Source organism: Athene noctua, chromosome 2 (genome assembly GCF_965140245.1).
Source record: "Athene noctua chromosome 2, bAthNoc1.hap1.1, whole genome shotgun sequence".
In the NCBI taxonomy this organism is placed as follows: Eukaryota; Metazoa; Chordata; class Aves; order Strigiformes; family Strigidae; genus Athene; species Athene noctua.
This window is the reverse complement of record NC_134038.1, coordinates 27,350,438-27,494,616: the sequence shown is the minus strand read 5'-3', so window position 1 is coordinate 27,494,616 and position 144,179 is coordinate 27,350,438. Positions and strand designations below refer to the sequence as shown.

Sequence of the window (144,179 nt, the reverse complement as noted above, 5' to 3'; positions counted from 1 at the left end):
AAATGAAAACACCCTGTAGAAACCAAGTAGAATATTGCAGACGAGGAAAGGTCCCTCGGCCCAAGCTGTGCTAGAGCACCAGACTGACATTTCACAGTAAACAATGGCCGGGGTAAAATCCTTTAGTGTTTTTCACACTCCGCTGAATGCTGTTCTAGTGCATTTTCTTCAGGGGTGTTATAAAGCACACAGAAGTAACGGTCTCTAGGTTTTGCAAGTTCAGAGGACAGCGAGGCTGGCTCCCTGCAAGCAGGGCTGACCTTTCTAAAGCATTTATTCTGGCGTATTCGGGGCTGAATAATCTGAGAGACAGACGTAGAACACATATAAATAAATGAATCACACAGAGGAATATGAAAATTCCCATGCAGGATATGCCTTTTGCAACGTGTTAACCCTTTCTACAGAGAATTTATGGACAAAGAAGTTTTGTTGATAGCTCCAGTCATCTGTGCTGACTCTGCCATAACTTCATCCATGTGGAGTGAACTATGTCTTCAGCAATGTCTGGAATGTTCCCACATCTGCTTAATTTATTTCAGAAATGCCAGCAGTGTCACAAAAATGTTCATCCACACAGGCTTGTACAGGGTCTCAAACTCTAATAAATATTACTACTTATTAATCAGTGACATTCATTTTTGTATGTTTAAACTGATTAAACACAATGAACAGAGACAAGAAAAGTATAATCCCCACTGCCGTTACATTCCCATTTAAACAGATGTTTCCTTTCCTTGTTTTATAGACTGGAAGAAGTAAATTAGTTGCAGAGTTTGACAACACATTTTTTACAGCAGCTTACAAACTATTTAAAATCACTAAGCAGGAGTATTAGCATTTGCTCCAGGGCTACCATGGTGGTGAAATAGGCTTACAGGCATTTCCCTAAAGCCTATGAATGATTCAAACCCACTTTATATGTAAAATCATATATACATGCCCTCTCTCAGATATTACATGCTATGCCTATCTGTGAGAAGGAATACCCACCAGCATCGAAAGTATAGTCTTTACTTATATTGAGTAGAATTCCAGCTCTGAATGGGATCAGTTGCCAATCACTGTAGAAACATATAATCTCTGTCCTCAAATAATTTACACTGGGATTGTAAATCAAAAGGCAAAAGGAAGATAGAGCCAATAGAGCACCAGAAAAACAGGGGAGGCTGTAGTTGTCCTACTACATGAGATGTTCAACATCTGACAATATTTAGACAACCAGGTATATATTGATCTTATCAAAGTCTGTGATTATACTGTTATATCATTCCCAGTTGGCAAAACCAGTCCCTGCTTGTTCAGTTCATAACCATGCTTCACACTGGCCTGCTTTCTGTCCCCACCCCAAAAGAATAATGGCTGTCAAAGCACTCTGGGAACAAAAGTATTAGCAGAAAAATATTTATTTGTTGTGAGGAATGCACTTCACAAAGAAAGTGAAGTTTCTGAAGTGCAGTTGCACGGCCAAACATAGAAAATCATTGAAAAGCACAGACCAAATAAATTTATATACAAGGTAGATTCCCATTCTCCAAAATGCACATTTTTCAAAGGAGAATACAAAAAATTTTGCATTTAATTCCTGGCCTCACATGTAGCGCACGTTGGGCTAGGTTGTGTAGCAAACTTTGAAGATAGAGGCAATGAGTAAATACACAAAGATCAGGCCAATCAGTAGAAGGAGATTGCACAGAGGCAAATGACCAATTTCTGGTATGCATGAACAGGGAAAGATACAGGCTGAGAAACACTGAGATACAGTTCTTCTGGAGATGGTTGAAGTATTGTGACAAATTAACACTTTTCCTCTTCTCCTGCATGACCTTTGGTGAAGCAAGTGAAAGGAAACTCTATCCTGCTGCAACTTCAAAACGCCTGCTCATGGTAGTAACACTTACATGGTGGCAAGGACTAGCTGGTTTGTCACCCTACACAGCCCTAGAATGCAAATATGCTGTTAGCGCAAAAGATGGAATCAAAGATTAAGAACATTCAGTTTGCACACATCCTGAAGCATGTGAGATGAACCATGGCAGTGGAGACAGACGAGACCAGAGATTTCCCCATTATGGAAGTAGAATCAATAACTCTTTATTTCCTCAGATCAGAAGTCTGCTACACTGAACGAAGAATACCCCTGTTTATTGCTTTTCCCAACTTTGGAACTCCAGGATAGTCTCAAAGAACACACAGACAAGGAAGTCTCTGCGTTACATACAAGAGCTTGCTCAATACAAGGAGGAGACATGCTGTGGAAACATAGTAGGACAATTATGTCTTTGAAGTCTCCAGACAATGAGGAAACTCAAGTAGGCTAAACCTGTTGGCAAACTCTTTTATCCACTTCTGCAATTGCACTGCTTGGCCCATTAGGAGAAGAACACCAAAATTCAGCATTCTGTCCTACCTACCTACCTGGAGGTCTGCATTAACTGTCTTACAATATGCTTCTGAGGAAGATGCAGGAGCCAGAGTTCCTGTTCCTTACAGTAGAATCTTCATATCAGTGAGTACAACCTTATGACCGAGCAGATGAAAAGTCTGGGACACAAGATACATGAGCAGAGTCAACACAATTTAGAGCAAGCTGTGGAACAAAAATTCAGGAGAGTCATTCAGGAGAAGAATACCATCTTAAAAAGGGAGAATTGATGAAAGGCATGGTCGAAGTCACAGCAGGAACACAAGGACAGGAAAGTACTGGCCCAGCTAGTGCAAACCAGTACATTGGTAATTCTGCCTTGATCTATATCAACTCTGGATTTGAACTTGATATTACATCTAAAAGAAATGCAAATAATAAAAAGCATTTCATTGGTTTGAATGAAAACATATTACTCAGGAAATGAAAATTGAAATCTGACTTTAAAAAAACGACTATCCCACAGAAATATAAATCACATACCTGCAATTTACATTTCAAACCCCATAGTGACTCTGGCATTGCTGGCACAGGGCCTGAAAAACCTGCAATGCAACTATGTGCTCTACGTGAACCTCTCCCACAGCTCTGTAGATTTCTATCCAAAGAGAAGCAGCAATGAGAGGAAAAGAAAGTTGAAGTACACTGTGGGTGTAGTTCCAAGATAGGGCCAATCACCTGTAAATGATTTTAAAAAAAAAAAAACCTAACAATGATAATGACAAAACAGGAAAAGAAATTGAAAAGCAGTTAAGTGGTGCACTCTAAAATGTCTCCGCTGAATTATGATAAGTATGTATTAGCTGCAGTATGTTTATCTATGTCCACAAGAGAGGATTAGCTGCAAACATTCTTCTGAGATAAACCAGAACTATTTGGTGCTGGCACTGTTAAATTTTTGTGATATGCAGGTGTTTGGAGTATGTGTGCAGCTTTCTCACTGGTTTTGATCCAGGTATTTCCATTGAGAGCATTTTTACACACTAAATGTGATGAGGTACATAGAATAATGGCAAACACTCCATGCATCTAGTAAAAATAGCTTTATTCACACTGAAGCTTAAAATAGTTTCATGTGTTAAGGGCAATGAATAAAATACTCACTTTGTCAGAAAAACCTGGGGTCAGTGGACTTCATCTGCCTCTAGCTGGCAGGCATCCCCACAGGCTGCATAGTGCAATGATTCTTGCAGATGGGTGAGAGCATAGCTACCCTGTTTCTGACTACAGAGAGGGCATCGTGTGAGCAGAAATTTAGGGTGTCTGAGAAATGCAGTCCTGGGTAGAAGGGTGGGTGAAAACAGACCTCTGCAGGGTCTGGTATCTTTGCAATGCACCTGTACTGCACCAGGGCTCTTCATCCCAGCCTACCACCATTTCTGTCCTGCTCTAAATGCCCTCGTGCCAGGACAAGATCTGCTGTTTGTCACCTCTCATGTCTTCTTGTTCCCAAAGCTCTTCGGCTCAGCTATCCTCCAAGGGCCCAACTTTCCTAACCCTCTTGATGAGACAGGCCAGTAAGATTTCTCTAGTGACATTGAAGGGTACATACTTCTTTCTGTTTGGAGTCTTTTCTGATGTCCACTGCATCCTTACTGCCCTAAATGTAGTAGCTGTAATTTAGCAGTAATTTAGGAAGTGGTGCTCTATGTGACATCCAAAATCTAGGCACAATTTTGATAACTAAATTCAGTAGATTGGATGCCAACTTAGACATCTGAAGAAGAGATTAAGTTAAACAAAACCCCTGAAATTTTACAATTGCACATTTTTAACTTCTCATTTTCACTGAAAAGCAACATTTTCCAGTTAAAGGATCTTTCCAAATAGCTGATTTCCTACATCAACAAATCTGATTCCTCCTATTCCTACCAACATTCCATTCCATGGTACCCCCATTCCAGCATTGCAGTTCCTGCTGTGCCATAACATCTCGGTCTATGCTACACTTACCTAAGATGCAGGTGCACCTCTGCACCTTCAGACTGATTCATGTGAAAGGCCACTATATACTTTTACCTAGGGATCACTGCATAGTTTTAATCTTGTTGCTCTTGTCTGCTGAAACTCACATTCTCAGCCCCTATTCAACCTGACTTAGTGTTCACATGTAATTTCCAGTGGTTTAGATGGTTGACTTTTTTTTAACCTTCACATGTTAGTGTTCCAATTCCTGAAACTTATCACTGTGTTCTATGGTATAATGAGACACCTTGAAGTCCCCAGCTATTTAACTACATGCACTCTTCTCCACTGCAACTGCCTTTCAGCACAGGTGACTCCCACTGAAATCTTGTGTTATCCATGAGATCTCATTGGTATTTCTTGGATACTAACCATGAAAATGCATTTAATTTTTCTTTTCTTCAAATCTTACATTTAACTTCTCTTTGCAGTTGTGCAACTTTCAGCTGAAGTCATCAAGGACTTTTGATACTAACCTTAAGATGAAAGGAAAGAAGTGTATTTTCAAACATTCAAGATTTCAAGTTATTGATAGGTTCCAGTGTACTATGGATCTACTCCTGTGTCACTTGATTTAATGAGATTTTTACTTCTGGCTACAGCTAGAAGTGCATATGGCCTTCATTCACTGTAAGGCTAGAAGCATTAAAAAATTCAGAATAATAATTTCCATTGAGTAATACATCTAAAGTGGACAAAGATTTACCTATACTAATTACACAGCAAGAACATCTATATATTATCACTTGAAGATAGAGGTCCAACACACTTAATATGCTCATAACTAAAGGAGATTTGCCAGTGCTGCCAGAAACTGAAAAGAACTATGGTTACACTACATAGAGGACTTATATCTTCCTGACTTTTATGCTAAATTCTGTAAACAACAACAACAAAAATATTTTGAATGCACCATCTAAAAATACAGCATTAAAATATTCTGCTATTCATCTCAAAATGACATGGCAGAACAAAATTACCACAAAAATTAGATAGTTAAGCAAAACTAAAACAGCAGCCCAGAACTCTCTGTGGTCTTAATTCTGAAAACATTTTAGCATGTCTTTTAGCCCTTCCACAATAAGCATAGCACTTTAGCACACAATTACCTACAGGCCATTGCGAAGTATTTCAGTGAACAGGAATGGATACCAGGGTTGAGATCCAACATAACAGAACAACAAATTGCAAACAGCAGATATTCACTCTGCAGAAGATCTTGGGTCTATCAAGCCAAACCATTCTTTCCTCTTCATTTAGTCAGTGGTTAAAAAGCCCTCTGTAAGTCTGTAACACATCTTACCAACTCATCAGGTCTTACCAACTGCTATGATGGGAACCATGTCATATAAAGTGATTTTTAAACCTCCAAAAATTTTTAAAATAAAACTTTTTGTTCGGCTGTTTTTTGTTTTTTACTCTTACACTTCCATAAGGACTCTCAAGTTCCAGGAAATATCAAGACTTTATTCTGAAATGATCTGACAACTTTTTGTTCCCAGTTCTACCTTCATGTATGGCCTGGTCTGCTCATAACTATTAACCTTTAACTATTTTTTGTCGTATTCCCAAAAAGACCTTTCACTTGTTTTTTCATTCCCCTGCTAGAAAGTAAGATGTTCCCTCACAGATCTTTTTCCCTATGAGGTAAACAAACCAAGATCTTCTAATCTCTTCTCACAAAGGCAATCCGTCCTTTCCCCCAACAACTATTAGTCCAGTTTGAATTCACCTTTCTTAATACAGGTGATCAGAACTGTAACAACCTCTCTGTATGCTCGTATTAATATCTTTAGGCTGAGACATGAGGCTTAGCTGATATATCTGAAGCCTGGGCTTACCACCTTCTCAGAAACATCCCCTGCGTGGCTCAGATGTATCCTGAAACTGATGAGGTTACCTTGGTTCCTCTGCTCCTCTGCCATTTCCTGCCATTGAGCTTGTCAGAGAAGTTCTTTCTAGTTGCCTCTCTAAGTGACTGACCTTGCACATTTTGCTATTGAATTACAGCTCTTTTCTACTATTTCAGTCCTCTAGGTAACACACATCTTCCTGCATTATGCTTCGATCCTCTCCATATTGACAAAAACTCCAATTTTGTCTCATTACCACACTGCCACTTTTTATGCCTTTGTCATTACTAAAGCTATTAAGGAAAGGTATGGGCAGAGGAACTGGTTACCAGAGGGAAAGCCAGAACACATCATTTACTGTGCAGCAGCTGCCCAAGTGCACCCTCCTACCTTGACTGAAAGACGGGGGATGTCTCCTATTTATCATGTGGTACTGAGGGGCAAGTTTGTTCAGAGAAAAAGCTACAGTACTTAAACTGCAAACTCACACTCTAGCCCATGACAGTCATGACAATTGATTAGGTCTTCTTAATCCGTCCCTAATGATCCCTCAAGACTTCAGGGTACCTCCTTCCAGCTTGATGATCCCTTTAAGCACAAGCCATTGCATGATTATCTTGCCCTCAGTCAGCTCTTTACCTATTTTATAAGTTCCCTGCTAATCCCCATCCTCTCTAGTGCAATTAGTAAATTCCAGTGGAGCGCTCTATTAGATGCCCTACTGAAGTCCAAGCAGATTTGACCTACCTTACTTCCTACTTATGTAAGTCAGTTATTTTACTGAATAATGATAGCAAGTTCTGGTAAATACAGATTGCATTTTAGCTCCCTTATCTTCATATCTGTGTTTATACTTTCCTTCCAAATTTATTCCAAACTATATGCACTATGTGAGGTAAAACTCACTGTAATTGTCCAGAATTCTTCTCCTTTCTTAATACAGGTTTATACTTCTTATTCTCAAGTCATATTCTCCACCTTTAAAAATAATATATAAAAAGAATAGCTATCAAACTCTGATTATTTCATACTGCACTGATGATTGTGTGCATGTTTTCTCCCTGTGCATGATGATATAAAACTTTTTGGATTTTGATTCGATCTTAAATGTAGAGATTTCAGATTATCTTTGTTTCCCTTCGATATCTTGATCTGTTTAGCAAGACAAATCATCATTCAACATCTTCACCCTTGCCAAAAACTGGAAAAAAAAAAAATTTCCTTTTGAGCCATAGCTAAATTTTAACCCGACCCTTCTGCACAGTAGTATGGCTTTCTTCATTGTACTTTTGTTAGCTTTACTACCAATAAATCTTCTGCTATTTGTTTATTTGGGGTTTTTTAATTTTCTCTGCAATGCCTAATTCAGTCTGATTTAAGGTAGTTCTCTCTGTTTCCCCACAGGTTTTCACCTTTCAAGTAGTTTGCTTTCTTGATCAATACCTTTTTCCATTCCCTGCAGGTTTGCTGTTCATTCCTTTTGTCTTTTTTGAGTCTTTTTTGCTTTCAGAGTATATGGACCTTTTACCCTTTCTACACTTCTTTCCTTAAAATTTTTAGTAAGATTTTGCAGTTTTGACTTTAAAATATTCCAGAGCTCATCCATATTCACGACACTGAACTTTTCAATCCAACTGACACCACTAATTGCCTTTCTTAATGTCTTAAACAGTAAAGAAACCTTACTTAAGCACCTGTTTTTATTTAGCTTCCATTTAATTTAAAAAGAAACCACTGCTGATCAGGAAATTCTCTGAGACCATTGTTTTTGTAATGTTCTCATTATCACACCAATTCATAACTTCTTGTTGGTCCAGTGATTATGTGGCAATCAGGCAGCTACCACATCCAGAAAGAGCTGCACCAGGCAAACCACTCATGTTAGGCTGAAGTCTCCTTTAATGGCACAGTGCTTCAGTTCCCAGCAACACTTGGTCTATTCAATAACCTGTTTGTCCATTCTCAATCCAAGTGTGCTGATTACCACCTTTACTATTACTGCCATGTGGAAAATACAGGGCTTATTAGCCTTCTCAAAAACCATATTTATTCCAAATGTGGTATTTTGTGCACTCTGTTCTTTCCTAATAGTTTAATGCATTGTTAGTATTCAAAGCTTTGCACTACCTTAATTTTTATTTTATTTTTTTTAATTTTCCTTCAGCAATTTTCCATCCACTCCTATGGATTACCACCTTCCAAGTCCAGATTCTCTTTGACCAGATTTCCTCTACTTCTGTGTTTTCTGCTTTCACAATCTGTGCCAGGAAAATGTTTTTCTCAAGCTTCCTGTCCAGGCACCTACATTTAAGGTCAAAAACCTATTTCTCATAGAACGTACACATTTTCCTAGCCAAATAAACAACACTGCATTGCCCCCCAGCTACTTCATCTACATAAATGCTCCTTTTCTTAGTGTCGATTCTTCTAAAAGATGGCGTTTCTTTAGCTATACATTCAGAGACCTATATGCTCATCAGAAGGGCTTCTATTTTTGTATTTGTAGAAATGGCAGGAAGCTATTGGGATTTCTTTTCCTAGTTGGGGTTGATCCATCAGCAAAACAGTTTTCTTGTGTATCCATTCATCAAAGTATTTGCTGAATGACTTCTGGTTTTGAATAAATGACTACAACAGAATTTATTGTAGAATGTCTCCACATTTGATGCAGTTCCACAGTCTGAAAAACAAATTCCTGTGATCAGAAGCTCTCGCTCCAAAGTCAGAATTTGTTTCCCTCAGATGAGTTAGTTATTTGTCATTAGGACTGCCAGCAAAGTAAATATACTAGAACAGCAGCTGAACATAAACAAGAAACAAAGTTTCAGTTAGTTAAAAAATTAAAAATGTTGAAAATATTTTCAGAAGCATTTTCCCGGATCTGATATTTTTGTGTTTATCTCTTTTGATCCAGTCAACATTTAGAATGCACTGAAACAGTAATGAGAAAAAAAAATCAGTAGCTGAAAAAACTCAACATGTAATCTGTTCAGGAGGAATGGTGTTTTGAAAAAAGAGACTGAAGTTAGAAACTATATTCTGTTTATTTTCTCTAAATGAATTGGACACATTTATAATAAAATCATGCATTTTTTCTCTATTAAATTAATTTAGGTAAATTAATTATAAAACAATTATCTGAGTTTTTATGTCGTGCAGGAAGTGTCATTTATATGCCAGCTGTATGCAAAGAGAGAAAAGGTTGCCCTCTTAATTTATTGTAATGTATGCAACAATGAAACATGATTTAATTGAAACAAAAGACAAGAGGATGAAAAGAAACTTTTTTTTTTTTTTTCAGAAAAAATCCAAAGCATTTGCATGCAAGGCCTCGAAGCATTTACACATTATAAATTATATATTTATATGTAAATGGTCTTCTGGCTTCTGTCCAGAATATTTGGTGAATTGAATGCTAGATTCTGCTGTCTTTACCTTCATTGAATTGTGAATTAGTCTCCAAATACTCCTATAGATTTCTATGGTTTTGCATAATTTAAGCTACCACAGGTAAGATACATGTGAAGGTGAGGGTTTTATAATAAATAGGTGCATCCAGGAGCTGTCTGCTCCCCATTTGAAAAATAAGGTGTCTCATACCTGCACAGCTGATGCAGATGGTCAAACCTTGCCTTTCCAATCTCAGAAATATTTTTTTCCATTTAAAAAAGTCCCTTTTTACACCAACATGACGCCATGATGGCTCAAAATTAGTTTGTGTGGCTTTGAGGAAGAATGGCAAAAAGGAAGAAAAGAAAAAATCCTGGTGTACTTACAATAGCCCAGGAATTGACAAGGAATACCTTAACCACAGAGCAAAATTGTGATCCCTCATCCAAAATGGATGCAACTGCAGGAGGGAAGGAGATCACTTAAAAGTAGGCAAAATTGTCTTTATTTAGCACAGGAATCCCTGACTGAATCAAAGAAATCTATTCTGAATAAACCAGTTCATATCTTCATAACTTCAAGATCAATTAATTGCTTTCTGGCAAAATGATTTTGTCAGGAAATTCCTGACCAACTCCTAATTATGAGCCTTATTTCATAACCATCAGCAACGACAATACTGCTGGAAGGACAAGTGGTTTAAATGACTCAATTCTGACTCCACAACATGACTCATCAAGTTAAAGGTGACTTGCTAATAAGGGCTATAACTTCAATATCAAGGAAGTGTAGGAAGACATATAGCAGAATACACTTTAACATTCTGCTTTAAAAAGGCAAAGAAATATATTACTTAATCCTTTATTGTAAGTGGAAAAGAAATCTTTGAGATTATAAAAATGTGGGAATGTGAACAATAATGCACTCAGTCACCATTCTGCAGAATATACCTTTCTTAACTATTTCCTACCCCAAATAATTTATAAAATATTTATTTTGTTGATTACTAATGTATATTTTGCTTGCATTACTTCTCATAAAATAACCCCCTTAGGTAGTCCTCTTTTGGGGTTCTTGTTTGAAAAAGAGAAAGGATTTTCCTTTGCTTAGAAAACCCTGGATCTCCACCTAAAGATCTCAAGTTTCAAAGGAAAAGCTTTCCAGGTGAACACAAATCCCCTACCCCCAGGCTTTTTTTTTAAAAAAAAAAAAAAAACAAAAAACCAAAAACCAAAAAAACCCACCAACCAACAAACAAACCAACAACAAACAACAGTGGTTTTCTCTTTCGAAATGCCACTGCAGGACTTTATAAGAACTGTAGTCTGACACCTCATGCTGCCACTCTTTTGTTTGGGCTGGAACCTATAGCACCACATTTGCCTCCACCACGCTACAGCTAAGAAAGGAAGCATGTATTGTAGGACAGAATAGAAATACTAGAGAAAGATTAATGTAGGAGTAAATTAAGCTTTACAGCATATCCAAAGTCACACAATTTTTCTGGAGCCTAAGCCACCTCAGGTAGCTCTTGCTACCTCTACAGTGCATCATAAGAGTCCATGCGAGCATCAAGTCCATAGAGCAAGAACAGAGATGGAGGTACCAAAGCACTGATTTCAACTAAACAATTTCTGATATATGCCAAAAGTTGCAATTTTTCACTGCAAAGAAAAGGTATCTCCAGCAGAATTCTTGTTTCACAATTTGTTATTACAAGGTCTGACATTGAATGATAGAGCTGATACTGCAACAATGACACAGGAAACGGGAAAAATGTTAGTTTAGTGTCACATAAAACTATTAACAACAATATTTTGCACACACTAAGTCTGATACAAGTCTGCTGGTTTCCATAGGTAGATTTCAGAGCAGACTCTAAAAAGCTTTGTTCCAAAAGGCTACAATACAAGCACTCTTGGTTGGACCAGTACCAGAGTCCCATAATACAATTTTACAGCAGAATTTAAGGCAACAGTAGTTCTGCTTGTTGAATGTTTCAAGGGAAAGGTAGAGGCTCTTGATAATGATTTAAGATAATAAATAAATTCTGATTTTAAACTATCACTTTCTATTTTGGAACATGTATTTGCTTCAAAAATGGGTTTTGTCTCGTTTCAATAAAAAGCCTTTGCCTTGTTATACAGAAAAAGAGGTGGGCTGTATCATGTTCAGCGATAGTAAATCTGGACTCATGTTTTAGTACTGGGCTACCCATGAACTCAGAGACACAGCTGATCTCCATCAATCTGGAATCCCTCCTGCAGTGTTAGTAAATAACTAACTGTTCCGCTTAGGCAGGTGCTGTTACAAGGCAGATTATAATTACATCTACACTGTGGTTGCAACAGCAAAACCACAGTGCCTCAAAACCTTGAAATTAGGAATGACTTTGGGTTCAACCAACTTGTTTTAAAAGGTGGACTACAGCAAAACTTAGAAACCCCAACAAAATTTCACAGTCACCTAGTATAACTAAAGTGAGTGAGCCACAGTATTTACTGGTTAACTGTATAATTCCCCTGGATGGGAATACATCTGATCTGTAGCCAGCACTGCTACAAATATTGTTCCTCTCTTTGTAGTTTAAAATAAATATCTCTGTTGTTTTTTGGGGGGTTACAATCTCCCGTAGGCCAGTAGGTCACTGCCCTCTTCAGTGTGACACTAAACAGAAAAGGTGAAATATTGTCAGCATTCCACTATTGATTTCAGCTAAACCAGAACTTAATTTCATGTGTTTCACCCACTCTTAAATTTTAGTAACACTTATCTATCCTAAGAAATTTCAATGGCAAAAAAAACATTTGACAGGAATGTAAATTTAGAAGCTTGGAATCTGGGGTGAAGGGAGATGAGTTCTCGAAAATTGGTTCCACATTCACCGATATATTCTCAGCCTGTTGTGGGAATGTCCAACATGTTAGTGCTTGATCCTACCTCTCCCCAATGTCAAGTGCAACATCTTTTCAGATTTCAGCAGGAGAATGTGGTAACAGGCACGCAAAAAACTCTGCCTTTGTATGCTATCCTTCATAAATCACCTTTGTTTGCATAAGGTCCAAGGCAAAGTCCATTGAAATCAGTATAAGCCTTTTTACTTTGGATCGAGTCCATTATCTCTGTTTCTCCCTCTCCTTTTTCTTTTGGCTGAAATGTCACGTCTCACTTAAGCACTACAAGGGTGGCCAACAGAAGAGATGGAGCCAGCAGCAACAGGAGTGTCATGAGAATACATGAATGAGATATGTATATTCATAGAAAGATTCATTTTAAGGCAGAATAGCAGAGCGAAGACGCACCAGTTGCTCTTACACACTGATAATTTACACATTTTACACATTATTACTTTGCTGTTCTACAGCAAAAATGTAGTTACTATAGCAACTGGTTTGTCATATGATCAGAATGCTATTTTTAATATCACTCAAAGATACATATTAACATGCATAATATACGGACTGCTTATGAGGGCTGAAAATATATATACTAACATTTTTAAGCTTATAAGGGATAATTCTTTCTGATTTTTTTACTGTCTGCATTTTTTATTAGGCTATGTAATTAAAGACTGTCAAAGAGTGATGGAGTAAAACTGTCCTTACAGCTCCTGGTGAACCCATACAGTTTTTTTCTTTTTGGTACAGGAGATCAGAAGCACTTATAAGATTCAGAGCTCCTGAGAGAGTCCCAGGGCACGGCCAAGGTCCAGCTGGATGTTACCAAGAGGTTTGGCTCCTGAGTATCTTGAACACCAGCTAGTTATCACCTTCTTCTCCTCCCTTTCTGTACTATGCTCCTGAGTCAGCTTATTCTTTTGGATGACCTATGTCATATGAATCAAGAACACATCCTAAAGTATAAGTTTCTTTTCTGAAGTCTAACATATAAAATGTTTCTGGAAAGACACAGTCCAGCTGCAACAGACACAAATAATCTATTCCCAGTATCATAGCACTCCTGAAGTCCCATGCAGAAGACAGCTGATATGAGACTTCTCTCTTTGCTGCTAACCTGAATTTATCAAACAATGGATTGTCAATCCAGTGGTCAAACTGAGTGTAGGAGAAGGGGATGTTCAGGGAAAAAATAATTTTAGAATGGTGGTGGGAGGCAGTGTACACTTTTCTCCTCATGTCATCGACTATATTATTCCCAAATTTTTGGCAGTGTGGGCGTGGGGAGAACTTACTGAATTTGAAACTCCCATTCTGGGAGTGGAATACCCATGCACTCATTTGTTGCAACAACCAGGGAATATACTCACAGCAGAGCTCCTAAGGTTGTACCAACTTACAGTTTGTTTTGGAGGCTGATGCAAAGCATTCCTATTGCTCTATTGAGCCTTAAACTATTTAAGACTGTAACTGGTTAGGGAGGGGGAGGCTCCCAATTCAAATTATTTCAACCTTTTTACTCCCTGTGGAGACTTAATGTGCTGTCAAATCCCTCTGACTTCAGCTGATGGCAGACTTAGATGATTTCTATATAGGTTCAACCTTACAGCCCCCTTAACACGGAACTCCATCTATATCATGCCCTATAGCCTTCAGCAAAGTTGACCATATAACAGTTCTGAACTCTCCAAGGTAACCTTGAAGTATGACTCAGTCCTTTCATGCCATAGGAAACTTATAGGAATCAGTCTGCATGTCACTGACTTATGGATAGCAGAGACAGGTGACAGATGCAGAGGTGCAAGAAGTCAGGAAAGAGGACTTGTGGTACTGCTCTTGCATGTCTGAGCCCAGAGGATTGGGCCAATTCTCAGCCTCCTGGAGGAAAAAAGCACATCTGTCTCTCAGCACATTCATATCATCCATGGAGCCTTCAGCACATGGTTGATGCTGCAACCAGAACTCATGCTGACTGGGTGACTGTGGCACTGGTTGGCTGGTCTGGGGTAAAATTATTCCCAAATTGATCCAAACTTGGGTCCCAAAGGAAAGTCTCTGTCTCTCCTGAAGTCATAATGCTGCAGCAAATCCCCTAGAAAACACTGCAGCTGCTAGGATTCCCACCAGTAGTTTTCACATGAAAAGACAGGGTACTAGCGACGAAAAGAGCCTGAATGAAGTTATCCCCTTGCCTCACTAAAAAAGGGTCCAAAATTCAGCATTCCAAAAGGTTTGGGATCATGAAGAGGTTTGTGGTTAAAAAAGCTTTACCCTAGTCAGTAGCTAAATGGGTTGGACAAGTGAAAAAGATCTTGCTGTAGATAGTGGCTCTGATATCTTGGCATGAAGAATTTATATGTAATTATTTGTGCAGGAGGACAGAATCATGATGAATGACTTATCCCAGTAAATATATAAATCAAAACTTCTGTCGTATAAGGATCTGTTTCTGTTCCTATGCTATTATCATGGTATACAATAGAAAGCTTCATTATCTATTTACATCAACACTCTCACAGGCCAGAATGCTTTTTTGCTTTCTGTTGCCATTATGTTGTATTATGTGTGGCAATGTCATAGCAACCCAAGATAATACAAGTACTGTAGGGCAACAATGTAATATTTTCTGGTTTTTGTTTTTGAATGAGACAGAATACAGCTACCCACTCTATGCAAGCAATCCACATATACCAAAATTTAATACCATGAGCAGCAATTAACAAATGAACATCACTTACTGCAAGTAAGCATTTTTCTTCATTACATTCCAAAGGTTTAAAATAACTAAAGGCTACAATTACAGCATTGCAAAGGTATGAGCAGTATACATAGCAGTGTAGTTCACAGGTTTGCTGTATGTCACCATGCACTTATTCACATTTGATCTAATTGAACATATGTATGAGATGTCTGGGCAACAATGATATATCTATCACATCTCAACTGGGTCAGATCTGGGATTAATAGGCTAAAGGCTGAGAATCACCTTAGGATATGTTTATCCGGCATCCATCACAGCAGTACTATTTGTAATTGGAGTTTGTGAAAATAACTAATCAATACGTGCATGCAGAATAAAATTACATCTTTAGTCACCAGAGACAATGAGTTCAGAGTGCTCTCTCTGAAATATGCAGCGATTACCATGGCATGACCTTGGTGGAATAATGTATTTAGGCAACTGGGCACAGAAAAATAAAAGAGTATCATCAGCCAAAATATCAAACTTTCCTCTTGCTGGAATTAGCTTGTGCCCTGAAATCTCTCTCTGATACTCTGGGGGTGATGGAATCTGCCAGGACAGAGTTCTGCTTGTCAGTGTATTGGGATGTTCACCAGAGAGTGCACATTGCTAATGGTTTGGTTTTGTGCCTTGTATCTAAAAATTATACACAATAAAACAGTTCACAATAGCAGGATACACTCTGTGGTAGGACACTGAATTAATTTGACTACTTCCTTTTTTTTCTTCTTTACAAGATATTTTTTTCCCATGCTGAACTAACTTAGTTGCGTTGGATGGGGACCAGATGACAACCATTTTGCAAAATCTGATATATAGTTGCTATGCACAGAAACTAGACCTCTAAAAAGATTTAAATACAGTTTAACAAGCAATAATAAAAGTGGTCTTGCCTGTCAATGAACAGAGAAAAAACAACAACAAACCATTAGAATTTGGAATAAGCATTGTTAAGGCTGACATATGTTACTACTACCCTGATGTTCAGATGTTTGGGAGGAGACAAGAAGAATTCTTGGACAAACAGGTAATGACTGAAACAGCTTCCTAACCCAAAATACAGAAATATGCAAATCCCCTCAGGAATCTAACTTACATGGATGCCAAAGCTTTGCTGACCCCTGTGTGTAGGAGTGGATGAGGATGAGAGAGAGAAAAAACGTGCTTGGAGGCAGAGGATGCAGCTTTGGTTAGAGACAGAATTGGGATTGCAGTGTGGCTTTGCAGAAAAGCCCATCTAGGGCAGAAGGTGCTGTCTGGGACAGGCTTAATGATACAAGTAAGAAAAGACAAACTAAACCCCCCAAACAACCTGGAGTAATTTGATCTTCCTGTGTTTGTGGCACAGGATATTGATACTTTCTTGTAAAGAGAATTATGTGTAACATACCTGACTAATACAATATTTTTTTCTTAACTGGTGTGATCTGCAAGATGTCCAAACTGCTTGATAGTTTCTTGGATTAAAAATGGAAATATAGTTTATAAATATAGTTAGGCCACAAGATTATTTCACAACCATTTAAAAAGTGCTCATTTTTACAGTGCAGATGAAGCCAGAGTTAATTAACACTATTCACTGGAGACAGCAGTAACTCACTCACCTTTTTTTTTTTTTTTTTCTTGTGCTAAATGGATTGCAATTATTCCCCCAGTAATACTGTGATAACAAAGTTTAATACACAGAAGAAGTATTAACAGCATCAGTGATGCATCATGGGAGAGCAGTAACTCGAGGAAAAAATAAAGTAATGCTTTTTTGTTCAGATCTGGAAAGAAAAGATTTTTCCTAATAAAGAAATGTATTTTCAACATTGTTTTCTAAACCCAGAAAGACTGCTAAAATTCAAACCCAGAAATCTTAAATAAGTCTTAAATACTTTTATAATTACATACATCTGCATTATTTTATACAGATGTTTATGATTACAAATTCATGATTAGAACAAGCAAATGTCTCTTCTGTCTATAAGCAAGCAGGGCCACAATCTCAGGAAACTGAATAAAATATATTTATTGTCCCTGCTGGTTTGTTTTTTCAGGGGTTTTTTGCTTCTTAAATGCTGGTACATCTTACTACAATTTGCTAGCAGAGCTAAAAAATAGCCTAGTTCCATCCCATCAAGTCTTAATAATATTGTTAAAGAATCAGATATAAAACATCGCTGAGAATATTCATAGGAATGGCTAAATTGTTCCATAACAGCACAGTATGGACACTGTAAGTGCAAGGCTGTACAAAACCCCGGGTTTTCACTATTGTCCCTAGGTATTTGTGAATAATGCCACCACTGTCCTCCAGATCAAGCTGGAAAATGAAACTAGACTTTCAGTTTGCTCATCTTGCTAAATTAAATTTTAATATGCTGAAAAAAGATAACAGCGGATTCCTCTATTTAGTTCAATGTGAAGAACAAGCTTCTTAAAAATCCCACTGTAGGTAAAAGCTGAAGTCTATAGAACACAAAATGCTTTAGATTTGTAACTATTTTGCAACAATATGGCATTTTGTTTTCCAAAGGGCTGTGTTAGAGAGGCATGCTGTAAAAATCCAGAGATGCTGCCAGTAATTAGGCAGCTGGGTGGCCTAGAAATCTTCTCCATTACACTTTTGTTTCCTTGCCAGTTCTTCATGTTCTCTCCTGAAAGAATGTTTTGGGTTTGTTTACATAGCTCTTGTAGGCAGAATGAATAAACCTTTTTTCCCCATGCTTGCCAGCCTTCACTGATACAATATCGGCTTCTCCATTTATGGGCTTTGGATGGGCATTTCAGAGTATTTGGTTTGACCAGAAATCAATTTTCATGTCACTAAAAGAAAACATCTTTATAGCACTCAAAGTATTTTGAACTATCAGTCAGGTAAAATTGAAGATGAAGTTTACATGTGTTTTAGAAAAAGAGATCTAGATGGAAACCTTGGTTAAGCTGAGTCAGGACCAGTTGGGCACCTGCTAAAAGGAAATTCCCTACGCAAAAAACACCTTTTCCTGCAAAATCCTCAATTTCCTGTCTCCCTCCTTCCTTTTACCACCATCTTTTCACTTTAAGTGTTATGTCTGTTCTGCTGAGATATTTATAATCTCCCCATTCAAACCACCCCTTTGGGGCTCTCAGGCTCAGCAGGGCAACTAGGTAATAGGAGCTCTCAAAAGGGAAATAATTTCCTTTGCAGCCTGAAATATTTTGGCAGAAGCTCATTGAGCATGCATGGGAAGAGATTAGTCAACTGCCGAAGATGCTTGTGTTTGTTAACTTCTGCTCAAACTATCCAAGTACATGGTCCTCACTGAAAGCAACAGCTCAAAATTCAACAATTTATGGTTTCTTGGAATAGCAGATATTAACATTTTACATTTTTAACATATGGGGCACATTTTTGTTTTCCATTGCCTGAAATGAAAAGAAAACAAAATGAAAAGGAGTATGAAATTTATTTCTAATTTTCGCAATAATTATTCTCCTTTGAGCAGAATCTAATCACAGTGTGTTTCAGAGCAAAGGGAGAAAGTTTCAGAAACACAAATTCTAAACAAAAATAGTTTTCAAATATAGCTATTTGTCCCTCAATCTTTAGACACTAAGTGTAATAATAGATAGTTATCAAAAATAAAGGTATGAACATAATAGAGAAAATGTAAATTTAAACAATTATAAAAAGCAAGAGTCATGTAGCAAATTTCACTGCAACATCCCCAAAATATGGTAAAGATTGAAAAGTTTAAGACTTCAGTCACAGAATGTTCTTACACTGAACATTCAGAAAATATTAAATAAAGTTTTTACTATATAGAATAATATAAACAATATGAGAGTAAAGCAGAAACCTTAACTCTTTTGTTACCAGAGCTTGTAATTTAACATATTCTGCTAAAGATTAAATTTTTATATTCACCTGGAACAATTACCAGAAGAATCACTACAGTTTTGCAACGTTAGATTTTGCATTTCATATCACTTCTCATAGATACTGTCCACTATTTAACATTTTTATACATTTTCAGCTCCTGTCCTTAAATGTTCTGAGCTTTATTCTCTGCTCAAATGTGAGTATTTCTGGAAGTATGAGAACAAATAAAAATAAAGTGTTCCACATTTTGGAAGTGGAATCAATGTTATTTTGTAGCAGATTAAACTGAAATACTCTAAAGATATTCCTCACTTTGCCACAGACATCTTACATGATTATATTCAAGTCACTGAGTCTATTTTTCCATGTTCCTATAGATAGCGAAATACTTCTATACTTGCCAACTGCAATGTTTTGTGCATATAGTTAGTTATCACCTCACAGATCTTCCGAAATCTATGAAAACCTGGAAAGACAGTGAATACAAAACTGTTAGCTATCCATTTCCTTTTGCATCCGTTTTCAAAATGCCCACACTACATGCCCCAAAAACTTTAGGTTTGAAACAGCAGATGCTCTGAGCACTGGTCTTAGAGGAACTTGTAAGTGGATCATAAACTTTATGGTATATAATAAGCAGAAGTCTGGAGATACCTCCATTTGGCCAAAATTCCATTTGGAGACCTCCACTAAGGCGAAAATTCTTTTTTAATTTCCAAGCATAATCCTTCACACTGCAGTGTTTACCTCCAAGACACACAAGTGCAAGCCCTGCACCCCGGAGACCCGAGGCTTTCCTTGCACAGCGGCCATCCGTCCCTACCAGCAGGGCTCAACCTGTGCCAGCTGCCGCCTTCCACGCAAGGGGTGTGCTCTCCTTCAAGGCAGTTCACCGCCTAGATAAACAATGCTGCTGTTTGTTTCGACAGCTTAAAAAAATATCACCGTATCACTGACATGCCACTGAACATGTCAGGAGCTAGGCCATTTCACTGCACTGAAGTGCTTTTCCTTTTATTGCCAGGCCTATAACAAGATTATTGAAATGATTCAACAATAGTCAAGCTGCAGCTATAGATACTTGTTGAAAGTAAATAATAAAAGCATTTTATCAGAATTGCTGTCATTTTCCTGTTGAGGGATACATCTGTTTCATAAGTACATTTTTATGTGTGCCTGCCTTATGTGAACCTGCTCTAATTTAGTTACACTGATAGGTACAGTTGTAGCTTTCTTTCTAACAATATTAACAGATGAATAGGGCAGTCATTTTCAGGCAGCAATTTGCCACGGCAACAGTCAAAGTGGATTGGTTTGAGATTGCAACCTAGTAAGAACTGGGTTTTTTTATTATTATTGTTGCAGTTACTTTGTTGTTAGCTTGGATTTTCTTTTTTTTTTTTAAAGCAGACTACAGGAAACTGTCAGTTATACAGTAATTTGAGATAAAGATTCATTACAAGGAAAACTAAAAGGGGGTCAAAAACATTCTTATGAGAAACCAGTGGTAAAGTACAGCCTACAGATATGGAAACATACAGAAAATTGCGTCCTGAATACTGTCTAGAAATATAAACCCTGATCACGCAACACAGTGCTCTGACATACATACAAACAGCAAGGGTCATTTTTAGAAGATGACAGCTAAGGAGAACTGTAAAGCAAGTGGACGCATCATTGCATTTCTGTATGAGGAGAGAAAACTGTGCCTGTACTTGGAGATGCAGGGAAAACGCGTACCATTTTGAAAACAAAGTGCTTTTGTAGTCAGATTCAAACCTCAGAGATATCAGCTAGATGAGCCTAGATGCTGTTGTTCAAAATATCAATCCTATAAACCCTGCCCAAGCACTATCAGCACCTAAAGGCAACTAACCTCCATCCCAGAAGCACCTGTCCACCTTTCTTGCCAAGTAAATTTTAACCTGACCGATTTCAACCAGTTTTAACTGACAACCAATGGTCTCAAATATATGAAGTTCCACTCAGAAGCTGGTGACTTGTCAGAGCATAGAGAACTGAACCAACGTCCCCACCTAAAGGAAAGTTAGGGTTCAAGCTCATAGGTTCCCTTTTCTGCTCGACTTCTTGGCTAGCTAACCGAAAAACTGCTAGTGTCCTGGGCACTTATGGGCTTTCCTGTCGCTGCCCAGCCCCCCGGCATTCCTCTCATCCTACCCACAGCTCAGGACCCATTTTAGTCCCCCAGGACCATCAGTCCCTGCCCCAGTGACCCAGCAGCAGGGCTGGTGTTCAGGTCCTTCAGCCTTGCCCTGCCCAGCCATGGGCCCTGCTGAGCCAGGGCCACCTGCAGGCCCATGCCCTGGGCCAGCCTCAGCATGTCCCTCCCCCCAAGGAGGTGCCCAGTGCCCAGGGCTGGGGTTGCCATGATCCCCTATCTCCACCTTCCAGGTCCTTTAGGCACTGAACATGTGGTCCTGCAAACGCATAAAGATATCTTTATATCTAAGCCTATGCACATGTGCTAGAGGTTCTCAGACTTCTCCCTTCCAGGGGTGTAAGTAGGGAAATGCGTCATTGCTTGAACACCCACAAGGAAACCCCCATGGAGCTTTTCACCCAGTGCTTTCCTCATGGTAAGCTTGCCAGGGAAGACATTTCACACAAGTCTTCAGCAACACACTTTACTCCGTCATCTAATGTTGCTGTAATCCATCATCCACCCTGCATCTATTTTCAATGGCTAATAAGTCAAGGCAATGAGTAATGACGGATAGCTCCAGGAGATCATCTGCATTTCCTCTTCAGTGAAGCAATGGTTATAGTGATACCCCTGCCTCACCACTCCACCCCTCTTATGTGATAAGAGGCACTAGGAGAAAGATAGCCATAAACAAAATAATTTTATTGTTAAATAAATAATGCCATCTTCCTGGCTCAAGAGGCTCAAAAGGTTAAATATATTGAAAATGAAAATAAATCAGTAAGCATAGAAATTTCCACTGCTATGACTTTACAAATGTCAGTGTTTAACTCATGTTACTTCTCTTTAATTTTCTATGTGCCTGGTCTCATCTGGCAAAATTCAGGTAACGGGGAAGACTGCCAAAGCCCTCTTTAATTTGCGAGGAACCAGGATCAGGAGCCTAGTCACCCTCCAGAGACAGTGGGTTCTGAACAATATTGCAATCTGGCAATAATGAAATCCCTTTATCCTCTTCAATATCTTCAACATCGATCACCACCACTGCACCAAGGATATCACAAAGCCTGCCTATCTGCTCCCGTGCTCCTGAGTGATATGGAGCAGTGAAACCTTACAGGGTAAGGGAAAGTGGGGACTGAAATGAAAGCTTGAACTGTGTCAGAAATTCTTTTTTAACAATATTTTTTTCAATTACCTTGGTTTTGCTTAGAACAATACTACTTTCCCTCACATTTATCTCAATTTTCTCCTCAAATAATTTCAGGAAGGAGAAGGTTAAACAACCAGCCCTGAAGGAACACCTAAATCAAAGGTTACCTTCAGGGGTATTTTTCCTAAATTTATTTCCATAAAAATATACAAAGGAAACAAGATATCTGTTCTGCAACATAGAGGAAGGGAGAGCTGTGACTGTATGAGCTCAGAGACCTGGCATGATTCAGGCTCCAGAGAGAACCGCCAAACCTCACACCGGAGCACTGAGGAAGAAATGAGCCCCTCCCTGGTCCCTGAAGTCCTGCCTCCACTCAACTTTGCAGGAGCTGGCAGGAGCATCGATGTGAGCTTCTGGCGAGCCAGAACTTGTCCCCAGGATATGAGATCCAACACAGCGCTGTTAAACACATCCTGAAAATCTGCCACTTCTCATGAAAAAAAGAGTTGGAGGTAGTTTCCCTCTTCTCCTCTGCAGTGGAGGGAAGCTTTCTGCACTGTTTGTAATACATCCAAATATCGTCTTCAAACAAAATATTTCCCTCATGAAGTATCTCAGCCAAAAGCCTAGAGGAAACCCTGGTACAACTTTCTCTCTGAGCTGACAGTCTTTACTCGGAAAAATAGAAGTGTGTAATTCTGTGACTGAGAAAGACCTTGACATCAGTGATGTGGGATGTCAGAGTGGGGAAAGGAAATACTTAGTTTCCAACATAAAAACTGAATTATTTGCTTGTTGGCCTTTTTAAAAAGAACTGAAGAAGCACTCAGATTTTTTATACATGAATGTTTAGATAGATAAGTTATACAAATATATTTTGTATGGTAGATATTAAAAGCCTCAATAATTGTGGAAGTTTGTTTATTTTACCCAGGCAAACTAGACTAAGATCCTTGAAAGCAGGGTCTTTTCTTCTCAGTCATACGGTTTAGCACAAGGAGTACTGGAAAATACCAGGGACTCCTGGGCAGCACAGTGATACTAAAGGTATCTTACTCTTCTTGTCCCACTACGCATTTTCCTGTCACTTGAATTTGTAAAGGATTGCCCATTCTTTTCTTCCTAGTTACTTTTCAAAGCTTTGCTGCTCTTGCATTTAAATAAAAAGTTTTAATTAAACTCATGAAGATAATTTTCAGCACTTTAGAAATCCAACTCCATTGGGCTCTCCGCTTACAGTTGTCATACAGACAACTACTTATTCTCCTTTTCTAGCCAAGGTGGTCAAACTGAAGAAACATAGACAAATATTGAAGTTTTCTAACCCTTCTGAAGTAAACATTTCTCTAAGTGAGATGGCCCATGAGCAGCAGAACTAGCAAATCTTTTTGTCCAAAACATACATAACCAACAACCCACACTTACGCTCATAACTCCTACAGACCTTCCCACAATACCTCCAGTTCCTCACTCAAGTCCTCCCACTTATTACGAGGCCTCATACCCATCAGATGGACGAACCAGAAGTAGCCTATAATTGTTTTTTTCCAAAATAGGCATCCAGCAACTAGTTGTAGAACACACATCTGTTATTTGTCTGGTCAGCTACACAGTACACAGCTGCTGAGCTCAGGCTCCAGATGCACTCTCAAGTGGAAGTATTAATTTTGGCTATCCTATCTGCTTGGTGATTATCATAGATTTGGCACACTATTATCTTTGAAGTCAGTTTTGGTAGAAATTGGAAAATGGGCTCAAAAAGTTAGGGAGGGGAGAAGACTACGATTTCATGGTTACTTAAATCTTTTCACATAAAGCTAAAAATGCCTACTCCCAAAAAAATATTTTAAAACATATTTTATCCACCAAATTTTCCATGCAAGTGGTTAATGTGCCACGAGGAGCAGAAAATCTGGAAAAAGATGTTTTCAGTCTACTTTTCTCGGGCCCAGCGTCTATTTTTTCATTTCCACATTAAACAAAAGAGCCAGTCATATGTAGGTTAATAAAGTGAACACAAGGGAGATGTACCTCCAAATTGGAGCCAGACGGTGAATAACATAGCAGGAATGTACTTAAACCTCGGTACCAGCTCGTGACAAGGTCTGCTCTCTGTCTTAGCCCTTGGATTTTGGAAAAAAGCTTCAGGAGCTAAGAGAAAAACTTTCAACCTGACAAATACTCCTTGGCTGGAAAAGGCTCCTGTTTTAATTCAGCACAGATGTGAATTTTAATGAAAGCATTATGGCTTTGCAGCTGCACGGATGATACAAACCTTTTTAAAGGAATAAATGACTCAAAATGCTTCATTTTCACTGCACCATTATGCTTGACCTTTGCTGGGGTACAATCCTAAAACCAGCTACAATGCTGTTTATGGTTACCTGTCTCTTATCCAGTCTAATCTTAGGAGAAATGGGGCAGCCTGACTCCTGCTAGATGAGAAAAGAGAATAGCTGATACCTCCCGGGTAAGACTTGGCACTTTGCAGGATTAGGTGCCTGGTGAGTATAGACGCCAATGGTAAACAAAAAAGAAAAAATCTAAATGGACCAGGCAGGTAACAGACTGAAATACTGGGTCACATTAGCACAGAGTCACTAGGTAACATTGAAAACTAGGTCAATGTGAGGAACACTGGGAGCTTTTTCTACAGCAGTCATTCTCCAGAAATTAAGCTGGATCTAAGGGCTGGCTATTTGGCTAGCATTCAGACACCTGCTTCATGCAGGCACAGGGGTAAATCATGAACTTAATTTCTTCATTTCATGTCTTAACTCTGCTGGGCAAGAGACAAGACAGACATGTCTGTAATATTTTTTTTTAAATATAGTTAGTCAGGTATCATCATCTTCATTTCACCTAACTTCTGTCTGATCAGAGGAAGTCCACTAGTCTCCCTCCACACAGTGGCATCTCTGGGAGTAATTCACCACATACCCTAGGATGGGATAAATCAGTTCCTAGAGAGAGCCTGTCTCTTTCCACATAAAAAAAACCTCAGACTAGACAGTTTTCAGATAGCCATTAAGGTGCAGCAAATCCCACCCTTATTACATATGACCTTAGTGAGTAATTAAAAAAGAAAAAAGCCAGAAAAATAATGAAGATCAAGCAAATCTTTTTCATCTCACCAGACAAGAACTATTGTTCTAAAGGCACAACTTAAAGTTACTTTTAGGTAAGACTTTTTGGTCCATCTTCTTTCTTGATACTGTTTCTTGTACGCACATAATTCTCCTGAATTATTTCAGATTTGATTCTCTGTAAGGAAGAACACAGACCCCTGCAGTCAACATTTACTTTCACCCAACATACCTTGTACAGGCACTGCACTCTTCTGGCCCCGATTCAGCAGAGCACTTACCCATTTATTTAAAGACTGCTGAATCAAGGCCAGAGGTGCCATCCTGTGCTCAGCAGTGAACTAATAAGCCAAATACTGTGGAGTCAAGTTCCACATGCTGATAAATTCACATGTCTCAACTTGGATTCCTGGAAGTTTCCACGTTACTGTAAAAATTTGGACTCCACTGATTATACTCTTTGTACCAGAGGTATAATATATTCCATCTTCTTTTTGACTCAGTGCAGCTTTAAAAAATATTTACCAATACTCATATAAACCGCCAGTACAACAGACTCCAAAAATTGACCCATAAAATGTATATAATATGCAGAGCACAAGGAAATAAAGGAAATATTGTAAGAAAAATGTTCATTTCCAAGAGTAACAAGAAAAGGAAATAAGAGGACCCTGGACAACTGATGAGAAAGCCCTAAACAATTCTGTTTAAAGGGAGAAAGTTTGAAGTTATTATTCTTTAGCAAAACACCCTGAATGAATTTCATCATTCTTGATTCAAATGTAGTTTTTTGACACTTTAATTATGAAGAAACTGTTCCTGAACCATACAATATGAGCAGAGATGCCATAAGTTTAAGCAAAATGCTATTACCTCCTCGTTTTACAAAATTCACAATCTCATTCAAATTAAACAACATTTCTCCGCAATAGATAAAATGAATATTGCAAAAATGAAATTGTATGCATGGGTCCAGGTCAGGAACATTTTAAACATTTTATGCTTTATATACATATATGTGTGTGTGTGTGTGTATGTATATATCAAGAATGGCTTGCTGGAAACTTTGCAGTTTAATGAGTATATCTTTTTCCCATAGTAACATACCCTCTTATCTTGGAAATGAGAAACATTCACTACAGCAGTATAGCGAAACGATGTTCATTTAAAACAGGGTATGTAGGTACCACATTTCTATTACCACATTACCCCACCCACTTAACTAAAATACGAGCACTCTATGCATTCACCTAATTTTATTGCTTGTACCCTCCTGCTACCCATTTATTATTGAGCTACCACATTTATAATTCATTTGGACAAGTTTGCTCCAGAATAAAGCACAACCAATCTGCACAGTACAATGTTTACCTCTCACCCCTCCTCTTTTTTTTCCCTGTCTTCCCTTTTATAGTCACAAATCATTTTTATAAGCTATGGCTGATTAGTTGTCAGTTTGCTCCCCTTTTTAAATTTAATACAAAAAAATTTGAGCTCAATTTGTTTTTCTTTAATAAATACGTGCTTCTGAATAATGCAGGGTGAGCTGTTACTTCAGGTATTACATAATACTCTAGCTCAATTGATAACATTTTAAGCCTGTAAATCAGGTTTTAAATTTGCATGACAAGTACAGCACATGATATTTAAGCTAATGACTTGCTTTACAAATTTATGGACCCTTCTGATTCCTATAATGCTAAAAAAACAGGAAGCTTTTGTGCTAAAGTATTTTGATTCCAAAACGTTGCAAACTCTGTGTTTCACATTTACAAGATCTGTGTTCCTCTGCCATGCAGTAAATTCTCAGGTGGTAAAAGGGCACTGCAGAGGGTGCAAAACATAGAAAGAGACAGACCATAGCAAGCCCTTTTCAACACTAACCAGAAGTAAACTGGAACACTTTGCTCTACTATATATATATATAAAGAAAAAAAAAAAAAAAAACAAAACTTTAAAAAATCTTTCTTTAGGGAACAGGGCAGGTATTTGTAGAAGTTTTTCTTTTTTTACAAGGTGTCCTCAACTCTGTTTTGGCTGAGGGAGAGAAGCAAGACGATAGTGAACAGAAGTGAAAAGCACAGCAACAAACCAAATGTGCCACATTACCTCACTTCTCCATTTTCACATTCAGGATAGATGAACATGCAAAGAAAAAAACCAGTCTGGCCACACTGTAGGTAAATATGCAGATATTTAATGCATTGGCATTAGGGAAGTTTTCACAGTTAGTTCCTTACTATACCGCCTTTGTCCAGCTCTATTAAAATACAGAACATACATAAGTGTATTAATTCAGATTACATAGTTGTATATACACATACTGACCTGATTTATAAGAACAGTCTTCAGTAAGTACTTAACACCTTGAATCTCCAGCTCAGCTGCACTCAAATAACTTATATTGGACTCAATTCGCACCTCAGCTTGCTCAAATACAAAATTCCCTGTTGTTCAGAAGGCTGGTGGCTAATCAAATGCCAACCAATTAATGAAAAATAAGAGGTAAGATACCAGATACACTGAAAACCACCAGCTAGCACAACAGGAAACAAAGCTGAGTGAAAATATAATTTCAGAATGCTATTATTAATTTGCAATTGAAGAATGAAGACTAGTCTTGTGGTTAAGAACCTCTAATAGGACTTGGGACTAGACACGTGATTTGCTTCTTGGCTATGTTGAAGTCTCCCTGAATAACTTTGTACTGGCCAATTTCTCTTCCACGTCATTTTCTGATATAAGACATGATGATATTTACATTTGTTTATCTTCCTGTCTCCCTGTCCTCTTTCCTCACCTTCATCCACAGAAACAGTGGAACAGGAGCTGCTCTCTCCTAAATGCCAGTTACACAGAGTTTCTATCCTACTATGGATCTTCTATCTCTATTATTATCAAAATGGAGAAACCCACAAGGCGTAGGTTAAATAAATCCGAAACGCAAAATTTTCAAATAATATTGTTTCCAAAAAAAATCTATTAGCATTGCTAAATAAAAAACCTGAGGACTTAGTGAAACTACAGGTATCTGCTAATCATAAACCACAAATAGTATGCACATTAAGATATTACCTATATATTTCAACACTATGACCTTACCATATCACAAGCCCTAAGCTTGACTCTGTAGCAGTACTATTTTTTTTCAGTAATATTGAACTGCACAAAACCTTCTGCAAAATAAATACAGATATGAATTAAACATGATTTAATCTTAAGTAAATCTGCATATATAATTTTACTATAAAATCAGTAATATTTTCCTATTAAACAATATAGTCAGCATTTTTCTCTAAGTAAGGCTCTCTTTTGGTAATGTTCTAGGGCTTATATTATGCAAAATAACAAACTACAGGACTCACTTCATGAATATATATATACCTTTTCTTCCAGCAATCTCAGCAATTATAAAAAAAAATCTTTTTTTTTTTTAACTCTACACTGAAATGCATTAATTGAGTGGACATTATCCATGCATGTTAGACCAAAGGGGGTTGAGTGAATAGATAAAAGCCTTTTTTACCTATAGCAATTGGCCTGCTGAAAGACTTACATCTCTTCACAGAAATATAATCAATAAAGGTTAAATGTAATATTATAATTTAAGAAAAAAATGCAGAAATGCTTGAGTACACATAACAACCCCACACACCCACCCCCCAATAAATTACAAATGCTTTAAAAATAGCTTTTCTTTACTTCAGCAGTATGTATATCATGGCATATCTCAACGCATTAAATACATTAATATATGTGTGCATTAATAGATCAGTACCCAGAACACACTTGTTCATAATACATTACAGATGGCTCTCCTCTAATTATTTACATATTGCTATATGGAGGCTACGATGCTTACTGCTTTGATGGTACTTTGAGTTACTGTTTTGATGACTTCATATAACTTTGAAGCACTTCAAGGTGATGCTGTGTTCCACTTGGAAGTCCTCTCTTGTTCTTATATATGTGCTTAGCATACGAATTGGAAGATTTCTATTTGTAGGTCAGACACTAAGTGAACAACAATCTGTACTGAATAATCTAAAGAATATACTAACCTATGCTTCATTGTTTATATAGTTGACTAGACAGCTTATTGGTTCAAAATTTAAGAATTATTTCTTTGCTTGCAATGTTTGTGCCGCTTTCTTGTCTTTGTGAATAATTATGCTCAACAACTTTTCAAAGTGTTTCAGGAATAAATCTCACACCAACCCTCTGATCTACCCTATTCTACTGGAATGACTAAAAAAAACATTAGTGGAAGCATCATCCTTTGTAGATTAGTTTTCTCCATCCAAAATCTTATTTTTTATAACAAAAGACACTTTAGAAGAGAAAATTATATTATTTAATGTAATTGAAAAGAAAGAGCAATGCTATATTAATCAATAATATTTCAACATTCAGAGTAATCTTCCAAACATATACATCTTTCAGTATACCATTTCCACTGTTTAGCTATAACTATGAAGTCAATTTAGATTTACATACTCTTTTTTGATCTACCTGAAGGAAGAATGATACATATCAGAAGAGTGAAGCACTTTGGAAATGGTCTTGCAGGAGTGGAAGAGGAGACTTGTAGTTTAAAGGTGGAAGAGGCTTCTGCAAAAACTATTCCAAATTACTTCGTTCCTCTGAGTCAATTTAATCCCTTGGAGAGAATATCTTCTGGAGTGACCTCCTTGAACTTTTGTGACCAATGCAATAAAACACTAAAAGACCTAGAGATTAGAAAAGAGAGCCTTGAAACTAAAAAGTGTTCCTCAGGGCTATAAGTTACACCAACAGAGTGAGAATGAATCCCAGTGGGAAGGGAAGATCCTGTATCCCTACCATTAATTATCTGCTTCGTAATCTACTCCCATTATAATTGTAATACTTTCCAAATGCAGCTCTCCTTTCTCATGCCTGCAGCAATGCACATTGTTCCCTGTCTGACAAAACCCCTCTTTGTTTGGGAATCGAAAGCTATGTAAACTGCATAATAGTCTTTAAGAAAAGAATTGGATCTTTGTTGTGTTTATGCTACACATTTCTCTTACATGTTTTATACAAATGATTGCCCATAGAAACCACATGGATGTTCCAATAGCATAACTTAAGTACTGATGTACATGTCTAAATGCTGCTTTATTCTGTGCAAAGATTTACCTAGTGTATACTTCGTCATTAATTATGATCTTCCCTGTTATTTAAAAATAAAGAAAACTAATTTTATTCTTGGGTACAACTGAGGACACCAAAGGCTTGGTCAGAATTATCCACAAGAATAATTTTGACCATAGACAAATACAATGCATATGTTTAAAAGAGGAGGAATGTGTTTATTCCTACAGACCATACAACTTGCCTCCACCTCATACTAGGAGCATCGTCCATTAGTAAAACACAAGCTGCAAACTACATTCCCACATGTGCTGGTCGGAGGCACTACAGACATATCCTCTGCTTTATGGCCTGACCATCCAATGCCATACTCCACCTGAAGCCACAAGACAGGCTTTTGAGGCAGGGACTAAATGCTGTGGTCTCTGGTTGCAGACCACCTCCCTGGTCTTGTCAGGATTGCTCTGGCTCTGTTACTGCACACAAGCTGATAAAAGGGCCTTTCTCACAGCTTCATTGTCCTGGGCCTTCAGAAATACAGGACAAGGAATTTTTCAGAGAAGGTAGTAAGACATGAAATGCACACCTATAATTTCAGAACAAAGTCAAACTGTATTTTATGCCTATATTCTACATGATCATATATAGTAGACATGAATTTTAGAGGCTTTCATTATTTTTTTCCTTTTCCCAAAGGTGCAAAATTACTAGAGCACTAAGACTCCCACAGTCAGCATTGCTGAGTACAATCTTTGCTAAAGCCTAATTCCTGAGTATATCAAGTATAATTCAGCAATGGCTCAGATGTTAATGAAATGTAAGAAACATCCCTAAAAAAGAATGAGGCCTATAGTTTATGAAAGGATTTGTGGGAATTGGGGAACAATTACCATTCACTAAGACACTTGCTTTGCCAGCTGCATACATATATTCTACCTCCATGAAGACCTTAATCCACAAAGCTGAAACAATCTTTCAGGAAAGGCCAATGTTTTGAGGGATTCATCGTTACAAAGGCAAGCAAGATAATCAGGAACTAGTCATTTATAATCAGAGCTTTCAGTAATAGGCATGCTTGTTTGAACCAGGAATGTTTCTGAATTATTTTGTAGTTATTCAATATCCTTTTTCTTCTTTGCTTTGAAATTATTTTTTTAAAAGAAAAAAATATTTGGGTCAGAGTTTATCTTTAAGGTTTGCTGTTTAATTTTATAATACTTTTAAAACACAGAAGAAAAGTGGTAATAGAGCAATCATTTTACATTAAGCAACAGCAGAAGAGTAATGAAGTGGAATCACAGTGTTCAAGTCCTTCATTTACAAAACACTCTTTTATCCTGAACACCTGCATCTTTCCCCAGGCTGAGGGAGCATTTTGACTTAAAACAGAATGTTAGAAGCTCTAGTGCATTATCGCTTCAGATCACCTACAGCCAACTGATTCTGGGTGTCAATTAATGTTATTACCACCTAATCAAATGGTACTTAATGCAAACTGTGGGCTATACCCTTGGCTTTGTATAGTTTGGGATTCACAGTTGAAGAAAATAAGCTGTTTGAAAAGGGCAGTTTACAGAAACTGCAAATATTACACTAGTTTCTAAGCCAGACTGAGAATTTAAGAGAATCATGTGTATTTTAAGGGGGAAATTTTAGTGTAATTACTTTCAATGTATTATATAAAGGCCATACTGCCTAGAGTATCAAAGGTTTAGAGGTTTCAGAAGCATAAAGTCTTTATATTAGGTGGGACTCACTCCTCGCTCTGTAAAAATATTCCCAAAATTGGAGTTGGGGTCAGGGTGGACTAGATGATCTCCAGAGACACCTTCCAACCTCAGCTGTTCTGTGATTCTCTAATAAGCAGGTTTAGTCTTCCAGATGGTGGCCACGCCATTATGATACACAACCAGCAATGGAACAACCTTGTGCTATCTCACAGTCACATGAGCAGATTAACACATACCAAATCCAAGGAATCCTCCTTTTCACCTTCACTTTCCTGAGAACATGCTTTACAGTTTGTAATCTAAGGTGACATCGTCTGAGTTCCTCCTATTTTCCCAGGGAAGGGGTAGAGTCATGATCCCTGGAGGTATTTAGAAAACATGTTGATGTCGTCCATAGGGACATGGTTTAATGGTGGACTTGGCAGTGCTAGGTTAAGGGTTGGACTTGATGATCTTAAAGGTCTTTTCCAACCTAAATGATTCTATGATTCTCTGTAAGCATTAATACAGTATTCATATTAAGAGGCCAAATATACAGAGTATGGGCCTCCTGCGCTCAGTAAAAAGCTCAGACAAAGAAAAATTATCCTTTGCAACAATTATGATATCATATGAAACATCAAAATATGCACTGCAACATGGTTTGGAACTTGGAGAATCTGGTATTTCTTTCCTGGATGATACCAGGAACACCTAAGTCTCCTTGTTCTTTCATCCCAGTAACTGCCAAGACCTCACCTCCAGATCCCGTAAGGGCTGGAACTTACAGCTGTGTCCTGGGAGTTTGCTGGTAGAGTGTCATAGCCCCACAAATGAACAAGGACAAAGGTAAACTCAAGACCTTCTTCCCTTCGGGTTGTACTCCAGTTGCTGACACCCTGAGTAAAGAAAACTCTCCCCACAGGCAAAAGCGTTGGTCACAGCATGAGCTTTACCACCAGAGCTCTCGCTAAACAGAATATGGACAAACCTGTTCCTGTAAATCCTGGTGGGGCAAAACCTGCAGTAGCCATATGATACAAAGAGCTAATCTAGCTGTTTACTTCACTTTTCCAGCCCAAATTAATTCAAAAATTCCGACAAAGCTTTCTCACAACCTTAATGCTATATTCTTTTTCCTGTCAGAGGAAGAGTAAAGCCAGCATAAAAACATTGTCTAAACTCTGTATTGCATGCTTTGGCTAATTCAACAGAAATCATTTTTGTTCCAGGTCAAATCTGGATTTAACAGGTTATATCCTGCACCATGCAGCCACCACCTTCCTGCGAAGGGGAGTAAGCGCTTCTCACATTCTCTGCAGAGGCCATCCTATCAACCTCCTTTGGTCACAATTTTTGGTTCAGTGTAACAGTACGCTTCTCCACCTCTGATGCAATATCAAAACATCTTGCACACAAAGGTACCTGAATACAGACTGAACTCTTCCAAAATCTTCTCAGCACACCATTAAATTTGAATGGAAGCTGAGCTGCAGTATCTGGGCCTGTATAATGTGTTGGGTTAGTTGTAATCCTGTCACATAATATGCGATCGCTATCTGATACATTATTTGAAACCCTGCCAAAACATACTTGAGAAATAAGTTATCTTATAAATGATTTCTGAAGAATTTCTTTTCTATTATAATTAAAAGCCCACTTTATATACACTAGGCATCTTATTTCTGTAATTATTTTCAAACAGTTCCTGAATGGTTTATACATTCATCCCCAAACACACCAGCCTGTTATTCCCCACTGGAATACAGCATATGCTGAAATTAATTATTTGAACACCTAAATGACAAATATTCTCTTCCAGTATCTGTTTGCTGACCAAACGTTCCATTATGAATTAAGCATGGCTAGGGAAGTTGTCTGTTATAGGAAGAAAAGAGCAATGACATAACACAGACAAAAAACTAATTTATGGTTTGGACTGGTCATACTGCCAGATCTGCACTGTGTGTTGCATGCCATGTCATGGACTGAGTACATAAACCTTTCAGACTACATAACTGTAACAGCAGCTGATTTCCATTTGACATTGCCTAGGGTTCTCTAGTTGGAAAGGCAATGGCCACCATTAGACCTCACTGGGGCTCCAGGCCTTGCAGAATCCTATCTACAAGCTGTGTTTGATAATGTCCGTTGTGCCCAGACCTAAATGTTGCCACCCTCTCAGTCTCTGTGGTCTTCCTTTCTTGCCTTTGAGGGCCACCTTGAGCAATTCTCTCAGAGCTGGTCATAAGTCTGCCCTGAGTTTTAACACCGAGTGCTTCTATTCTTCTCTTTGGTATTGTTTTCCAGTCAAATATAGATACAGCCATCTGTGTTTAAACAAAATCATCATTACTCTCTTCTGACCGCATGCTGAAATTCTTTAAAATCAATGGCATTCAATCCCTGAATAACACCTTTCTGCAAACTTAAACATGGCAAAGAAACACTCTGACCTTTCAGTTTGAATCATTTTTATTTTACTACTGTATTGCGCACAACGACAATCTTAATAAAACAGGAAAATTATTTTTTTATTACATAGTATCTTTGATTTTTAACAAATCCATTCTGGTACATCTTTGTGCATCTATCACAAAACTAAAAATATACTTTGAATTGCATCAAAATACAGGAATTATAATTTTAGCCAAGAGAAAGGCAATATGAGGCTGGAGTTTTTGTATGCTCCAAACTCATACCTAATTTCCAATCTAACTGCATGAGGTTAGTGCCTTGATTCTAATCTTCAAAGAAGACAAGGGGTAAAGTAACTGGCATATTACTAACTGCTTTCAGCTCAGAAACCACCAAAGTAGCTGCACTTCTATATGCTAAAGCTCACTGTAAATGGTTGTGACCATAATGAAGGCTTGTGAAATGTGAAGGTAAAATACTGGAAGCTGTGAAACCAACTCCTAGAAACAGGTCAGAAAAATGCAAAGTGCAACTATTTTGGAATATGACTCAATATTCAAGGCCTTTTTGACTTGAACATGCTTTTGCTGTAGCTTTCCCCAATGATTTAAGAGGTATAATACAAAAAATTTGTCCCAGGAAAATACAACTAGTCAGACTGGAAAAAAGTGAAAGAGTAAAAGAGGTGTTTTATATGGCTAGTGTTTGTAATGACCAGTAAGTTAGTAATACAAACTGCAGAGCAAAGTTTCAAGCTTTCTGAAGTTTTGGGTTTTGGTTAGTTTTCTTTTGTTTTCAGGCTAATAGTTGCAAACTATTAAGTAAGTATGGGCTTGCTGTAATTATAGATGAAATTCTGTCACTTTTATAAAAGAGCATAACCAGTTCCTTTAAAGTGATATAAAAGACAACTCCATGAAAAAAAGTAATATCTTGGTGTAATAAAATGCTGGCTGCAGAGTTTCTTAAGAGAATGCTCAAAAGCAAACAGAAGTTATTTGGGAGTTAGGTTTATTTTAATTAGCTTCCAGGAACATTTATGACATATCCACCCCAGTGACCACAGGTGGATATCCCTGCTGGGTAACACTCAGCTGCTCCTGAATAAAACAGGGGAGAGCAAACAAACACAAGAGACGAAAGAAAAAAAGGAACAGATTTATGTCAGGGTACACTTAATGAACACCTGCACTTCACAGGCCTGGGTAACTATTTACCACCTTCTTCCCGTCAGATAAATATCTACTAAGAAATTACTCCTCTTTCTGTATCACTGACAAATTAAATGAAACCCTTGAAGAGTGCTTGGAGGCAAACTACGCATAGGTTAATTTTCCCTTTTTGTATGGCAGGAAAATAATCATCATGGGAGCACCTAATTGAAAAGGACTCAAGCCTTTGTACGCAGTCACGCTTGTTGCTTCACAACAGAATGACTATTGATCTGGACATGGAGAATGCAGTTAAACAGAGCTTCTAACTTTAGTGGTCCAGCTGCTTGGGATCAGAGAACCCTAAGAGTTATCCTCCATCAGGATATCACCTGTGTAAACTTCAAACTGGCCACAGTGAGAGAAGTCAGAAGGTATTATTACATATGGGAGAAAAGTTTCAACATCTTTTGCTTCACTGCCAGTTTAGGAACTTGGACCATTTGTAGATATCTGCCTGTCTTCCTCTCTTCATTTGTGATGAAGATTTATGCATGGGCATGCTGAGCCTGTGCAACACATTTGTAAGCCTAAAGCAAGCAATCCAAAGAGGCTAATAGCCTATAATCAATGTTTGGCACTCTGCAACCTGAATGCAAGCTATATTTGCAATCCACACACCACTGCTACAGTGACCCGGATGTATAAACACCCCACCCCAAGTGCTCAGAAGCTACTTCCTCAGAGAGTGTAGAAGGACAGTAAAACAGATACTAGATACTGCTCAAAAAAAAAAAAAAAATCTAGATTCTGCTCAAAAAAAATATAAATCTCTCAGAGCATGGAAAACAAACATTCTCCATTGCACACTGCAAACCAACTGTTAGCAGTTCAGAAAGAAAGGTGAGGCTATAACTTTCTCCAGAGCTGCCCAGACCAGAAGCTGAGATTCTGGCATGTCCAGGGCACTGTTGTTTACAGGCTGTAAACTGTCCCCAGGACAGTGTGTCATACTACCTATCAAATGCTTCTGTTATCTACCAGTGCCCTTGTGGTATGAAAAACATGTATGCCAACGGAGGACAACCTGTTTTTCAAAGATGCTCCCCCAGGGACTGACAGGAATCTGGAATAGCTGAAAAGGGATTTTTAAAGGCTAGAGGTAAAAGTCATCTTAATCAAATTTACTTAGGTGTCTAATCCAAATCAGTCACCTGAGCATATCCAGGAGGTTTGTTCCACTTAGCTTGCAGTCCTGATCACAGTCTGGGATGTTATTTCCTCTGAAGAGGACTGTTCCTGTTTAATGAGCATAAATGTAAATTTAACTTCAGTCTGGAATAGCCATGGAGTGTCTGACTGTTTAGACTTGATTTAGATTAAGACACATTTAGGTACCCAGATATGCATATGTTAATCTCAGACTGAATCCTGCCCTGAACTAGCCTAGCCTAGGAAGATACTGTCTTCATGGGTTGAGGAGAAGCTACACCTTGAATAATATTCCCTAAGATCTGCTATCAAGCAGAAGTCTGTGCAGTCATTTTTTAGCTCCTGACTAATCCAAATTGGTCATTTTCAGATTTTAAACCTTTATAAGCAAAGAACAACTCACAGCACAATCATAGAGCAGATCTTCCTCAGGTGTTAAACTCCTATTATTTTTTGATTTTCCTTTAGAACACTCCTGAGGAAATAATTTATTTCTAGAAATATTAGTGCTCTTTTCCTTCATTCTTTCTATTCATCTCAGTCCCCTCTTTATTTTCTGCTACACCATAAATAATAGCACTTTTGCTTTATCTTATCCCTCCTTGTTTCATAGCCTCAAATGGCTCCTTTTATAAGTCTTCTGCCGCACTGACCTGGATTTCCACAAAACAGACCTTGTATTCTTTATTTTAAATGCTAAACAAGGAGATAAAAGATTAAAGTCCTATTTGCAAAAGATTCTTCACTCAGATTTCTATATTCTAACTAACTGAACATGTATTTTTTGCATTCACAAATTTTAGATACATAGTCAGAGCACAATACTTAAGAGAAAATAGAAGTAGGGGTATTATTTCATTAATGTGAAAATAAATGTTCCATGCTCTGATGGCAAGAAAGTCAGCCCATCACCAAGGGTCAATTGCTTTTGCTAAAGGTGGCTTAGTTGTCATTAAGACAAATACACTGTTGTGACAAAAGCATCATAGGAATTATGCTCTGTGTCCCTTACAAAAGGAGCCTTGACATCCTACAACAAAACTGGACCTTTAGTATAAAAGGCCAAAAGCTTCAAATACTCTGTGTATGACAGAAGAGAGCAGAAGAGGTCAAAGTGCACCTCCTGGTGTCTTACACCCTCATAATAGCAGCTAGTGAAAAAATGGATTAACCTAGGAAATGGACCATACACTACAAAGGCAGAAGAAGGGATCTCAATGTTCTCTGCCAGCCTGACCAGGAGAAATCCTGACCCCTAGTCCCCAGTGTGTGAGCAGTCAGGTACCCAAGCTGCTTCACAGTCGACTCAGGACACCCTCTGTGCTCTGCCCAACATCCCACTCTGACTACAGCTGAACTTCAGAGTTACTGAGAAGTTCATTCAAGAATGTGAGATTCTGTCTCATTTGGGAAGTGTGAATTTGCATATTCTTTCAAACATATTGCAAAATGTTTATCTCACAGAGTGTTGATACCAAAAAGATACCCACTGTGCTGTAGTCTTCATAAACAAAACAATATATTGCCTGAAACTGAAAATAAGACAGTAATTCAATAGAGATATTTATAGACAACATACAACACTTGAATTCATTTTAAAGACTGCACTTACAGTCCCCCTTGGGTTAAAGCTTTTCTAACACATCAGGGAGAATCAAGCAAACAAAGTCTCTATTTTTGCATAGACTGTTTTATGTTCAATACTTCAATATTTATGTGTGGCATTATTTACCCTACACAAAAATATAGGCTTTATATCTTTCATTTATTCGACACTTCAGAATTGCTAATACACATGGGTATATTACACCCACAGGTTTATTCCTCTGACAATCCTTACCTCAGAAAACTGAAATTTTTACATTTTAAATTAAAGCTAACTCTTAATTTGCAATTGTAATGTACTGTAAGAGATTATTATACAGTATGTGTGCCAAAGGAGCTGCCTTATGCTGGTAAGGTACACTGTAGTAAGGGCTGCTGTGAATGTGACACATGAGAACAGGGAGAAAAATAAATCAAGTAACTCAGGTTACTAACTGTAATAACTCCACACTGCTAAAGTAATTTCAGACATTGCTGATGATCTGCTAGAATTCACCAATCCCTTCAGCCTGGTAAGGAAACATCACAGACACACTACTGACCTGCAAGACAAACTATATCTTTGTAATTATGCAGAAAAAGCGACGTCCCCAGTGTATCTCCCTTTTTTAATTGACTTGGCATTAGCTCTTCTGTTGTAGAACATTTAATCAAGGAATCTTTCTGGATATATTGCATAAACAGAAAATCCTCAGTGCATGAGTTATCTTCCTGTTGAGCCTAGATCTATTCTACTGAGCCTAGATCTATCCTAGGTTTCAATGTCAACGATCCCTGTTCCGAGAAGCCACCCTGAAACAAAGATGCTAATGCTCTTCCCAGATCAGTCTGATGTAGCCTGCTACCTTTGTTTAATTCTACACCCATGCCAACGAAGCTCATCACCATCCTCCTCTTCCCTCAGAGTTAGAAGCAGGATACCAGGTATAAATTTGCTATACCATCTCCAGGACCCACTTCTATACTGTGACTAGTGAAAAAAGGAAAGATTCACTCAGGATGATGCTTATGTACTTATGTAGTATCTTATGTAGAACTGCTTGACACGTATCAAGCTAAATGACTTGCTCCCTGATCGCTGCCAGACTCATATCAAGCCTAAATTGCACGGACACATATCAAGCCTAAATTACTTGCTCCCTGATCAGTTCCCAGATCGCTTCCACAGCCCTGCTGCAGGACACAGAAGTTAATAATCTCCAGACTGCTACTGTTTCTCAAGGTGTAGTTTGTTGTCCTTAATGTAGCAGGAACGACAGAGCTCATCCTCCCTGGCAGCTTTAGGTACCCTGCAGAAAGGGATTGCCCATCCCTTATGAACAACCACAGGGGTTCATGGGATTTGTGGTCTGAAACAGAGGTTCAGAGATTTGTGGTCCCACAGAGCACTTCCGGGGGTTGGCGGCAGAGGTGCTGAGTGTCCTCTTACACTGAATATATGCATCAGCTGGCCTTATATTAGAAGAGTATCTTAAAAAGGCGTACATGAAAATGGACCCCTTTGCCATCATGCATTGTTTGCTGCCAGTGACTGCAGCACGAGAGTTGCTTTCCCTGATGTGGTCTATCAAGTGCTCCCTGCTTAAAACCAATAAGCTGTGAGAGTGTTATTTGTTCCCCCACCTCCCACTTTTTTAATTTTCACTGCAAACACAGCTTATTTACACTCTGTCTCTTTTAAAAATCAAGTGTCAACCAAGTGCTAAACTGCTGCTATTTGCCAATGTTTCATTAACACCTTATTAACTTCCAACAGCTGAAGGTGACTGGACTCTCACCTCTGTTTATTTCCTCAAAGTAACAGTTAACTGAAGCATCAGGATAGAGGCACCCCTGTAAATATGTCTGAAAACAAATATGCATGCAGAATATAATCACGCACAACTTCAGCCAGATCTCTAACAGACACATCTAGTTAATTTTATGCACAGTCACATACTATCAAGTTTGAAGCTCAGATTCTTATTAGAGATGATAATAAAGATCTCTGTGTGCTTTTTTTCCCTAGTCCATATCAGAAACTGATTAAAACAGAAATACAAATCTTGTACAAGTTATGCCACCAGTAGTTTGCTCTTCCGGTTTAAATACCAGGTAGAAAGGTGCGATACTCTTGTCATGTAAATCAGCACAGCTTCAGCAGTTACCGGAAAAACTGTAGTGGTTTACACAGTAAGCCTCCAGCACGTGTATATACATTCTTCTGTAGTGAATCCCCGTCCATGTAGATATAACTGTAAAAGAAAGAAAGAAGAAAAAAAGAAAGCAAAACCCAAGAAATGGGAATCCCAGAGCAGGGAGACAGGAAACATCCTCCTTAGGAGGGATCCCTGAGGGATTAAAACCTTTCTTTAGTTTTCCCCTATTCCCCTACCCTAATCTCTTCCCCTCCGCTCCCTGCACCCCACCTCCCCTTTCCCTGTTCTCATCTAATTTGAAAGAAAGGGACAGGACACCTTCTATATATATGTTTGCTGTATTATCTCTCTCTTCCTCTGTTTTCCATTTTATGAAACATCTTTCCTGCTGTCTTTTGTCCCACACTTTCAGACCATCATTCTGCACACCTGGAAAAAGAAGCCAATTTGGTGGAAAGCAATTTATAGAGGTTTCTGCTCCCCTGCCCAAATGGGCATGGCCTTTTGATCTTCATTAGTGCTGGAGGAGCTGGAGCTGTTCTGGTTGTTCTCCAGGTCATACTTCTATTTTTGATGTCATATTGGTTTCTACAACTGCGTCGTGCATGTATTAACACTGGGAGTTTGGCTAGCTAAGTGCTAGTTACCACTTTTCATTGTCCGAACAGGCAGGGTATTGGTTTTGAACGAGCCACAAAGGGGGAGGTCTCATCTATCATAATAAGCATTCAAAAAGAACTCGAACCAATCTTTTATGATTTGGTGATCATTCTCATACCAACTATAAAATTTTCATACAGTTCTTAATGCATAAAGTAAAAAAAAGTTTGCTTTCTGAAATGTTCTCTGAAAAAGCTGACAAATCACAAAAAAGCTAAGGTAGAAGGAGCACAAAGAAAGGAATTGGCGGGTGTTTGGGAGTAGAAGTATAAAGAATCATATGGGTAATTAATAAAACATAAATAAAGTAAATGGGATAATGAGGCCACCAACAAAAGTAGCGTACCCCAGTCTTTGCACCATCAGAACCTTGAATTATACTTCTCATCTCAAAGTATTGTGTTAAATGAGAACATTTGAAAAATAATTACTACTTGAGCATTCATGTAGCTTATCGGATATGGTCAATATTTTTTCGCATCTACTCAGGAACACTCCCAGGTTTTCAGGTTTTACTAGTTTCAGTATAGGTTAGTTGATAAATAATAATCAGTTAGTCTTTTAGTGTTCACTCTGTTTATTCTTACTGTTACACACAGACTTGTTTTCAAAGATTTTAAAAAGTCTGCAGGGTGGCATATTTTACTTGAGGATTGAAGTGAACACTTTCAGTTCCATCTCTGCAAGTACATTGGACCAGATTTTGGTCTCATTAGCACCAATATAAATCTGGAATAGTTCCACTAGTTTCTGTAATGTTACTCCCAGTACATGCTGATTTAACTGAGATCACAAGCTGGTCCATTGACCTAAGTGGTGTCAGTGGGGATGTACTGAAAAGAAAATTTGATCTACTAAATTCAAATCCTTGAGGTGTTGTTCTAGCAGCCAACTTATTTAGAAAGAAAACACTGAACTTGAATGTTGACCCTCCATCCCAGCTGGATCTCCATGTAAACTGTGCTCCTGCTGTAGCCTTTTAAATAGATCAGCAATTTACATTTTAAGTAGATCAGCAATTCAAATTAGTGAAATGCAAGAATGTAGGTAGCATGGAGGGGGGAGAACTTAGCGCCACCTGAAATTTCATCAGTGTTCAACAGCGTAACTCTCCTTACATTTTCCGAAAGCAGGGAGTGGATGGGCTGTAAGGATTCAACTACTGCAGGTCTGTGCCCAGAGATGGCAGAAGTGGCTGTTATGTAAAGGATGGGCAGACATGGACCACGGACATAGTGTTCCAGATCTTGACCAAACTTCAACTGGCCATAGCTGGTGGGCTCAAATCTTGCTGGGAAGAAACCTTCCAAGGAAACACTGCAGACAACTGCAGGAGACACAACCGTCTCTGGCCTGGGGTGCTTGGCTAGTTGAGATGTGTCCCACAAGCCTCCTCCGGAGCGAGGGATAACTTGCGGGGAGCAGACTATACAGAGCAGGGATGCAACAACCCTGCCACTGACATTGGGCCCCAAGCCAACACAGGCTCATGGATCAGAAAGCCCAACCATGCTTTGGTTGCCTCTTGGCTGCTGCGTGCAAGCACAAGATGATGGTTTTGTGCTCTGACTCTTGCTCCTTTAAAGGCCCAAAAGTTTCTGAGAACAGGAGGTGTTTACTCCTGGAAGCTCTGGGGTCTAAAATTGGTGTAGGTACCTCTAGCGTTAAGCTGTGATGGCTTGCTGGTTTTTAAATCATATTACTGGATTTTAGTATAAAAGTAGGTGGTCTGAATCTCACCAAAGATACATTATTGGGAGAGCAATGGGTAAACATAGGAAAATGTAAATGGAAAGGCCAATGTAAAACTGTATGACTATGTGGCCTTTTCATCTGAAGGGCCTGGCCCAGGTCAGTCTGCATTATACAACAGCTCATCAGGCCCCGTCAGACAGAGATCTGTCCTTACGTCTTCCTACAGAGCCACACACGCAACAACAGAGTCACTTGTCAGTGAGGGCCCAGGCTGTGCTCCTTACGACAGGCTTGTGGCATTATTTGGGAGCAGCCAGTTCTTCTGAAGCAGTTGCAAGAAAACATAGGACTGACACAGAGTGAGATTTTAATAAGATGTTTTGTTTGTTTCCTGCTTTTTTGCTTTGCTTCCTCACTTGATCTTTCTCCCTTCAGGTATTAAACCACTGCTGCTGGGCACTGAAAGGGCTTTGAGTTACATTATTTCCATGTTTGACCTTCATTCTTACTCTGAACACACTGGATGATTTTGGGGTGATAAAATACTGCTGTAGTTCTCAAGGACAGGATCATTTCCCTCTCAAGAAATGGCAAAGCCTCGGTGCCTGTGTTCATCTACATTGCTTACTTCACGTGCACCAACAGCTTTTAATTGCTGCTGCCAATTAAAGAGATATAACACAGGCATATATACCTCATCCCCATGGTACTGGGTCTGGCTGTCCTTTGCTGAAGGAATAGCACTGCATTTTATCTGCCTGCCTCACGCCCTGACACACAGCATACAGCAGTGTCATGCACTTCAGTGTCTGCCTTAAAAAGCATCAGCACCGATTACAACACAATTATTCTTAATCCCTCCAGCTCTGATATTTGTTCACCTCATGCCAGGAGGAAGAATAGGGGGCAGTTGCTCTGGATAAACACAAACGACTGTGGGAGATCCCCTCAGGAGCAGCTGTGTCACATAGGACATTTGCCTCATTGACAGCCCCGCGCAGCCTGTCGTCTCGGCTGCTGCTCTCCGCAAGAGAAATGGCAGCATTTCAGGCTGTTAAAGGTGTGATTGATGGGTGCTGTCGGTCCCTACCTGTCAGCTCCACGTACTGACAGGAGTGAGAACCCCCCAAAGGAGACAGCCTTACACAATACAGCCCACCCACCCTGTTCAGTGAGACCCAAATGTCGTGCTGCACTGCTCCTGGCAGGTGGTGTGCTCAGCAGGGCTGGGGAAGGGCAAGCGAAGAGCTAGGAGCTCTGTTTTTGCTGGCAAGGGCAGCGACATCTCTCAAAGTACTTGGAGACACCGGAGCAGGGCTGAGAGCGCAGTCGAGGCAGGCTGGCTGCTGCAGAGGGCTGGTTCAGCCCGGGGTTAGGATGGATCCTGCTGCTGCAGCTGCAGCTACGGGGATGTCAGTGAGAGAAACTTGTGGGATGCTGGCACCACTCCACGGCTTTGCATGTGGAACATTAAACATGTGCAGAGGGTTTGCAGTATCTGCTCCTGAGCCTGAGGGATGACAGAGGTGATACAACCATTTACCCCTGCTTGGAGGAATCCCCCATGGATGCGCATGGTGGTGCTGGCACACGTAGGTGTGAATTCCTCACCCTGCAGGAGTGAGGCTCAACGTCATCTGACTGTTCCTCTGGTTTTGCATCAACCTAAATAAAAGTAATCGGTCAGAATAACAAATCACCCTAGGAACCATGTTTTTTTTTCCTATTTTATCTTTGCTAGCAGACTTAAGGCTGTTTTTCAACACTGCAGTTTAAAGAAGATCTTTTCATCCACAAGACCATCTAAATCAACCTTCAGACCATTCAGCCAGTGTCAACAGTGAGGAAGCAAGAGCAAGAAAATCCAGTTGCATTTCAGCAAGCCCTTCCCTTTCTTGCTGTTCCCTTCTCCTCCCCACCCTCTGCCTGCCCCAGACCAGTGATGGTTAACCTTTGTACAGCTTGACCTGCCTCTCTCTGCATCTGGCTTATGGCAACACAGGGGTTCTTGGGCCAGGAAACCCCAGTGGGGCCATCCAAAGCCCACTGACGTCAGTGGAAAGACTCCCACTGACTTCAGGCTGTATCAGGCCCAGGTTGAAGCAGAGCCATCTTTCCTTCAAAACTTTTACTTGACAGTTCATAGGCTGTCACTGGCCACGCATTAAGACTGTTGGGGACTTGCTACAGTGCGAGTGCTGACACCACTGCTGGATCGCTCCTTTCATCTGATGCCTCAGATACGAGTGCGGCTCACAGCTTCCCTTTCCCCTCCAAATCAAAGGCAGCGACTGCAGCTGCACAGACCGGAGAGTCTGTTTAGTTTCTGTGGGCCAACAGCCACCAGCTGTAGAGGCTGCTGTGCTTTTTTGCTGGATGGGAGCTTTCAATTCCAATAGACAATGTGTACAAATATTTCCCATATCAAAATTGTTCCATATCTTCCTAAGTTAATTAAATGCTAATTTTCTAATGAGGTGACAACAATGGCAACAACCTGTTATCAGCATGCTAGCTAGTGCCCGTAACCAATGGGTGAGCACAGAACCCTTGTGCTGTTATTAAACTGCATTCCTATATTAATTAATCACTTTTGCAGCTGTATTATTCTGAAGCTGGACAGAAATGTGGATAGTAATTAAATGAAAAAAACATTTACATTATTTGGAGATTGCAGAGTTGCTTTGTGGTATTTATTATTTCACATTGTTGTTATAGAAACCCCTCGTGTTTTCATGCCTGCTGCATGCTAGTTTAGCAAGAAATGGTGGAAGGAAAATTCACGATTAAAGTGCTGTTCAACATACACTGGGTATAAATTAAGGTATAGAAATTTCCTGAGTTGTGCAGTAAGAAGGAAAAAGCCACTTGGAGTTCAGATGAAAGGATGGTCATATATCTGTCACATCTTCATACTCTGAAAAGGACTGAGACACTTAAAACCTTGGTGGTGGAATTTATGTGCTCACATCCAAAACAGAGATTCTGCTGTCTACTTCAGCAGATTGCCCAACTCTCCCTCACTTCAGCTGCCAGTACAAAAGCTCCCCAGACATCTCAAATTCTGGTCAGACTCAAGAGCTCTTCAGTTTTAAAAAGGTCAAATTGTCCAACATCCAGTTCAGGCACTAGCTTAGTTAGGACCCTAAAAATATGTTCCTCTGTTTGTCATCCCCCAGGGCTGGTTTGAGTGCTCTAAAAATTCCTACCGAACAGCTCTAAATTGGATTTTACATAAAACACAATGGCAGCTATCAATTTCTTTTGAAATATGGCCAATAAGCTAATACTGCAGTAGCTTAGAAAAGGGTAAGACTCCAGTGGCCATATTTCAAAAGAAATATGAGAGATACAGTTCAATGCCTCACTCTGCCCGGTCAGAGCTCATTCCTCTTGTGATACACTCTAGTCAGGAGACTTCATCTCCCTGGAAGTCAGGGAGATTTTCTCATCCCTTCTCACAGAAAACGAGTGGTAATTTCCATCAGGACTGTGACTTAGAGATGTGACAGCCGCTCCACCTTTGACAGAGATGGGTTAGCCACCTACTGTCAAGAGACCATTCAGATGGTGGGGAAAGGGGTAAGTCTTCATGATGGCACAGAAATTCAAAAGCCTATTAAAAAGCCATTCAAAACTGGGGAAGGGCATGGGATTTCAGACAGGCTCCTGATTTCTACATCTCTGTGTCCTGGCATCACGTTAAGGCAACATCCCTTGGGCACTCAATTAAGGATCAAGGACTGAGCCATTGCATACTGCAATGGTAAAGTGTTGGGATGGGTAAAACCCTCATTAGTCTTGAATCTTCTTAAACCCTCGGGTTTGTATTTGGGAACCTCCAAATATTTTTCTGCCATCAGCTAGCATACTTCAGAGGTACAAAGGACAGTTTTTTCCCCACTGTTGGAGAACAGGCTATGTTAACAAAGACTGATCCAGATTTTATTAGGAATTAATTGCATGCACCATGTTTAGATAACCAGGTAGCAGGTTTCCATGTAGAACATTTTACAGCAATTCTCTTAATGGTATAAATCTTGTCACAATGAACAACAGGTGAGATACACCTGTAAACCATTTCTCTGAGTGCTTCACACGGTTAGTGTAATGATGTCCTACAATGGAATAATAAAACCTGCCAGGAAAATTAAGCTGTATTGTGAAATTCATGTTCAAAACTGTTTAAAACAATTTATTTACTGAATTCAGACAAATACCCCCAAACTGTTTTCATTGCATTTAGTGCTGAGTCAAGGCAAAAAATACAAGGCTGATAATAAAGTGACTCCATTTACATTAAGCACTAGGTGGATAAATACCTTTGCTGTATTCCTTTGTGTGCTTCTTTCTACTCCAAATGTGGATAAATAAATTATTATTATTCACTCCTAGTAGTTGATGATGATGATAATAATAACGATAATAGTAAAATAATTTAAATAGAATGTTTCCTCTCAAATCACTCCACAGACTTTGGAAAATGATGCGGTGGGACCACTGTAACCAGTTACTGAAATGCAGCCACCTCTGGAGTGAATCACATCTGCTTAAACACGGAGAATGTCGATGCTGTGTGATAGAATAGGATCAGGATAAGGAAGAGTGCTGTAACTAACTATAATGAAAGGGAAATTATTTGAGTTGAGGTTTGTAGGAAAACCACAGCTAAAAACCCTTAGCTTTGAAGAAAAGTTCTACGGGATGTTTAGCAATTATTAGGTTTTTGAGATTTGCCTCATTCTAACAGCAAAAAAACTGTACAGCTATCCCAACATCATACTGGAGGAAGGAAAAACCTGCCTGTGATGGACCAGCACTGCAGCTTCCCAATGTCTGCAAAATACCTTCTGAGCAAGTCTCGGGATGAAGCCTGCCAGCACCACGCAGTGAGTGAAGCGAACCACTTTTTAAGATGCTTATTTTCATCCCAACCTATCGCTTTTATCGTAATGAATTTGGTATTATTCAGCGTGGTGGATTTAATTAAGATTTTTAAAGTATTGAAATTACTAACGATTTAATAATTAGAAATAAGTGTTTTAATCCATGACTGAATAATGTATAAAACTATTCAATTTATTTTTTGGAAATGAGGGTCTAGGTTTATTCTTTTCCCTATATTTTCAATTCAAAACTATTCGGAAGTTGCAACTCTGCCATATTGGCCTCCTGCAAAATCTAGTAAGTGCAAAACATTTTATTTAATGCAGCCCAAGAAAACACACGTGTGGGAGACAGAAAGTGATAGAGTCTCCTAAAGTTCTGCTAAAATCTCAGTGGTGGTTAGAGAAACAGTTGTGTGAAAAATATCAAAAAAGCCCAAGTCACAAGTCATAAACAAAAAGGATATAATTATGCCAAAGCAAATTTAGAACCATTACACCAAAAGTTGAATTACTTCGAATGTGCCCACAGCCTTTCTCAGGGCAATATTCATGCATATTCACCCTTCATACAGGCAACAAACACGGGCTCCAGGGAGCAGCAGGGGACAGCTCTTCAGAGACCACCTGCCCACAAAACTGAGCCCAGCCACAGGTACATTTAATATTGCCGTGGTGTGAAGTGGGTCAGTGTGTTACCAGAGAGGTTGTTGCAAAAGTCATCTGTGGTCCCACTGTGGACAGGGAGCAGCCAGCCTGGAGGCAGCAGCCCTTCGGAGGCACGTTCACGTATCTGCAACTCCGGGCTGCCTTCTGCTCTCCAGAGACTTCTGGTGTGGGTCGTTGTTCACTGCCCACTCAGGACCAGATGAGAATCAACCCTAAACTAAACCAACCTCGACATTCCCTTCACTTCTGACCAGTTGGATTTAGACACAGTCCTCCTGACAATTTAGCTGACAATTTAGCGTATGGGCTCCGTCCCCTGGGGCTTCTGCTCATCCTCCCGCGTGCATTCCTGCCTTGGCTTTGCCTCCAGGGTATTGCTCGCTCAGGTCTACTGCTCAGATAAACCCTGTCAATACTTAAACTGCTGGGAAGGCTGATGCAGCAGCAGGGAGCACCGTCAGCTGCCCCGGCCCTGCAGGGACCCAGGACTCCCAGAGCAGGCAATACCACTGGGAGAAGTGCTTGCGAGCGCATAACCGTGCACAGACTTCTGCCTTCTCCAACACAAGCTGCCCTGCCAGAGTGCTGCACCCATCTCTGCGAGCAAGGGCGATCTGTGCCAGCTGCAGTCAATCAAGCCACTATCTGCGTGGGCTTTTTTTTTTTTTTTTTTATATGCAGCTGCCATATATCCAAAAAACAAGTCATTAGGAACATTACAGTATTAGTCAAATCAACGTTGTTTTTCAGAGGGATGAAATCCAGTGATACAATTAACAAATGGTGGGTGTTGGTGGGTGATAGTATTACGCAGACGTTTTGAAGCTCTTTTCTCCTGTGTGAGCAAATTTTCATTCTTGGAGAAACATCCTGTGTAACTGCTGTTGAAGGGTCACACAAAGTTTGTTCTTCCCAAGCTCCCAGGTGGAGTGAGCTGGCCGAAGGCTTGGGTTTCAGATGGAGAGGCAGCGTGGCTCCTTTGGGCCACGGCAGTGCTGTGGATTTGAGGCTCTGGAATAAGGGGCTGCTTTGCTTGCTGGTTGCTGTCCTCATTTCAGGGCCATCTATTCAGACTTCCACATCACTTCTGCAGCACTGATCACACTCCACTGGGACATAGATGGCCCAAAGCTTTTTTCTGCTGTGCTTTCCACACAGAGGAACAACACTGTGTTTCCCAGAGTACTTCATTCTAGTTCCACCTCCAAGGATGGCTGTCATGTCTGCCTCTAAATGATTAAGACTATCATATACTAGAGGTTTTACAGAATATCCTTTTTTCCTCCTCATTAGCCTGCCAACTTCATCTCTCAGCCTATGGTAAGGTCAAAGAACACCTGAGAAGAGCAACATAAGACAAAATCTCTCACACGTGACAGTCTCTGACTTCTGAGACACAGGAGAACTTGATAGTGTATGAACATGTTGCTGGTAGATCTGTTTTGATATTTGGCCTGTGAGGCATGTAATAGTGGGGTAGCTATGTAAGTTATAATTTAATGAACTGAGAGCTTTACTTCTGCAGATCTCTAAACTGGGGTAGTTAGGTAGCCTGGTGTTTTGTAATCCTGTTTTACTTAATTAAAGTATTCCTGTTGGCTGGGTGGAAAGATGTGTTATCCTGTTACTAGCACATGATGAAAGGAGGCAGACATCATTAGTGTACACAACTCCTTCCTCAGACCCCATAAGAGCTAGGGCCTCTGTAGTTCCTCTGAAACAGAATTAACATATTTCTCACTGAAATGTTTTTTTCACTTATGTTCAGCTGCATAGATTTCCTCATTACAAGTATTAAACTGTCTGGTTATCTGTAATGTGCCTAGACTTTTGTGAAAGGTTCATTTACAAATGAAGCCCTACTGTTAGGTTAAGACAGGTTTATTTTAGCACTTGCAGTTCCTATAATTCTGAGTTGTTAATGAATTGACCAACTTTTCATCATCCTTAACATGAGAGATGCTTCTCATGATTTCGACTCATACTCCTGAAGAGCAAGATCGCACTGGGGTCCTCTCGTAAGTTTTCTTGGGTTTGTGCCACTGGAGGAGGGAGTGCATAAGAAGAAGCATCTGGCAGTACATCTGCATCCAGTCCCTGCTGACATCCTGAGATCCGTCTGGCCAGGCTCACTCCTCCCTCCGTACGGAGCTTGACATATCTGGTACCCCACTGCCAGACAACCTCAGCAAATACTTCTCTCTCCAAGGGAGGATGAGTCACTTTTTCAGTGTCTTCATCTTATCTCATTGTTAACCTGATGGAAAAGTATGCAGCCTCTTTTCAAACTGCTCACGGCTGTGTGGAAGGAATCTGCTGAAAAGCCTTGATCTGAACAAGCTGAAAAGCATGATCTAGGTACAAAGATCAAAACCAGCCTTCTCCGGACCAATGACCATGAAGTTTTAATTCTTTACAAAGGACATGAAAAATAAGATGATAACTGAGATAAATGTTGATGAGTGGATGTGACAGATCCATTCCTCAAGGCTTTGCAAGGAAGCAGCAAGGAAGCGCTGAAGGCTCCCAGGCCAGCTCCATAGTTAGCTGATCGGTTGAAAGTCAGTTCTATTTTTTTTCTGTTATTCTACATCACTTTGCATTATACAGTATTGTACGTAGCCTCTGGTAGACCCTTCCAAAGCTACTGAATAACTTGGTGCTTAACAAGGATCCTTTAATGTTTCTGTTTAAGTTCTGGGAAATACAAGATCATCTTTCATTCCGAGTCAGCAATGATGATCCCCAAACTAGTGGTGGAATAGGGGGAATAATAGCTTTGTGGAAACTACTGTAGAGATCTGGACTGTAAGAAATGATGAATATATGACAGAGGAGCGAGGCTTACTTTTATACTTTATAAATCCGCAATGTAACGAAAATTTCCTTTCCGTATTTGTGTTGTCTTTTAAATTTAGCACTGTTTATGCCTATGCACAACTTCTGTGCTGCAGGAATGATTCTTGTTTCCAAAAGCCCTTGCTCACAGGGAGCATTTTTTCCTTCTTCTATCTCTATATTGTATATGAAGATGTACAAAATAGAAGTTAACTTCTCTACATAGAAATTAATTTAGTAAGAGAGATCTCTTCTGTGTATAAGAGCATAACATAGTGTAGCAGAAACACTTGCCCCCGTGAGTTTGAGACTGCAACAATCACAAGCAGATTGTCTCATGTGTTGCTTCTCCATCACCCCGCAACACTGACACAGTCCAGTCACAGCAGTATGCACACAAGAGTTTGAATAATGCCCCTGAAGAGTCCCTTAAGCATTCATTTTGTTCTTTTCAGTTGTCCTCCAGGCATTACCCACTCCATCATGATATCAACTTGAAAATTTCCTAATACAGAAGGTAAAACTCATTGACAAGGAAAAATTTCAAAACTATTGCTCTTATTAGAGTCATAGTTCTGATATTTCTCTGGAGAATTTACCAAATTTCAGCATCACAGTCTTTGGAAAAAGTCTTACGTATTGCAAGTAATTCCTACTTTGAGGCAACCCTTAACCAAAGGGAGGTAAATATCATTCTGTATCATTTCAGATGAGAAGCTACATTTGACCCAACTGTATCACCCACAAACAAAGCCACTTTTCTATTAATTAAAAACAGCCGATGACTGGTTTGATGAGGAAAAAAAAATATTCTCATGAATAACACAATCATATTTATAACGTCTTATTTTAACGTGAACTCACAAGCTGCCATGAATAAGGGCAAGGACTGTCAAATGGCATTCACAAGAACAGAGCAGGTTTTAAAGGGCTGCTCTTCAAAATAAAAATCTGTATAGCACACTGGGAAAATTTCCCCCACAAATATTGCCTAACTTTAAATTAATTTGTGGCTTTGGTAATGATCTGAAGAAGCTGCTCTACTGTCTTCTTTGTTCAGCACATCCCATTATTACTGGAACAGCAGAGACACAGTGGCATAAAGTACTGCCTGAGAAGAGCAGCTGGAGAGCAGCTATGATTAATGAACAGATAAATACAAATATGATTGTCTGCCTTTTAAGAAGGAACAGTCATGAGCTCATTAGGGAAGTGAGAACCCATGACACCATTGTTAAAACAGCCATGCTTTAAGTAGACAATCACAGCACCTTAGCTCATCCTTTAAATGAGAAGCTGAAGGAAGTCATCAAAAGGGAAGCAAGCAAAAACCTGACTTTCACTATGCAGGCTGCTCTGAAGGCTCCTCAGGCAGGAGAGGCTGAATAAAGCTGCCCTGAATTCAGAATTTGCTGTCCTTCCCAAATCAGAGCAAGGCTTACTATATTACACAGCAATAGCCACCCGAGGCTTCTTCAGCTTCAGCCAGGTGAGAGCAAGGGAGATGGCAAGTCACTCCCCAGCCCCTCCTTACAAAAGGATAATGTCTACAAGCTTTCCTACCAAAAGCAGTAGACAAGAGCGTGGCATTCTTTAACTGGAAAGCGGTCCCACAGACACAAATGGAAACAACTATGCAGAAACAAGTTTCAAAACGCCAACAAAAGACAATTTTTCTGGCACCTCCCTGAGAACCTTATAAATAACAGTAAAGAGCCTGAACATCTCAGCTTCTATTTATTTGTGGTAACAAATCAGGCACCAGTGATGGTAGGAGACTCACCCTGTAGGTTAAGCTCTGCTCTGTTCTTTTTTGTAGCCTGTCCAAAGCAATCCAGGACCGCAGCCCTACTCTAAACACCAGCAGCTCCCCACGGAGCACGGATGATGCTTTAGGAGTGCAGAATCAGCAAAAGGGCTCCCCTGCCATTTCCCTCCCTGTCCCTCCTCTCTGCTGATTGTATTACAGGCAAAGAAGGTGTCTCTAGAGAAATGGGGACACTGCCACTATCAGTACATTTGCATTTAACTCAATAACAGTCACACAGAGCTACTCTAGCTTGGCATAATGTGACTTTTTTAAACATGAAGGCAACAGCAATTAGCTTGAAGTATTCTTTGTGTAAATCCCCCAAACGCTGTTTATTCCTTACTTAAATAAATGAACCTTTGATCCAGTAAGAAGCTGCTTTGTTTCAGACATCTTTATCTCCTCTGGGACCTTTTTTTGCCCTATGAAAAATAAGATGTTGAGGTAGCTCTGATTTGATATCAGAATTAGCTTTTCTTCTACCCTCTTCTTCTTGAGCAACACGATGAGTTGTGAGGTCGTTGGCTATTGGTAGAATTGGCCATTTTACTTCCATTTTCTTCTACTCTCGTTCCCAGAGGAACCGAAATAGGAGAATGACATCAGTTTGTCACCAAATTCCATACTCACCTCCTGCAGCTTTGCTCTTTAAAATTCCTACAATCTCTTCGTGAAATGGCAAACTCCCAAAGATCTATGTGCTGCTCAGTTTTTCCAAGGTTCAGCAAAATGAAACTCTTCATAGCTTACATTTATAACTGACCTGAACAAACACCTTTTAGGGAGAATTCGGGCAAGGCATGAACTGTGCTGCTGGGCTGTCAGCTGTTATCTGCTTCTTTAGTGATTCAGAATAAGACAACAGAATCAAGTCTATTGTTTGACTAGTCATGTATTTATTTGTGGTTTTAACATGCAAAACCAGTATAACAATTATAGAAGTTAGAAAAAAATGTAGCACTGAAAAAAGTATTCATGCAGAATGAGGCTTCTACTTGAACTATCCTTCACAATCACCAGTTAGTCGATTTGTCCCAATATTTATAGTTCATCATTACAACTGCCAAAACTGGCAACCACCAGGATTGTTGTCTCAATTAAGGACAGTAAACAGATTGTCCCATTTTTTTTAATGAAAAAATCTAAAATGTAATACTTCACAGTTTAACATGTTTATTCATTTAAACTAGCTAAAAAATAGTGGTGTGACATCTGCTTGAGAGACACTGGTACCTAACATTTTGGCTGTCTCCCCACCAATTTGGTTATGATTAAGAGGGGATAAAAGGAAGAGTAGAGGATTCTGTCAATTAAATGCATTGATGAACTACAAAAAATATTTTTCCACTCTTGGAAAAGTGTAGAAATACATCTACAAAAGAATGTATTACAGAAAACTAAAAGGATGATGGGGAAAAGTGTTGCAAAATATCTCCATTGGCTCTTTCAGGAAAAAATATTGTAAGCATAAGATCACAGACAATCTTTGCCAGTTTATTCATCTCATGGATTCATTTCCCAAAGTGCAGGCATAATCCACTACAAAATCTTTTAAGAAGCAGTTCCAACATCACATTTCTGCTGTCTTATTGATGTGCCATATTGTTATTTTCTTAGTCATAAGCACCACTAATTATTATGCTACTGTAAGTAAAACTTGAAATGCGATCAAGATCTGTAGTATCCTGTTTGTTGGCAGTCTAACTTGCCTAGTCTGCATTTCAAGTACAGTCCTTTACTGAGAATTGTCCTGAATGCATTTGACCTTCACCAACTGGTTCAGTTGTGCCTTACAGGCACAGTCCTGTACCAGAGCAAAATGAATCATCACTCTATCGGAAGCTGCTAGCAACATTTTCCTCCCTGAAAAGGCAGCATTCAAAACTTGGCCCTAAGTCAGCAGATAAGCCTCTTCCATGGTAGCAATTTTCATGAAAATGGGATGAGCGATTTTGTAGGCCTTTTACTGTGCCTTCATTTAGTAGGGTTGTTTCAAAACCGCTTGTTTTCAAACACAATTTGTTAGGTCAGCTACTCTAGATGACACCTAAACAGATGAGTTTGTTCATGTTGTGTATGTTTGCAGTTACGTGTTGCAGCATAATCTGAGTCTAAGTGTCGTCCCTGCTACAGTTGGTCTGATGCATGGAAGGAGCTATGACAGATCCTGAATCACATGATGTCTATATGATATGCAACAGTGAACTTTAAATAAAGCGTTCTTCAAGGAAAGTTTAAATATATCTCTAGGGTCCATTAGGGAAATGCTTAACATGCCTCCTAAGCTTCCAGTAAAATATATTTATGGACTCTAGGAAACAGAGTTAAAGCCTTTCCTTGGCAATGTTCACCAGCAGCACTAGTAAAACTACTATACGGAGGCTTCTGTCCTGAGATGGTCTGCATGCTGGTTCCGCTTTTGTAGGGAAAAGGAAAACTGCTGAGGAAAGATTTACTGAGCAAAATCACTGCTGGAAGACTCTCGTGCCTTCCTAGCCAGAGAGACTTACAAATGGGACATCCACTCCCACCTACAGCATGAGGACTCAGTACAGGCATCTCCTCCACAACCTCTGCTGGAAAGAAATTCAGTTTACTCCACAAGCAGAGGGAAACAACAGTACTGACATATACCCTTTCCCCAGAGGTGAATATCCTGGAAAAAACCTGCCCCATTAAGCTAGGGCTGCTGTGTAAATGGTTAGATCAGCAATCTTTCTTTGAAACAAGGGTATTACCTTGAAAATAAAGGTATTACCTTGAAAATAAAGTCAATCTGACTGAAGTTCATGCAGCTACATGGAACAACATTGTCTGCAGAAAGAGATCTGCTCTATTGGTATTGGGTAGGATGCCAAGGGAAGTTCTCTTTATGGTCTTTTAAGTATTCATAGGCTACGCTTAGTTTTAATATGAGCTTAGGGGCTTGAACTGCCTAGAATAATACAGATATTCTAAAACTGGTGAGTATCACTGCTCACGTTTGAACACTGTGCTATTTAGATTGCTTTAATGTCCTTTCAAATGCACATATAATTCAGCGTGACACATCCAACATTAATAAGAGCACCAAAATAGTAAAAATACATTTATTATTAAAATAGACACTGAGCAACTCATACAAAGGTAGGTGGTTCAAAAACCAAGAGGCATTCAATAAATAAAATTAAAGGCAAAATAAGCCACACATTTGCAAGATTATAATCAGTCTCTACTTTAAAATATCAGGCACAGACAATGTAGCATTCCAGAAAGCAGAAATAACTTCAGGTCAGACTCTGATTTTCCCTTGGAGTAAATCAGTTGTAATATCAGTGAACCCAGGGGAATCATAAATTAGTAGGCTCAGAATCCAACCTCATTGCTAATATTGTTGTGCTTGTGCCTTTTATAAAATAAAGTATGAATAATTTGAAGAAAAGTGGGAGCTTTTAGCTTTAAAAAAACTATTGACATAGTCCCATTAGAAATTATTGTACTGATAAGAGAAAAACTGTATTTGCTGCAATATTTGCCATGTATTTCTATATACACTGAACAGAAGTCTATCCAGTTTATCTAAGCAAAAGGAAATTATCTTGTTACATGAGAATAACATCTTTCATGTGGATAAAAAGGCCTAACCTAAAAGAAGCCAACAGACAAACTGCAAATTATGGCACTTGTGGGCAATATGGACTGATAAGTCACAAATCAGGGAAGATGCTTCAATCACACATATACGCGCTTCAGATTTTGTCTATGACTCATAATTATGGGAAAAGCAATCTTTCTATTCTAGGAACTTCATGTTCATAAATTTGACAGTAAGAATAGCTTGCTTCTTCATGTAACTGACTCAGAAAGCAAGTTACGAGACAACCTGCATGAAGGGGATAACTCCACATCATTCTCAGACCAGACATCACCCAGAGAGCTATGCGCAGACATTAAGAAAGCAATCCTTCCAGCATTTTATGGAATAAAAAAATCGCTCATGTAAAGTAACAGGAGAGGTCTGCAGCTCTGTGACATGTGGTGTAGCACTGGTGAAGTGAAAGGCATGTCACATCCAAGGAGACAGCTTGTGATATGCTTTTTCCCTCCACTGAAAGTTGGGCCATGTGTCAGATAATGCTTCACCATAAATGTAACATGTTGCTAAGCATTTGATCATGTGTGCAATTATTAGCGGACTATAAATCATATGAATGCATAAAAGTTAAGTTTTTGTGTCTGTAACAGTCATAATTAGAAAATGAGAAATATTTGCACATATATGTTTATGCTTCTCTTTCATAATCTTCTCGGAAGACTGTTGTACTCTGAATTTCTAGAGTCGTTTTGCATTGCATAAAGTGAATGAGGAGTATGACAGATAAGAAGTGGATCCTTAGAGACTCATAATGTATATGGTCATAGCTACTGTATGGTTTAAAAATTAACTGTATTGATCTAAGTTCCTTAAATGGTGATAACAGGACTGTGTCAATTTAAAATATATTTTCCATTATAATATTTGCTATGATTTGTATCCCTTTGTCTTCAAAATCACTGTAAGAAATCTTAATCAGGCATTTCTGGAACAAGTCAGTAAATATCATCTCAGCTGCAACTAAACCTAACATTCAGCCCTGAAATTGGTATCAAAGATAAAGCCAAGCTAGTCTGCTAATATAATTTCAGAATTATGATAATTCTTTTCTGGAAGTCATTCTGCCTAACTTCCTTGCCATATTCAGCACGAATGGCTGTATGCTTTCCTTGGTATCAAAGTGAATCCAAACTAGAGAAAGACTGACCACATTTTTAAAAGGATCAAAACTGAATCTTTACAACCCCAAGCTCAGTTATATGTCAAAGTCGAAGCAGAACACAATAAAGCCAGAATTTTACAGCTCCCTGTAGCTGCACTGACATACTGACTTCTTCAAGTGGCTTGTGGTTATCAAAGGAATCAGAAATGTTATCTACAGTGCATATTCTGAAAGGTGCTTTGCAAGAACTGAAGGATGTTGTGGATCCAAGATTTTCTCAATTATCAGTATGTATGAAAAAAAGGTTTCTTAATACTTACAAATTCTCACATTAGTTTGATGATTAAAATGATTGTGTAACTGGAAAGCAATTTTTTTTTACAACATCCCCCTAACAGGTAGAGCAAGTTGATACCACAACCAGCAGGAAGAGTACAATTAAAATACAATTTTGACTTTATATTAATAATAGAGCAATACACTAATTAAAACCAACATCGACTGAACTTTCTATTTACACTAGTTCAGACAGCACAGGAGGCAAAGAACTGTGTTTCAGAGGCATATGCGAATGTTAGAGCTTCTGTCATCCAGGTGCCATTTCTGACAGAACACATGTGTGCTGAACAGTTGGCAAAAGAATGAAAAAGATTACTGCAGATATATGGGCACACAGAATCTGGAATGACATAAAATTAAGTCCATATAGGAGGTGACAGACTGCTTCTAAAAAGATTTTTTTTTCCTACAATTTCTTCCATCTTCATGTGCGCGCATGTACACACATGCACAAGAAAGATTAAAAGGGAGAGAAAGGATGAGGGGGTTTTGATATATTTTAAATACAAATCAAGAAAAGACTTTTTATTTGGTATTTCTGCTTCCTTTTGGGAAAGGAAAAGCAACCTAATTTGGCTATTAGGAAGCTTTGATTCCTAAATTTAGTCAAGGCAGACTCTCCTCCTGTGAAGTCAGCATCAATACCCATGATAATAATAGCACCTGTCTTTTGACATCAAAGTTCTCTGCCTGAGAAAAAAATTATGTAAACAATAAACCTCATGTATTGTACTGCTGCTCCTGGCTTTGGTGTTAACCAAATACACTTGCCAGGCATGAGTTTTCTCTTATTTTGGAGATCTGGAATGTAAAAGTGACTGATGTATTGCAAAACTTTCTTATGAAATTGGACTGCAAGAAATGGCATCATTTACTGTCTCACAGTGAAGGGACTGTGTGTTCCTATGTAGTCTTGTTCAAGCTGAAGAAATCTTGATGATAGATTCATTGCATCTGCTAGTTTTCATCTGGATCCAGATCAAGGTCAACTTCATTGGAAATGTTAAGATAAAAGAAAGCATAGAAAGCCAACAAAAATACCAGTATAGCTGCAAGGACAAGGGCAACTTCCTGTAGAAATAAGAGAAAAAAATTAAGCCAAAACCTGTTAGAAATAGTACCGTATTTTCAGATAAATCAGGAATAAATATTATTTCCATTATATAATGCACATTAAAATAACACCAGACATATATAATTGCATAAAGCATTGATACTTTAATGATTTCTTCTTTGTGATTACCATTTCAGAATGTTATAAAATACATTAACTTAATAAAGATTCTGGTGAGTCTGATATAAAGCCAGAAATAGGATATTTGGCTTAAAGATCTATGGTCTGACCTAGAAATAGGAGCTTTACATCCTTTTATTATGATATCCATTCTTTTTTAAAAGACAGAATTCACAAACCACAGTTTTGAACACAAATTTAAGTTATGAATTTACACTGTGAATTTTGATGTTTTCTAGCAATATGTTACTGCTTTTTGCCAACAAATTTGTAATTTTTTAATGAAGCAAACACAGTATGGTGGAAGTCAATGAAAATTGCTACCTCTACCTCCCAACCTCCTGGCATGCATTACAATATGGAACTACAAAATCCCTCAGAATTGGACGAAACTTTTCTTCCTTCTCTTTTGCAATAAGGGAAAAAGCACAACAATTTGCACTTGCACTTGCCTCTCTTCTTGTAAAATACTGCAACTTGCTGCATCTTCCTTAATTAACATAAAGGAGTCTTCCAAAGTATACAGGATTTATAGCAGCTTTCCGAAGCAGAAAAATGTTTTTGTACTACACATCATACTCATGTGACTGCCCATCATCGTATTCTATCTTAAGGCTGGACTCTGTTAAGCTCCAACTTTAGACCTCAAACATAATAAATGGTTGTATGATCATCTTCTTGTAACACTACTTCTTTCAGAGTCACAGTATTTCACATTTTTAAGTTGATTCTCATTTTGCTAGACAATGAAAGAAGAAATAGAAATTTGAGAAAAATCCTTACATTCCTTCAGTTCACAGAAAGTGCCACTTCCACAGCTAACAACATGCACTGCTTCACTTCATTCCTTATCATCGTGATGTATTTTTAAAATCATGCACTGAGGTGATCAAAAGGAACAGGTTAATTTGTACCCTCCAAAACCATTTTCCCTCTACAAAAAGAAGCAACAACCTCCCCTCCAAATCACAGCTTCATGCTAACCTACAAACTATCTGCATCTGAACAATCCAGCTATATACTTAAAAGGAGAGAAGAGAAACAGTTCAGTGACTTTATAACAACTAACCTGAATAGATGCCACATCAAATCTACTCTGCCAGTGGGACTGAAAGGAGATGCCTACATCACACCTAGACAATCAGACACCCTTTACTATCCAAGGAGAGAATCTGACCCTCTTTGGTGTAAGATTCATTGCGTCCTCTGAAAAAGGTCAGGTGAATTCTTCCTAAAAATGCCTATTTTGCCCCTTAGACTAGAAGGGGAGTGGAGATGGTAACCTTGGTGTGGAGACCTGCATTGTAGGACGAATTCCATCCAGTACCTCTAGATTGGTGGTAGCTTTGTGACCAAATTTGAGTGTCCACTGCCATGAAGGAGTTAAAAATGTGTTAGCTTAATTTTTTAAAGTCTAGCCCATAATCTGGCATTCTTCTATAGAACAGCATTTCATTTGCATTTACATGAATGCATTATATAGTTTATCAGAATGTTGGATCAATAATTCAACATATGCCATCTAATAAACTTTGAAATACTACCGACTAGTTGGCGTATGCTCTATAGGAGTCTTTGTTCTATAGAAACCTTTGCTTTACATTTTACATGGATGATTAATTGAGATGTACTTTAAATTTATTTTACATTAAAATTGCTCCTGTAAATTTGCTAAGACTGTTTGTTACAGATTTCAACTACATTTTCCTCTTAGAATTATATCATCCTCTGAAACTCATCCTCCTGATTCCCTATGATTTGATTAAAAAAAAGAAAGTACATCTAATTCACTAATATATTAAAGGAAAGTGATTTTTGCTTTGTTGCAGTTGCAACACGTCAGTATCTCACAAAAGGGCATGGCAGCATCAGACAGGTTTCATTTATTTCCTTGTATCCACAGCTGTGCTCCCAGACCCATCTGGCCACACAGCTACTAATCTTAAGAGGATGTAATAAACAAGTGACATACAACTGCAAGCTCCATCTGCTCAGGAGAGTGGACAACAAAACTGTGCAATGCAGGCACTGTTCACACTTGACACAGAGAGCAAATTCATTCCAGTATTAAAAAGTTTTTTCCCATGTTTGGATGCTACGCTTGCCACTTTACAATAGGTTCACCTTTTCTCTCCCTTCTCCCCAGACTCCTTTATGAAATGCTGTGGTAGCAGCAGCAAAATTTTGGGGAATGTTTGCCTTAAAGAATTGTTTTCTAAGAAGTGGAACTGGGAAAATCTTGAGTTTTGTTCTCAGGCTGCCCAGTAATTGCTTTGATGGGAGTAGTTCTTTAATTTCTCTGCCTAAGTTTTGCAGTGAATAAGACTGAGATAACAAGACTACTTTCCTTACACAAGCATTAGAAACTGGGTGGCTGAATCAGTATTTATTAGCCCTGGGAATGAAAAGCCTTATTGAAATTCCAGGTTTTAGAATTACACAAGAACCTTAATTCTGAGTTACTAAAGAAGGCAGAGTAACAAAAATCTAAAATAAATGGCCTAACAAAGGACACCTGGCTCTCAGCTAGGGATATGCAGTCTCTTAAGAATTGCATGCAGTTTATGAACTTTTATAAACATAAATTTTGCAATGTAAATAGCAAATGAGATGCTACACCACTATACTGTCTTTGCAACAACGGTATATATTGTCATTTTAATTTGCTTTATACTTATCAGGCTTTGCTATTTGTATTTTAAGCCATGCATAGAAATGAAATGTTAAAATACTTCCCACTCGGCATATATAGCTCCCTTTCTCTTGCACTTTATGGATCATCCCCATCATCCCTCTGCAAAATCCATTTACTCAGAGGATTTCATCATGAATAATTAACCAATATAGAAAAAGTCGTATAGAAATAAACTTAAAATGATCACAGAGCTTTTTCTCCTTTTTTTTTTTTTTTTTTTTATAATATGGTACAGAATGCTAGGAAATAACATCCGTGCTCTCAAATCCCAAAGCACAGTCAAAGAAGCCTTTAAAAGGAACAGAATTTTCTATTATATTTTCTTATATTTAGAATAATGTCTGTAGAACCCTACTGAGTTCAGCTTAAGTTTTTCAGAAACTTTTTCATAAAGGAAACGCCATTACAGTATAATGTAGATTTAATTTTCCTATGATTTTTTTGTCAGTTTTATGTCTCTCACACCAAAATATTTGGATAATGTCCTCAGATTCACCCTGATGGAGCAAGCTGCAGAGTTGGGATTTAAACAAGAATAATCAGAAGCTGAAAAAAATAGGGGTGAGGAAAACCTGTTCGCTATAATAACCCAAATCTGGAAATGGTGTATGGCAGCAACATATCCTACACATATAGAGAAATATCACACTTTCAGGAAATTTCAAACTTTTTAGATAATTTTTATTGTCCTCCAAAGAGAACCGTACTTTTTAATCTGAAACCAGCTTAAAACTAGATGAAAGAGTATCACAAATTGCTGTCTTTGTAATGCTAAACTATCCCTAGTTATTTCTGAAAAGAGATGAAGAGAAAATCATGCTGACCAAGGATACGTGTAGAAATAAAACAAACATACATGGACTTGACAATCAACCTTTTTATCCCATGTAATTTCTAACTGGAAAAATATCTGGACATTGATTGTGAACATTTTTTAGAGTTTCAGCAAAATCATATTTAAAAATGGATATTTACTTCCTTAATCCAGGACATTCTACATCTAACACAAGGTAACAAAAGTAATTTATTAACTTTTATCAGTATTTTTTATGTTATAAATTTTTAATTGTAAAAATTTCAAATGGAACAATGATCGTTATTGTCTCAAATAATGAGAGTAAGGTACTATTACAGAGTCATCTGCAAGGCCTGGCTGTATGATTCCAAAGCAACAGGATTCATTTTAATATATCTAAATGCAAGGTAATATATACAGGTATCAAAAATGTAGATAGGACTTGCAAAGTGGAGGGCTCTGTCTTGAAAACTCGTGACTCTAAAAAGGTCTTTGGATTTAATCAGTAACCACTCCCTCAGCGTGATCTCTGGATGTGCAAAGGCAGAGGGATTTCCAGTAGGGAGATGACTGTTATTTATTTTATCATAGAGAAGAGAGGTAGTTTGGTTACAGCATATAACTACATATGCCATACACCTGTATTTAAGTAATGCACTTCACAGTGTGGAGTCCTTTATCTTGTTTACAAGAACCTCTCAAGGTCCAGATGCAGTGAGATAAGTTCAGGCTTGAAATAAGATGCCATTTCCCAGGAACATGAATGACTGAACATTCCAGTTGCATCTTGAGGAAAATATGGACTTCCATGGCTGTGAATCTTTTATGGTCAGATCTCTCTCAAAAAAACTACATTTTTATTTAGCTATTGGGAAGAATTCTTCAACTTGGGCTTGTGTGAAAAGGAGGTCCTGGCTGCCAGCCTTGCAGTTGGCAAACTCAGCCCTCAAGAATCCTCCCCTCCTTCAGGGTCCTGAGAAGACTGAGATAACTTACATGATCAGTGCTATAGTCTGAACCCCTGAGGTTTCAGATTGTTAAAAGTACAGCACCTCATACTTCAGTGCTTCAGACTTTCCTACACAGGATCAAAAGAAGTTTCCTTCTTTTTCAGAAATTTGGCTCCAACTGTATTGATTTCATTTCTGAGATTTGAGGTTTTGTTGTTGTCAACTATCCTTTGAGGTGTTAGAGATAAGTAGAGACCAAAGCCTGAGAAAGATGGACTACTGCTCTGAGATGGCACAGAAAATCCCCCTAAACTCTGGCTTGGTGCATCTTATTCACATGCTCAAACCACCATGATGACTGTACTTACATGTACAGGTCAGGCCAAGGTCTATGGGAGCAATCTGATTCTGTTTTTCTCTTTGTACGGGTTTTTTCCACTCACTTCCATTTCAAGGTCAGGGGTCAAAGTCTGACTACTGGGATCACTGGGAATATCACACTTTGTTCCTCGGTGGCACATCAAGCCGCCCTGCTCTTTGTGTGAGGCACATAAGCTGGTTTAAAGACCCAGCATTTTGGCTGTTACGAAGCGCTTGGACTTCCAGAAAGTATTTGGATGAAATTTTATGATCTGTAACATACAGAAGGCCAGATCAAATGATCTAATAGTCCCTTGTGGCCTTAATTTCTGCAAAGCTATGAAACTATATTACCAACTTATCTTGGCAAATGTAGTTCACTAACTTCGAAGATTATAAGCAGCGTGAAATCAGAGAATACCCTTTGCCAAAATACACTAGGAATGTCTTGTTATCTATTCATACATAACTTGTTCCAGATGAGATAAACTCTTAATACTGAGCTAGTGAGCTACACAATAGATTAAGCAGATATGCAAAAGAATGACAGACAGTAAGTTTTTTAGGAAACATTTTTTCCTTAGCTCAATCGATGTACTACATTGCTAATAATTCTCTATGGAGTGGTATTCTTCAGTTGATTATGTCTTTGCAATTGGGTGTAAAATACTACTGTTCGGATTTGTGTCCACTTTTTAACAAGAGAGAAAACTTCATCTGTCCCATGGATCACTGATTCATTTTTTCAGCCTGTGAAAAAAATCTCTCCCCAAGAACTCCCATTACTTTTGGCCTCTGCATACCAAACCCCAGCTACCTGGGGCTGAGCTTTCACATTTCTCAAACCATTTTCTGCTTGCCACCCTCCTGCTGGCATCTCTTCCTCACCCACTGAGAGCAGAATTAGCACTGATGGTGCAGACCCCTTGCTGCTCCACCTGGTAAGGATGAGCAGGTGGGCTGCCACCAGCACAAGCCCTGCCAGGAGATAACAAAACAACCACACAGAGAAGGTTCAGAGGCTGCCTTTTTGGTACTGCTACAAAGAATTTTGTCTTATCCAAACACCAGAAGCCATACAGCATACTGCTTTCTCTCTGAGTTGTTTCTCGAGACAGGGGTCCTGTTTTTCTAAGAGACACCATATATTTTGGCACTGTCTACCTTGGTGTGACATGTACAAACAAAGCCAGTACAACAGCCCTGCTACAATATTTAATGTTAAAACAAGTTTAAAGAGTAAACCAAATACTAGCATGGTCACTCTGCTTGAACTAACTTTTGATAGTTATTAGTGCTTAGCTGTTTCTCTGACATTATCAACATGGATAAAATCTCTCATTGGGGAAATTAAAAAGTACTAAATGCCAGTGACGGAAAGAAACTTTGTTACTTTAAATCTTGCATTAAAATGACAAGGCAATCAAAGTTTGACAAGACAAGCTAATTAGTATGCCAGCGATGAAATGTGAAGGATCTCCAGGGGATTGGTTCTGAAAAGTTTTATGTCATTTACAGGGCCTTTTTTTCAAGCGAATGTTGTCAGTTCTCATGGTGAAATACACAACAGTTGAATTTCATTATCTTCATAGAAATTAAGGATTAAATTCCCTTCACTATTTTCCAGTCCTCTTCTTTTTCCCCCTAAATACTACACTGAGTCTTACTTTACAATCAGAAATATAAACTCTTCAGGACACTAGTGCTAAACAGCTCTAGCGCTATCAATGAGCACTAGAAATCCTATATTTTTAAGTGGCAGTATGGTACTTACTGTGCTAGGTATTTCACAAAATTGTAAAATTATTCCCCTTTCCCAGAGAGCTTGTAGTTTTACATGTATGACAAGAATATCCTTCCTCTATAATATTTTTAAGTGCAACTTAGCTTTTCATAAGAAAATGTTAATATATTTTGAAAAGCTGCATATTGCGCCATGTACTGAAACCTGGATAAACAAATAAAATATATGGTAAATATACATATGTATGTGTTTTCTCAAAGATTTACAAGAACTTTGGACATTTCTATTTAAAGTGTTGCCTACTTACTACATTGCACTGTAGCTACACAACTTTTTTTTCTTCTTCAGTACAGACTGAATTGAATCAACTGTCACAGCGTAAACTGGGGCTTATGTTATACAAAAAGACTAAAATCCCAGCCTTTGGAAGGTGAATCATGTCACTTATCACCATCAGAAAACTTTGTTAATATGAAGTGACAACTGTGACGATACCTTCCCAAACGAAGAGCTCAGACACACTCAAAAGCTCTGAATATTAGGAAACAATTAAAGGAATGCACTCAAATGAAGCCTCAAAATAGTTTCATGAGCGCACATAACCTGATGGACCTCAACTCTGCTGACTCTTCTGACTGCCACAGACATGAGGCACACTCCTGCCGCACTAAGCAGGAGACTTCAAGAAATTCTTATTTCAAAATGTATCCAGAAGACAACAGGAGTATCTGGGATAGGTGTGGAGGATGAAGGTAAGGAGACTGCTCTTGGACAGCTGAAGGAACATAACAATGGACTGAGAAAAACAAGCCCTGCCTGAGAGAGGGGGAGAGGTTATGGGACTTTACAACTACAGCAGCCTCTCCTGGGGTGGGGAAGGGATTTCCCTGCAGACCCTCTAGGTGCATCCACTGCCCATGGTGAAGCTCTGCTGGACTGGAGAGATAGAGCAGGGAGAAGAGTTGTCAATGAGAGACGGAAGGCAGTGCAAGTTTATCCAGAAACGTTAAATATGACTCGCTTCTGTGCTGAGCGCTGCAGGGTCTGTCAGCAGAAGGGCAGAGTTTTATTCTACAGGGATTGCCCATATTCGGGTAAAAGTATTGTTAACATTTAGTAAGCCTGAGGTTGTTGGCATTAAGCAGGCTCAGTGAGAAGGATGAATACAAAGGCCCTGCTTTCCTTCCCCCACAAGCATATCCCCGGAGGGAAAGGTGCCCAACTTACCTTCCCTTTTGCTTCAGCTCTGTCAGCTTTTCTCAGCAATTAGGAAGCAAAGCAAATGACTGTAATCTGTTTGGGGATGATTCAGGGTCATATTTTAACGTCCAGGCGTGCAAAAAATATTACAGCCGGAAGACAATATTTTAAAGAATTTTTTTTTTTTTTTTTTTCTAAGGCGGAGGCAGAATTGCAAATCTGAGACATTAGACACTGCAACCAGCAGAACCCCACAAACACAAAATCCCATGACCTGGAGAGCATGTGTGTGCCTTGATGGCAAAACGCATTCTTACCTAGAAGTTAGCTATAACATGCAGGATATGTATTTTGTATATTTGTATATGAAAATAAACCATTCTTGATTTTTTTATTCACTAATACTTGATTCTTCATTATACATATGACTACACATATGCTTTCTTATTCTCCCTCATTTTTAAGTAAGAATTACTTAAGGAAACAAAACATGTTTTGAAGGACCAAGGTTCATATTTTTCTCACTTGTGAAAGACATGCAAAAAACTTGCACACTCTAAAAGAACTAGGCTGTACAGTAAAAGTCTCCAAGTAGAACATCACTTTTAAAAGGTCATTTCATTGAAAGTAAAATGAAAAGCAAAATTTAATAAGAAAGGAAGGAAAAAACATTGAACTCAAAAGGTTAATAATCTATCCTTTAAACAAAAAAGGCAATCTACTTTTTCTCATTAAAACCTGACACACAGCACTAACTGAGGAGATTATGTTGTGAAAACATACTGCATCGCACGGTAATGCTTGATCGAGATCAGCAATCAGGAGCAAAAAGAAAGCACTGTTTCGTGATTATAATAGCAAATTCTGGAAGACAACCAAATACATCATCTGGCAGCTCAACAGCTGTTACAGCTTGGTAGTAATACCTTGGCATTTGCTATAAGCTATAACTTGAAAAATTGATTTCTCATCTGCCAGAAACAAGAAAATGTTCTCCTTTTAACATTTCTGAAGTTTCTTTCACTAGAATACGCAGGTATTTGACCCACTTTTAAATTTTTCTCAGTTTTTACTCTTGCTGCAAAGCTAATTGTGTATCAATTTGATTCAAAAATAATCTTGAGGGAAAAATACCAGATGCAACTTAAATAAACAATGTGCATTCAGATAAATCCTGGTTTGATGACACACAGGGTAGTAGATAGCACAAAATATTCCTAATTGTCCTCCTTACTCATATTCAAAGCTGTGATCAAGTAGCCTTTATTGATACCTGCCTGAAAAAGAGCCATTTACAAAATAAAAGTTCAGTACCTTTCCATGTGTTTTGCTGTTAGCTGAACACACCTTCTTTTCCCAAGTCAGAGGCAGTACACAAGGATGTAGACTGAGATAATAATGCTGAGAATTTACAATACTTAACAAACCCAGTCTTTGAATTACTCCTGGGTATAGGATAGGAAGAGGAAGAAGGAAGATTATTGTAATTTTTGTAACTATACGAAATCATTAAAGCATTTGTTCTGTGTGTAGAGAGGCTCTCTGCAAAGATCGATTTTCTAAGCGCACAGTACTTTATTGACCTTAAAGGAAATATGCACCATAACAAGAACATGGGCTACTTAAAATCTTTTAGCATTTCAACTATTTCAGTTATTTTAGGGTTAAGTAAAAGCAATCCATTATAAATATCTTAGATTTTGGCATTCGATTTAGATTTTGAAGTGTCATAAACAGTATCTCTCAGGAATCAATATTCACACAGTACATCCACGGGGAAAAGAAACAACATATACACAAAGGTGGTATAAGCTATCAAATAGATCTCTACCTTTACGCCTAGTGCAGTTTTCTTGGCCTCTGCTTTTAATCTTGTAGCTCTTAACATAGGCCTGGTTTTCTTATAATCTTGTTTTCCTAGAGTAGAAAAGCACATTTAATGATGTAAAATGAATATAAAGACTATCAGCAATTATTTCAGTTGAAAAATCAGATTCTGCAGCATTTTGAAAATGTCCCACAGTCCAGCACTATAAACAGAAGCTACTCTGTAAGACAGTGGCTTGATCCACGGAACAAGGTTCCTTAAGACAGACGGTGTTAGCAACAAGCAAGAGATGATAAATCAGCGTAGAAGCCATTACTCCAGGGGGACATCAAAATACACGTGTGGATAGCCATCCACTAGTATGTTTATTAAACTGTTCAGTGAGCATCAGACAGCAAATAAGTAGATTAAAGGTTAATGACGTTTTTCCTTCACATTTCAATCAAAATGAAATTTTCATTGTAATTTTTGTTGGCTAGTCACCTCTAATGCATACAGAAATGTGTAATAAAGGACATTATGGTGAGAGTAAATCTTTCATCATTCTGAACCCGAACATTATTTGCAAGTATTGGAACTCAGAGACAAGCAGGTCAGACCAAGTAAGTGCTAATAAGACCACTGCTTCACACCATCTGCTTGTAGAAACATGTTACACAGTATCTTCTATAAACATCTTAGATGGACTTTTAAAAAATTACAGGGACTATCTCTTGTAGCCACAAAGAATGCAGCCAAGTGCTTGATTACTATGAGTCCATATGAACTGAGTACTGAGTTCAGAGGAGGACATGCAATGACTTAGAAATGGTATAAATCATTTATCTCAATAACAAAACCCACTTGATATCTCTCAGGGATATTTTTGCTGTCTGAAGGGCCTGTCACTGCTGTACTATTAACCATAGCTTCTTTAAGTCAACAGAAGTCGAGGTATGGCTACAGGCACAAGAGGAGGAGAAGGAAAAGAGGAATCTGTGAACAAACTGCTCAGAGCAGTAGAGCCTCACTACAACTACTCTGGCTTTCCAAAAAACTTCCTTTCCATTTTTTTCCCTCTAATGCATACATACCTTTTTGTTCTTTTGCCTGTTTCCAAAGCAGAAATGTTCGGCTGGTTTTAAACCATTATCTTTACCTAGTTGCACATTAGCTTTCATTATTGTTATATTCAAATAATTTAACCTTTCCTCTAAAATCATGACCAATAGTTTTGTGTATGCAACACTCCCATTTGCTCAACCAGATGTGATCTTACATTCATAATCAGTAGTGCAAACTTCTCATTTTATGGTCACCTTCAAAATGGGGATATTATAGTGCAGTGGCGAAATTCTGAAACATGAATTGGAAAAGAAAGGTCTTATCCAGTAATATACTGGATTCATGGAAACACTCTTTCTATCACTCTGCTCATATTCAATACAGAGCTCCTTTCTGTAGCATATTGTGGTGGCTGAACTCGCATTACAGATTTGCTTTCATTGTATAATCTCTCCTCAGCTCTAGGGATTATATATTGTGAAGGTCTCCATATTATCCTTTGGTCAGATATCATTCATAGAAGACCTAAAATAACTTAGAAAATACTCGATGACAAAAGGAAAAATATCCAAAACCATGTCTATTGGGGAAAAAAAAGGCATATATCCAAAATATCCAAGAAACCTTCTTAAAGGATGGAGTTAAAAGACAGAATGAATATTTATGTCTGATGCTCCAATATATTCATCCAGTCATTCTATCTCATTTGCAGGACAGGACCACTGCAGTGCTATTCTTCAGAAGTCAATGATATCTGATAACAGGATCCATCAGGAGTAATTTTTTTGAACAGTTAGGGAAAGAATTTCAGGCACCACCAAAATGGCTAATTCAAGAGATGAAGCAAGCCCAAAAGAGTATGTGTTTCTTCTTCCTAAAGTACTGTAGTCGTATGTTTGCTATGAAATAGTTAAAGAGCTGTCAGAATTTCCGTTATAAATGGCAGGAGTTTGTAACTCATAAAAATTCACTCCAGACTGAAATTTGGCATTGATATACCCCAGCCTTGAAATTTCTTGTTTGTTTGTTGGGAGCCAACTTTCAATAAAGTGATGCAGCTGTTCTTACTTACTTGCGGACAAACTATAGAAATCTATCCGAGATGTTTTAAGCATGAAAAATACCTTCATTTAGAAGTATATAACTGACAAGAACTAACTTCAATTTCAGTTCTCATAATTCAGGTTTGCTGCTCTCCTTTCTGGGGTAAATAAAGAAGGGCAATCAGAGATTTCCCTTCCAGGGATGCAATGGCATTAGATAATGAAAGCTAGAAAGCTTTGTAAGGCCCATTAGGAATAGGAAACAAGTCAGCTACTAAAACCCACCTCTCTTCCCGCCATTGCCCGTTCTCCCTCCTCCTCTCCAAGGCTCAGCTGTGAAGATGACACAAGCAGGCGTAAATATTGCACAGGAGACTCAGTATGTGCACTACCTCTATCAGCAGGACCAAGTCTATTCCTAGGAAAGAGAAAGCTTATTTGTGTTCTTTCCCTTAGTTTCAGGCACTCTGCTACTGTTTATTCCAGTATAGTGGCTATGGCTAAGACTGGATTCTACTTATCTACAGAATACTTCCAGACTTATATTAAATCTGATATGAACAACTAACCCCCCTATATAACAAATAGGCTATTTTAATAATGACTCTAGAGCTGGTAGTTCTCCAAATCTATGCACCTGCCATTAATTTACCACTCTCCTTGCTTAAATGTGATAGCCAAAAGGGAAAAAAAAATATGGTAGGGAAACAGTCTGAGTCCACCAAGTGCAAAAGTTTAAAAAGGGCATCTGTGGAGCTCTTTGTAATGAAAACCAGATTCAGCAATTGTACTAAAAGACTCTTAAAAACATCTGAACTTTCTGAGGCCTTGGGAAAGACGTTTGCACTACAGGACTATAAAGAACTATGAAATGCAAAGCCCCTACCACATGAATACTGATCATTACCACCTGGAAAACAAGCAGAAATAAATAATACGGGCTCACTACATTCTTTTGGGCCTGCAAATTCAACCAGTTGGAACACGTATATTCACACTCCCATGTCTTCTAGTTTTATCTCACTTATCCTGCAAGCTTTCTTGTACTTTTTTATCTGTCAGAGTCATCAGCTTAAGCTGTTTCTTCTTCTCAGGAAGTGACCATCAAAGCCAGTTAAGATGGAATCATCAGACAAAGCCCCATTTATCTGCTTTACCCAATGTCTATTCAAGACACTGAGTTTTCCTGAGGGAACATATGAAGGCAAGAAGAAGCCAAAGAGATAGAACTGGAAAATTTCCAGACGAAATCTTACTTTTTGTATTACTTAAGCAAAATCCTTTCCTCTTCTACTTCTCATTATTATTATCAGTTCATCATCTCTTCTCTCAAATTCCACTACCCCAGTTTCCTTTTTTTTTTTTTTTAACAAATTTGACACTTCTTTCCTTACAGCTTTTCCAGGTCCATCACTTTCTTTCCATTTTTAAGGCCAAAGAACTAGTCCATGATAAGGCAACTTTTCTTACTGACTCCAGCCATCACCTCTCTGCTTGTCCTGTCTTCTGTCAGTGCCTCCTAAGACCAAGTGCAAAGATCATCCACCCTCCCATTTCAGAGCTTGAAGTTTCCTTTGCCCTTTGGAAGCTCTCCAGAGTTCATGTCTCATCCCAACCCTTCCCTCCATCCTTCTTTCACAGTTTTTTCCACTCCTTTGATCGCAAAGTGACCACAGTAGCAGCTGAATTGAGCTGTGTCCTGTTTACAGACACTGCTTGGGAAACTTTCCACAGGTAGAAGTAAAGACTTCTCTATTAGCTGTAGGATTACAAAGGGGTGAAGATAAGGTGAAATATAGGGACTTTCTGAGCTACTAAAAAGAACTGTATTGTGAAAAATGTCAAAGTGTCTCCCTCAGAGCTAATATTAGGGATTCATACAATATGCAGCTTGAGTTTGTTTCTCCTGATGTAACTAGGATTAAAAATCTACAGGTTTCACAAGATTTTTTGTGATTTATCTCTACTCACAAGGGAAACTGAGATCCCATATATCTTATATTCAATAGTTTTAATAACAGATTAGAGACAATCTGGTCTTGTATATTCAGTATTGCTTTTAACTAAACCTCCAATGACACCATGATTAATGCAAAACTTGAAACTAAATAATACATATGACCTAGACAAGTTCATTAAGTTCTGGGTGACCGTTTATTTTTTTAGTCTACACAAATGCTGTGACATTAGCAAGTAGTATGCATAACACTGTACTTTTGCATACATACCAAGCTCTGTTATACATGTAACTGAGAATGCAACATGCTGAGCACGTATTTAAGAAAACTGACTACATTTAAGATTGTTTAAAGATGCTGCAGTTTAAGATATAACCTGAACAAATCTACAGAATAACATCACGAGAAAAAAAATTAGATTCCCAACCCTTCTAGATATTTACTCTTTCATTCTAACAATAGCTCATTACTGGAATTGAATAACAGACTAAAGACTGCCTCTCTGTTTTTCAATTCATCAGGCTTAAGCAGAAACAGGACTGCATCTTTGGCCTTTGTTGATGCTGCTGTCCAAGCTTATTATCATATGAATATCTAGTTATTGTTTTATAAATGTTCACATTTCAGGAGCTCCCTGCTTTCTTTTCTCTCAGCAGACTTTACAATATCCACCTTCATTATCATCATGTGGCAGCATTGCTCTTCGCCTGCATTTGCTACTTTAAAAATTAATGCACTGCTATTTTCTGAATACTGTACTGTGTAAGCTGCTTATGAGTACATTATGCTATCAAGCAAGCACATGCAGAAAAGCTTCCTAAACTGTTATTCTTTCAATGAAAATACAGCTGGTTCTGCTTCAAAGGCACTTCTTTTCACCTGCAAATGGACTTGCTCCTACACTTATTCCTCAATTCATTGTCTTTTATTTGTGTCTGCAAATCTTTAATTGCCTTTAATTAGAAAAAAGTAAATTCAGTGCTTTAATCTTGCAAATACATTCAATCATAATTCTGTCTGGGATGAATACCAAGTTCTATTCACTGACTGATCTTTATAACAAAGGTATATAAATTTATTGTCCGTTTATATAGACCACACCAATTAAGCCACAATGGAAAAGCAAATAGATAAGAGTCAAAATATTTGAAATGAGAAATGTGCAATCTAAATTTAATTACTCAGACAAATTATTTGAAGATGAGTTATTTACAGCATGCCAAAAAACCTGACAGATAGTAAAATTTGCTAATCAACATTACAGATTTAAAATTCCTTTCAACACTCACTATAATTTGTAACAACCAACAAACTGCGTCCTGAATCTTTCTATGCTGTTATTATTGTCATAATCAAAACATTAGTAAGACATTTTCCATACAGTAGCAATCCATTTCATATGTTAAAGTATTATTTAAGTTGTAATAAAACTACAACTACTGAGTAAATTTTAGTTACCAGTAGTCTTTTAACTAAAGTTCATTAATGTAACTGATCCTGAAACCCATACTGAAATGTATACATAGCTAATTAGAAACTAGAGAGAGACTGTGGCAAGCTTTACTGTCAAGCTGGAAGTGTCAAACTGGTACTGTCAAACATGCAAGACATAGAAGGTGACTGAACGACAATGCAAGACATAGAATGCACCTGACTTCAGTTTTAGGTGATTGTTTGTTTAGGTCTCTCTTTACTTTCCATTGAGAGACTTCTCCAAAGAGTGAGTGACAGAAGTCTAGGACAGCCTAAAGTGCTCCCTAGCAGCACCTATTTTACTGTCATCAACAACAGAGAGAGCCTAGAAATGTTCAGCACTCAAGTCAGGTGGGTTGGTTTCACCTCTAAGGTTAAACAGAATAAATCTGAGCCAAGAAAACTAGATCTAAAGGACAAGTGGAGAAGGAGAACCAGTTTCCTGCATGATTTTATCTGGACTCTCAGGACATTTGTGGATATGGCCAAATTACTTTTGAAGTAAATCTTAAGTATTACTAGTACTATAGAGAGAACATCACAGAGCCACAAAGAGACGGTAATATGCATCTAAAATCACAGCTTGAATTCCACCCTTGCTCAGCTATGCCATGGTGTTTCCCAAACCAGTAAGTTATGTCTGTACTACAGAGCCACTGTTGTGAACATGTTCCATAATTATTACACTGCTTCTTCTGAACTGTTCCTGTGTACCAGGTATGGCCCCTGGGGCTTTAAGCTACAGTCTCATAGATTAGTTTAGGTTAGAAGGGATTTCTGGAGGTCATCTGGTCCAACCCTGGGCTCTGAACAGAGCCAACTTCTACACTGGATCCAATCTGAAAGTGACCTCTAGTTGCTCAGGGAGCTAGTCTAGTTGAGCTTGCCTAGCTGAGTTTTGAGTATTTCCAAAGGTGGAGATTCCACAACCTCCCTGAGAAACCTTTTCCAACATTTGACCATTCAATGTGTAAAAACATTTTTCTCCTACCTAATTGGGATCTCTATGTTCTAACTTGCCTCTTGTCCTACCACTGTGCACCTTTGGGAAAAGTTAGGCTTCACCCTGTCTGTAGCCTCCTATTAAATATTTGCAAGACATGTAAGAGATGTATAACATCTCAGCTGAGCCTTCTCAGAGCTGAACAAACCAGCACTCAGCCTTTCCTTGGTACACCCTGTGCTCTAGATGGTCATCTTGGCCCTTCACAGGATTCACTCTAGTATGTCCATGTCCTCCTCCTAGTTTTCTTGGAGATGGGCTAGGCATTTGCCTTTTTCCAATCATCAGGGAATACTTCCCTGGATCCAGCTAAATAGCTGACAACTCAGGGAGAATTTGGCCATAATGTCTAAAATACCTTAATGTAACTGAAGTAATGTAATGAAAGTCCACCAGAGGAATTCAGCAGGGTCTGTGTGGCAGGTGCACCTGCCCAATGAAAACAGGGCTCCTTGGCTGCTGAAGTGCAGCAGCTCTTGATTGCCTTTTGCTCTCGGGGCTTCATGGTAGTTGCGGCCTTTGGCCAGTAGGAGCCGCTACTGACTACAGATCAGATTCAGCCTGGGTATAAATGGAGTCCCCTGGGGTGGCCATTTTGGGCTTGTCCTCTGGAGTAGCATGCTGTTGTAGGGGACTCGTCCCTTGGGTCAGGATGCTGCCCAAGGAAACTCCCTGAGGTGCCTTGGGTCGGGATGCTGCCCTGAGAAGCTCCTCAAGGTTGAGAGCCCTCACTTGTCAGGTGAGTGATAGTGTTCTGGGTTGTCGTTAAACCCTAGAAAATGGTGCTTTGCTCTGTATTTTTAATTGTTGTTAAACCCTAGGAAGTTATTCTGTTCTTTCATGGATATCTGAATGTGTAACTCAGTAGCTGCAGAGGGTTAGTTAATTGTGTCGACAATAAATTTTTAATTTTTGGTGGTTGGTTGTTTATTTGAGAGTCTCTGTAACAGTCTGTAAACAGCAAGTCAATGGACTAAAAAGTTCAAATCAGTCTGTAGTTTCAATAGTTCCATAAATTTATAATAATTTGGTTTTTAATAGGAGGGAATATAAATTTTTTTTTTCCCTATGTGCCCTGGAACTCCTCAAAAGTGGGCTCTATCATCTCGTACACAGCAACAGAATTTTTATTTAAGTGCCTTTGTGGCAAGTGGGAAAAAAAGTGTTTTCTCAAGTGCTCTGTAACATCACCCAGATCCATAAAGGTACCCAGGGACCTAGCTTCTAAGGTGCATGTACAGAAGTGTATGACTAAATATCTTTGAGACATTTTAAACCAGTCACTGTATATTCATTGAGTAACAGAATTTCAATCCAGTGAAATTCTGCTCACATACAACACATCTTAAACATGCATGACTCATCAATAACATGGTAACTCTAAAACTGGAAATCACTGTTTATTTAGGATGTTAGAGGAATGTCAAAAAAACAGAATTCCCCAGGAGTTTCAGGCCTAACCTCACTCAAAATCTGACAGCAAATAACACATTGGTAACAGTGTTATCATCCACATTTGAGAATCAGCAACAGAACTCTAGCTCGCATCTATGTGAACAAGGGCATTTAATATTGTTTTTTGTGCTCTTAATGTCACACAGATGTATTCAACAACCATTCTTTTCCTGAAAAGCAGAAGTGAGACTTCTTATTTTTAATTGCTGTGATTCCAAATGGAGTTTTTGAAACCTTAGCTTAACAGAATTATTTTGATATGTTTTATACTTACTCAAGAGTATGTCTGTACTCAGAAAAGGCATGAAAACCCCCCACAGCCTCCCTCTATTTTATTCAGGTTTAATGGCAGCTCAAATCACTGACCATTTTTCAATCTTGAGAGACAGAACAGCTTGACACTAATAATACATTTGCAAAGGACACATCATCATTTAACACAACATTAAGTGCTCAGGGACAACTTTTTACCGTAGACACAATGTGTTCTGAGCTCAGGGTTGACATTTAATGCTACAAAGATAATCCAGCCAGTCATTCATGAGGGGTAAATTAATTTTCAAGCAACTATATTTCAGCTTTAAGCCTACAAGAAAGATGCATTAAAATTTATAAATTCCTTTTATGCTGCATGCAAGATTAAAAACCACCAAAATATAAAACATTAAGTATACCAAAATATATGCATTTAATTATTGCTATCTTTCCCTGATTCCAAAACAGAAGTCTAGTAATATTTGTTAAATATAATATTCTAACTGGAAACAGAATCTCTTAGGAAATCCATCAGAATTTGCCATGAGTTGCCATGAAAAGCATAATTTCATTACAAAAATGCTTTATGTTTAAAATTTGTATTAGACATCCATTGAAAGTAATCAGTAATTAAGAATATATTTAAATTAGAACCTTTTCTGATACTACTTTTAAGGAATATTTTTAAAATCTATATAAGCAATTATGAAAAGAAATTCAGGAAGCTGGTTATCAATAATGTACAAAACAAAATAACATCAATAGTTTAAATCAGCTAATTAGTTACATAATTTAATTGTTTTCAATACCTGTAGAATATACTTAATTTTAACTGCAAGACCATACTAAAAGATCTGAAAAACAGTGCTAAAAATACTGATGCTTTTTAGATACTATTTGATGGGCAGTGTTTTTACACCTTTCAGTGCTAAATCACCTTTTACAATATTTTGCTCAAGCCCAACAGGTGCATGCCTACAGCCATTAAAAAGTAATAGCTCCATGTAAAAGGTGTATCTTCAACACACATGATGGCACTTCTTCAATTAACCTTTCTAACAATCTCCTTAACATTTCATACTCAAAAAACCCAACTCTGAAAACATTAAATACCTTTCTTAAAAATAAAGTAACACAATTAATTTGAAACAGATCACTGGGTAGGTGTTTCACTTTTTTTCTTCTCCACCTACATAATATATATTTGCACTGATGTGTATGTGTAGTTTTGAGCACATTTTTATTACTTTGCTATGGAACAGCTACTAGTAGTTGCACTGTCATATAAACAACCATGTTTTAGTATAAATTCTGAAAATGAGAGAAGTAAAACAAATGTTACTGCTTAGGAGAGAAGTACACACCACTAATGCAGTTAAAAGCCATATTTTTATCAAACATCTGATTAGATGATTTTTGGACAAACTATTTTGAGGGGTGTGAAAAAGGCAGCATAAGGCATGGTAAGAGGGACACACAGCACACAAAGAGTCTTTCTGCCTTTCTGAGGCAGACTGTGCCCAGCTCTAATTTGGCTTACGCTGATTTTATAACTTTGTTGGCTGCAAATAGAAGAAAATGTGATATACCCTGAAATAAGTGGAAACAGACTTATGGTCAGAGCTTTCTAGTAAGACATAGGTAGCACATAGCACCATCATTCCAGAGCTGCAAAAGTCCTGAGCATGCTCTTCTGATCTTTGCCATCTCTCTCCCTAGAAGCCTCAGACTTTTTTTTAATATATCCTGTTTGAAGATGTACTCATAGCTTATTTCATAGGGGAAAAAGCTGAACAGGGAGGGATCTCCCAGACAGAAACTAAGTACTAAAGACAAGAGAAAGAGAAATGATTATATTGTTGTCATAGATAGCCACTTGGAGGGCACATCCAGCAACCATGTTCCACACAGGGACTACAGAGTCACAGAAAAACAGGTCCTTAAAAATGGAAATGGCATAGCCTCACTAGCTCACCCCCAGTGCTTCATGAGGTTTATCATTAAAAGTTTCCTCATGTCCAATATCTAACTCAAATATTCTATAGCACGTTACTATTTGTCATATCCACCACAGACTTGGAGGACAGTTGTTTTATTCCCTTCTTTGCATGAAGATTTTATATATTTAATGACAGCCATTACACCTCTCAAGTCTTCTGCTCTCCATATTGAACATGTCTTTCAGTCCCAGTTCTTCGGTCATTGTTTTCTCAGCTCCTCTTGCTCTCCTCTGGACTTTTTTTCTGACCTTTGCACAAAATTGAACACAGCACTTCACCTGAGGCCTTACTGATACGTTTTATGTATATACTCTGCTTATACATGCAATCACAGTTTGCCTGTGACTCTGCTCACTGTACAAACCCTTTTTCCAAAATTATTGCCTAAGCTTTTCTTATGCATATTCAGCCTGTAGGTTGGTTATTTATATCAAAGTTAAGAATCCTGCCCTTTTCCTTGTTGGATTACATTCTATTTTTCCAAGCCATTTCATCAGTTTCTTAAATTTAGTTTGAATTTTAAACTCTTATCACTTCACTGCCTCCTATCCCGGTATAATTTGCAAACCAAATTCATCATCCCACTTGCAGTTAAAAATTTGGGTTCAGGACAGACTACTATGGTTCCTTCATTACACCTTTACAAACAGACAATAAACCATTAATAACTACCAAGAACAGCTTTCATATCAGTTTAGTACTGATCTTTCAGTAGCTTCATATTCATGTGTCTCTGTTTACCAGAATACCTCGTCAAAAAGCCTTGACAAGCTCAAGGCATATGGTACTTCTTCCTTTTCTCCATTGATAAGGCTTGCTACTCTGTCAGAGAAGAAAACTGAATTGATTTGACAAATCACATTGGCTATGGCTTACCTCCTTGTTGCACTGTAGGTGCTTACAAGACATTGTCCCTGTCCTGAAGAGCTTACTGTGAAGAATGAGGAAGCTGCATTCAATAATTTATGAATATTATATGTCCCATCTGTTTGCTTGTTATTGTGATGCTGGCTTTATAATTACTGAGGTTAGCTCCAATAAAAGCTAGCCTGTGCTTAGGCAGGAAGGTAGGAAAATACTACCAATAGTTCTCAACTGAGAGCACTTAAACAATAAAGGAAAATATAGACTGATGACCAGGTTGACCAATTCAGTTGCCCACCATAAAGCATATCCATGAAACACATGTTCCACAAAACATCTCTGTTCTCCTTATCCCTGTTAACTACTTAGCCAGAAATCTCTCCCATTGTCTTAAATAAATTACTTTTTTTTGACCTTAAATGAACAGGAGCAACTGAGGTCATAGGAGAAGTCAAAGATTCCCTACTGGGTTATTTTTTAAGAAAAAAAAACAACACACACATAAATGATTCTAAGACCATGATCAAAAGGAAAGCAATACCCCCTTTACTCTTTCCCCATTGAGGAAAACCCCTTCAACAGCATTAGCCTATCTGAACAAGCAAGAACCGCTTCCAGACCATGTCTCTGGCAATAAATTTAACCTCTTGAGCATATGAACAGGACCAAAACAACATCACTGAGTTTTTCACAACAGTGGCTGCTGAATAAGCACCACAGCATCACCAAGTACTGTAATAATAATATTAAACCTTTTAGATAAAGGGTCAGTGGTGTTTCAGGAGAGGAAGATCTCCCTCTCTCTGCTGTAGTTAATCCCACAGTACCCTGATGTGTCCAACCTTATTAGATGACTACAGCCTGTCCCTGGGGGATGTCACAGTGGGACTGTAACACCACATGGATCTGGAGCCATCCCTTCTCCTGTGCCCCTGCTCCTCCATGAGCACCCTCCCAGGAGCCACAGACCTCCCCAATGAAACCTGACCAGCTGTTCTTCTGTGGGACTTTACTTAGATGAGGGATGGTGACAGCTAGTCCAGGAAGGGAAGGACACAACCTGTCACCCACAGTTTCCTTTTCCCCAGCTGGAACAGAGGTCAGGTCTTGGGCATGGCACGGGAAACCTGAGCAACACGGAGAACAGACAAGGCCATATGAAACAGTACAGGACTTCCACTGCGGATAGCACATCGCATCAGTTTCTAACAGTTTCACAGTTTTCTGTTCTCACACACAATAGGATGGAAGTATTTGAATGGTATTAGTATGTCACCCGGAATTAAATCATATATCAGATGTTACGAAAAACAAAAGCAGACAAAGAACTGATTGCAGCAATGAAAGATCATGGAAAAAGTCTCATGATGAACCAGGCACAAAGCCTCAGATACAATGCAGCTCAGGATAAGCTAGGGTCACTTCTCTCCAACACCTGACTTGTTGAGCTGAAATCCCATTTAATGTTAGCCTGTGTCCTTGCTGTCAAGATTAAAAACATTCTTTGCTTCAGATCAACTCACTATTAATTCGCCTCTCATTACAACTTGCTAAAGAAAAGCTTCCCAAGTCTGAACCAAACAAGGCCTGGACTGGAGTTGGAACGTGTGGGTAATGGACTAAATTTACAGATTTAGTCCAAGAATGGGATTCATGGCATTCACCTACAAGTGGAGAAGTTGCAAGAGCTGAGAGGGATATCCCATGAATGATCACAGCCACATTTAAAAAGTGAAAGCATAGGGGAGGGAAGAAAAGACATGTGGGTGAAGAAACCTGCATGAGGTCAGGCACGAGAATAATGGCATAACCGTGAGCCTGAATGCCTTAACTCCTGATCCAGTGTCTTATCCAGTGGATAATGCTTTTCTCAGAATTGAAAATAAATTGGATGCTGTCTGCCAAGATGCAGTAATTCCTTACTAAGTCATATCATTCTAGACCAGCTGTATATTACGAGACCATCCCAAAATACAAGTTGTAATTCATTAATTCTGCCTAAGTAAAAGGTTTCCAGTAATACTGTCAGCATTTGCAGTTCTCACTTCAATGAAGCATATTGCGAAGGATGCTTTGTCAGACCTATATATCACTGTCACTCCAGGAGTCAACGCACTGACAGTCTTAGCAGAGGTGGATGTTACAGGATACTGTGAAAGTGATTATGTAAGATGGAAAAGCAGGTTTTTGGAGTCTCACTCCAGCAATGCAGAAATCAGAGGCTTTTAATGGAATTAGTGGAGAAGGGAATATCTCTTGTACACATCACCATTATCCCTTGGGATCCTAAAATTACTTATGAGGAATAATCTCTCCAACTCACTCATAATTTTAGCACTCCTTAGAACTACATATCTTCAGTTCGCCCATAATTTCAACTTCTTTCCTTCAACAGAAACACCACCTGACAGGTCTTAACTAAAAGTGAATGACAGCAATAGCAGCTTACTTAAAAGTGTAAAGGAAATGCATATTTATGAGCACCCAGAGTAATGGTTTATGGACCTCAGAACTAAAAGTGTAATAAAGTCTTGAAGGCATATTAGGAGACACAATTTTACCTTCAAAAGCCAAACTGGGCTACAGCCAGTGATGAAAGCCATGTTTGTCTTAAGATAATAGGATAGAGGAGCCTGGCTAACTTTACAATTTAACTTAATTTTTCTAGACATACTACTCCATCCTTTTCCTTTTCTGAAGGCTCATAGAAAAGGAACTACAGGTGTGTGCATGTAGTGTATTAACACATGTAAAATAATGGCATCTTACTTCTGATTTCAGGACTGGAGTTGCTGCCTTACAAGTGAATGTCTCATACCACTAACAAATACTGCAGTCTTCCAATATATTATGAAGAATAGCTAGACTTTACTTCACACCTTCTCTTTAGGCATATAAATTTGTCAAGTAACTTAAATGTTGTATTTTTCCAATCACTTTGCCATCAGAGTAATGGTAATGATTTTATTTCATCATTTGCACCAGCATCAGTGCTCTGTTCATGTTTAGCCTCATTTTGGACATGACTATATTATAAACAATTTAAATATTGAAAGGCATGTATTTAAGCAATTTATTCAAAGAAACAAGGATTGCTCCCAGGATCATTTTCTCCAAAACTTAATTCCACAGGATCATCTTTTAAGTATGCTGCTTCTTGTAGGAAACACAAAAGCTAGAGAGACTGCTGAGGAATATAGTGTACCATCTGGAAAACTATTTGATTAGAGCAAATAAAGCATGAGCTGTTTTCTATTCCTGAATCTTCCATAAAATTACTGTATGACCTTGGGAAATCTCTTTTCCTTGCAAGACTTCGGTACTCATGAAAAACTTTGAGATCCTGGTTTAATGGTGTAACAGAAGTGAAAAATACTCATGAGTGTTATCTATTAGAGATGATACTCTAATGGCCTACATTAATGTCTTTTTCAAGATTTTAAAATTACACATGCAAATATAATGCAAAACAATTTAAAAAGTACCTGAAAAAGTAACCAAATCTGCTACTGACCCTTAAAGTGATTTTCTTATTCATTAAAAATGCAGATACAAAGCAATTTCAGTTTCTGGAATTAAAAACATACAGAATTAAACAAAAAAATAACTTTCAGCTATGCTTGTTTTTTCACAAACTGTTTATGTGGACACTGCTCTATCACAAGGTCCTGCGTAAACCCATGCCTCCCTCCCTCTTCCCTTGCTGAAGAAATCCCTTTGTCTAGAGTCACCTAGTGTGGCCTAGCAGGCAGTAACAGGACACAGAAATTCAGCCATGCATCTCCAAGGGCAGCGGGCTCCCAGCAGTCAGGACAGGCATTGCTCAGGACAGATGAGAGAGGTTGTTAGCAAACTACTTCAACAGTCCTCTATTGACATTTCTTGCTCTGATTGATTCCATTCTTTAAATATACCAGAAAGGACACATTTATTATACATAGCATGCAGAGTGAAAAAGAGTCAATGTATTTGTTTTTGAAAGTCAATTTTCAGTTCCTCAAAACCTAGAGGTTTGTCTTGCATTCAGAGTGGATTGTTTTTCTAAATGTCTCATTTAATAAATAGATAGATACAGAAACACAGAACAAAACAAAGCCACACACCCTCCCTATGGCCTGTTTTTTAACAGTTCAATTACTTAGAAGAAAAGAGACAACTTCACTTTCAGTGAAGTCCTTATGACAGACATACGTTTCCTAGATCCAAGAAAAAGCCAGTGAATCTGATTATGCCATGTTTAAGAATTTGGCACAGGGACAGGGATTATGCACAAGCAGAACAGAGGACATTAAATTATTAAAACAAAATTACAGCAACTAACATATGAGTGAAACATGCATGCAGTGAAGATTTACATTGAGTTACTTCTCAGTTCTTTTGGTGCAAAATCCAAAGGTGTGACAGAAGTACAATGCTTATTTAATGCTCATGTTACAACCAGTAATTTTTTTCTTAGAATAAAAGGGCTACAGAGTGTGGCAAAAGGACTCACTGACGGTTCACTCCATGTGTGCTAGTGTTTTATTTTTATAGTTTTTCTCCACAGAAATATTATAGGAAAAATCTTTAGGCCTCCACTTGTATTTTTAATACAGTTCAAAGGCAAGCACTGAGAAGTCAAGGAATAAAATACAAGTTGTCTGCTTCTAACATATATACCACAATAGAGAATTTCATGAATTTTTAACTTTATGATAATGTATGCTGATCAGAAGCCCCTTCCTCTTTCAGTAGCTAAGTAAATATGCACAATAAGACTCATTGCTCAAGTTGTATGATGTGCAGTAAATGAGGCAAGGAACCAACGGAAGATGACAAATGCATTTATGGTTAAGGTAATAGATGAGGACCAGAATAACTTTTCCTCTCTCAGGTATGACCTTGGAGAAGGCATGCACGTTTTGATTCATCGAATGTGCAAGTAGTCCTAGATAAGAGTCTTCCTTCTTTTGGGTTAGGAAAAGTGCAGAAATTTGATGATGGCAATAGTCTTACCTCATTCTTTTCCAAGGCCAGTATCCCACACCATGATCAAATGGCAGGTTTAGTTAATATGTCCCTGATATGTTAGTGACCAACAGTGCACATAAATACATGTGCCTTGATCACTTTCTACTCCCTGTGTTTACCCAACTATAACCTACTCTAACCATAATATCATCCTATTCCAAGATTTACTGCAAATGAAGCTCTTTCAGTGTCCCGCATACTGGTGTGCAATTCCAAGTTCCAAGCAATTTTATGATGAAGATTTCAGTAATGCTTAGTGCTGCACACCCACATAAATTTCTTTCAAAATGTGCTAAGCCAGGTTTAAATAATTCTTGGGGTAAGATTGATTTTGCATATGCTGTTCAATAAATAAATAGATAGGTGGAGAAGGAAAACTCCACCTAAAGAAAGTACTTGAGTCAGTGATGTATGCAGTGAAGACAGCCCATATGTCACACATGCCCTTATTGCACAACCTTTGGCACCTCCTGTAAACTGTTTTCAAACTCCACCTATTTACTTACTGAATGAAATACGTTTCCAGGTTCCTTGACAACCTACAAATACTCTGCGTTTCTCTTTTCTGCCCCCCCTGGAGATGAGCTAATTGCTAGAAGTATTTGGTATAAACCATGTTTTAGTTTCTCGTTGACATTTTTTGATTACAAGAATGCCTGAGTCACATGCCAGTGGGACATGCTGCAACAGCTAGGGCCAAGGGGTGACATAGGAAAGACCTGTCAAAGATGGACAACTGGGGATCCTCCAAGAAATTGCACACTATACTTAGTACTAGACCATTAAATACTGCACTTCTGTAATATAAAGAACAAAACCAAAAAGAGCAGCAACACCAAATGTATACCCAGCAGTTTATTTTAAAACCCCCAAAACAGGAAAAGATGATGCTGTGGAAATGTTTTGACAGTTTCATCACATTATGTTGAGAGCACAGGCACTGAAAAACAAAGGTTAATGTTATGATCAAAATGTGCCCCTTTTCCCTCATCTCTTTGCTTTCAACCTGGGCTTTCAGCATGAATTTCATATCGCCTTCAACAAAAAGGAAAAAGCCTGTGAAATTCAAGATTATGTTTTCAGTTCTCGATTTTGGTGAAAATATTCAGGATTAATTTTTCCATAAGTAAAACTACAGTCAAAAAATTATGGTAATCTTTCCAAATGCATTTTCTGGCTATAAATATCTTGAAAAGCTGCTCCACTTCACAGTGAAACTTTGTCCATATGGAACATATGACTAGGAAGGACTTGGTGAACTACTGAAATCCAGTACTCAGTCAGTGAAGACACCCATATCATTCAGTTTTGTTCAAAATTGATCACAGAAAATGATCAGCTGGAAAACAAGTTAAAGCTCTGGGGTTTTTTTTTTTGGGTCTTTAGCCCTACCAGTAGGACATTGCTTAAGAAGCTTGATCTTCTATTGGTAAGAATATTGCCTTATAATTTCCAGCTTCTTTATGGAGAATTTATACACATTTACAGACGGGATATATATCAACTGTTGTCTTTCCCAAGTGTTTACTCCCAAAACATTCACTGAGAGAAACAATATTTGTTTTAGTTTGTGTTCAGCTGTGCTAAACAAGGCTCTTCTTGATCACCCTTGCAGTTCCTTCAGCATCTCTTTCACTTTTGATTCATCTTTCTCAAACATGGATGAGCAAAGCAATACTCGGTACTTCAAACACACTGTCTCCAATGCCCTATTTAACGGGTTTAATATTTCTTATCTCTACTTTAAATACATACAAGGATAAACAACACTTTTTTTTTCACGACCATGGATGATCACTGGAAACAAGGGGACATTTCCTCTAAGATATCTGGCCAATGAACTAACAGCATTGGTAATGAGCTAGCTGGTCATCAAAGATATAAGCCATGTTTTAAGATGCGATGCAACCCACCCTGGTGCTCCCATACAGCGATGTATGACATGTACCATATAAAGTTTTTTTTTTCTTCATCTCTCCATGCACAGGAGTGTACTGAGCAGCTCTGAGAACCTTTTCTGTGGTAGGACTCTATGCCACTACCACTCTAAGCAAATATTTCCAGCATTTCAGAAACAAATGAGAGTAACGGCACAGAATGTCAGAATCATTCAGGATAGAAGGGACCTCTGGAGGTTGCCTACTCTAACCAGAAACTAGGCCAGGCTAACTTCAAAGTTATATCACATGGCTCGGGTCTTCATACAACTCAGTTTCAAAAATTTTCCAGAGATCCACAACTTCTTTGGGTAACCTGTACTGGTGTTTAGACTCCTTTAGCATGAAACTTTTCCAAAATTATTACTAAGTTAGCAACATACACAATTCTTTGATAGTATTTTGACAACAGAAAACAAACAGATCATGAAGAAACATAATAAGCCTTTCCAGCAGCTAAATGTTACTCATTTTATCTTCACACTTATGGACTGGATTTTGCTCCCAGTTACAAGGATGAGCATCTGAAATAACTTTGTTAACCTGTCCCAGATCTCCACCACTGTAAAATCCAACCTTCCTACTCATGGCCTTTTCACTATAAGAAGTGTTCCTCTTCAGACTAAAAATTACCTGAAGGGTAGATGGATAAAGAAAAAAGTTAACACTGAACTATAGTTTTAATTTCTTTTTTTCTCTCGGTGAGAGAAGTAAGATGGGGAAGACAATCCTCTGCAGACTACTTTTTTTCTGCTTTTGCCACAGCCAAAATATTTTATTCTCCCTCTCTGAAGAGCACATGAAAGCACTTCCTTCTTTGTAATTTTCACGATGATTACTCATTACAGTTTGATAGTTTTCTCTACACAAACACAACAGGTCATATTTGTTTTTTCCATTAAGCCATTTGGACAGAAACTCCTCCATGGAATATATGATATGCGGTCTGCGGTTTTCCAAGCTGCCTATCAAGATACACGGGAGCCTCCTGTGTTACAGACATGAGTCTGATTTTCTTGTAACTCTACCAATCGTTTCCATCTGGTATTGTACTTAACAGGTTGATTTTCTGAGACACTTCACACTATGAAGTATGTTAAGGATTGTACCTTCAGTTCTATTTGATTTGCAATTTATTCAATGTTTCTCCCTGTGCAGTTCATTCTACTTTGCACAGTCCCCATCTATTCCAGAAAAGGCACAGTGGACCGCAGCCTATCTTTTCTGGAAAGTATTTCTTCAGCTGTAATCTCACTAGTCACTTCACTCAATTTCTTTCTAATGTTTGGTAGGCAAAATACACTGTACTATACCTGAACATTATGGAAAAGGCTGTGCCAAAAAGAACTGCGTTCAGGTTTTGCTGTGTCTTCCACATGTATGGAACACAAAATCACTGTTCACTGCAGAGAGTGTAAAATACCTCTAAAAATACATGGATTAAACTTTCATAGTTATTATTCATAAAGCAATTCATCCAGTAGGACTGTTCTGACCTACAGAGGCCACTGGACTGAAATCAAAAGTGATTCTAAGAAGTTGGGAGAAGCCTATACAGGAAATGAATCCTTCTTACACTTCTTAATCTATTCAATCTGCATGTTTACAGAATAAAGACTCTTCTTAGACTCCCCTGCAGGGTGGCTTGGCTTTGCAATATGTTCAACAGCGGTACTGGGTTATGGTACTTGTTGGCCTGAGTCTCGCCACACACTTCAGTCCCTACAGTGCACCGTCCTGCTCTTTGATGCTTATTAGCTCAGTTTGTGCATGCAGCCAGATGATTAAGTAGATCACGGAACTGATTCAACTAAAAAACTGCCCAGCTTATCTTTTTATTCAAGCTGGATCAAAATGGCACACAAACAGCTGTGCCATCCCAGAGGATGGTAGAGACAGGTAGGTGTTGCTAAAGGTCACTTTGCAATGTCAAACTGTACCCTCTGGCTATCTGGTTGCAGGTGTACCAATATACCATACAACGCCAACAGGAACTGGAATTCAATGGTCTGCACACTCCAGTTGTTACAACAGTCCCCGGCACAGTTTGTACTCAGAGCAGCCCTCTCCCGGACAGTTCCTACACATGTCTCAAGAGTTAACATAGACGTGGAGCAATTTACAATAAGCAGTTTGCAAGCAGACACTCTGTTTTAGGCATAGAAGAGTTTCACAGTATGGTCAGGGTCATTCAGTGCCAGTTGGCCTCTGTGCCAGAAAGCAGTACCAGACGTTTAACCTGTAAGCATAGACAAATCACCAGCCCGAAATCAGACCTTTCACCCATTAGAACAGAAGCCTACAGAGATGATCCTTACACGTCCCCACTCAATGCCTGCAAAACTCCTGGGAGGCCCCACTTGCATTCTACTTCAAATTAAAACTTCTTCCAGCTCTTCAGTGACAGTAACTGAAGGTCCCTCAGGCCAGGTCTACACAAACAGCTGCATACTCATTCTGCCTGTGATGTGAACTGGTTTGGTGCAAGACAACTTCAAACCAGGAGATGCATTGCCATAATACACAGCATCGTGGCCAAGTTAATTACCGCTTCTATGAGACAGGTCAACATGAGCACTATGCTGAAGAGGTCCAAAGCTGAGGGATTTAACGCACCCTCTGATTTCAGACTTACAACAGCTTCAGTGAATCCAGGCCATGCTCTCATCAGTATGCTGTAACCTTGAGCTGAAGGGACCATGTCTAATGCTGAGACACTGTTTCACTCCATATGCTAGTTCATTATCCAGCTCCTCTCTGTTTTGACTGCCAACAAATAATGATGTTTTTCAACACTTCTCCACGAGGAACTGAATGCACAAACATCGCATCATAAATGCCACCTGACATCTGCCAGGCAGTTACCATCTTCCCATGACTATCACCTAGGCTGAACCTGAGCAAGTGATTTATTGATGAGCTGTGTGACATCCTCTTACCTATCACATCCTAGATCATCCAAACCTCAATTCTTAGGAAGAAGAAAGCCCAAAGATATTTGGTTAAAATACCATAGAAAAATAAATTCTAACAAAAAACCCCATGCCTTCTAAATTTACTGTTACTTTGTTAATGAAAATCAAATATAATTGCTGAGAATATCAGTATTGCTACAAATCTTACCGCACCAAAGCGGATATGGTGATAATGATACTAAGAGAAAATAAACTAAGGGAAAAGCAGGCTTTTTCTACCTTTCCTATTTAACCGGCAGTCAAAACTCATGAAAATATTATTATTTAATATACGAGTTATTTTAGAACAGTACCAATGGCTCAGCAGAGCAAAACTCTGGTTGGTGCCATGGTAAATAGGGTATCTACATAGCTGGGATGATGACAAGGACCAAATTTCAAGTAAAGTATTTCAGAGATTAAAAACAGATTAGTGACTTGCCTTATAGTAACTGTAAATTTATTAACTGCAACCAGAGCACTCAATCAGGGCAGAGTATTTGATTTCCCACATTCCACTTTTTATTGTGGAGCTCTTTGTTCACTTCATGGTGCTTTGTTGTACCGATCCAATTGCCACACAAACAAAAAATTTCAAAATAACTCTGAATGTGTGAATACTTTCAGTAGTGCTTATTTTTAATCAGTCTTTACCACTGAGTAGAAGTAAAAGCTAGTCGCATGATATTTGCAGTTTCTGTAACTGTAATTCAAATTAAGCAACTGCCTTTTTATATTTTCATTCTAGCAGTTTGAGCTTACTAAGATCATCTCCTGCTGCCGTTACTTCATTTCCCATCCAACACTTAAAGCCTGCAAGTAATATGGAGACCCTAGCAGACAATCCCATAAATAGTTCAAGACCTTGAAAACCACAATGTAGCCAGTTCCTAACTTTCTTCCAAAATAAGGCATAATAGAAGCAAAAGCTTCCACTGAAAAAATATTTTTAATACAAACCAGTTACAGAAATCCCTGACAACGTGCAATTAATAGTCCACATGATAGCAATCACCAATGTGAACACATTCATTACAAAAGCCAGATGACTGTTCTATGCTCATGCTTACCCTGAACACAGACATCTAACATATTTTTTTAAGTTCATAAATAGGTGCAATACCTGCTGAACTACATAATGCACGTGGTCACATCCTGAAGCACGAAATACAAAAGTCCCTTCAGATAAACCTCTTTAATTGAGCCACAGGGACTCTATGTCTTTCTTCTCAGACCATTGGCCCCTGCAATGCTGGCCAGACTCCTTGCTGCCTTCATTTCTGCTAGTCCAGACATTGGAGGAGCAGTGAGGTTTAACAGACAGCCACACTCCACTGTGGGACAATGGCTGGACAAAACTTAACTGCACCAAAAAAAAAAAAAAAAGAGCTACATCTCACAGCACTGTAACTGAAAAAATGCACTTGCAACTGTGCATTATGTCCACCTTAAACATCTGTCAAGCACATCTTGAGAGATGCACGTGCACTGGGAATTTCATTCTTACGCCTTCTGCACTGCTGCCTTATGATGAATTAAGAGGAAATCAGATTTGCAGTTCACTGCCCAACTCTCCTTGCATCTATATTCACATAATATTACCTAAGCACATGTACCACATGCAGAGAATACATATATATGAACATTGTGTACATAGAAAATTATGTCTGAGATTTTTTAGAAATAGGTGTCTAAAGTTAGATTTACAGATTCACATTGAGATATGAGAACTTTGAAGTCCAGCCTTCACACATATGAGCTAAGATTTTCAGAGCCTGGTGAAAGAATTTCTAAAAATGTTAAGCTGCTCTGCCTGTGAATGTAATATATTCATGCTTATGTGTCTATAGTGAAATTTTTATGTATTTTGGAGAGGATGCAAAGTGGTTGTTTAGGCTGATTTTTTTGACTGCAGAAATGAATCCATTGAAAAATGGATCAGAAGCTGAGAGTAAGTACAAGCACAAATATGTATCATTGCAAGAGCCCTGCAGACACCAGATACCTTACAGGAATTGCAAGTGCTTGAAATAACACCATGCTGAAATGCAGTTCAGCAATTGGAAACAGTGTGTCAAATTTCACTCTCATTTACACCTATAAAAAAATTCGTTGCAACTCCACTGAGTGAAATGGTGATATTGTTGATGAGATTAAAATAAGAGCAGACTATGATCCTCCATCTGTATAAAAGTACTAAACAAGTGTAGTATAAACGTATAGTAAAAGTAGTATAATCAAACAACTTCAAAGAAACTCTAGGCTCTTGCTGTGGAGAGGGGATGGGAGCCAAGGGTTAGATACACCACCTTCCTCCTTAGCATTGCTGCACCATGTGCATACACGCTCCCACAGCACCCCAGCTCTGCAGCTGCCCCTCCTGTCCCTGCTCAGGCTGGATCTGCATCTGCCCGGCAAGTGAAAACTAAATATCCACACAAACACAAGTACTTATCCAGATCTACCATCACCTTTTATGCTTTAAGACAAGGCAATAAAATACAGCTTTACTGCTTTGGACTTTAAAAAATAAGTGATCACATACTGTATATGCTTAAAATCCATCATCAGCCTTCACAGAACATATTTAAAAACATCCCAATCATCACAAAATGTGGTTTAAATTAGTACAGTCAGACTAGGCTTCACTTCACAGCAGTGTTTTCCTCAGCTGCTCCCGCTTTAGTTTCCAAGAAGCGATGCCACTGACACAAAACTGAAATCAAAACAGCAATCAGTGACCAAAAGATCTAGCTCAATTTTTGCGACAAAGAAATTCATTCTTCATAAAACCTCCTCCCAAAAAGAGACTACACATAGTATCTGTGGCATATCACTGTGAAGTATGAAACTCAGAATACGGAAAGATTCCAAAACTTGCCAACAGTCACACATAAAGGCAAAAGGAAGGTTTGGTTGTTTTTTTTTCTAATTTTCTTTATTATGTGGTAATAGTACATTTTTATTAGAAAAATTCAAGAGAGTAAATGTAACATTCCACATTAAAAAAAAAAGAAAAGGCATGCTATGCACTGGAACTGCCTATTTCTTGGGTTGTTTTTACACTAAATAAATAGTAGGAGAGGCCTCTTCCCTTTTTGTCTCAACTTAGAATAGCACCTATTTGTTTCTCTACCTTCCCCCTCCCTACTTTTCCCTCAATAAATAGAATCATAGAACAGTTTGGGTTGGAAAGGACCTTAAAGATCATATAGTTCCAACTTCCCCACCATGGCCATGGGCACCTTCCACTAGCCGAGGTTGCTCAAAGCCCCGTCCAACCTGGCCTTGAACACTGCCAGGGAGGGGGCAGCCACAGCTTCTCCGGGCAACCTGTGCCAGTGTCTCACCACCCTCACAGTAAAGAATTTCTTCCCAATATCTAATCTAAATCCACCCTCTTTCAGTTTAAAACCATTACCCCTTGTCCTATCACTATATGCCTTTGTAAAAAGTCCCTCCCCATCTTTCCCGTAGCCCCCTTTAAGTACCGGAAAGCTGTTACAAGGTCTCCCTGGAGCCTTCTCTTCTCCAGGCTGAACAACCCCAACTCTTTCAGCCTGTCCTCACAAGGAAGGTGCTCCATCCCCCTGATCATCTTTGTGGCCTCCTCTGGACCTGCTCAAGCAGGTCCATGTCATTCTTACATTGGGGGCTCCAGAGCTGGACACAATACTCCACTGGAGTCTCACGAGAGCAGAGTAGAGGGGGAAAATCCCCTCCCTTGACCTGCTGGCCACACTTCTCTTGATGCAGCCCAGGATACATGTTGGCTTTCTGGGGTACGAGAACATTGCTGGCTCATAGTCAGTTTTCCATCCACTAATACCCCCAACTCCTTCTCCACAGGGCTGCTCTTCATCCACTCATCACTCAGTCCATATTTGTGCATGGGATTGCCCTGATCCATGTGCAGGACCTTGCTCTTGACCTTGTTGAACTTTGTGAGGTTTGCACAGGTTCACCTCTCAAGCCTGTCCAGGTCCCTCTAGATGGCACATCCCTTCCCCCACAGCGTGTCGACTGCACCACACAGCTTGGTGTTGTTGGTGAGCTTCCTGAGGGTGCACTCGATCCCACTGTACATGTCACCAACAAAGATGTTAAACAGCACTGGCCCCAACAGTGACCCTTGAGGAAAACCGCTCAGCTTGTCTCTACTTGGACATTGAACCATTGACTACAACTTTTTGAGTGTGACCATCCAGCCAACTCCTTATCCAACGAGTGTTCCATTCATCAAATCCATGTCTTTCCAATTTAGAGACAAGGATGTCATGTAGGACAGTGTCAAATGCTTTCCACAAGTCCAGGTAGATGATGTCAGTGGCTGACAACAAATATGGGGAAAAAAAAGATGACTAATTAAAAAAATAGGCTGGAGAATTTTCATTTCATTGACATCAGTCCTGCTACACCTTTGTTGTTGACAGTAGAGAGCAATCTTGATGATGTAAATGCTGACTCCTGGTCCTGTGCCTTTTCTTAACAGACAAAAGATACAGGAATTCCTGTTTTGTGACAAATGGTGAGATTTTGAAATTTTCAGCACAAATTCAGTCCAAACATTTTTTGCTGCTGTTGCTGTTGCTTCAGAAATGAAATCTAAAATTTTGATGCTGATAACAAACATTTTCTGATCCAAAACAAAACAATCACATTTCACTTCAAACTATGCAATATATTTCAGAAGGAAGTATCAAAATACAATGCTTTTCCTTTTTTTGTTCTGAAAAGGAAGACTGTTAGTGGCCAGATTAATTTCAGTATGTAAAGGCACTACTCATGGTAAGGAAGGAGGAGGGACATTAATTCTATAAAATAATGGAGCAGATGAACAGTAATGGAAAACAGAGGAAATAGTGTGGTGGTATAGAGTAAAGACATTTCCTTTAGCAGTAGGGCAAGTGGAGATGACAATCTGCCAAAACAAGGCCTTCCCTCTGGAGACAGGGAGGTAACAGGTCCATGCTCGTGACTGAGATGATAGTTGGAGGTGGGGACCCCAGAGACATTCTTGCTACCATTAGTTTCCATCCACCCATCCCACCAAGGTCTATTCTTTCAGACTGTCAGTGCAACCATACTACCACAAATAACTCCTAGTTTGGAAGACTGGAACTGCTTTCTGTTGCAATCACCCAGCTGACAGCTGAGCGACTCTGTGCAGGAGGCTGCGAGGCAACAGAGCCCAGCTCTGTCCACCACGGTCATGCTGAGATACAAGCTCTTCTCCATCTCATCAGGGCTACAGTGGGACCGTAGCCCTTGGCACTAGGATGAGGTGCTTTTCTTTTTGGTGAGTCAGTTTTCCACATCAAGGAGTTTTAAAAAGGGGTGACTTTACCCACAGAGTTTTATCTGTTTTATCTGTTAGTTCACGTGGGCAGTTCTCCTGTGCTGCTACAGCTGGGGATTCAGGACTCCCACCCAGTGCTTTATCACCCCACTGCTCTGCGTGTGCTATGCCAGCGAGCACCACCTCCACCATTGAGCCATCATGCTCAGCCTAGCACCTCATGCTTTCCAAAACAAAAAGATAAGTTATTTTCATTCATAACTTTTACTCCTTCCCAGGGGATGTGAGAAGCCTTGTTTATCCAGAGATCCCCTGGGCTACGTCTATATAAGCTCCAACCCCTAAAGGATCAAGTCGGCCAGCCAGAAGATATAGAGCAGACAATAAGCAGACCTTTGAGTCTACAAATTGGAGGTTGAATGATTGGCAAACAACTTCTCCTCATGAAAAATTATGCTACAGCAACACAATAGTAATGAGAGCCAAAAGTATGTCTATTCCTGATTTGTAGACCAGGTTTTAGTTATGCTATAATCCTCTCAGTATGCCTGCTTAGGATCCCGCAATCACACGAGTCATGAACACTACCCACAAATCGTGCGGCTTTCATGCCGAGCAAGCGACACACCAGATGAAGAAGGATGGAAAATATACATGTGGAATTGTTCTGGGAACTTAAAGCACACATAACAGTAAACAAAGCAAATATGGTGCAAAACCTGTTGCTATTTTCACAGCATTTGCGGAGCAAAGCTGCATAAATGCAGAAAGATGCATACTGCCTCACACCTTTCCTCCAATCCCAGCAAATTAAGCACAGCAGCACAAATAGCAGCAGTGAGAAGGAAAGGCTATGCAGAACAGCTGCCTCATTTGCTGCTGCACTACAGGTATATGTTTGGGTATGTGAGAGAGAGCTGAATAAAGAGCATTCAAATTATTTTTTCTCAAGCCTCCTCCAGAGCCTCGGTTGCTCATGGGGAACTGAATGGGGAGAAATTCCCTTGGTGCCATCCTCCCTCCTCCAGGCACAGTCTAAGCCAGTTTGAAAAGGTTGCTGCTGTTGTTCCCTGTCCCACTTGAGGACAGTCTTCACGAAGCCAGTGCCAGTTTGGTCTGATAACTAAAAGGCTGCCTCCGCTCCCCACAGAAAAGGCAGTGCCGCTGTTGGATACTGGAGCACTGGCTGAACGAGAGGCACTACAGACAAATTTTGGCTGGTGGCAGGAGAGATGGCTGAAAGCCAGCTGACAGAGAAGAGCAATATCAATCTCTATGCTGGGGGAATCCTCTGAAAATGCTACTGAAGCAAACAGCAACCGCTAGCGGCACACTGGCAAACAAGACATGAATGATCTTGCACTCATGGAGGAGAGAAAAAGGCAAACGGCTGAACTGAAGTGATCAACATGAACTTGAACCGTGGCACAGGGCAAACATGTGGCATGCCGTATGGAAACTCAGAACAAAACAGAAAGCTTGGAACAAAATGAAATTAAAAATCTGCCTTTATTTCAAATTACTCCACTAAACATCTAACTGAAAATTGTGTTGAAGTTGACATGACTTTGTGACATGTTGTTCCTTGAAGACTGCCATTTTTCATAAAAAAAAAATATTAAAAATGTTTCAATCTGGTTATCTTCTATCCAGCAAGGCTAGAAAACATTAAATTGTGAGCTAAAATATAACACCATACCATTAGTCAGCAACAGATAGCTGTTCAGTCAGCATCCATCATAATATTTTCAAGAATCCATAGATATCAAATGCCTGGAACAGAAAGACAGCAATCACTCCAAGCATGGATTCATAACTTTAAATGCGCTTGATAAATTACCTTTTTAAAGACAAGTCCCATGCAGCCTCCCTTTGTCTATTCTTTCTAGATATAAGCTATCTGGGAAAGTGTGATCAAATGCCCATCTCCAAAACAGATGAGCCTTCTGTCTCTGTTCCCCTACAAACAAGAATGACCCTCCCATAAGCTACACAGTCCTGCAGCATGATGGCATTCTGTATTCTGGGTTTTCTACAGAACCGCCTCACACCAAAGCATTCCTGCAAAAGTACCTAAACTGCCAAATTTGATGAATGGCTTATTTGATGAATGGATTTTAAGAAAAACTTTAAATTCTTCCTGTATAATTTCTAATAAGTATCTGAATTAAATCAGATCATGAAGAATTAGATCAAGAAGAGTTAAAATTAAGGATCTAGAGCATCTCTCCTATGAGAAAAAGCTGAGAGATCTAGGACTGTTCACCTACGAGAAGAGAAGGTTCAGGGGACACCTCATCAATGTATATAAAAATCTGAAAGGAGGGTGCAAAGAGGACAGAGCCAGGCCCTTCTCAGTAGTGCCCAGTGACAGGACCAGAGGCAATGGGCACACACTGAAACACATAAGGAAAAAGCTTCGAGAGCGGTCAAATACAGGAACAGGTTGTCCAGAGGGGTTGTAGAGTTCCCCTCCTTGGAGATATTCAGAAGCCATCTGGACACTGTCCTGAGCAACTGGCTGTAGGCAGCCCTGCTTGAGTAGGGGGGTTGGACCAGATGACCGCTGGAGGTCCCTCCCTGCCAACCTCAGCCATCCTGATTCTGTGATACACAGATGAATCATCATCACTTACTCATAACTATATAAAAAGAAAAAAAAATCAAGTAATGGCGAAAAAATGAAAGACTTCCATATTCGTTACAGCAAGAAAAGAATTTACTGGACCGTATCTGTCAATAACACACCTATTTGTCCTATAATACACCTAAAGGCACAACGAGACTAGAGGGATAGCTCCACTAAGCTCAGCTACCAGGCCTAAAGCTAGCCCAAAATGCTTATACGTAAAACCCAAACATACCTACAACATTACAATATAAAACCATATCCACAAATTTTCAACTCCCCCCCTCTCACATTCATTAAGTTCACTGATGAGATTAAGATTAGAGAACTAATTTCCATTGGCAAACTCTATGGCTGTATCAGTGAATGACCAGAGTGGGAGCTGAAACCACCATCATCAGAGCCAAAGGCAGTGGATAGTCTGTTTTAGTTCTTGCTCTCTGTACTCTAAGGAATACTATAATCATAGAAACACCTCCTAGCTTATACAGTTTATTTGCCTGCCGGTGTAAGATTCTTCTCTACGATAATTTTTAACACTTGCTTTTGCCAAGTTAAAAGCAATGCATCTCATCTAAGCAAAATGAGCTCATTATGAGCCCCCTCAGACACTGTATTTTGCAGTACCCAATGGATCATGGTGCTGCATCATCTAACAGGTCAGGTGCCAAATTGTTCATACAACACGCTAGCCCAAAACCAGAGAGTCAGCAACATAACAGAATCCCTCTGAGTGCTGGGCCCCAATACAAATACTCTCGCTGCCTTGCTACAGCACAGTGTCCTTTTCCCTGCTCAAGCCACAGCTGACCAGTCCTGGTATCTCACGGATGTGAAATGTGTAACCGCTGTGTCACGCAGTAGTAATGTGCAAGGAATAGGTAAGGCTGTGGAAGAGTGGGAGGTAATTTTGGGAGTCGCATACTAGATGCAGCTTTACACCTCCGCAGTCCTCCAGCAGCCCAACCTGATCTCCAGGGATCCCACTAGAGATCACCAGCCTCTTTCACCTTGCAGAGGACTTCAATAAACAATTCGAACTGCGGTCACCTGAAGGGGTTCACAAAAGGAAGAAAAGCAACCCTAGAGGAAGGTGCTGTAAAAGAAGTGACCATGATGAGAAACATGCGGAGAAAATGCCAGAAAGCTGATGCAATCATCCTCTCTCTGAACACCCAGTTACATGGGATGAGTTGTCCCAAAGATGACCTGCTGTGCTCCTGCTTCTCACCAAACCCATTCGGGTTTCATATTTGTGGTGTCATCTTCTGCTGGGTAAGAGTTTCTTTGTGAGGTTCCCTACATGAAACCTAAATGGCACAAAAGCAGAGCTCATCTATTTAAATATTTTTCCAGTATATCTGCTTTCCATCTGTAAAAGTATTCAGATGTTTTCAGACACGTTTCTATCTCAGAGAATGAACTGAGGAAGCCAGCCACACAAACTGCCCAAGATGAGGAAACAGAAAGCATTTCACAGCTATGTAAAACAAATAAAATACAAACCAGTTCCTTACTTTCAGCTTTAAATGCAGAAAAGACCATTAAACCAGTTATTTTAAAATAATAAGGCAGCACTAAAAAAATTAAGACATGATAAAAAGAAGATTGTTTGCATACCCCTAGCTCTTTCACCATGAGATTTTTTCCCAGACACTTGTTATTTTTCTGCATATTTAAACACAGATGTAGGTGCTTAGCAACTATAAAACAAAGTCATTTACCTAAATAACTGAGTATAGATTAAGGTATTTCATTTTATATACCTACTTTTAAAATATTGTGTCTGTTTTATAATATTATTTAACACCTAGAGAGGTAGAATCCTCATATCTGGATTCCAAACCCAAGCCACTTACCTTTACATTTAAACAATTAGGGATTTGAGTCTGCTATATCGGTATCTGTGTGAATGTACACGTGTGCATTCATGGGTATGCATGTGTGTACTCTGTATACAAGTTACCTACATATGCAATGGGTAAGAACAGAAAAAGACCTAGGAGAATAAATTATTAACATGTTAAAAGTATTGCATTAGTCTGAGAATAAATGCATTTATATAATGTAAAGGTCTGTATCATTCAGTGTATCAAGAATTGTTACAAAGCACAAAGAGTATTTTGTTAGAAATACCTGTATTTTGAACTGAAGAGAAACAGGAAAATCAGGAAAGTTTCATGGAGCCATTGCACTGCACCATTTCACTAGTATTTCCAAACACGGAACATGGATTTATCAAGTTACTTGAAACTGTCTTCCTAAGAAGTTTTGCTGAATGAATTAGTCAATAGTATATAAAAAACATTTCCCTGGAGTGTGCATTATTTTCCACCACTTGTGAGCAAAACAAAGTTTTTGAAGAGGAATAAGATATTTTGTTACACTAACTGGTCTGGATGAAAAAAAACAGGGTTTTTTTAAGCACACAAACTTTTCTTCAGATCTCTTACCTATTTGTTTCCTGTATTGGTCAACAGGAGTCCTTGCTGTAGAGGCATCTTTTCTACCCATCGTTTTCAATCCAAAAATCACTGTCAGTATCAAAAAAAAAAAAAAAAAAAAAAGCATTATTCCTAAACAAGTTACTAAGGAAATCAATGACTTATAACATCAGAAAAAACTGTAACAAGCAACAATTACATGATTATACACAAAGACAGACATAAGCCTTTCCAGAGTAAAGTGAGACACTAGAGTTAATCATCACTATTCTGAAGACTATTAGGTAATTTCTAAACATACCTTTTTCCCCACTGCAAGGGTTATTAACATTACAGAATGCCTGTTAGTTTGAATAAAAAAAAAAAAAAGAAAAAAAAAAGAAGGATTTAAACTGATTGCACTGTAATTCAGCATTTGCTACCACTGAATTACATTCCTATATAATTTTTTCTTTAGTAAACCAGGGAGTGAATGTAGTATTGTGAGCTGCTTCTATTGTTGGCAAACACATGTACACTGTACCCAGGAGTCTGAGTCAGGAGTAAGCACATGTGCATCCACAAGTGCGGAATGGAAACCCACCTGCAGACACAGCCCTTCAGCCACCCTGAGCAAAAGAGAAGAACAGATGCCTAAAACACAGCAATCTCACACTCTCCTACCTTCCTGCCATGGGCTCTAGAGGTCTGTGAATGCAAAGAAAGTGAAGAGTAAAAATGAGAGCTGGGTCTGTGCCCATTTTACACCTCTCAGCCAAGGTACTGAGAGTTTAAATCACTTCTATGCATTTAGGTATCAACCATCCTGACTCTCCAAGGGGCTTCTTATGTTGCACAGTGCAAGCAGGTGACATCAGGATTGCACAGGGAACTGCACTATCATTCAACCAAAGATGGGGGTGGGGGTGGTGGTGGTTGTATTTTGGTGCTCTCACACCATCCGTGTAACTAAACAAGCACCATCTCAGTAGTGTTCTAGCAAACTCCCATTATACCCCTTTACTAATAAGAGACCTTATGGTCTCTTATTCATCCCCTTACAGGGCTCCCACTCAAAAGATACAAGAAGGTTAACATGCCCAGTTTACCTCTTTTTCCATAGTCAAAAAATTACCTGGCTTTCATGCTTGTTGCTCAAAACACTAGTTTTCAACCATTTTCACTGGGCTGAAGACAAGCCCCACTATTTGACCACCTCTATGACATAAGCATCCCGACATCAACCCCGCACTCACAAGAGGACTGACATTTTCAACAGTGTCAGATTTACCGTTCAAGCACAGAAGATATACAACAACCAACATCTGCCTTTTCCCAACTGGCCTTGGTGAGCATAGTGCCAAGGACAAACTTTGGCCGAACCATCCTGGGTAGCCACAAACCATCTGCAAATGGTGCACATATGGCCTTGAAGTATCTGCAGGAGTTCTGTTTTTCTGTTAGGCATAAGCAGCTGCATTACAGCAAGACAAGCTTTCCCAGGCTCTGCCAAGGCATGCTGTCTGGGAAGCGCAACCCTTGAAGGCACTGTGATACCAAACCATGGGCCAAAAAGCATGCCAGGGCACTGCTGAATGGGCTACTGTCAGCATCCCAACCTTAAACATCCACCATTATTTCCTCCACAGCTTCAAACAAGGTTTAAAGCATAGCTGCAGGAATGATCCCATCAGTTATTCATGCATTTTAAAACCACAAAGTTTCTTCTTTTATCTGTTCTGTAAGAATTATTGACATTTAATGTCAAGTGACAAATCCAGGCTCTTTAATTTAAAGTGTGTGACATGGCCTAAAAAGAACTTTGGTGCTCAAAGTCAGCAACCTTTTTTAAAGGTATTCAGGAATAATAACAAGGTATAGAAGACTACCATTAGTTTTTAATCTGAAATGGAACCTCAATTATAGTGTACTAATGTTTCCATACATTACTTTGGGTTAATTCAGAGAATACTCCCATTTTATGTAAAACACCGAAGCAGTGAACTGTAATCCACTGGGTTTTTTTTCCCCCTCTGTTATGCTTCCCAGCTATTCTTTAGACTGAGTTGTATTTCTCACGTAACATTCACATCATAGTAACAAGAGTGGAAAATAAAGGTACCATTTGAACTTTCAGCTAGTTGAGGAGATAACAGATACATTTTTACACTGCAAAACTTCTTGGCTTTTTAATGCCACTGTTAAGAGACTGTTTTGACTTGCCTTTTGCAATTTCAATAGCCTATTAATGTTTTGTAACAAAACATCAGCTGTGAAAGATGTTTGCCGTTTTAGCAGTGCCAATAAAACACAAGAAGAAAACACAGGCAAGAATTGTTTCCCGACTTAATATGAGCCACATGATGCTTGCATTTGCCCGCATGGCTCGGCATCACCAACTCCCGTATCTAGAACCTCGACTCCTCTTTGTTCTTCAAAGGGATGCAGTAATCATCATTCATTTCCACCGCTTTGATGGTTAGATAGCAAATGCCCGAGAAACCCATAGAGACATTAGCACATACAGCCGCAATGTCTAATAAGACAGCTATTTGCATAAAAGATCAGCCACAATTTAGAATGTGTTGTGATAGATGTGGAAAGGGAATAACAGCTCTATATTAGCATGTATGAAACCAAGATTGTTTTCACAATTTAATTCCTCAGGGACTGTGGCTCATCACCTTCTTGTAAAGAATCCTGCATTCCCTGAGGAAGCAACTTGCCATGAGCCAGAGTTAAACTAAAATATGGATTAATAAGAGATAATATTTATTATTTATGAACCTTGCTGTAGGAGTGGTTTCCAGTGTAACTTTCTGATCAGATTTCTACAAAGGAAAAGCCTGGAACATTTACAAGTCACGAAACAATTTGAAAAGCGCCTTTTCCCCATTTAAAATCAATGTGGTCATCCTACAATAACCAATCCTCTTAACTTTACTTTAAACAAAATTTGCAGTGAAGTCTTTCCCAGCTGTCTCTGGCTGCTCCACTGCCTCCAACGTCAGTGAGTGGAGGATCTGGCCTTTCCTCCATTTCTTTGCCAAATTGACAGAATGGACAGCGTGCCATACTGCATGCACCCCAAGCAGCCTTCAGGTCCCTGGAATTTTACTAACTACATAACCATTTAAAAAACATATAAAGGAGCTTGTCACTGCCTTTTTACAGGCTACTAAAAATACTTCAGGAGTAATTTCAGATCATCTGAAGGCAATGCGAGCCCTCCTCAACTTTCGAGCTCTTACAAAAGATGGTTTTAAGAAAATGAAGTGAGGCCCAATGAAAAGATGTTTTGTTTATTGCCATTTCAGATATACTACAAGGTCAAAAGACATCTTTGGTTTTGTGGTTCCCTTCACTATTTTTCACCCTCTTTCTCTTGTAATGAATCTTTGAAGGCTTACACCCTTGGAAGAACACATGACGTTTCATCCTCTTATTCAAAAGCAGTGACTGATAATAATTATTACATGCAATAAATTGCCTATTATCACCTCCAACTGTCAACAGCATTTTGTGAGATAAGAAACAGTTCTGAATGTCCATTCAAGTTCTGGCCACAGGAGTGTTTAAATCACAACTCGCTACTCTTGATGCATACACAGCCTGTACCAACCACCAAAAAAACAAAAAAACAAATAAAGCAATTACTTTAATAAAATAGAAACATACTGTGAATGACTTTAGAAATACTAATAAAAAACAAGTGCAGGGACTATATAGCACAAAGGTTGCACTTTGTGCATTTGTGGTGCAATACAAATGATTAATGGCAGTGATAAGGCTTAAAGTGTGAAGCAGGGAACACTCAAAGTTCTACATATGTGCATGTGTACAAACTTTCTTAGCTAAGATGTTTGATAGTATGTTTGTATTCTTCAACAATAAGCTGCCTAAATATTAAAAGAGTGCATGTGAAAGAAATGATCAATGAAACGACTCGTTTTGTACCTGAAGTATAGCTAGGCAGTTGAAAGAAAAGCAAGTAAAACTTCAGGGTAGGAAAGAAAGCACAGAATGTAAAAATACTGGACCAAGGCTTCATCTGTAATTGAAAATGCAGGTGAATGCATAGAGAATATCTGCAATATCTGCATATATGAAGAAGCACCTCATCCTTAAGTGTAAATGGGCATCTAATCTAAAAATTTTTTTTTTTTGGATGCAACGCAGGTTGATAATTTGAATGCATAACCAAATTATTCTTTAACGTGATTGAAAGTTCACTGATGTCAGTGAAAGAATTGCTCTTTTACCAGTTAATTCCATAGCTCATAGTTTAATACATAATGGATATTAAAACCCTTACAAGTTACAAGAGAGCACAAATAGCCTGTTACCCTCCTCTGGTAAAATCCAAGGAGCACATCAGATCCTATGTGAACATCAAGTTATTGCAAAGAACTGGTAGCACTATATTTAATATGGGAAGCTGTCTGCATGTAGGTATTTTGGAAACCATTGTTGTTGGTTATTTTAATTGGCTTTTTTTGGTGTACTGCTCAAGTACAGTAACAAAGGTCTGTCTGTACAGCAGTGGAAGAAATGCAGTGGAAGTACCCTGCTGCAAAACCGCAATAATAATGCAGCTGAATACTTTAACCATACTTTAGCCGAGAGAAAGAATTTTAAAACCTTTGCTACTACTACTTAAAGAAACTATACAAACAAACAAAAAAACTGAAAAAAAGATATATTCATGTTCTATTGATAAGTCTTGAAGCAGTCTTCATCATTCCTCTGGCCAAGTCTCTCTCAAAGGATGAGAGTATTATTTCAAAAGAAAGAGTAACTGCTCATAGTGCTTCTTCCAGAATCTGGCTCTACTTTCTTTGGGTATTTATTTAATTTTCTTTTAATAAAAATAAATTAACATTTCTTTACTTAATTTAACCTTGAAAGCAGCAGAGGTGATTTAAATTCAGTTAAATTTGTGAAAACGAATCAAAAAACAAGGATCCGTAACTCCAGTGGAACAAATATTACTAAAATAATCTTAACTTTCTACAGAAGGACAACAAACACTGCACCATATCCCAAGATTAAAACCATCTAGGAATTACAACTTTTCTTCTGACACGTATCAGGCTATTTCATAGTTTCAGGTAAGCACTAGGAACAAAACACACATTGTTACTTCCAGCAAGTGCCCTTTGCACTCTAGGGAAAGGAGCTGCACTGTTGTTATATAGTGCCTACAGAACCCATAAAATTAGGTCTAAATTTATTTGTAGTGCACAGGTAGTAGTCCATATGAATACTCAGCATATTCTCCTGGATGTTTTGAAATCCTGAGGCAATACATTATGAAAAATAAATTTCATCAACAACCCAGATTAGTTCCACCTATTTTCAGGAAGGTAAGCGAGACACCCAAGTTATGCAGGAGGCCACCTCCACTTCCTTTATGTGAATGAAGAAAGAGATGCAATAGTAAGGAATCCAGATTGCCTCTGGCAATCTTGCTTTCTTGCTATGCTCCTAAACCTCCCCTAAGTACCTAAAATTTGGTGGGATTACTTAGGCCCAAGTATTTGCATTTGCTCCTCTAGCAAAAGGTCTACTTACTTTTGCTAGATATAAAATGTTTTTAAATGTCTTAAGAGTTGAAAATATTATCAATAAATGTATTAAGGACAGCCAGGAAAAAAGTGAAAATTTCAAGGATTGCAAGACCCGACTAAGATTTTTTTAAAAGACTTCATATTTAGGTAAATTGGGGTTTTTTTTAAGAAGAGAGGCCATTAAAAATGTCAAAGGTTCCTTCCATTCCCAGTAGAGTACAGTTTGTCACAGTTTCTACAGGAAGAAGAATCAAAATGTACTAGGCCAAAACTCACTTATAAAAACATTATACTTGTTCCAAAATCAGTACAACATTTTGCAGAAGAATATTCCTATTTGTAGCGATTCAATGCACCTTACACTTATTTTTCATTATTAGGATTTGTTATTTGCCTTCAGAACCAAATTCCCTACTCACTTCAGAGCTGAGTAGAGCTATACCATCTGTGAAACATTCATTTTAATATGAAGACAGATCTTCATCTGAACAAATTTAAAATTCCAAACGTTCAAAGACGAACTTTTTTTTTCATTTTTATGAATATATGACGGCATTGGCATGTCAGGAAAATATCCTTAAAGAAGTTCATGAAGGAAAAAAGCATGTATGTGGTTCAATACTGCCTTGCCAGACAGTTCAAAATGTAGTATTTCCCAGAGGAAAAAGTAATCTCTGCTAAAGGGAAAATTACACTATAAATGACACCATATGCAGTATTTCAGAATAACATTCTTCAAAATAACAGAATCTGTTTAAACTCTTTTTTTTGGAGGGGGTACTATGGTAGAAATCAGAGCTAAAAGTGTAAGAAGAGAACAGGCATGCTGCCCATGCCAATGCCCAGAGGCACATCCACCCAGGATGGATACAGCCTCCACGGCAGCAACTGCAGGTGATGTACAACCGCCTCTGCGGTCTGGGTGAGTACGGAGGACACCACCACCACCACCACCACTTCACAAGACAGAAATGAAGAACACACCTTCTGCCTCGCAAGTTAAAAGTTTGTTGAGTCAAGAGCAACAACGAGAAACAATTATTTGCTCCATCTCAGTAATTGAAGCGTCAGCAGCGAACATGTTGTGGTTCAGTTAAATCCAGGCAGTTTTATTCCCTCTTTGATCCCCACTACACACCCCTTCAGCACTCATTTCCTTTGATGAAGTAGGGAATAATTTCAGTAACAGGTATAAAGCTAGAGGTCATAGACCTTAGATTTCAAAATCAGCTAAGTCTGCCTAAGCACTTCACTTCTAAAGTGTTATAGATAAAATTCTTGAATTTATAGAGCACCATGTGATTTCACTGAGGTTTTACACCAAAACCTCAGAAACTTTGTTTTGCCCTACTAGGTGTTAAACAAGGGAAGAGAGACTTCTTTCCCTTCTTTAAATCAGAAAATATCCCCTCTACTCTCCCCCCTCTTTAGTTTTGGGAATTGATAAGAATTCCATTTTTTCCAGATGTTGCTCCTTTTCTGGGGCTGCCACAAGTCATAGCTTGTTATAAACCCGGGTGTTTTAACTATATACACTTGTTAATTCCTCATTTCTAGATATTAGGCTTAGGCTCATATTTGACAGAAATTAAATTCTTATTCTTCCTTAAAGGAGAAGAAATATTCAGGGAGTAATTACACTTCCCTTTAGCATATCCATCTTAAACTACAGTTCACAAGTATCCAGAGGATGGGAAGTCTGTTTCACAACATTTTCAATATTGCAAAATGGGATAATGACCTTCAATCAGAATAGATCTTGTAACTTTTGAAGCTATTCACACACACAAAAAAATAGAATAAGTAATTCCATGCAGATAATTTTTTTTCCTTTCTATTTTGCCTCTTTTTTTTTTTTTTTTTTTTTTCCATTTGCATTATCTTGGACCATTAAAAATACAAAATTTCTAAGTGAATTATTTATAAATTGAAAAAGCTTCTTTGAAGTAATATATCAAAACAAGACAATTTGAAACTGGTGGAATTTTTCCTTTCCTCTCACCCTGTTTTTAAAAAAATGCTTTTTGAAGTATGTTAGGCTGTTCCAGCTTATTTTTTTTTCCCCCATTAATTCTAATATTGATATCCCATCTATTTTGACTCCATTTTCATTGAAATTTGTCTACCATCCAAGAAGAAAAACAGATCTCAGCACACAGTTCATTCCTGCTTGACAATCAATCTATTAACTGAAAACCAGAAGAGAAAACAGCCACAAATAAGCCACACAGGCACAAAGATGAAGGGCAGACAAATGTGCCCTTCTGTTACATATTTCCCTGTAGTATAATACAACGTCCCATCACACATGACTTCAAGTTATAGTAACTGCTAAGACTGGTCACCACATTTATAGCCTAATGATTGCCTCACTTCTTACCTTGAGCAAGCATACGAAAGTTGAAAGCAGGCTACAAATGACAGCAGCAAATAGCACCCCAGTACACACAGACCATATTGTAACACTTCAGCAGAACTGAATTATTAGTTTCATTACTAAATCTGGTGTTTGAAAGGACTTAAAAGGTAATCTTTCCATCCAGCGTTCAGAATGAATGTGGGTTTCTTTTCTTTCTCTGAAACTACTGTAGCTCGATAAGTATTAAATAGACTGATCTAGGAATCAAGAAAAATATTTTTATGCCACTTTTGTGGTCTCACATGCTGTATGAGACTTTCAGGAAAGCAACTCAGCTTGAAACAAATCTATTCCAGTCACCAGGCAAAAGAAATAGTAAGTGTAAACTTTTAATTTGGTGGTTTTGGTATTTATGTTTTCCTCTATTTTTCAATAACTGATTAAAGACAGAATAACCTATTAATCTGCACCATAAAGATCAGAAGATAAAGCTGATATGCATTTCCTTAGCCTTATACATAGTTTTTTGTACTTTTTTCTTTAAAATTGTCTGAGGTGAAAACCAGTAGATTACATTTGATATGTTAACACTAAGTTCAGCCCTACAGTACTTAACCACGAGCTTAATAATCAGGTTTAGTGAACAGACCCATAGATGTTAGCAGCAGCATTTTCAAAACCAAGTCCTACTCTACTGATTTTGAAGCATTAGGCCATAATTGGGTGAAGAGTTTAATACTGCTTAAATAACATTGGCTCAAGTAGTTTCCAAAGTAGTTCAAAACAATAGGTCAAGCACACTCTCTGCAGATTGTATCTAAATTGCTCAAGACTTGGCTCTCCTGAAACCTACCTAGAGATCCCATTAAACGTAATGATTTTTAAGATAAAGAATAAAGTAATAGTGTGCATGATACCATCTCTTGAGGAGCTTTATGTTCTATTTGGGCAAAAAGAGAATAGAAGATCTTGATATCTATCAGAAATCTAAATCTTGAACAAAAATTGAATTAAAGGAATGGATCAAAATCAGGCTAAAACCTTTATATGCGCCAAATGAAAAAATAAGCTTTGATAGCCATCAGAAGATGTGGTAAACGGTTTACCTGCCTCATTTTAAGGCAGAAGAGACAAACGTGGAGTGCAGCTGGGAAGAAAAGGCAGCAAAAAGAAAAAATGTCAAACAGCAGAAACGTATCAGCAGAAATAGCAGAAAGTCATGTGAACTTCTGAATGTCCCAGATGCAACCAAATGGTGCAAATGTCTACTTGGGCTCTTTTCACAGCTTTCCCCATAAGACCCCAGGATGGGAGGAGACTGTCCCCATCTATTGCCACTGCTCCCGAACAGTGTGTGTGTGTGTGTGTGTCACAAGGAAGAAATTTTGCTGCACTGTTCAGGAGAATGCCAAAGCAAAGGATGACACCAACTGAGACTAACACATTGACTAAAGTACTCCTTTGAGTGCTTCAAGTCACGCAGTACACATGAAATTCTATCTACTGTAAAAACATAAGTGAAATACAGAATTGAACACTTTTTCATGGGTTGCTGGCTTTTGGAGATGGCACATTTTTAAGACGCTGTGTTCTGACATGTGAAAGGTTGGCCTTCTCTGGCCTAAAAGTTACCTCTGATGAGAGATTCCTACACCTCAAACTACTTAGGAATGGGATAGGATGGAATGGAATTGTTATGAGACTCCTAAAAGATATAATTTAATGAGCAGCTATCAGCTTGTGAGCATTTCTTCAGAAATCCTAGCCTGAGATAAAATGGTAATTTCCTGAGTGCATCTCTCTAAGCACTAGGGGTTGCACATGCCCTCAGCTAGAGTCAAAGGAGAATGTATGCTCCAGCACTGCCACGAAGTTTTATTAGGAGGAGAGGGGTGCACTGCCTGAAATCTAGCCTTGTAGACTGCGTATGACAAGAAAAAAACAACCTGCTAGAGCATACAGGAAAGTGAGTTCAGGCTGGTTTTCATAAGAACAAACAGATTCAACAGTAACACAAGCTGCTGGTTTGTTCTCTTCCTGCTACAATTGCTCAGTCTGGTCACTATTGTACCAAAAGCTGTACAAGCCTGTAATAAAGCTTAAGAAGTTTAAGAAGAGATGGGTCAGCTCTAAAAAGGTCTTTAGCTAAGTTGCTTCTGCTTTTAACTTCCAAAATACTCTATCCCATGCACTTAGCTTTACAGCCACTCCAGTTGTTTCCATGCTGATTTTTTTTAATAAAGTGAGTTAATGAAAATGTATACCAGGCACAGCAGAGGGAAAACGTCTCTCCAGGCCTTCACGATTTCCAGCACTGACAGTGCTTGAGTCCAAAGGCTCAAAAACAGTCAAGAGACAAGTTTGGTCAGAGAGCCATTGCCCTGAGGCTTCTTCCTACACACACCATTCCCTCCCCTTGAAGGTCTCCTCAAGGTACAGTACGTACTCTATCGAGTCCTTCTATGGTCAGAATACAGAACTGAACTGAGCCTATGCAACACAGATTACTTGTGTGCAATAAATGACAGAATGCAAGCGCTTTGAATTCTTTACTTTGCATATATGGCTATGTTTTAGTATGGTACCCACATTTAGATCATAATTTCCATGGGTCTATATAAACATGCATGAAGATAAACAGACTCTCTTCCCATGTAGAACTGGAAGAATTCATCCAGAAGCTTTGCTTTGTAAATCATTTCAGATGTATTTTACTGAAGCCATAAAGGATATTAGCAAGTGCGCTGGGACCTTTTGTTTTAAATTACTATGATCTGTTACTCTAACAGAAGTTACTAGTATTATTTAACCCCACTGGTGTACTTAAAATGAAATTAGTTTGAAGGTTTTTTTAAATAGGTTTTGGGTCTATACTAATCATTTTTCCAGAATACCCTCTTCCTGTTTATCCTGTTGGTCTGCTGTTTTGTATACCCAGAAAGATACCAAAATAACCTAGGCTTTCAAATTATCCTATCTTGCAGAATAAAAAAGGAAACAGAAATCTAAGAAGTCTTTATTAACCTTTTGACTAAAAATTATGGATTCATTCATAAATTAAATAGTATATGTCAAAAAATTTCAAAGAAAGTCACATCCATTCTTGCTCTGATCATTTTATGATTGCAGAATCAAAACCCCCCAAATATTAGTTGCTGCAATTCTTTGTGGTTCCATTAAAACCACACTTAAGTTTAATCACACTGAAGCCTAAAGTTGAAAAATCATATTATAGAAAGCTTTTTATGATGTACATATACAACAAAAAGAGACAATGATTCCCACAGCCTCTGTAATGGGAAGAAATGACAAATTCACACAGATGCAGCATGGCCTTGCCTAGGACACTTGACACTGTATCTAGGAGGGGCTCTGCTCTGCAGCAGCCAGGCGGGGCATATAGTAGAGCTTGTTGTGGTCCAGGTTATCGTGGTAAGGTAGCCACGTGGTCAGAAACATCACGGCAAGCTTGTGCCCACTCTCAAGCCCACCTACCAGAGGTAGTACCATTAACAGAAGTCTGTGTCTTTCAGGACTTTCATCATACTTTCAAATTTTTCGGGTTGGGTTTTTCATACAAACAACTAGATGCAACATTCCAGCACCGGTCTTACTAAAGGGATTTAAACCACCCTCCTACCTCTCTGCCCACCTCTTCTGAGCATCACCAGCTCTTCCGAGCATCACCAGCTCTTCCTGACACTGCTCTGCACTTGAAACCCCTCTGGCTACAGGAGCTTCTTCACAAACCCCAAGTCTTCCTCCAGTCATAGCTTTACAAGATAAAAATCTTCCATTCTGCACACACACTCAGCATTCCTTCTTCCTCAATGCATTTGCAGACAAACTGCATTTTAACAGACTCATGTTACCATGATCTCAGCCATGCTTTATACTTCATCCCTTCATCAATCCAGCAATCACTGAACCATCCATTGTTTGTCACTATTGCTTCTATGTTTACATGCAGACAATTGACTAAAACAGCAAAAAGCAAAAAAGCATCACACCAAGACAAATGCTGGGGAAAGTCCCCACAAGCTCTCATCCATTGACAGTGGCCTCCAGCCTTTACTTCTTAGTGCTGGCAGCTCACCAGCTCCTTATCCATTTTATCGTTACTGTACAGTCCTAATTTTTAATTTAATTTTAGTTGAGTAACAGTAAATCACCGATCTAATCAAATTTAAATGCTAGCTATACAAATAGTGTACTTTCAGTCTGACAGCCAAGACACAAAACGAAAACAAGGAATACACTGCTTTAGGTTAACTGTTTCCTTTTGACAAGAAGGTAAGTAATACAAGACTTGTCTAGCAGTAAAGTGATGCAATCTGAATTGGAGACAGCATAATCAGCTCCACACACAATGAGTGCAACACTGAAACCGCCTACTGGACAATTTCTATGGCATACACACATGAAAGAAAGATCTATGGGTTTTAATATGATCTTTTGGGCATGATGGCTTTTAAGAGAAATTCTCACCTTATGGTTTTGTCTTAAGTAGAGATGGCGATATGGTTAATCCAAGTACTGAAATGTCCTACTTGACTTGGTACATAAACAAGTTGAAAACATATGTAATTTAAAAGTTTAAAACACATTCAATTTGAAACTACAGGGGAGCGTCATAAAAAGCTTTGGGTATCTGAGAGGCTTTGAGAGGTTGCTGACTCCGGGTGTTTAAGCACCTTGCTGTCAGTGGTGAGCAGCCTGTAAAAAAGAGCAAGAAGAGGAGGTATGTTCTGCCCCCAGGACCCTGGACCCCATTCCCAGCCTACGCACCAGCACAAGCCACCCAAAAAGAAACGCGGGTTAAGGTGAGGGAAGCAAAGTGAGGTGCAGGTATTGATGCCTCTTCTGTACAGACTGCAATCTGAGGGGTGGGGAGAAAGCGACCAGCTGGCAGCATCTTAAACCACGGCATCTAAGGCTTCCAAAGTACATCTGTCAGAGCCATTCGTGAATAAATTTGAGCATAAGAGTTTGTAGAATTGAGAACTTCATATGTAAAGATTACAATGAAAACACAATAGATAAAAGCACAAAAAGCTACAAAGGCTGATTGATAATGTAAATGTGAGAGGGAATTATCATGGGTAAACTTAACCTTTTCTTCATTTACACCACACAGCACAGCCGGAGAGAAAACAATTGAAACTTTGAAATCTACTACATTTCCAACTCAATCTGTTTTCCCACTATAAAAAACAGTTCATAACATAAAAGGTTATTTTGTTCCATTATTTATTTTATTTCAATTGAAATACATGAGGATAAATTTGGTTTTCTGGCTAGAGGCAACCAACTACAGGCAATGCAACTCTATCTTTTATTTTGTTGTCTTACTTAATAGAAATAACAGCATTAGTTGCTGACAACAAACGTGTACAAAATGGTGTGCTTCACTTTGCCCTCTGGATTTTAACTTCACAATACCATTCTCAACATTCACCTACTGCTAACCTTTGCTCTTTCCCTCTCTCATACTTCACCCTTTTTGGTGTAAGCGACTTCTCCATCATAAGCTTCTGCTGTCAGAAGCGTCTTTCCCCATTTATTCACTTCACCAGCTCAGTATCTATTCCTGGATTTCTATTTCACCCTCCTTCTCCTGTCTCCCATCCTTCTTTACACCTGCTATTGGGTTTACATTGGCTAATTCGTAACACCGTGTCTTTCCAATTCTGTCCTGTTTTTGATGCTAAAACATACTGGATGAAGGACGATGCCAAGAACAATCATGACACATGAATAAACAATATTTTGTTGATGTATGAATTATCCTATTTAACACTGCAAGAAGCCCTGGGACACAATAAACTGTACTGTATAAAGCTCCACTGTATCATTGCAATATGTGGTTAAAGAGGCAAAAGCAAACTTAAAAATCACTTAACACTGATTTTTAGCCTCACTATTAAAAAAAAGCAGAAGAAATGGGAAACAAAGGGATTAGCACTGTCCACGTCAAGAATGCCTGGAATAAGCGTTTACTCAACCCACCGAATTACAGGGGTATCTATGCGCACCTAGTGATACAAAAGCATTTGGGGTGCCTTGACATTTTCCCATGACCTTCAAAGATAATTCTAATGAATAAAAATGTATCAGGAATCATAGGCAGTTGCAGATAATTTGGGGATATTAAAGCCGCATTAATGGAAGTCCTACTTGGAAAAACACATGCAAGTGCTTTTTCTCCTTCTGTAGCAGTACCAGTGACAATCTATGTCTGTCATTACATGAAACAGAGTTCCCTCCTAAATGGCATACATACACATTTTCCGGAACTATCTTTCCTTCTTATCTTCTTTCCAAATTGAAAAAAAAATAATCTTACCTGTTTATTCTGTGTGTCAAAAAATACTTCAAGACTAAAACTGATTATTAAAGAGCCGTAACATAAATTGTTTCTTCATCTCCTTTACCAATGACACCATGATGTTTATGCTGTGCATAATACTGCAGTGATATATGAGATCATCAGCTTGGTAACTAAAAACAGTTTCACTGTGCCTGTGATTGATAAACTATGGAAGTATTAAAACATTAAAAATGTTAATCTTTGTAATAATCTCCTGAAAAGTTTTTCTATTAATTTAAACCATCGATCATTTTAATATTTAATCATTGCAGACTTCATTTGAAATGAGGATAGCCATTCACTGAAAAGCACTTCATTTTTTATTTTAAAAAATGATCAGCTTGTTATGTATTCTATAAATCTCTTTGCATTTTTCCTCAATAAAAAGTAAAACTGCAAACAAATGAAAAAATGTACAAGAGCAGAAAAATTTAAAGCAGTTTGTGTCAGAAAACACGGACTTTTGCAGTCCTGTTTCCCAAGAGTAACTATTACAACAGCAGTATTACAAGAGAGTCGCAGGATTGAGTGAGACTTCTACTGTAAATGTAAATCATTAGCTTCTTTGTCTACACCTTACAACCATCTATGTTTCATTCTCTTTATGTATCTAATAACACATAAACATAACAATTTACTTATGAAGCGTTTAAATATTTACTAGATTCACTCGGCTCTCCAAGATAATATTAAACTGGTTTAGGGTTTATTAACATGTAACACCATTTTGTAACATTAGCCTGCTTTAGCAACATATAAAGACTTTCCAGAGTACCCTACCCTAGTCTGTAATTCACAGCTGGTAACTTGTCTTGCTAATGAAAAATTTAGATTAATATGGAAATATCGCAAAGAAAAACAAAACCCAGAACTTCCTAATTATGAAAAAAAATCTCACAGAAACTCTAAAATTCCAACTGCAATTAACTGTACTTAATCTTGATGGTACTCGCTTTCTTTCAAAAGTTTTAAAACTATGTAGGAAACAAAAACTAATTCACAGAAATTTCACAGAAAAATCCAATGAAAATGTTTTCATTGCACTGTAAAAAACCCCTTGTCTTGTTTTCCATGTAGAGTCTCCTAAAATTGGACGTTTTCTGGAGCTACTGCCATGAAGTACAATGAGCTTAAATCATCCTTTAAGACTGGGCTGCAGGATTTGGCTGAAGTACTTGAACAAAGTAAATCCTAGCTATACACTGGGCAGTATCATAGATTAATATATTAGCTTACATGACTAGTCTTCGTTCTTCATTTGTGACCAATAGTGAATTAGAGGATTTTCCCATACCTGCTATAAAGCTGGCACACAAACTAGCCTCCTTTTCTGAAGAGACTGCAGAGTGTAACAGTAAGAGCTATGAAGGGAACTGGCAGAAGTGCATATGGAATCTTCCAGTGCATATAAACTTACTCTGTATAGTTCCAAGTTTATGAAAATAATAATAATAATAATAATAACAACAATAATAAAACAGTAATAAAAGCCCTGCCTTTATTTTTGATTTTACAAAGAAAAGTATGTATCTTGTTGAATATTACCTTTTGATAAAGTCTGTTTTTAAGGAAAGATGTATGGAAAAATCCAGTTAATTTAACGTGATGCAGTAATTGAATTCAAGAGCTCAGCTGCCTGCATCTGAAATGGAAGGGATAGTCCTATTTTTATGGAATTTAATAGAAACACATATATGTGTTTGTATGTATATCGATATAAAATTTATAGTTAATTATAAGAGGAGTTTTACCAACGCTAACAGGAATCTCTGTTTTAGTCATCCGAAGTAATCTTTCAAAACCTAGCTATTTGAAGAGTTCCCACATCTATGTTGAAACAACTAGGTATTTTCTATATTGCTTTTGCAGCTACAACATGCTATTTTAGACAGACTAAGAAGTCAATTGTAGAACACTGTTGTAATCTCTACTTGGTTAAATTAATAAATCACATTCACAGAACTACAGGATTGTTGATGCTGGAAGGGACCTCTTGAGACCATTTACCTGGGCTCATGTACCACTGCTCAAACAGGTTCAGCTATAAGACATAAATTATCTAACTAATTTATAAATTACAAAACCCTTCTACATATTGAAGCAAGAATAACAGCAAAAAGTGAGCAATTACATTTTCCTAAAAAAAAAAAAAAGTGTCAACTGTGTGATTAATTTATTTCAAAGTCAACACCACTTCTTTGTTTTCGCTATGCTCACACTTACTGTACTGACCTGAAGTAGGCTTACATCTTCATGGCTTCCATGAAGACACAAAACATGTTCTAGAAGGGTAAATTGTACTAATTCATGATCAAAGATAATCATGCCAACAAATGCATCTGCCAATTTTTTCCTTAGTAAGCAGACAAGCTATTTTCTAAGCAACAAAGTTTGTCCCTAAGTGCATGTTGTACCAAGAGGTGAAATGGTTCAGCCAAGGATGACATGCCAAATAGCACTGCATAATAAAAGGTTCCATTTTGCCCATGCCTAGAGAGTTTTGTGTATCCCTAAAACATCACTTTCTACAGTTTTCTACTATGGCAGTCAATATCCGTAGCACAAGATGGAAGAAAGTCAACACGTCTTCAGTAATAGGTACCCTTCCATTCTGATTAGCTTTTTAGGAATGATCCTGGTCCCCAACAGCAAAAAACTTGACCCTGTATGACATGGAATTGAATTACTGTGTGTGAACACGTGTGCTGTACATACAGACCAGTTGTACCATTAGCTCTTCTAAAGGGGTTTGCTAGTACTACACTCTCTCCTCATAATTATGTAGGCTAAGGCAAGGCAGAGTACTTTGAGAGCTACATGAATATGCTGGCAGAAATCCCTGCCAACACTTCACGTTTAGAAATGTTGCAGCTCCCGTATTTCTGTCCGGGATTTTCTGAGCTAACCGTGACCAGCACACTCTGCAGAAAACACAAAGGAGTCCAATGTATCCGGAACACATCACGGCTGCAAGGTAAATACAGCCAGCTAAACAAGCCCGGCTTGTATCAGATTTACTGCATACGCACAGCTGGCCAACCACATAGAGCCCTGACACACACCGCGCATGTAGCAGCTCTAACACGTCCTGGTCTCACTGCGTGCGGGGGGTCAACCTACACGTGCACACACACACAGACAGAGCAGCTGTTTGTCCAGCTCCCAGACAGCCGGAAACCCCACACAGACGGGGTTTCACACACACATACCCAACCACACTGCGATGGTTGGCAGCACACGAAGGCTTGAGCTCCTGAGGGAAAGCCGTGGAGTGTCCTCACACCGGAGGCACCACAGGCGTCTGTCAGCTCAGCCAACCTGACAGCCCCCGGGCCAGGCATCGAACCCTCGCCCAAGAGACGCCCCGGTAACGGGTCTATTTCGCTCCAAATCGACCAGTCGCGGCCCAGTGAGGGACCCTGCCTAACAGCACCTGTGGGCACAGGGGAAACAAGCCAGGCAGCCAAGGAGCGCTCGGTAGTACCGCGTGAGGTAGCACCATCAGCCCCGGCCCTGAGGGGAGCGGCCCGCTCCCGCTCCCGGGCACAGCACATGCCGCCGGCGGGGGAGAAGGACAGGGGGGCTTTTCCCGCCCACGCCCAAGATGGCCGCGCCGGCCGCGGCCGCTGACCCCTCCCGCTGACCCCTCCCGGCCCCTCAGCCGCCGTTCCGGGGGCGGCACCCGGGCGCCCCCGCGGCACCGCCCGCCCCGATTGGCAGCGCGCTCCGGCCAATAGCGGAGGCGAGCGCTTTCTCCCGGCCAATGGCAGCGGAGGCCCGCGGCGGACAGCGGGCCGGCCGAGCGCGCCGCCAGGGCGGACGCTCCCTGCCCACAGGCCAATGGCGGCGCCGGAGGAGCGGCGGGGCAGCGCGCCCCCGCCGCCCCGGGGAGGGGGGGGCGGTTGCCGTGACAACCGCAGGCCCGGCGGTGCCGGCCGGCCCTGGCGCCCGCGGCCCCTCGCCCACCTCGGGAAGCGGCGCGGTACCTCGGGCCGAGCGGCAGAGCTCCGCCTCCTGCCTCCTCTCTCGGCGGGGCGACTTCCTGTGCTGGCGGGGCTGCCGCCGCCTCCTGCCCGAGCGTCCCCGCCGCCCCGCCTCCCGCTCCTGCCCGCCCTGCCGGGCAGCGGCCTCGCGAGGCCGGGGCGCCGAGCGCGCCGGGGAGGGACGGCCCCGGCCCCGCGGCACCTGCAGCGGCGAGAGCGCAGCCCGGCCCCCGCCCTCCCCCTGCGGCGCCCAGCAGCTGCGCCCGCAGGTGGGCCGGGGAAGATCCTCGGGCAGCGGCCGCCTGCCCGTTGGGAGGCCTCACTCCCGCCTGCCTGCGCCCCTCGGGTATCTATCTCCCTGGGTTTTCCTGGGGAGGTGCTGTGGGGGAGGCTGAAAGTTCAGTCGTGGAGTATTTCAGCATCCTCCCTTCACACCCTCCGCTCAGTTTTTACCACTCTTTCGCCTACCTGTATCAGAACTGTCGCTCCAGGCATGTACAATAAAAAGCGGCTAGCCACCTTCAGATCATCACCATCCCAAGCCCAGTTCAGTGAGAACTTCTATGAAAGGTCCTAAAAACATAACACATGGGAAATTATTAATCCTGTCAGGTTATTTTTCACCACTTTCAATGATACTACGTCCTTTGTAACATAATTAATCTACTTCGGTGCAAGAAGTAAGCCACTGGCTCTTGTGGAACAGCTTACTGATTAATATTGCAAGTGCATGCTTTGCTTCCTGCAAAAATGGCAGTTGATAACCAAGTGTAACACTCCCCTGTGAGGAAAGCACACAAAAAAGAAAAGATTTGCATTTGTTTACCTCTGCAGTTTAGGAAGTGAAAGCCGTACCCAGCTGAACTTTCCCATCTTTCTAGATGACACGCATACAGAGTGGAGAATGAGCCTACAGAAAAGTTGATTAATGTGAGTTTCCGTCTGGCATGTGTACCAAACCGCAGAGTTTTCTCCAGTCATTTCTGTAGCAAGCTTAATGGATGGCTGAAATGAAGCAGCTTTCTTAGAAATACAGCCTGTCCTGATTTCGAGTGATGAGACACAAAGCTTTTTTTGTACCTTTTCTGCCAAGAAGTCTCAAACTAAGGATATTTATCTGCTTTGAATGTTGCAGCTCACTGGACACAACCTTAGGTTTTCTCCCAGGGTACGTCGTCCCCTGTGGAACAAGGGGTGTCACACCCTCTGTGGGCACCACCTTTGATTTTTCTAACTTCCGTGTGTTCATAATTTTCAACAATATTTTATTTGATTCATACTCCTAATGGTAAGCCAGGAACTCCATACATGTAAAATATTTTAATACTTTGTTTTGATTCCTTGATTGTTTTAATACAATTCAGTTAAACCCCATTCATGATTATGCTCATGGATCTTTGGATATGGTATTATATACAAAACAGCAATCACATTCAAATAGCTGTTCCTACCTGATTTTTGACCGAGTAATCACAACCAAAATAAACAAATATGCAGGAATATCAGAATCAGTGTAACCACTGCTGAGGAGTTTGTCTTTGTAGCACAATATCACATAATTTCACCTAATCACGATATTAATTTCACCACCAAGTTATTCTTCTAAGTAATTAACCTGCGTATGCCAGCAGCCTCGATACTGAATCCATAAAGAAGTCATAAGGAATTATGACTTCACGAAAAGGAGCTCTACAACCACTGAGAAATTTTCACCATTTTTAGTCTCACTGTCTTTAATTTTTTCATTCTTAACCCTCATTTTATGGAAAAAGTTTGTTTCCCATTGCGAGGTTTGATCTGTAGGGAAGGCATGCATACTGGTGGAATGGTCAGAAGGGCAGTTGACATTTAGATAATAGAAAGTACTACTGACAGGTTTGCTGTGTTTTGTAGGATAAGAAGCAGTCTGGGTGGAGTATATGTGTTATAGGATATTTATAATCTGTCTCTTCCAGGTATAAATACACAAGGGATACAATTAGTAAATATGTAACTATAACTGAAATGTACATCAATCAGAGAGGAATATCTTACTGATCTTGCCACATCCATCAATTTGATGGCATATCCCTTGAGCAGATGAATTAAAAAATCCAAAAAAGTGGTTTTTAAATTTACATGGTATTTTATCTCACAAAATTTTGAAGAAAATGTATCGGATGTTGTTTCTTCGCAAGATCTTCAGCTTACTCCAACAATTTGACAAGCATCTGTCCCTTTTTGTTCTCCTTCTATGCAGTGGTATTCAACTTTATGATCTGTGAAACTTTTTTTTAATAGAAGTTAAGCCTACTGAAAATAGGCTTCCTGTTCTTATTTATCTTTTGCAGAGCTCTTAGAAGCAGACCCTGAGCTTTTAGAGTTCAGTAGATAAAGGGTTGGGAAATGATGCTCAACATCTTTGTTCCAAGCTGACAACACAGATTAAACTAACATACAGAAAACTAACTCCTCAAAATGCAACAACTTGTTGACTGTCTAATCAACAACTGTTGATGTCTCATCATGTATGTCTAATCACCATGTTAAGGTCAAAGATGTGAAAGAATGTTATTAATTATTTTTGTTCTATTCATTTTGCCGTCACTATGAGTAAGAGTTTTGCCCCATCTCTCATCCAGAACTGTAGCCTGAATGTTGCCAATATTAGACCCAATGGGGCTAATATTCAGGCTATCACTAAATCTTTCAGGTAATACGTTACTCCAGAACTTCTGAAAGGTACGTTATTCTCCATCCAACCACAAAGCTAAAACTCTCTTTATGCTCCTGTCACTTCCTAACAATGTCATTTTTGGTGGCTTTGACAGATACAGTCTTGCTCTGCTCATATCCAACCAGAACTGCTGCTGAAAGAAATAATCCCCTTAGTTTATCCCTTTGTCCACGTCATTCCTCACTTTGCATCTCTCCAGTGTCTTCCATCTCTACACTGGCTCTGTATGCCCTTTGCCTTCATTTTGAAATCCTTTATTCCTACCCTGTCTTATTCTCCCTTAGCTTTAATGTTGCTTCTCACCTCTGACTAACCTAGGATACTGGCTTATACACTGTGCTTTAATTCTTTTTTTTTTTTTTTTTTTTAACAAACCCTGTTTTGCTTTCCTCAATTAACACTGTTAACTCTCAAATCCATCCAAAAGACAAGTATGGCAGGATAGCTACTGTAACTTGATGCCACTGGTGTGCTGAGCCTATTCCTGTCATACTTCTCCCGTATTTACTATTTCTGTCTGTTCATGTCTTGTCTTACATCTCAGCTGCAATTTCTCTAGCACAGGTACCTTCCTTTTGCTCTTTGCTTGGTTAATATTTAGCACCACTGTCCCTAACATCAGACATTCCTAAAACCTCTGCAGCATTGCCTGTAGCAGAGCAGCCCTGGACAACAGTCCTCACCCCTGTTCCCCATGGGGGAATCGTCTTTCCTTCCAGCCTTCTAGCTGAAAGTCCCAACATGGTGTCAGTCATGATAGATGGCGCATTTTGTGACACAGACAGCCTGCCATTAGGACAAACTCATTTCACTAAAGAACCATCTGATGGTAATGACTTTCAGTCACAGACTGACCTAGGCTGGCTTGAGTCAGTGTGCTGGAGGTGAAAGGCTCCATATTCCATTACCAGTACTCTGAGCCATCAAGTCTGCTCCACCCCACCCTTACTTAATCTGTATTGATAGACTTGGTAGCATTTTCCTAACTGCTATCATCCATACAGATGTCTGCCGTCATTTTGTTGATACAGTCAATCAATACTACATTAAATGTTACCTTCAGTTCACCCTTAATTGTCTAAAGTAGATGTGGTATTTTCATTATTTATACAACTATGCCATTAAATTATGCATTCCAGATTAAAAGAATAAAAGACTTGTTTACATTATTATTATTGCTCTGGCATCAACTTTTGGATTTCTGTGTAAAGAAATTAATCTCCTATTGGAGGGGGAAATGGGGACTGACAAGCACTAGCTCCTGTTGCCTCTGGGACATAATTATGCTTGCAAATACAAAACCAGAAAAATCATAAGCTTAACACAGTAGACACTCTTGAAAGTTTCATCTCAGCATGAAGCTATGTTTTAATTATTATTTTTGTCTGCATTGTTCAGATCGACAGTGCACCAGCTAGAATAAGTGCTTATCCTGGTTAATTCTTCATGAGGCTTATGTCACTGGAAGATGCATTTAATTTATTTCCTTTTTCTTTTCTTAAGCCAGCACTGACTAAGTGGTTATCTATAAACATTCAACAAAGGTTTTACTTTAGGGCCAGATCCAAACCCTGTTGAGTCAATTGGAAACTTCAAAGGTCTTTGGAAAAGGCCCTATTAAAAGACAGAGGTAAGCTGTGATTTGTTTGGGGACTCTGCAGAATAAAAAAAAAACCCTTATTTATATTCTACAATATCAACAGATTTCCTATATGGTAGAGATTGTCTGTTCTTATGAACTGAATTTGGACACTCTAACATCCCCACACATCTCAATAGTATTTTTCTATATATAAGATACGTCCATATTTTTTCTAACACAGTCCTTGGAAATATGATTTTATATAATACATACAGTTCTTACACCTGAAAAACTGTTATCTGTGTTCTGGGAGAAGATTTTCACATATACTGATTTAATTAGATAATTACAATGATGCATTTCATATTGGGAAGAATCACATATTTTGAAAATCACTGTGATACTATTTTGGTTAATTTTTAAATAAAAGCTAACCTGTTAAATATGAACATAATAGTTATTATAGCATCAAATAAAAAAGCTTAGCTTCCAAGAATGAGTGTGGGTTTTGCCATGCCAAAATTAACCAAATAAATGCTCTGCCTCCAAATATTAGTGTGGTCTTCAGGAAAATATAAACCCTTGAAAATACAATTTTATAAATTGTTTGGGAGCCAGGTTCTCCATGTTGCAAGGTAGTGCCCCAAATTACTAGGTTGATACAGTTCTCAGTTTCCCCCAGAAATCTCCTCCATCTTGTACAAATAATAAAACATTCCATTAAGTCTGGGCTTGAACTCACTCCTCTTCCATCTCAGGTGTGTGCCTTAACTGAATTATGCACTGTCCTCCTTTCTACACTACTATTTCATTAGCTAATACAGAGTTGAACACATCAGTAGCAGAAACAGAGAGCTTTTCCTCATACACCCAGTCACCCAACAACAGAATCCTTAGGGCCCTCTCCTAGCAAGTGTGGAACTTGAAATCTAGTCTTTCTTTTGAACCAAGTCAAAGGAGGGGTTGAAAACAATTACCACCTTCTGGACTGCAAGGTAAAGCAGGAATTTCTTCTCTATGAAGTCTTGGCCTTGGAAAACTTCATATAAGGCATGATCTGAGAAGTGCCACCAGACAAAATGCTATCATGCCAACGAAACTGGCACAATGATGCAGCAACTCTCTGAGAGTCTAGTGTCTAAGGGACAACTAAATGTTGGACTCTATGTGAATATGACCTAAAGCAGCAGTTAGACGCCTAAGTCCCTTCACATATACAGCCAAAGGGACTCTGTAAGATCCCAGCCTCATGAAGCTCATTTAATGCAGCAATGGAAATTTACTGGATTTTCTGATCACCATCTATGAAAAGCTATCTGAGCAATCAAAACCTGGTGACAAAGAACTCCTTAACCTTTATGTACTGTTAGAAAGAATATATATACAAAGAGCTGATAGCTGTGAGTTCAGGCTTAAACTGAGAATAGAAAGAAGGCACACACTTTTTCTAAGCATTATACTGGATTCTCCATTGTTTTACTGAGTAAGTGTTTTTTTCTTCCCAGGATAATTTTTTCCATGAGGATGTCTCCTGGCTTTCAAGAAACTGTAAAACAAACTAGGGGGTGATGATCATCCCTCTCAGCTTTACACTCTATGCTTCTACTCATAGAATCACAGAATCGTCTAGGTTGGAAAAGACCTTGAAGATCATCCAGTCCAACCATTAACACAACATTAACAGTTCCCCACTACACCATATCCCTCAGCACTAAGTCGACCCTACTCTTAAACACCTCCAAGGATGGGGACTCTACCACTGCCCTGGGCAGCCCATTCCAACGCCTAACAACCTGTTCTGGAAAGAAATGCTTCCTAATATCCAGCCTAAACCTTCCCTGGCGCAACTTGAGACTATTGCCTTTTGTCCTACTGCTTGTTACTTGGTTAAAGAGACTCATCCCCAACTCTCTGTAACCTCCTTTCAGATAGTTGTAGAGGGTGATGAGGTCTCCCCTCAGTCTCCTCTTCTCCAGACTAAACAGCCCTTTTTCCCCCTCTGGGACAGGTGCACCCCATCTAATGCCAAAAGGTCTGGTGCTCTGTATACCAATCCATGATTGAAAAATCCGAAGCCCTGACGGTAACACCAATCTTGGAGCCACAAGTTCATCTGTTGAGTTCTCCTGTAATCTTCTTCATCCATCCCCACAACTGAAGGGGACAAGCAATTTGTGCCTCTGAACCCTTAATCAGTTTCCCCAAGGACCTGAAATCTCTCAGCACACTACAAATAGTAGTTCAGTATTTTATTTCTTATTACTGTTTATTATGTGCTCTCGCTTTTTATTTGCTACTTAGTAGACTTCTCTCAATAGTTTAAATGCCTTATGGTCATTGGTATCACTCATCTTTGAGTAATTCAGAAATAAAAATTAATTAATCTTCATTTCAGGCCTATAAGATAAAGGGGTAGCAGCATCAAAGTTTTACAGATGGGAGAGTGTGGCACAAAGAGCAGCTGGGAGGATCTGGGAAACTACAGACCAGCACATCTACACTTCTGCAAAGAGAACTGAATTGACGCCACATATGGGGGCAGATACCCCATAATTTTTGAGGATAAGGGTCATGCCTCCCACATCTGTTAGAGTTCTTTGAAAGAGTCATCTAAAAATGTGCCTAAGGATGACTGGTCAAAATATTATAACTGGAAAGCCAAAACAGCTAAGTTGCTATGGGATAAAAGGAAAGTTACTTGTTTAAAGCTTAGAAAAAATAAATAGAAATAATATATCTGGTTTTGTATCGGTGGGATAGTGGCATATTCGCCATGATATCTGTCTGGGATCCATGCGGTTCAGGACAGTCCTAAATGACTCAATAGTAAGGCAACAAAATTTTCTCATTATACAAAATAATTAAAAGCAATCAAAAGTAAAACTGACTTCAAAGATTAGCAGAAACACACCATGATGTTGAGGGACTGCATTTTAAAATGGCTGATGAAATCCAGCAATAAGAACTGCACATGCACCGTATAACTATCCATACAAATGATGGACAATAACACCATTATCTGCAAACTTGCTGAGGGTACACTGTGCCTCATCATCCAGATCATTAATGAGGATGTAAAACAGGACTGGACACAGTATTGACCCATGGGGTACACTGCTAGTTGCTGGCCTCCAACTGACGTTGTGCCACTGATCACCACCCTCCGGACCTGGCCATTCAGCCAGTTTTCAACCCTCACTGCTCATATAGCCCATACATCAATGGGTTGCCATGTCAAAGGCCTTACTGAAGTACAGGTAGACAATATCTGCTGCTCTTCCCTTGCCTGCCAGGCCAGTCATTTCATTGTACAAGTTTTATCAAGTTGGACTTCCCCTTGGGGAAGCCATGCTGACTACTGATGATTTTCATGTTGTTAATGTGCCTGGAAATGTGCCTGCACCATCACCTCCCCAGGGATCGAGCTGACGCTGACTGGCCTGTAGTTCCCTGGGTCTTCATTCTTGCCCTTCTTGAAGATAAGAGGGATAATTGCTTTCGTCCAGTCTTCAGGCACTTCTCCCAGTCACTATAATCGATCAAAGATTATCAGGAGTGGCCTCTCAATGACATGTCTCTCAGCACTCATGGGTGCATCCCATCATGGCCCATGGACATAGGCAAATCCAGATTGCTTAAGTGTTCCCTGACCTGATCCTCTTCCACCAAGGGTACATCTTCCTTGCTCCAGCCTTTCCACCAGTCTCTGGGACCTGGGGGCCCAGCTTTCTAGTAAAGACTGAGGCAAAGAAGTCCTTCAGTACATCATCCTTTACCATCTTTACCACCTCATCACTCACCAAGTTGATCAGCTCTGGTGCAGGCACGTTTCTTAGCAGAGCAGGAGAACACAGCGTACAGGGGTAGTTCATGAGCCAGGAAAACCCCAGCGGAGTGCAGAGACCTGCCAGTAGCCAGCAGCTCTCACAAGAGAGAGCAGCTGATGACGTGTGGATGGGGCCAGGAGTAACGGCAGCCACCCCACACACCCACAACGGGAGCCCAGGGAGCACCAGGCACCAGGAGCAACGCAAATAGAGCGGGCAAACAGGGTGTGGCGCGGCAGCCAGGGCATGGCATGGTGGTTGGCGTGGCAATTCATGCGGGAGGGCGCCTCTTTGAAGGTGGGGCATTCCACTGGCTAAGTGGAGAATCTTGAAGTATGCGTAACCCAGCAACCGGGTAGCATTCTGTGACCATCTGCATAAGCCAAGGTCTCTCATCCTACCTGACCCTCAAGGCAGGATGGTGGGCACTTGTCTGAGAGCAAAAGCTGCAGCTCTGGATGGGGGCTCCGCATCATCTACCCTAGTGGTGGCTGATGCCTCCACCTATTCAGAGCTGCTGAAGGGAGAGGCTGCAGGGCAGACCTCAGACTGCAGGAAGGGCTTACACCTTTTTCCTGGGGCAGGGGCAGGCAGCAGACCTGCCTGCAAAAGGTGTACCCAGGTTGAAGACCTCCTGCAGCAGGTGCCTGAGCTGCAGGAGGTGGTTAGAAGGCTACATAGCATCAGGGAGACTGATAAGGAGTTAGATAGCTGGTTCCAACTGCAGTCTGCAGTGGACCCTCAGCCCACAGCCAAATAGCCAAAAACTCCCCCATCAGCACACACAGAAGGGAGGGGGGCCAATAATGTAGAAGAATTGAAGCTTGCAAATGCAAGGGCCTGCAGGAGGAAGAAACTTACCCCAAAGCCTGAGGTGCCCTTGCAGAACTGCTTCACCTCTCTGTAGACTGAAGGGGTAAGATCCATCTCATCAAAAGAGATGCTCGAGATAAGGAAGGCAGCCCAACCTTCCCCTTGTATAACAGCCATCGCAACTAAGAAAAGGTAACAGGCGATAGTAGTAGTAGTAGGCGACTCTTCCGAGAGGTACGAAGGCACCCATCTGCCGACCCAATGCACTTTCTAGAGAGGTGTCCTGCTTACCATGGGCTCATATCAGGGATGCCACTGAGAGACTACCAAGCCTCATACAGTCCACTGACTTATCCAGTGTTGTTTCACATGGGCACCAGTGATACAGCCAGGAGCAGTCTAAAGAGTATGAAGGATTACAGAGCCCTGGGAGCAGGGGTAAGGGACTCTGAACGCATGTAGTTTTTTCAACAATCCTCCTGGTCAAAGGGAAGGGGTTTGAAAGGGCCAATTGAATCTGGCAAATCAACAATTGGCTATGGGACTGGTGCCACAGCCAGGGGTTTGGATACTTAGACCATGGGACTTGCTTTGAGAAGCCTGGTCTTCTGGGAGTTGATGGAGTCCATCTGTCAGAGAAGGGGAAGAGCATCTTTGGTCATAGGCTTGCCAAGCCGTGAAGAGGGCTTTAAACTAAAGTTGCGGGGTGAGCGGAACCTCAATCCATCCCACTCCTACCTGTTTGGTGCCAGTGCCAGCAACAGATGTCCAGAGCCTGGAGAGGGATCACAGGTCAGGAGCAGAGCAATTGAAGAACAGCACAGAGGAGTTCCACCCATTAAAAGAGCTTCATCGTGGACCCTACTTAAATGCCTCTTATGCAAGTGCACATAGCATGGGGAATAAACAAGAGGAGTTAGAGACATGCACACATTTGTAAGGCTGTGATCTTATTGGCATCATGGGGATGTGGTGGGGTGGGTTTTATGACTGGAGCATTGGAATGGAAGGATACAGGGTCTCTAGGAAGGACAGGCAGGGGAGACAATGAGGGTGGTGTCACCCTCTGTGTCAATGACCAGCTGGAGTGCATGGAGCTCCACCTGGGGATGAATGAGGAGCTGACCAAGAGCTTGTGGGTCAGGATTAAAGGAAGGGCAGGGACAGGTGACATTATAGCAGGGGTCTGCTACAAGCCACCTGACCAGGAAGACCAAGCAGATGTGAGCCTCTGTAGACAGATAGGAACAGCCTCACATTCACAAGCTCTGGTCCACATGGGGTACTTCAACCACCTTGACATCTTTTGGAGGAACAACAAGACAGGGCATAAGCAATCCATGAGGTTCCTGGAATGCATTGATTATAACTTCCTTCTCCAAGTGGTAGAGGAGCCAACAAGGAGAGGTGCTATGCTGGAACTTGTTCTCAACAACAAGGCTTGTGGGGAGTGTGAAGCTCAAGGGCAGCCTTGGCTGCAGTGACCATGAAGTGGTGGAATTTGAGATCCTAAAGGCATCAAGGAGGGTGCACAGCAAGCTCGATACTCTGGACTTCAGGAGAGCAGACTTTGTCTTCCTCGGGGATCTGGTTGTCAGAGTAGCATGGGATAAAGCTGTGTGGTGTGGTTTACTTGCTGGAGGGAAGGAATGCTATCCAGAGGGACCTTGATGGGCTTGAGAGGTGGGCCCATGCGAACCTCATGAAATTCAGCAAGGCCATGTGCAAGGTTATGCACATGGGTCAGGGCAATCCCATGCACAAATGTAGGCTTGGCAGAGAATGGATTGAGAACAGCCCTGTGGAGAAGAGCTTGGGGGTGTTGGTGGACAAGAAACTCAACATGTCCTGGTAATGTATGCTTGCAGCCTGGAAAGCCAACCATATTGTGGGCTGCATCAAGAGAAGTGTGGCCAGCAGGTTGAGAGAGGTGATTATCCCCCTCTGCTCTGCTCTCATGAGACTCCACCTACAGTACTGCATTCACCTCTGGGGCCCCCAAAATAGGTAGGACGTGGACCTGTTGGAGTGAATCCAGAGGATGTCACAAACATGATCAGAGGGCTGGACTGCCTCTTCTATGAGGACAGGCTGAGAGAGCTGGGGTTGTTCAACCTAGAGAAGAGAAGGCTCCAGGGAGCCTTATAGCAGCTTTCCAGTACCTAGAGGGGGATACAGGAAAGGGGGAGAGGGATTTTTCACAAAGGCATGTAGTTATAGGATGAGGAGGTAATTTTTTTGGACAGAAAGAGAGCAGATTTGGATTAGATATTAGAAGTTCTTCACTGTGAGGGTGGTGAGACACTGGAACAGGTTGCCCAGAGAAGCTGTGGCTGCCCCCTCCCTGGAAGTGCTGGATGGGGCTTTGTCACCTCCAAAGACAGGGTGGTTGGAACTAGATGATCTTTAAGGTCCCTTCCAGCCAAGACCATTCTATGATTCTCTGTCTTGTGTAACCAGGGCTGCTGTCTCACTGAGCGATGGACTCATATTTTCCTTAGTTTTCCTTTTGTCACCTAAATATACTTGTATGTTAGGTTTACCCAGGACTATTCTTTTAACACAGAGGTCATAGCACATGCCCATAATATCATGCCCTCTAAGCCTCTAGAACAGTTTTACAGCATGCAGGCTACCTGTTCGTAACTGCTCCTGATGGATGATGACTCATGCTTCAGGAAGCTTCAACTGGGAATAGTTTGGGAGAGAGCTAGCTGGCATAGGCCAATTCTGTGATGTAGCTATTAAGCAGTTTAGGTGATCAAATGCAAGTGCCCAGGATCAGCCTCTGGCAGAGTTTGCGCTGCTGTAGACACAGCTACGGCTGTGCCTGTATTACCATTCAAGAAAGAAACCATGAAGTCACTGTATATCGTTACCTGAAAATATCAGCTCAGTACTTAGCACAGGTCAAAAAAATCAGAAGAGAACAATCAGCATTTCTTAGAAGGAAACAGAGAACAAAACAGAAGTCCTTATTATACCACAGTATGCAACAATGTGTTTGTATCTTGAATACTGCATCCTGTCATCCCTTCTCAGGCAGGTGAGACACATAAAACCAGAAAACATTATGGAGGTGGATAACAAGGATGATAAGATTTGGCTACTGTACAAGAGAAGATTAAACTGAATAAAGCTCTTCATCCTGGAAAAGAGATAACATGAGAAAGGGACAGAAAGTCTTTGCAGAGTGTAAATAAGGAGCAATTATTTGCTGCTTCCCAAAAATACAAGAGAGCACCAAATGAAAAAAATCAGGCAGCAGGTTTAAAACAGAGGTCCTTGCAGGACTGTGGACCTACTTCCTTGCTTTATCTTCTCTGGGATGGTCAGTGGACCCAGTTACCTCCCTGGTTTTGCCTGTCATGTACAGATGCTGTGGGTTTGGATCCTCCTGGTGAGGGCGGTGCCTGCCCTGTGGCCACTGGCAGCTCCTGGTCAACCTGCCTTGTGGATGAGCCCTGCTTTTGCTCCTTCCTCGTAGTAAATTTGTAATTTAGCCAGAAGTTCCATACCCTATTGTATGGCAAAGGTCTGTATACATATCATTTGCATCCCAAGTAGATAAATATGACATTAATCTCTTTTTGAAGTAAGTTTTTGGTTATTTTAAAGTAACTGCCGTCAGAGTACCATTTATATATATTAGTTAGTGCTTAAAGCTGCTTAGAAATATTTCTTCTCAGTTAATGATTGTTTTATGTGGGCAGTGTTAGACTATATATTTCATATATTTTGTGGATGGGTAATAAGATTATTCAGTTAAATGATTACACGATTCAGACTGAAGTAAGTATGGCTTCTGCAGAGTTTCTCACTCATGATGACAGGTTACATGTATTTCAGAGAAGGTGTAGTTCATTGATTATATAGATGAGGGGATCGAGTGCACTGTCAGTCAGTTTGCAGCTGACACCCAGTTGGGTGGGAGTGTTGATCTGCTCGAGGGTAGGGAGGCTCTGCAGAGAGACCTGGACAGGCTGGAGCCATGGGCTGAGGCCACCTGGAGGAGTTTCAATAAGGCCAAATGCCGGGGGCTGCCCTTGGGCCACAACAACCCCCAGCAGCGCTACAGGCTTGGGGAAGAGTGGCTGGAGAGCTGCCAGTCAGAGAGGGACCTGGGGGTGTTGATTGACAGCCAGCTGAACAGGAGCCAGCAGTGTGCCCAGGGGGCCAAGAAGGCCAATGGCATCCTGGCTTGTGTCAGCAATAGCGTGGCCAGCAGGGACAGGGAAGGGATCTGACCCCTGTACTCGGCACTGGTGAGGCCGCCCCTCGATTCCTGTGTTCAGTTTTGGGCCCCTCACTACAAAAAGGACATTGAATGACTCGAGCGTGTCCAGAGAAGGGCAACGAAGCTGGTGCAGGCTCTGGAGCACAGGTTGTACGGGGAGCGGCTGAGGGAACTGGGGGTGTTTAGTCTGGAGAAGAGGAGGCTGAGGGGAGACCTCATCGCCCTCTACAGCTCCCTGAAAGGAGGTTGCAGAGAGCTGGGGATGAGTCTCTTTAACCAAGTAACAAGCAGTAGGACAAGAGGGAATGGCCTCAAGTTGCACCAGGGAAGGTTTAGACTGGATATTAGGAAGTATTTCTTTACAGAACAGGTTGTTAGGTGTTGGAATGGGCTGCCCAGGGAGGTGATGGAGTCCCCATCCCTGGAGGTGTTTAAGAGTTGGGTCGACTTAGTGCTGAGGGAAATGTTGTAGTTGGGAACTGTTAATGTTGTGTTGATGGTTAGACTAGATGGTCTTCGAGGTCTTTTCCAACCTAGACAATTCTGTGATTCTGTGATTCATCACAGACACCTGTACAATGGTGCCTACTTTCCCCAGATTTGTAGTTAACAGTCAGAAGAGGAGGTTAGATCTTCTGATCTCACGGTCTGTATATCCTGTGCTATAAAAACTTGCCCACTTACTGTTATGCTGAGGTTTGCTGAGCACAGGGACATGAGTTCAAACGAAACATGTTGTACACCCTGCAAAGGAGTTATGGAAATTCAGAGCTGGATTGCAGTTTGTTCCCATAATTAATCACCTTCATAATTTAAAAAAACAATAAATAACAAAGAAAGTTGTTCCTAATTTGTCATTTGAATGTTTGATTCCTTGTTTCAGATGTTTGCTCTTGTTCTTTGTCAATAATCAGAGAAGACTTCAGCATCTTTTCACTGTGAAGGTGTTTACACACTTTAATCAGACCACAGCCTAACCCTCCTTTTAATAAACTGTATTTACTGAGATTTGGGAAGTTTTACTGATATTTCGTACTGTTAGGCATTTCCTTCAGCTCTCATATAATTTTTACAGCTGTCTGCTTCAGTCTATCTAATTTTTCAAAATGCTTTTAAACATACAGGTGATAGAAGTATGAGTTATTCCAAAAATGATCCTAACAGTGACAAATTCAGAATTAAAGCATGTCATTAACCCTGACCATTACTTTATTGCATGATTTTATATCCAACAACTGAGTCTGTGCTTTGTCAAAGCTTTGTTTTGGCAAACTGCATTGAATCATTTGGAATCACTGACCATAATAGTTTCAAATCATTGTTTTTCAGGATAAAGCCTCCCACCTTTGTAATTCTTTGTTTGGCTTCATTTAAATATGGTTGAATGGTTCCAGATTAGCAACAGATTCTTATAACTATATTAATTCCATCCTCAATGTTATTTACTACCTGCCAACCTTTTTGTTCTCATTTTTTAGCTGGAGCTTTGGCAAAATTCTTAAGGTGTGTGCAGCCTGCTGTCATTCCCTGCAAAACCTCAGTAGAAGTGTGTCTTCAATAAAAGCTACTTTTTTGGTTCACCATCTATTTCTTAATATCTTTAATGCATGCTCCATTGTTTTGTTATTAGGAAAGTCATGCTTTAACATTTCTTCCCACAAACACAAGTGGACTGCCAAAATTTCCTAATTAGCTTAATAACAAATTTACAATTAGAAAGCACTTCTTTTAGTTTGACAGCCTTTGCCTAATTGATGGAATGCGTCATGGCTACAGGCCGCTGAAGTACGGGAGCAACCTTGAGGCTCTCCTCTGGACCACGTTTGCTGTCTGTCCTTTTTTGCTGTCAGGAGAGAAGATGATGGTGACAGTGGTAGCAAGGTAGCAGCTGTGCTACCTTGTATCCCCAAGTGGCTGGCATGCCGTGCCTGCTGGGGCTGCCCCCCCAGACACCTTTTCCCTTTGGTAATGACTGACACAAGGCAGAAGGATCCTTCCTAGAAAGATCCTGGCATCACCTGCTAGGAAAAGCAGATGGAATTTTTTACACAGACTGAATTCAAGGATAATGTGGATGGTTTTTCTGTCAGCACTTGAAGCCACATAAATAAGTATGGACATAAGCTGCACTTCCTGACTGGCCATGAGTCCAAATACATAAGGTAATTAGTTCTTTAATTGCCCTTGCTGCAATACAGCTTTGTGAGTTTCATTCTCCCCTATGACAACTGTATCCAAGTGTTATCAGACCCACAGTGTGGACACTTAACCTTAAACTCATAATGGTGAACAGCATTCATGGAGATAATTCCCATTCTAGTCCTTTTTTTTTTTTTTTTTTTGGGGGGGGGGGGGGTAAGAATAAGAGTAGAGCAGTAACAAGCTGGAACTCCTCAAACCTTACAAATAATTGCCGAGCACTGCTCCAGTTAACTGAGAAAATACTGAACCGAAATGATGCAGCTTCATGCTGTAATGTTTTATCCTAGCTGCTACATATCGTGTCTGGCTCTTCTTGATGCTGCCCTGCTTTAATGGCTGCATGGATTCTATGTTTTTTGTTTTTTTTTTTTTTAAAGAAGTTTGTATCAGAATGATCTAAATAGAAGTTAAAATTACCTAAAAAGGATATTTTCAGCATTAGTATAGCCAAAGTAAGTGAGCTATCTTTTCATTTTCATCTGCTTAGAGCCTTCATTGATTCAATATCTTTATCCCAGTAAAACATTTACCCAAATGAAGGGCAGCCAGATATGAATGGAATTGCTTCAACACATTTTGTAAATATATTGCTAATACTGGTAATAGTAATGATATGTTGAACTATGCACCATATAAATATACAACAAAAAGGTATTATTTGCCTGAAAATTTCTGAAAATGAGCTTCGTGCAACACTAATGAGCTACCCTGCAACAATAAAATAGTGAACACAGTTTGAGAGGGAGGTCATTAGCTTCCAAGGAGCTGTTAAAAAATGTCAACACCAGTTTAGAATAAGGTATAAAAATACCCAATAACATAATAAAAAGCAATTTCTTCACCATGATGTGTAAAACAAGACTTGAGTAGCTGGAAATAACTGGAACATTCTTGGTTCAAGCCCAGCCTGTATTTATAAATAAAAATATGGTTTCTCAAAAGATCGGGAATTAGGATTAACTTTCTACTGTGAAATCTGTTCCAGGATAATTGAATTCCGAAGTGACAAAGAGGAAGAACATACAAATAATTAATTAGCAATAATTCATCATGGAGAATTCATACTTACCCTACATAACAAGGCAAAATGTAGCATATCTGAGAAATAGTATTATTCTTAGTTATGAATATTTTTTGTACATATTTTTCTTTCATCCAGCATCTAAGATCTTCATTCTTACTGAAAATATTCATTCCAGAGTTATATCCAAAAATTCTCATTCTGCAAACATTTATGTATATGCTTTATATTATACAATCCAGTGCTAAGTTAAGAAGAATTCTATCTTCTAGGGATTACAGTTCTCAAACACTTCATTTAAAAATCAGCTTAAAATAAAAACATTTTTTTCTTCCTTAACAGACTGTATATTTTCATGTTAGCAGAATAAATAATAAATTAATGTGACAGGAGGTAGGATAAGTATGAAGACTGAAATGCTGCACTTACAACTCTAACGTGTTTTGAGAAAAATCTGATCAAAGATATTTTATGAACAAAAATTTTCTATTTGCCTTTTGGGGTAAATTGTCTTTACTGTGTGAAGAGGAGTACTACTGGGAGCAGAGAATCTTGTTTTGAAATCTGTTTTCCTAGAATGAGTGCTTTACTTTTGCAATTTCATAGCCGTTAGTCTTTTTCCGGCACTAATCATGCAAGTGATATCATAAAAAGTAACTTTTATAAGTTTTAATCACATATATTTCAAATCTCAAATAGGCTCTTCAGACAATACACTGTTTAGAAGACCCTATTACACCATGCAGTAGTGTGTGATGAGGAGATGCTACATTTATTTTAGGAGAGAAAGAAATCTGTATTTCATTTGTTACACTGCTAACTTCACTTTAGGTAATTGCATTCAGCTTTATTATTGCCCAGAGCAATAACTGATTGTTAGTTATTGAAGTCTGAAATGATTTTCTCATTTCCCAGGGGAATCTGGAGATTTACATGGTGCACAGCAGTAACTAATAGATATAATCTGGTCATAATGTAGCCCTATAATGTGTTATTTACTTGTTGAGAACACGGATGTTGAACATTTTAACATTTCCTCAAGAAGTGTGGCAGATTTTACTCGTGATATGTGAGTTTTAAGTGTGTACTACTCTTAGTTTCACAGTGCCTGAAATGCCAGCAATCGTTAAAAGGTATATAAAATACTGGAGTTCACACACCTGTACTTACCTAGATTTTATCGTTGATTTCTAAAATGTGTGTATGTGAATTAAAAATAACTTATAAGTAAAACATAATCAACAATAGATACTTGTTAGTTTGACTTCGAATATTCTTATTATGTGAAGACAATTACGCCAGGACAGAGAAAGGTTTTTATGGAGAAAAGCTTGCTTTTCTTGCTGTCCTCTAAATTGTTGGTATCTCTTTCAGTGCCAGTGTATAAAAATACCTGAGTATTTTCAGTAGCTGTGTGCCTTGTTTTATGAATGTCCTGTGCCATTCTATAGTCAAAGGACATTTAGGGTGTGCAGTCACAAGCAAAACATCCCTGGGCATATTCTGGAAGCAGCAGACGTTTTAAAGATGGGATTAAGTTGCTTGAACATAGGCATCTAATGCCATTTTGCATGCCGTGGTGTATTAAGAGCCTCCCCACAGGACTGGCATGTAAGGCACAGAGCCTGCGGTACATTCTGGCCTCTGAAGCAGACAGGTGAAATACCCTAGGGTACATCAGGTGTCTCGTGACACCCCTTTTTAGTCAACAAACTACCCCTCTGAAAGTCTGCTGCATTTTTACAGTGCCCAGAATAAGGGATCCCAACCCAACTGTGACCTTCTTTAAGGCAGTAAAATAAACCTTAAGTAACAGTTGCTTCAAATTCAGCAGTTTTGTGGTACAGATGTCTGCCTTTGAAGCCATATTCAGAAATTGTGTCTTAGAGAAAGAAAAAAAAGAAACTGTTCTGTAAACTTATGTTTATTCTGGCTTACTTAGTTGAAATACTCCATTTTGAGGTTACAGTAGAATGAACTGTTGATGTTAGATAAACAAACCAATAATATGAAGTAAAGTGATCTTAGCCTTAGAATATATACTGGCAATGTCTGTATGTTATACATGATACTCAGGTAGATAAAATACCAACTGCTGATTGTATAATAGTGGTAAACATGTTTTATTAAAGTAGGTTTTCCTTTCCATCAAATATGAATGTTTTATGAATGTTTCAAAGTATTCCTCATGGAAACATTAAGGAATCTGTTCTTCCCTCAGTCCCCAGGGGATTTGTGACTGTTATTCACATTAAACCTAATGAGAATTACTAACATAAATACCTGGCACATCAAGAGGCAACCAGGCTCTTAATCCTTAGCATCTTCATCATCCTTTCTGCACAGGCTCTTCCCAAGATGTTGCTTCTTCCATTCCTAGTGCTCATTTCCTCATACAAAAACATTCCTGCTTACATGGGTGCAGCTTCTTTAGTGTAGAAGATTACTCAAGGAAAATCCTTCTCCTTGACTAATCATCATGCTGTGTTGCTTTCTTCTTCACTAGAGATAGACCCTATACCACACAGCTAAGATCTGGATGCCATTTTAAAGTTTTATTGGGATTCTTATTGGGTGGGGAGGAAGTCGGAGTCATTTCTGCTCTCTGGATTCAGCTCCAGACTGTTTATTGTCAGGGTGGAAGATGAAAGGAAAGAGAGAGGGAAGAAAGCAGTAAAGTGAAGACTGCAGGAGAAAAGGGAGGGGGGGACTGAGAAAAGACAGGATGGGTCTGTGCTCTGATAAAAACAAAATATGCAATTAAGAGTTCAAAGCCATTCCTTCCCAAACGGCAGTCAGAAAGAACAAAATAAATGAAATCCAAACAACACCATCCTCCCTTGAAACACCAACCCTTACCATTCTCCCTCCCTCTCAAAACCCAGAGCAAACAGCTAGACCTGTGTCCTGGAGTTAAGTGTCCCTTTAAAGCCTGCTTTAGCTTTTCAACGTCAGATGCTCAACTGACAGGTCCCTCTCTGTCTCAAAGCATGATCCAGAAGGAAGGTACTTTGTTTGTCCGACTCTTCCTATGATAGCCTAGATTCACTGCCTCATCGGTGTCTGCACAAACTATAAATAAAATCACCTGAAGCAAAAAGACTGGGTTCCGGTGGGTAATCTTACATATTATGCCGTGATGGATCACTGCTGATAACATGTACTAAAAATGTCACATTTCACACTGAAGCCATACATCAGGTAACTCCTGCACTGGACTGTCAGCCAAGACCACATATATAATCATTAACAGGTTATGGCTTTAATTTTTTAAAATTATTTTAGTCAAAATTAAAATGGCTCAGTCTCTCCAAATCTTGTAGTGCAGTTCATTTTCCTTTATCCTCTTTCTGATCTCCTGTGCCCCCTGTTTTACTATGTTCTCTGCTAGGTTTTTTTCCCACCTCAGGCACCTCCAAGAAGCTCTTTCACTCCCTTTTGTACCTGCACTTGCATATTATAGAGAGGTCCTGTATTACAGAACATTTCAAGCTTTTTAGTTAGCTTCCAATGGTAGCTGTCACTGCAGTACTTCTGCCCCTTTGCTAACCCTGACTCCCTCAAATTGGGCCTTTTAAATTATATCAGGGGGATTTTAATAGGATTTTTTTTGATAAGTAAAATTCTAAACAGAACTAGAAGATAAACTTTTGAGAACTTGTCATACTATAGCTTACCATGTAAATTTACTTTCTTTAGTGGCTGTCCTCGTACAATTTCTGCTATAGCCACACATATGTGCATCTGGCTAGTTCAGAACAGCAGCTCTCAGTCTTTTTATAGCAGTATCCTTTTTTCTATACTAATTATAACTCCACTGCTCCATTATGTGTTTGTCATAGCTCTCTGCACCCCAATATTAGGTTCTCGTGTGATGAGACCACTTCTGCAAGATGCATCAGTCATATTCCAGAAGAATTAGATGAGTCTGAGACAGACAGCTTTGGATACTTAAGCAAATAAGAAATATTTTGTATGGCAATAAATTAGAAGACTTGGAGTTTGGAGGGATATATGCCAAGGAAATGGGAGTGCCTGGTAGGAAAATATTTAAGCTGATAATGCTAGTCAAATAACAAAAAGAGTATGGTAATACTTTTATAAAAGACTAATACAATGACAAAACTCACCATGGATCATTTTTATTTAATTATTAAGAAGATTTCTAACCATTTGAAAGCAGAAGGACTGGAGTAGTGCTTTCAGTGGAAGTATTTGTAGCATGGAATCCAACCCTTTTTAAGAAAGATATTAAGGAGAGTGCCTGGTATGGTGCTTGTGATAACCAGAATGTAGACTTAGTGATCAAAGGGTCTTTACTGTTGCTTACTTTTTTTGACTGACCTTGAAAAAATACCTGGGAATGCTACATCTCTTTCTTGGGTGCTATGTAAAACAGTCCCCTCTGCTATGTGACTTTATGTTGCTGACTACCAATCTATCCAAAATGCTGCTAACATTTCCTCCTCTGAACACATCTATCTTATAAGATCAAAATAATCTTTTTGTATTTTAAACGTGCTAGAAAAATAGACTTAATTTATTGGTCTTTTTTATCTTCATTACTAAATAAAATAGGAATCGCAATGCATGATCCCAGCTAATGTCTTAAAGAACCAACTCTCTAACTTGGTAAACCTAATTTTATTGAAGCTCCAGCAACCTATTGGATAAATATGTCAATATTGTACATATCCTCTTTGGCTTGCTACCATTTTCCTGTTTCGGACAGATTAACTCAGCAAATAAACTAAGTACACATTAACTGTATTGACTGTCAGGTGAATAACTTATCAATTATATATACCTAAATTAGATTGCATTATCAATAAAGAAAACAAGACCTATTAAAATCAACTTTTAAACTTAACTGTTTCAGTGCTTGCTGCTGTTTGGCATTCTCACACTGTGTGTTAGAGCTATGAGCAATTATCGGTTCCCTCATTTTGAGAAGATACTTTATTAGCAAAAAAGTGCTTTGTTTTGGAGGCAATGGAAGTTTCCACCATTCTGCTGTCCAACAAAATCTGGCAATCAGGTCTTCAGCTGCTGAACCATCTTTTGCAACTAGAAGGGAAAAGCTCCTTCTACTGAATTCAGTTTACAGCTTTTTATGATAGTTTTGCTGCTGTTTTAATTTCTCAGAAATTATTTTAATATCTCCTCACCTCCCCTGACCACATCTTTCTTCTTACTAACTTTCTGAAGTGTTGTTTATCTGTTCATGCAAAGCACTCAACTTTCCTGAAAAGTATGCCTAGACTTTTTCAAGGTTTGCACTGAAATACGACTGTGTGTTTCCTAACATATTCCATAAGGACACCTAAGGTCAAGGCCTTTATAAGAACAGTCATAAGAACTTCCTTAGACCTTGAGACACAAATTTTAACACCCTGTCTGCTACAAAGCCTATGGTATTATTGATATGGTCTTCCCTTAAACTCCTCAGGACAAGAAGATATTTTAATGGTGATGGCAGGGAAGCCACTGCAGAATTCCTGTAATGCCTTACAGACTGGTAAGGTTTACTAGTAATTAGTGCTGTATTAAATAAGGTGAGAACCACTACCCTAGAATACAAGTGCTTTCAGAGAGGAAACATCATTGTTCCTGGGTATATGGGGTAAATATTCTGAACCATAATACCCAATTGTACATAGGCTAATATATAGTCTTCCTCCCATATTTTACTTCTTAGTCTGCCACTGTTTGTTTACAGCACAAGATTGCAGTTCTTATGACTGTGTAATTTTTAATTGATCAATTTAGGAATAAAGCTAAACTATACAAAAATGTTGTTTTTCTAAGCTTTTGTGGATTATTAAATGACCTTGTCAACTCCTGGGGGATAACAAAACCCAATGTTTTGCAGTTAAAGCGGGAATTTTTCCCTGTTGAAAATAGCCTGTTGTTTTTATTATTGTAAGAACTGGTCCACTGAACTTAGCACAGCCTCTGAGGTCTCAGTGAGAATCCTATGATTAATGAGGTAGCCATTAATGTCAGTAGATTGAACAACTGAAATCTGATTATATTAAAGTGCTTCCCAAACATTAGGGTCACATTAACAGTTTATTGAAACAAGCTGATAAAATTTAAAATGGTCATCTAATTCCCTAGGGTTTCTAATTGTTGCATGATAAATCACTCTGTAGAGAAATCTATTACAATGTTCCAAATGAGAAAATGTAATTTACTGTACCATTAGTGGGGTGTTTGAAGCACATCAGTTCTTTCATGGGGGAGTTTTGCCAGAATAAGACAAAACTGTATATGGAGATTTTTTTTTTCCTTTTAGGTCAAGATAACACTCATGCCTTGAGTCGCCTAAATTATGTAAGAAAAATGAGGCATCTTAGGGAAACAAATCATCTGACAGTGACTTGCAAGTCTATTGCTAAAGGTCCAGCAGGAACAAGCATTCATCTGTGTTTATGGTATTACTCTACTTACAAGCACATTTTTGCAGACATTAAAAAGTTTTCATGACTCAGTTATGGTGGCTTCTTAAAGGGAAAGAATCAGCTGAAAATGCACATGTTTCTGGTTTCAGAACTTCAGATGCTGAAACAAATCCCTGCACAAAGGACCTAAGTTACTCAAATCAATCTCTGCAGGATCAGGGTCAGTTTTTGTAGTTTTTTTCTCCTTTTGGTATCAAAAGTGCCCACACACTCATCTGCATTTATCTTTTTTTTTTTTTTTTTTCCCAATTTATTAAGTGTATAATTTTATTACTCTCATTCTGTGCTTACGTAAAATTTGAACTTCAGAGGTTAATATGTAACTTTCATGTTGTGTGTGTAAATAATATGATTTGAATACTTATTTCTATGTTTTCGTCCAAAGCTGATCTTTGCTGGCGTACTTGGATCTTTCTCAAATTCATCTAAAACTAAAACAGGCATTACAAGTAGAAAAGTAATCACAACCGACATGGATAGATAGGCAGATAAAAAATGAAACTGAGACATTCTAAAGACTAAGATATTTGCCCACAAAACAGTGGAACAGTGTAAGAGGGACTGGAGACCCACTGTTGTCTTAAGCACCCTTATTTCTCTTCAGTCACACTGGAGTAGAAATGGCACATGCTAAGGGACAACAGTTCCGTGATGGAGGGTGTAACAAGTAGCTGAATGCGAGCACCTCAGCACCCACTAATTCAGTCTCTTGCTTGGTGGTAACTGCAGTCAAGCAGTCACAATGACCATGCCCTTAACTTGCAGCAAGAATGAAAAATGGATTTAGGTCTCACCAAAACTACTATTAGAGGGGAAAAAAATTTCAGCTTCATCCCTTTCATGAACAGAAGCCTAAAATATTGCAAAAACGAGTGATTGAATGGGATAAAATGCTGACATTTATACCTGGCATCCTACCAGTAAGATACCTGGGGTTCTTTGAAGTGTGTCATTCTACCTGTGACAAAATTTTATTCACATGGCATGTGAAGGGGAAATCTGTACATGTTCCACATTCAAAGAAATGGGTGCAGGGCATGGAGTTACTAGTACTTCCTGCAGCTTGGTAGCATCTGGGAATCTCAGCTGCACAGCAGAGTTCTGTGTACAAGGAGAGGCACAACCACAGGACAAAGAGACACGTTTCAGTAGGTTTCAGAGGATAAAAGAAGATATGGCAGATGGATGTAAGGAAGTTAAAGGGAACATTAAAACAAGAAGCAGTCTCAGTATTGTTTTCTGTAGGTTTCACAGAAAAGGAGAATTCTAGGCTGGCTGTACAGAGAATAAAAAGGTGCAACTTTGTGCAAATGTGCTGTTCCCAGAGAAAACGCATCTGGAAGAGGAATTACTGCCACTGCTTTTGTTTTATACAGTGCCCTAGTGGTCAGAATAGCCTCGTGGGAGACTCAAGTGCAATTTGCCAGCCTTAGTGGTGTGGAAGTCAGGTTGAAGAGGATGCAGATAATTTTTCAACACAAAAATCTCTAGATTTTTTAAATGGAAGAAACAATATAGAAATAGGGTGGCAGTTGAAGAACCAGTCTTTTTTAAGATGGGAAAAATATTTGGTTTTATAGTGAGAGGAAGGAGCAAGATGAGATGAAGCAAAAGCAGAGAGTAAAAATTACTCAAGTCACTATCTTGAGGGGGCTCAAGGGATATCAGGCAGCAGATTTAAAAAAAAAACCAAACATATTTGAACCGTGGAACTCATTGCTAGAAGACTGTGGAGATAAAAACTGTTTTCTGGATTTTTTTCCAAAAAGAGATTAGACTTTTATGTAAGACAGGTTCATTAGTACCTATTAAACATGCCCGACCCAAAGGAACCTTTGGCTTAAGAAGTGACTAAACAATGGTGTTTTTTATCTTTTTTTCCTTACCACTTGCTTATTACTTTTCTTTCAGATACAAGGCACTAAGTCCTGTGCGAAGAGTCACTAAAGATGATGAAGATACCAGTCTTTGTACGATGCTGATGAAAATACCAGACTTTCATGGGTCCTTTTGAAGCCACTGGAATGGGTCTGCCTGATCTTTCTGAGAGACTGAAGCCTTCCCGGAGTTTGACAGTACAAAACACAGTTCCTTTTTAACCTCTCATATCTTCCCATGGCCTGATGGGACTCAGGCATCCAGCTGTCTTTCCCCAGTAACTAAGTCCAGGGCTGAAAATGCATGAGATCCAGACCATTAGATTAAATCTGCTTTCTCTTCTCTGGACTGCACAGCTCTCTGGTGTCATCTCCATTCATTTTTGGCCCTCCTGTAACTTTGTTCTTTTCAGTTAATCAGTCACCTGACCACACTGCAAAATGGGGAAGGAGAAGAAAGAAGCGTCCCAGGGACCAGTAAATTTTGCTGTGGA

The 144,179-nt window shown here is 39.3% G+C and overlaps 1 protein-coding gene across 2 annotated transcripts; it reads right to left on the bottom strand.

Annotated features, from left to right (window-relative positions):
• Window positions 1–54,319: 54,319 nt before the first annotated feature.
• TRIQK (triple QxxK/R motif containing) lies at window positions 54,320–119,043 on the bottom strand. Of its 2 annotated transcripts, none has more exons than XM_074898732.1 (4): window positions 118,950–119,043; window positions 100,695–100,775; window positions 69,321–69,406; window positions 54,320–59,581 (listed from the first exon to the last, which is right to left on the bottom strand). In XM_074898732.1, exons 2-4 carry the CDS (start codon window positions 100,753–100,755, stop codon window positions 59,468–59,470), a joined length of 261 nt encoding a protein of 86 aa, XP_074754833.1. In that variant the 5' UTR covers window positions 100,756–100,775; window positions 118,950–119,043; the 3' UTR covers window positions 54,320–59,467. The 2 variants fall into 2 exon arrangements, with proteins under 2 accessions (XP_074754833.1, XP_074754832.1); XM_074898731.1 differs by having other exon boundaries at window positions 118,930–119,013.
• Window positions 119,044–144,179: the final 25,136 nt, after the last annotated feature.

Excerpts from the sequence above, each read along its gene's own strand:
- TRIQK (XM_074898732.1), bottom strand. The coding sequence starts at position 100,755 with ATGGGTAGAAAAGATGCCTCTACAGCAAGGACTCCTGTTGACCAATAC. Across the intron at positions 69,407-100,694 it reads CCAATACAGGAAACAAATAG|GAAAACAAGATTATAAGAAA; the intron begins GTAAGAGATCTG and ends TTTCTACTCTAG. Across the intron at positions 59,582-69,320 it reads AAACTGCACTAGGCGTAAAG|GAAGTTGCCCTTGTCCTTGC; the intron begins GTAGAGATCTAT and ends TTATTTCTACAG.